Raw genomic sequence first — 144,179 nt, forward strand, 5'->3', positions numbered from 1 at the left:
TCAATCCTGAACAATTTTGTCTTCCAAAATGACAATTTTCATAATTCGGTTAATGCTTTATTTTGGCTTAACATCCATAACTGTGATCTATTGATAGTTCAGTAAAGTAAAATTCAGTGATTTATATTTACATCTTTTTTGATCTTACATCTTGCTGATGTAAATCTCAAACTTGAAACCCTATCTTTTCTAACAACTGTTATTTGAGGTTGTCTTTCGCTTTTCTTGCACAACCCACCATTTCCTACAGAGCGAGGTTGTGGTATTTTTCTCTGAAAAGCAGTTTGCAAAATGCATCCCCAAGACTGATGTGCATTACTCTTTTAAATGTCACTTTGTTATGTAAACAGGGCTTGACGCTTACCTTTTTCCCAAAGTTGAAAAATTTAGAGGCACAATGCAAATTTTTCAAATTATGTGTTTTAGTTTAAAGGGATCATATAATGTTGCTAAAAAGAACATTATTTGATGTATTTGGTGTAATGAAATTTTTATGTGGTTTAAGGTTCAAAAAACACATTATTTTCCACATACTGTACATTATTTTTTCTCCTTTATGCCCCGCCTTCTGAAACGCGTCGATTTTTACAAAGCTCATCGTTCTAAAAAGCGAGTTGTGCTCTGATTGGCCAGCTATTCAGTGCATTGTGATTGGCTGAATACCTCAAGCGTGTGACGGAAACATTATGCCCCTTAACATACTATGCCGTCTCCCAGGCGAGTAGCATCACGAGACTCAGTCCAGCTGCTCTGCTCGTGCACATCCCATCATCGGTTCTCTTTTAGCAGTCCAATCAATGCATTGTTAGGAGTAACTGAATAACTCGGGATACTGGTTTATTTCGCTTCAGAGGGAGTGTAAGGCACATTTATAAACCGAATAACTTAAGTTATTTGTGGATTAGTGCGTACTGGAGACGCAAACCGTTTCAAACGATTCAGTTCGATTTGGTGAACTGGTTTAACTGCTTCACTAAGAAGATCCGGTTAAATAGAAAGATTTGTTCGCGATCCGGACATCACTAGATGAGACAAAACCAATAAAATCAATTACAAACGAGGCATTTGTTGCATCCAGTGGAGACATAATTACTGATTATAATGACTTATACTGTGTTTTCGCGCTGCATAAACATAAAACCATGTATGCATTTGTGATCTGAGAAACAACAAACAACAAGCGCTACTCTACTGCTCAAAACTCGCATTTGAATCATCATTATTTAAATATAAAAACGTACTTACAGACTGTGAGTCAGAAGCGCCAGACTGTCCTTACAAAGTATGAACTGTCCAACTTTATAGAAACAGCCGCTGTGCCACAGATGCATTGCAGGCTACTGGTTCAGGAAACAGTCCTCATCCTCCATAAAATGCGCAGCACACATCTGAATATTTGGGTTGAACTGCTCTGGAACAGTGTTGAAATACCACTTAACCACTGATTTCTAGTCGTGTCCTCTTTTGGAAGACCAAACACAATATGGAACTCCGCGACATGGCAGCGGTGGCAACAGAGAGAAATAAAAGTTACGCCTTCTTACTTTGTGCAAACTCTGGGCAGCGTTATGCAAATCTATCCACATCGTGATGTAGACGTGGGGGCACCTGTTAGCTTTATGCACCAAGAGCTTGTAACACTCCAAAGATAAAGAATATCTCTTTGGATCAGAGACTTTAGTCTTTGCAACTTTACAGATCTTCTTTATGCACCAAGAGCTTGTAACACTCCAAAGAGAAAAGAAAATTTGAAATCGCATCATATGACATAGTTTGCAATAAGGGCCCTGGTTTGAATCGTGATTTGATGTTGTGTATTTTATATAATAAAATAACAAAGCAAATTAACCACAGCAGTAACCAGTCTGTTTTCATTAAATTAATAAGTACAAATATTTGAATAAATGAAGTGATAATTAATAACATTTTAATATATAAATAAGATTTTATATATCGTACTATATGCTAAGAGTGTTTCTAATGCTTGTTGCTTCATATTTTTATCTGTCTAACAGCAGAATTACCTTGATAGTAGTGGGGGTTGTGTTCCACATTATTGTGATCATCATCTGCTGCTGCTGCCCCTGCTGCTGCATCTATAAAATGTGCAGAAAACCCAGACGTAAGTGTTTTAGTTTACAAAAAAACTGAAAATGTACTAACTCTCAGGCCGTTCAAAACATAGACGAGTTTGTTTCTCTCATGGGAACAGATTTGATCAAATTTAGCATTACATCCCTTGCTCACCAATGATCCTCTGCAGTGAATGGAAACCATAACAATATCTCACAAGTAATCCACACCACTCCAATTGATCAATTAACACCTTGTGAAAAAAAGTTGTTTGTAAAAAAAAAAAAAAAAAAAAAAAAAAATTATGTATTATGGAGCGACTGAAACGAAAAGACAAGGTCAAAACAGGCAGTGGTAAACACCAGCAATGGTAAACACCAGCAAAGGGTCAGACAATGGCAAAACAGGTATGGGCAAGACAAAAGAGTAGTCCAGTAAACAGGCATGGGTCAATCAACGGCCAGGGGGCGAGGCAAACAGGGAATCCACAAACACAGGCAATAGTTCAGGCAAGAAGCAAACATAGTCCGAAATGGCAAGACAATGGGATAATCAAAGACAGGAAATATAGTTCAGGGCAGACAGAGAACAGGCGAGTCTAGAGCAGTTCATAGACCGGAATTTCTTACACTGTGTTTGTAAGAAAACAAATCCATCAAGGCATTTTTAACGTCACTTTTGGTCAAAATATCCATAATATTGCTTTCTCCAGTTAAAAAAACAGTCTTGTCTGAATTGGTAGGATAAAATTGGTAGCACTATATTTTACAGTCCTGTTACTCATGTATACACACACTATGTACTTATTATAGTAATTACAATGACTAGGTAATAACCAGGTACTAACCCTGAACCTAACCCTACCCCATGTAGTTACCTTAAGCTACCAGTACTTTCTTAGGTAGGTTCTAGTGTTGTCAAAAGACCCAGTACTTCGGTACCAAGTCAGTACTAAGAAAACAAAAATGTTACGGTACCGGTTTTTTTTAAGTACCGGTGGTACCGAGCACCCGGTCAACCCGGTTCTTGGTGAGCTATCTGAAAGGTGTGCAGATGCACTCTCTTCATAAAAGCACTGCGATGAGGCAACATCAAAAGGAGGAAACACACCAAACTAACAAAACGCTTTAAAGATAGACACCCAGATCAAATTAAAGAGTTCAAGCAGGTAAGTTTCACAGTGTTTCCCAAACATTGGGAAATATCAAAAACTGACCTCAACAAACAGATTTTCCAAAAGGCGTTGACTATGGATGTCCTTTTCATTTAATCTCGCCTGTAATGCCTGAACAGTGTTTGTGAGCACAGGCTCAGCTTATTTGATTACAGCCGTTACCGGGGAAACCTCTCTCTTGCTGCTCTACAAGCACCTCCTGCTGGCAGAGAATGAATTTGCATATGCAGCTGTGGGAAAAAACCGCTTCTGTTATGAATACTGTGAAATATTTTAATTTGAATGTTGGATTGAAATGCCCGCTGTTATTAGAGTAGTTCATCGTTAGCATAAGTACGGCTAATGCTACTATAATGAGAATTAGAATCAAGTTTCTTTATTAACTATTTAATGCTCCTATAACTTTTATTAGGGTAAAAAAAAACTGGATGACATGATGATATTTACTATTTTTACACCAGAGGCTTTTTAATGAATTGTGAATCTAAAATATATGTGGTAGAGAATGTACAAATTAACACTGTTTGTGTCATATCAGTCAGAACAGCAGTTCCGGGCTTTTTTTTAATTTATTTTTTTTAGCTAACTTAGTTGTTATTCTTGGCTTTAAAATTCAAAATCCCTTTAAAATTAAATATGTACACAGTTTGGATTAAATGAAAGTATAGTCAAATTTTTAATTAGCATGTTTTTATGCTTTGCTTTGGTACTGAAATTGGTACCGAGAACCGTGGATTTTCACTGGTATTGGTACTGAATACTGAAATTTGGTACCATGACAACAATAGTAGGTCCACTTTAAAGGTGACATATCATGAAAATTTGACTTTCCCAGGTTTTAAATGCTATAATCAGGTACCCGGTGCATCTACCAACCAAGGAAAAGTTAAAAAGATTAATCCAGTAACTTTGTTTTGGTAAGCCTTTTTCTGCAAGCGTCTGAAAAAACGAGCGTGTCAGATTTCGCTCCCCCAGTGATGTTGCAAAGGGATCTCATTATAATATTACCGTCCCTTAATCTGTATGTTTCCATCCAAATTAATTTTGATTTCGCAAGCGACAACCATTGTACCAGCTCTTATGCCATGGCGAAAGTTTAAAGGGATAGTTCACCCAAAAATGAAAATTTGATGTTATCTGTTTACCCCCAGGGCATCCAAGATGTAGGTGACTTTGTTTCTTGAGAACACAAATGAAGATTTTTAACACAAACCATTGCAGTCTGTCAGTCTTTTAATGGAAGTGGATGGGAAAACATACACAAACAAAACCAAATTAAACCCTGTGGCTCGTGATGATACATTAATGTGTAAAGACACAAAACGATCGGTCTGTGCAAGAAACTGAACAGTATTTATATTGTTTTTTTTTTTACCTCTAATTTTTTACCTCTCCTGAGCGCATCCTCCTGAGCACATTCTCAGCAGCAGGAGCTTGAGGCATCTTCTTCTTCTTGCCTTATGGTGGATCACAGACTTATAAGTGCATTACCGCCACCTAGCTCTCAAATGGACCATTGACACTCTATCCTCAATCTCAATTAGGAGTGTCAATGGTCCACTTAAGAGATAGGTGGTGGAAATGCAGTGTACAGAGTAACACTGACCCCCTCCTCCTCCTGTTGGTGCGAGCAAAACTTAAGGCCCGGGTACACTTCACATTCAGCGTTCCTTTCCGTCTCGCGCACAGCCGTGTCAAAACAGCTTTCAAAAGTATACTCCACTGCAGATGAGCGCGGACGGAGGTCTTGGAGTCTTCACTGATGAGTTGAATCAGGTGTGTTTGAATAGGGAGACATCTAAAATGTGCAGTGTTGGGGGTTCTCCAGGACCAGGATTGGGAACCACTGCATTATGGGTATTATACATTATTTAGGGGCTGGTAAAATTGAATTATAAATTGATTTCTGTCTTGTTTTTTCCCCTCAGCTGTGGCAGGAGCGCATGTAACTACAGTCACAAATGCACATTTCATTCAGCAGCAGCCTGTAATGCAGGGGGGCCAGTGCCCACAATACCAACCAGTGCTGACTCAACCGGGTTACGGTCAACCAATGCAGATGGGACCATATCAGGGACAGCCATATGCACCAGGACCCCCACCCTCATATCACGTGGCCAGTAAGAACACCTAGTACTTGACGGACTGAAACCATGTAGTAGTCTCTTCTGTGAAAGTAACTATTTTTTTTTTGTTTCCAGCGAGTCCTGGATATCCCACTAGTCTGAGTGTGTATGACGGAGGCCAGGCCATGTACCCCATGCAGCCCGCCTGCCCAGCCGGGTTGTCGCGTGTATATGCCTTCAGAGACATTGAATCAGCCGGCCTACAACCCCGCCTACGTGCAGCCACCAACTTCGGTTTACTAAACCGCAACCGTCTGTCAGATCAGTCATGGCTGGATTGTGGAGGTTGACGCACTTTTGAGAGGCAGTAAGAATGTGCCCAATTTAATGTGGATTATACAAGAACAGTGTGTGTGTTAGAGTCAGGTTATTACTGGCTTTAATTTTAGTTTATTTTGTTTTATTACTTTCAATTTCTTTCAGTTTAGTTTTGGCGCTATGACACACTGGAAAAATTATTTTATTAATTGTATATAAAATAAAGAATACTATAGTAAGTTTTACAAGAAAATATAGTTTCAGTCTTTCTACAAGCAATGAGTGAAAATTTTTCCTTAAGCTTTAGTTTTTGCTAGTGTTTGCTATTTTCAGTACATTATTATACTATTGTTTTAGTACTGAACTGTACTGATATACAAAGTAAATATACAAACAAACAAACAGAAAAAAACCCATCAAAAATATAACCTGTCATTATTATTTTGTTTTTGTTGGTTGATATTCTTTAGTTTTGGTATATGTAATTCTGTTATTGAGTTTTCATATTTTCATTAACAGTGTAACTCACACAAATATAACTGAACTGGGTTTTACATTTCAAAGGCAGTGACGGTGATTCTATTTAAAGAAAGTGTCAACAATTTTTCTATTTTGAGTTTTTTCCTTTGAGGGTCTAAAATGCAACCGCATTTGAATAACAATGAGTGAAAATTATTTCCACAATTGTCACGAGTCCCACTGACTTTCCGAAGCAAGTTTAAATGCACATGCTTGCTTTTAACCGCAGAATGGCTGTCAATGTATGAAGGGATACATTTCTGATAAAGCAACCTTTGTTAAAGCATTAGGGGAACCCACTGTCATTCGCAGTTTCCTCTTTTAAGGTTGTATTCTATTGTTTCAGGTGACATTGTTTATTGAGATGCAGCCTGTTTAATGGCTATACATTTTGTAAATGTTTAACTGGTGTTTTATATGTTTTTTATGTTGGAAAGATGTGAATATATATATATATATATATATATATATATATATATATATATATATATATATATATATATATATATATATATATATATATATATTAAAATGTCAAACTTGCTAAAGAGTTTGGACTGTCTTTTATGCAATATTTGGTGCACTTGCAGCACTTTAATGTATATGGCGCCACCTACTGGTGATATAAAATATTAAAAATCTCTAACGTTTGTATTGTTACCAATCATCTAATTGTAACAGAGTTCTGTTTATATATTTTAGTCTTTTTATTTATGTATTTAAATATTTTAAAAGTTTTGCGTAGATGCTTTTTTAGCTTATTTTTCATAGTAGAGACAGATTCTTTTTTATTGTTTTTGAATAGGATGCTTAGCATGTTTTAAATATGATCCCAGTAAACATATTTTACTCTTACAGTAATTTTTGATAAACGGAAATGAATGCCTTATTCATTTACCATAGTATACCACCAACCCTTACAAAAGTTAAACCATGGTTTTTTAGGAAGTGTTTTTTTGGTGTATTGACCACAATTTGTACAACCACAGTTAAATACCATGGTTAAACTATGGTTACTGTAGCAAAACGCTCTCAGTTACTCACATTTTTTTTGATTCCCTGAGATGAGGGATAGACATTGCATTACTATGTGTATGGGTTTCCCCCTTCCTCCATTAGGTTTTTACAGTGTACTTGTTTTCTTTTCATTTATTATAAAAACAAAATAAGCAAAAAAAAAAAAAAAAATATACTGTTAAGCGAAGCCCCGCCCCTACTGCTTCTGTATACAGCAGCAAATGCCGTGACGCAGTTTTGAAAAAGAAAAACAGAACAGAAATGACCATTTTAAGTTTCAAAGTATGAAAAGTTTTTAGTCATGATAACATAATTTTTTTAAATTTTAATAAAATGTACATTTGTCCCCTGGACTTTATTAGGGCAGGTGTGTTCACAGAGGTTTCTAGATTTAAATCTAGATTTAAATTCAAAGAGACAGTATCAATAGTCTTTGCATGACCTGACATTTTATTCGTATCCAAAATGAGGAGATGTGAATATCAGGAGCGCTGAACACTCTCCTGCAGTGTGTGTTTCATTCATACTGGAAGCTGAGGGCGCTCTCGAGCAAAAATCCAAAACAGACTCATAGAAGTAATAACTTATGACGTGCAGGAAATCCCTAATACGGACTAAAGCATCAGGCTATTGCTTTAGATGAGGTGAATAAAAAGCAGAAATGTTTTTACTGATGAAACGTGGAGACAAACACACGATTACAAAAATTATAGTTTACGTGTGTTTTTTTCAAGTTATCTCCAGGTAATAAATAACTAAAACTATATGAATAATGCAGTAACTGATTGACATATTTAGTATAGAAACTAAAAAATGTATTTCCTGCCTTATTCTGTGATAAAAATTAGAAAAGGGTGTTTGTAGTAGCCTTTACAAAAATCAATCATAAAAATTGTCATTAGGGAAATGTTGAACAAAAATATTATAGCCCCTTGCTGCAGCTAACTTACTTCTACAGGCTACACACAGCAATATGAATAACAGCTGTACATGCTCTTTCTTGTATAATAATAATAATTTAATAATAAGCACACCGCTCTGCTGAGAACTCTACTTACCGGCAGCCACAGACGTTATTGAAGGCATCTGGCAAATTACTAACGTGAGATCGTCAGGTAAAAGGTCTTCATGTGAATCATTTTATTTACAGCTAAATTATTATTAATTAAATTTACTAATAGTTAGATTGCACAGTCCTGGCTTCACAGAAGCGTTTAATTACAAAATTGCCTTGACAAAGGGGGACTTTGGGCATGAAGGGGAAAGGGGCAGGTGCTAAGCACCCCCCTCTGCACGTACCTGGAGCATTTGGATGTCCGGCCCGATGTACTATTACCACATAGACTAGGGTGACCAAGATGTAATAGGCTGTGTAACCTTCAAGTATCAACACAGATAATAATTGAAAAAGTAAATGGGCCAATGGGGGTAAGCAAAATAATCTTATTTTGAAAAAAGAAAACAAGATTATTTTGCTGACCCCATTGGCAGATTATTTTGCTTGTTTCAAGCAAAAACTCACTTAATTTTGAGTTGTTTTTTTTTCTGAAAACAAGACAATTTTTACTTGTCTAGAAAATCCTTCTTGATTAAAAATCTTTAGATAGATAGATAGATTGATAGATAGACAGACAGACAGATAAACAGATATAGATAGATAGATTGCAATGGTTTGAAGTAATATGAGCTAACCGATCATTACACGTAATCACCATTGGTAGCGCGATTTATTGTAATGCTTTTTTCCTCAGTTTGTCAGAACAAACGTGGCAGACTTGTTACTCACTCATTCAGATGACAATATTCTTATTTGTGTCCTATATTCCAAGACGTAGGCTACAATCTGTGATTCTGAAGCACAGCCACACAAACTCAATTAGATTTCATCCGCGCTGGAGCCACGCCGACGCACAACCCACGCAAGGAAGATAATTCGGCACACAGCTGCATTGCATGTTTTCAAACAGAGATGGCGACAAAGAGGCAAAAACTTACGGGATGCAGCTTTAAGTTAAGAGTAGAGAGGTGTGTGTTTGATACATACTTAGTGCGAACAACCGTTTTCTGCTCATTGACACAGAAAATCTGAAGGTCCTGCACCCATCTGTTTGTGAGTTGAAGGTGGGCCTCAAAATGATTATAATTTTTAAACTGCTCAAATGTGTATGCACTGACACCACAAACAAGGTTTGTACTGATCGAGTTATTGATTATCTTTGATTTTTGGAAGTAGGCGAGCTACCGCAACTTTGCTTCCCTTGTTCAGTTTTTCTTGATATGGAATCTTATAAGCAACGTTCGGTCCATTCGTTGTTCCTGTGGTTTATTGTCGCTAATACCCTGTATGGCTGACGAGCGTGTCCTACATAGCGCCCAGTACCCAGAATGCACATGACGCAAGTAGACTTTCCCACGCTCTATAGACAAAAAGGATCCAAGATTTGTACTGTCACTGTCATGTTTTAAGAGCTGGTAAACTTGAGATGCTTTGTAAATGCTGTATGGTTCATTTCATACAACTCATCACCACACAGAGAAATCTTTTTGGTTGAAGTTGTTCTTACTTGTTCTTTAAAATTTTCTTGAAGATTTGTTTTTTTCTGTATAAGGCAGAGCCCAGGGGGTTTTTCTGATTGTTTTTTACATCTGTTTTTTGTGTATTATCTGATGTCCAAACATCTAGAAATGAAATAATGTATCTTATTACACTGGTGGTCTTGGTTTTGGTGTTGTCTTGCTTGGAAAATCTTCGCTCTAGCAGCGGGAAGAACAGGATCCGCCCGACACACCCTCTCCCTCTCCTCATTGAAGTTGAGAGCATCGCTATGGATTCAAAACATCCGGCTCTTCTTCTCCTGTCCGCGGGATTATTCACGACTACAGTCGGTACGTGTCTATGAAACGTTGTCTAACTAAATTGTTTTCAATAAATCAATGTTTTTAAACTACGAATACAGGACGGATGTCATGTTTGTTTGGAAGTATGTAGGAGGGCTGCTCGTTATATATATTATTGCAAGTATTCCTCAATTACTATCATTTATGTTTATGTGTTTCCAAATTTTGAGCCCATTTGTCATATTTTCCTAACACTGTTTTTTTTTTTTTCGCTGCGAAAACGCCAGCAAAGGCACGTTTTTTGCACTTGGAGATAGTTGTGTGTGCAAGGAACACTTGTTGAAATTATGTTAGTGTTATAAATGTTTTCCCTAATGTCATAAAGACTCATCAAATTGTTTATGGTGCTTAAACAATAATATGATCAGTAATTATTTCAAAACAGAGATTGTCGGATTCTTGAACAAAGTTTTCTTTTCAGTCGGATATTTTCAATTGAATCAGTCCTTACATTTTATCCTGCCCGTTAGATTGTCCTGCCAGGGTTTACTGCGCATGCGCACATCAATGTCGCGTCCTTTTCTTCATGCTGAAACAACAATATTTATGCTTGCCTTCCGTGAATACAATTTTCTATTTCCCACTTATGAAGTCGTTGATTACGAAGCTGTCGTATTCAAGTGCTTTAATGTCGGAAAGACTAAAATGTCGCATCCCATTGATTAGACTATCATAGACATTCACCGTGCTACACATGCAATTTCGGTCAAATACCACGCTTTTTCACTGCTTATAAAACATACAATATGCTTCGAATGATCGTTCATATCTATAAATAATACTTTAGCGACAAGACAAGGGATGTGTAATTGCATTGACAGCAGCAATGGTTGTCCCATCCACAACGTTTAGTGACGAATGACCCGCCCAACTCGGAAACTCTGAGTATCCCAAGTATTTCCGAATTTCCCATAGTAACCACGACCTGAGGCGGTCAAAGTCTAATTTCCGCTGAGGAAACCTCATATACGATAATACCGATAGCACGTGCCGGCAGCATTAATGTAGGGTGAATTGCCCTAAAGTGGGACACTGCCTAATGTGGGACACATAAGGTTTCTTGTTTTGTAGCTCCCCCATAAAATACAGTAATTCCTAGTGAACACTCTGGTTTGTTACCAAAGCGTGTTGGTGTTCAGATGAATCTAATCACATCCACCTCTCAAATGGAAAGTCATAAATGAGGTTGGAGGAAGTGTCATCAGACTGATTTAGCACATTGTTGTGAAGGACCCCCCAAAGGGTCAGTGGACAGAGTTTTGACAGAACTTGATATTAAGGAGTATAAATTCTTATTTGAGAAACTACAATTTTTTAACAATCTGCTACTTTGGCCTAATGGGCTTATTAAATGTTTGTCCATAAAAAAGTACAACGTTTGTATGTATAAACTAAAGTATTTTATATTTTAAAATTCCACATTTCCATACTGTCCCACTTTAGGGAAAATAGGTTTCGTACACGTGGGACAGTAGGAAGTAGCCTAATGTGGGGACCGTAATTCAGTCCGTTCAAAAATGTGTGGAGGGGGATGGTTTGTGGGCAAAAAAAAGCATTATTTTACGGTTTATTATGCAAGATTAGAATGATGTTACAGAAGATGTGGATTAAGATGGATGAGGATGTTTGGTCGTGACATGCGCAGGATGCCCTTGTTGTTTTCAGAGATGTAATGAGTTAAAACCCTGTATGTTGTTTTTATTCAGTAGTTCTCAAGGTTTGTGCAGGGTAGCTGGCTAGAGGTTTTCAAAAAGACAGTTATGGATTGTGTTGTTTGTTTAGTTAAAAGCAGCAAGCAGATTCTGCAAATATAGTCTTAAATGTTTTAACAGCAGTTCACTGCCCGTTCATGAATTCTGAATCAGAGTGATCTAGCCTAAAGTTAAACTTAACTTAACCTAAAGAAGCCTCAACTGTGGTTTTATATTTTTGCCTTCAAATAGGCCTAGTTTTATGCCTGCTGTGGTTGTATGTGTTTGTTGAACTAGAGAACAGTCAAGAATTCTATCTACTGTACATAACATAACACTGGTCTATGATAATGCTTAATGTCTTAATAATTGCATCAAAAACATCATATTGTATTGCTTTGTCTGATGATGTTTTTGATTATTTTATATCCATCCATAATAAGAGAAATACTAACTTTTAAAGATTGGACTATTCTACATGAAAGGTGATTTTTGGCCTTTTATCATAGACTTATTAGTGTCCCACATTAGGAACACATCTGTCCCACATTAGGGAAGCTGGAGATTTTCGCAGACGTACTTGCACGAAAGAGCACTAATATGGTCTAATCAATTTCTTTTATGATGTGTGTATCTGCATTTTCACTTTTTGATTTATTTAGGATACATCTTGTGGGTTATTGAAATGGTTATTAGTGTGGATTAAGTTTTTGGCTACACATCGCAATATGTCACATAATCTGAAATGCAAAAAAAACTGTCCCACATCAGGGCAATTACCCTGTCTGCATATACGGTAAGGGTAGGGTTAGGATAGGTGTAGACTTTGGATAACACAATCTAATAGGTTAGAAAAAAATGATTTATTGTTGGTTTCCTGTAGCTGTATCCCTTCTAAGCTACAACAGAGAATATACCAATTAGTATTGATTTTTAGCGTTGTTTCATGAGGCAGATTTTGTTTACACAGTATCTGTCTTCACACATTTGATGGTTTTCCTTATTGGAACATGCTTATATAATTTTGTGCAAGGTTTTTGTTGTTTTCTAGAGCACTGAATAGTTGCTGCAAAAATTAAGTAATTTATGCAAACCAACAACTGACTAAAGAATAAATTTGAATTTAGCAAAATTATAAGCCTAATTTAAAAGTGGTGATTAAAGGCAGTTTCTAGGATGTCTTTGAGACATTTAATCTGAACAGTGATATAACAGTAATTGAATTATTTTAGCCTATTAAAACCGGTCACATTTCTACTTTCCTTTAGGATATAAGTCTTGTAGAATACAGAGAGAATCTCTGTGATCTGTAGAGGTAAGTGGAGATCTGAGTTCTGCTGTGGGACCTGTGATGACAACTACTGCTGCTCCGACCCGAAAAAAATATTTACCTGGGAGGCACAAAGTGACTGTTCTTTGTAAGGAAATGACTTTTTTCTATATTCTTTATAAAATCAGAACTAATTATTTAACACTTCTCCCTCACCAGCTGTTACCACTTGGTATTTATTCTGATAATTTTGTGATAATTTATAATATATACATTTCCAACCAGACTGTTAAGTTTGTAAATTACTAAATACTAATTCTGAATAAAAATAAAATAACTAGTTCCATTTTAAAAATGTATTAGAAATTCCATAGGTAACCAATAGCGAATTAGTCTTCTGTTATTTATATGAAAATGTTTGTATAAATGGTTAAAGTTTGGTACAAGCAAGTAGATTAGAACATAATAGGAGTGCCAAAAGATGCTAAGTTTTGGACAGAGCTGCCATTCTGTGAGATTCAGAGAAAGACAAGTCCCCAAGACAACAAAGGATTTGTCGAGTGAATGTTTCCAATACAATCACAACTGAATCTTAGGCTCCGTTTACTCACCAAGTGGATGGCTGAAACAGATCATGGCTGCTATTATCTCCATGTGTAACCTATTATTGCATTTCTTCTCCATTATCTGTTCAAAAAGCAAAAGGACCACAAAGATTTTCACCTGAATATTCTCCTCAAGCGACACTGTTTCTATGGCATGTCAGTGCCTCCATAATAGGACTTGTAGCTTCATTAATTCTGTTTCCCATCTGCTGGGTCTGTCCACGCTGCTATCTCTATAAGAGGTTCAGAAGTCCTAGACGTACGGCAATGGTTGTACGTCAGAATGGCCGGATGTTTTTTAGAACGTCAATTTCAGCGTTGTTTCCACATTTGATCCTTCACCTCAGCGGTGGATTAACGACAGCTAACAGGTCGTCAAGACCCAATACCTTCCCAAGCCTTCAAGCCGTCATTCCGGGCAGTCAGCAACCTTACCTACCAGTCTCGGACCACATATCCCACCTGATGGAGGCACAACCGATTCCAGTTGGATCAACCAACCATTCATATCAGGAGGGCTGGTAAGATCTGCAGACGAGATGACCAACGCTAATTTGAGCCAAAGATGGCGAACCATCAAACTGATTTGTCTTTGATTTTCCAGTAGGTCAGGGTGTCCTGTGTCCCACAAGGTTGCGTTTGATTGGTGGTCAGGAAACGTATCCTCTACAGTCATTGCTGCCCAAGACTACACTCAACTGAACCAGCAGTACAACCATGCTTACACCAGCTGCACCCAGTCAGTCAAGACCAGTAACCTAAACCCAAACCAAATGCATTCTGGAGGGTCTACAATTTCACTCTGCGTTGTGAATTGTGAGAGCTACTGTGGACACTATCCGTTGTTATCCATTAATATATGCCGTAATTTATACTCTATTGTTCGCCATTTTGTTACAACTTGATTTAAATAATTGAATTGTTTCTTTCTCTCAATTTTAACCAAAAGATCTATCCCTTGTCTATTAATTTGGATCCTAGTTTGGTACTTTTGTGATTGTAAATTTGTTAAGTCATTTCATGCAATCAAAATGAGCAGAGTTCAGAGTTAAAAAGAAGAACTAGTTTGTATCTGGGTTTCCAAGAAATTGATATGCAGTCAGTTGTATTCTCTCTGTTTTGTATTTCTCAAGATTGTATATTTAAAATCGAAATCTTTTACCCCACATTACACTGGTGGGTTTTGGTGTTTGTTTGAAAGTTTCTTGCATGGAAGGGACACTATAGCCAATTATCAGGAAGGAGAAAACATGGTTTAGTTGGTCCTGCCCAGTCTCGGGGAAATACCCACATTAGCACAGAAACGAGCGATTGGGAGGATGAGCAGTGCTGTGGCGACAACAATACGATTCGTATGCTCTTTTTCTGCAGTGTTTATCCACGGTAACAGTAGGTAAGAGTCTAATTGTTTTGTTTTGATCAAACTCTGTAAGAAAAATCTGTAGGAAGAACACCGAAAAGGTAATGATCTTCATTTTCTGTCAGGAAATTAATCCGTTAATTTATGGACACTCTAAAACACAACTATGATGTAATTCAAAATACAACTAAAACACCTGAAAAGTACAATACGGATAGCACATTGTATCCTATTTTATGGATGTTACTTGAGTGTTTCTAGAGTACGAGTAACCTACAGCATGGATGTGCAAGTATTGCATGTGTATAATGGCCGTTTTAATTCCTAAACCCTTAAATATTTATGAAAATACTTACAAATTATAAAGACATGAAGCGTGAACTTTAAAAATCTACTCCTTGGGTTGTTATTCCTGAAGGAATCTTTCGGTAATCTTTTCAATGTGTAACAGTCCAACTGGCTGATCTAGGACACATACATCACGGAGACTTATTTGACGTCTGCATTTACATCTGGAAGAGTGTTTGCTCATCTGCAATAGGTCTGTAGGACGTTTCCTATTAGGTGTCAAATAGACGTTTATTAGATGTCTTTAAGATGTTTATGATTTAGAATGTATGTAAAACTGACATCTTACAGACCTCTGTAAGATGTTTGTATACAACAGGTGCTTTCCAGATCAAACGATCTTTAACAGACATCTTGCAGACGTACGTGTGCTATCTGGGTGACAAAATTATTCTGAATGATTTGTTCATAAATCCGACTCAAGAACCTTCTCAAATGTCAGAATCAAGACTAGTAGTACTGTTAAATGTAGGCTAAATGTAAATTATGTATATTCTAATAAATGTCAAGCATAAACATCTTAAAGACATTATCTTAAACGTGTAATTGACATTGATTGGAAACGTCTTATAGATGTATTGCAGATGACTCTGTGAAGTACATGTGCTATCAGAGAAGTGAGTCAAATCACCTGTATGTTCAGATTTTTTTTCTTTGCACTTTTTACAAAATTAGCAGAGGATGCACAAAGTTATTATTATTTTTTTTTTTTTTGTAAGGAACAATATTATTTTATTTTTTAGTTTAATCAATATTAGGACAACTCTCACTAGCTGTAACTCTAGTAGTATTCTGACAATTTTTATATAAATTATTCAAGTCATTGCATCCAATGGAAGACATTGTGCCCATGATAGTTGTTGTGTTCTCACACAAGTGTAGTTTGATAAGTACAAGTTTGTAGTTTTCTAATGCAATGTGAGTTAGTTTTTTCAATATGCTTGATTTTGAATAGTGTTAAAACCCAAATCTGTTCATCGCCTGACCACCTGTATGTTGATGGAAAACTTGTTTTCAAACATACGAAGTTAAGTAAAAATATACATAAAGTTATGTTGATCTGTGTCGGTTAAAATCCTTGCTCAAACTTAAAAACTGTTTTTTGCCCGTAGAATTTCTCAATCGATCATCTTCACTGCCTGCGTGAAAAGATTCGTTTTTTCATGTGCTTAATTCTTGAAAACGTTTTAAAAACCCTTCACACAATTTCTCACATAACTATACCAAAAGTAGCTACAACACCAGTAATTTGCAAAAATGGAACACTTTTGTCAAAACATACAATGTCTTATAAAAACCTCATTATAATAACTAAACCATCATATGGTGATTCTGTTTAAATCAGTTTAAAAACTCATTGCTCAATTAAAACACTTTAGCATTTTCACAGAGAAAGTGTAAAATTAAATTCACCAACACCACATGACACCAATTGTGCAGACTAATGAAAAATTCATTTCTTTTTATGTACTCAAAATCAGTCAATACTGAAAATTTCAACAAAACATTTAAAAAATTTTCCCAGGTTTTTATACAGTATTATGAACGACCATTGTAAGTAAGCTTACAATAATACTGAAAAAAATTAATAATTATCCAAAAAAAAATAAAAAAACCTAAAAATCTCTCCGCCTTAGCTGGTCTGGCCACCGGGTTCTTATATCAAGGCTATATTTTTTATTTGGAAGGGGAACATAAAAAAAATCATTTGGGGTGACGAAAACCCCTCCTTGGGATGGGTGTTGCTTTTTTAAATTTTACCCCTGCTTCCCCCTTAGCTTTGAATGAGGGCCCATCTTTGGGCAAAGGGCCGGGATAAACCTTCCCCCAGCCGCCCAGAAGAACCCCAGGGGTTTTGGGAAAGGGGAAAGGGATTGAAATGTAAATTGTGGGGGTTTATTTAAAAACCCGGGTTTTTGGGCCAGAGCAGAAAGATTTGGGGAAACTACATTGTTTCCCGACGGGCAATGTTTGGTTTCACCTTGATTAAAATTGTGAATCTGTCCCTTGGGGAAAAAATGAGGTCATATACCAGGTCTTGGGATATGACCTCAATTTACTTAGGTTGTTTTTACAGTAAAAAAAACAGGGACAGTAAAAAGGTTAAGTGTGAGTACACAAAACCAAAAGTAGTGAAAAAAGGACACCAATATTCACGCCGCAGGACTTTCACCCCCTGTCTGAATTTCTTTCAAATGGCCCTTTACATTTTTTCATCAGAAAAATTGAGTTTTTTAAAGGGAAAGGAAGTTGAAGATAAAAACCTGTTGGGAAATTTTGAAAAAATTTGGGTGATCATTGACAATAGGGCTGAATTTATCTAAGGGTGATTGCATTATTGGTCCCAAACGAGGTTTTATGATCTCTCTCTCTGCTCCTTGTGAATATGGGGCCCCTCCCTCCTTGGTGTTCTCGAAGGTCAATCCCCATGTGGCCAAAACAAAATACATTGTACGCTTACGTAAAATGATACACGAATAGATACCAAAAACTGTTGATATAGTACATGCAGAAGCTATGGTTTTTTCTGTTTTAGGACGACAGGTTTCTCACCATGTGCTCTTGATGTAATGTCCAAACTATTGATGCCACCGTGACCTGCTTAGGTTAGGCTGTTACTCTCAGTCCAGCTCCTCAGTGTTAGTCCATGGTTTATAAATGTCTCCAGGTACAATTGTAGCACGAATTTCGTTACACAAATTTGGTTGGATTCTTGTTTGTGCATGTCCTACCCCTCCTCCAGGTCTTCCTCTCCCTCTTCCTCTTCCTCCACTTTGTTCTCTCTGGATTCCTCCCTCTCATCCCAAGACTTCTCCTCTTCCTCTTGACACTGTCCATTTTTGTTGAAGACAGTGAACTTACCTGTTGCCTCTTATAGTGCTTAAAACCTGATTGGTGTGTCTACAGTTAAGCAGCAGGTGTGTGTGCACAATCTGGTGGCTGTGTGTTTAACCACTGGTTCATGGGAAAGCCTTGCTTTGAAATTGCAAGGAAATGACATCATGATAAATTTCTGTGTCAAATTCATACAAGTGTGTTTAGTGTTTTTGCAAATCACTGAGTGATTTGTTTTGCAAAAAGTGTGAAGCTGGATAAATGTGCTTAAGCAGTTGTGCAAAATCTAGGCCGGTGTTTTGCTCCTTGGAGTGTAAGGTTTCAGCACTCAGGGAAAGTTTTAATTTTAGTGTGTAAAGCAATTGAAAAACTGTATGAGATAGCGCGCAGCTGTGAGGGTGCCAATATGTGTGTACAAAGAGCTGCATGTGTAGATTTTGAACATACTAAATGCTTTCTTAAATCATCTTTTTGTAGATGTGCAGTCAAGAACTACAGCTCAGCAAACTACACATCACCCACAATATCTCCTATCACCAGCCTCTACACAACCTACAGCCAACTTATGGGGGCATCCCATTACTCCTGACTCACTGGCAAGCCAGCAAACTTATAAGTCCTGGGACCACCACCCACATATCAGGAGGCTGGTAAGATCTGCAAACATCTACTTGAAAGGTAGAGGGGCTACTAATTTACCTGCTTTTATATCTGCCTATTTTAACGGTTTTGGGAAGAATAAAGTCTAGTGCATTTTACAAGACAAAATGTTGTTGAACTTTTATTGTTGTAAGTCTGTAACAAGAAGTTCAACAAATTTACTATAGCCTAGGCTATTGTAATTATTAAGACCCGCCTTCGAGTGTGTGTTCTGGGTCTGAGATATTTGGTGTCACTGGGTGGAGTAAACACGAATATTCATGAGTTTTGTGTAAAGCGACTCTGAAAATATTAGTGCGTTTTTAACAAGGTAGTTTCACAGCTTCGAACAAAGTTAAACAAGCTTAGGATATAATTGTTCATTTCTGCACAAAATGTTTATAAATTGTTTCCTGTGTTATATGTTTAAGCACGAATTCTGAGTATGGGTCACCATACTTGGCTGTATGTCACTCACATGTCACTTTTTTTTTAAATGGGCCAACAGCTCTTAAATATTTTTTATTCCTCTGTTTTTATTAAAGCATGTTGTTTGATAAGTATATCGTTCAAGTGTGTTATATATGGTGGCATAATAAAACTTGCTCACTGTATTGTAAACTGTAAAGTGAGAATAAGGGCACCAAATATAAAGACTGTTAAAGTAAATAACTTTAACATTTTGTTTTGTTCTTAAAAAAAGCATGCTCACATGGAAGTGCCTACAAACTAGATTCTCAATAAGTGGTTCATTTTGGAGAAGCTGTTTGTTTGCAATTAATGTATCTGTTAAATATAAGTAAATGAGGCCACTGTTGCACACATACACAAGACATGGGTAAACGGCTTCTCAGAAATAACTTTTGTTTTGATTTTGTTTTTTTTTTTTTAATTCGATGCAGGCGATGTTGTGTTGTTGATTGACCGCAGAATGTGTCTTTATCACTGTAGTAGTGACAATCCAATACTACCTGATACAAATGTTGTATTATTTGAAGGTAATCAAACCAAGCATGACCCAATAAAACAAATCCAAAATATAAAAATCAATAAAAAAAAAAAAAAAAAAACAAATAATAAAACAATAAAAAAAGATAAATGTATTGAAAAAAAAAAAAAAAAGAACATATTGGTGGATATTCTATAGAATATTAATATTAGTATACTAATATTAAAAACATGTGGATCATTCTTTAATGGCTTATTCTGCAATGAGTATAAACAATATGTTCCCATTACATTTTGTCCACTAAATGTATCCTTTGTCTAAAAAATAATAATAAAAAAAATTAATGTGTGTAAAAACATTCAGTTGCGCTTTATTAAAAACTTTTTGAATGATTGAGCAAACGATTAGAATGGCACAGAATAATCATCATAACAAACTTTATTATGGACACCCGATTTCGGCATATTATTAACGCACTTTTAGGGAATCTCAGTAAAATATACGAATATTAAAATGCTTATAGTTGTAGGCTCATTTACTTGGAGCATGCACCTCAGTTAATATCAGTAGAACCTACTCACTAACCAGCGTACAATCTATAAATTATTTACTATGTATTAACAATTATACTCTAAGCATAATGTCATTCTACGGCTGAAACGTACCTTTGTTTGAAAATCTTTTGTGATCCAGTTGACATATGCACTAATATTTACAAATTCCGCTTGAAACAGGAAACTCATGCCCAAAGTGACACAAATATCTCAGACACCCGAATATTTCAGAACACTGGCTCCAACAAGCAAGGAATGACAACTAGCAGATAATTAAAATATGCCCTAAGCTACTTATTTTTTCTGTTTGTGCGAAAACAGCTGCAGAATGGCCTTGTTTCGCATTCAGAAATAAACTCTTGCATAGCTTATAGTGTGAGTTTTTGTAACGTTACAGAAAACAAAGAACTTAGCATATTGAAAGAAGTGGGGAGTGAAAAGATCAATTCTATCTTTAAAATTACCCAACAGCCCAATTTTTCTTTGCTGGTTTTTGTTTTCCAGGCAGGTCGTATTTCCTGCTCCGTCAGCCAGGCTGCATATGAACGGTGGTCAGATCATGTATCCTCTACAAGTACCGTTCCAACCAAGCGGCTTCCCACAGACTACACCATCACCTCAAACCCCAGAACAGCCCTGCGTGTAATGGGTTGGACGGATTTTTGAATGTTTTTTAAGCAGTTGCTTATTGCTCATCAAGGCTTGCATTTATTTGATCAAAATTACAGAAAAAAAGTGAAATATTATTGCAATTTTAAATATTGTAATTTATTCCTGTGAATACTTTAATATACTAGTTCCTGTGAGAAGCAAAAGCTGAACTTCCAGCATCATTTCTCCAGACTTCACTTGTCACATGATCCTTCAGAAATCATTCTAATATGCCCTAATATTTTTTTTGGGGGGGACCTGTGTTATTTTTTTCAGGGTTCTTATCCAGATAAATAGATAAAAAAGTTTAAAAAAGAACAGTGTTAATTCAAAATAGTATAGTTTGTGTTTACAATACACACTACTGATTCAAAAGTTTAGGAATACTGAGTGCATTTCTTTCTTTTTTAAAAATTAATACTCTTATTATCAGCTAAGCATGTGTTACAATGGATAAAAAGTGACAGTAAGAAGATTTATAATCGCTTAGAAAAGATTTCTCTTTTGAATAAAATAAATAAACAAAGCAGCACAACAGTTTGAACACTGATATTAAATCAGCAGCGCTATCTGATGACTTTCTGGTGATCTGGTTGGACATCTCGAATGCTGTATAATATTCCTCCTACCTGATGCTGATCGACATATGCATTCTTCCTGCCGCGCGTCACTAGAAATAACTTAGCCTGCAGGCGGGCAGCGGCGGGCACTTCTACGGAGTTAGAAGTCAAAATTTTTTATTCATAACAAGAGTGGATGTGTATTTTGCACGGATCCGACAATTGTGATTATGATTCATGTTCATTTACATATTTAAACAAGTTTGACTTAAACCGTTTGTTTTTCCACTTTCACTTTCTTTTCTCCCCTCAGTGTTTGCGTGCTCTGATTCCGAAAACCGTCAAAGTGTCCATTGTGACTTCGACTCCACGGGGCGTACTGCCACGCACCAAAGAGAAGGTACAGCGGTAAATAAAGAGGAAGAGCTGCGCGATGGCGTCCACCTTAGCAGTTCTTCTGCTCCTGTCTGCAGCTTTATTCACGGTACAAGCCGGTAAGTTAGGCAACTGTTACAAAAAACTAAAGAAACACTTTAAACTTGTTTTTGGGAGGTTTACCGATGGCTGCCAAGTACAAAAACATTTATCCAGCGCTTGATTTAACGGTACTGCTTCACGATGTTATTGTTAAGTCCATTCTCTTGATTGTCTTAGAATTTATAATGTCATCGTATGGTCTTTTATAAAATGTGTCGCATTTCTTCTGTTCTTTTGTTTGGTTTTAGGTGATGACTGTAAGAGCTACTATACCAGCAATAACCAGTACAAGTCTAGGATTACATGTTATGGCAGCACTGCTGTGGAAACTGCGATTACAGATACTGCTGCCTCAGTGAAAATGTGAAGTTATCCGATCATGATCTAAACATCTGCACTCTGTAAGGACTTTTAAGTGAATCCATCTTTAATATAAATGTCCGTTAGACCCAAAGTAATCTTTTTATACACCCTCATGTCGTAGGCGATGTTTATCTTTCACTTTCTGAACACAAATGACAATTTTCGAAGAACAACGTGACTGTTTGAATCCTCAAAATTGACAAATTTCATAACTGGGTCAGTTAATGGTTTAATTTCCCTCATCAAGCATAACTGTGATCTGCTGATAATTCTGTAAACTGAGGTACTGTACAATCCAGAGATTTCTCTTGTGTAATACTGTGAATATCTGTTTTTGATCCTAATCATGAACCTAATCAGCTTAAAGCTTTATCTTGTAATTTTCTTATTATGGCTTTCACGCTTTGTGTTAGTTGTGGTTCTAACTCTTTACAGTCTCGTTTATTCCGCTCCGACCATCTTTCCTTCAGAGGTATGTCTTTTTGTGATGCATTTTGGCAAAATGCATCCTACCAGAGTGGTCCGTTACCTATTTTGACTGTCACTTTGTTTATTTCAAAAGAACAACACATTTTTGAGGGGTTACAGGTGCCATAGGCAAGACAGAGGCATGACAAAAGGAGGATAAAAAATATTGTAACAATATTTATTACAAACAAATGTTTTCCACTTTTCTTAGTGCATAGTTGCGATTAGTGGCCCTGGTTTGTTCCTGATGTGATAATGGTTATTTTAATAATCCATCACTAATCACCAACCACGCAGGACCGTGTGTTTTTCATTAACCGTGTGGTTTATTATTAAGAATATACAATTTAATGTTTAAATTTTAAAGATTAACTAGAAAGGCTAAAGAGCTTTTCTAATGATTTTTGCTTCATGTTTTTATCTGTCCAACAGCAGACAACAATAATATTGCCCACTGGCCTCATTAATATTGGGGTTGCGTTCCTTGTCACTGTGTTCATCACCTGCTGCTGCTGCCCCCCTCTGCTTAATCCTATAAATAATGTGTATAAGAAAACCCAAGACGTAAGTTTTTAAGTGCAAGGATCTGTTTTCCCAAAAACTGAAAAGTGTGCTCATCGCTTCAAGCCATCCCAGATACTAGTAGATGGGGTTTGTTTCTTAATGGGAACAGATTTGGAGAACGTAGCATTCCATCACTTTTTTCACCAAAGGATCCTCTGCAGTGCATGGGTGGCCGGTCAGATCAGGTCCAAACAGCTGTGATAAAACATCGACAATTGATCCACACGCAATTTCACACATCTCCAGTCCATCACTAATGCCTTGCGAAGCAAACGCTGTGTCTGTAAAGAACAAATCCGTGCCCATCTAGGCATTTTTCGTCAACTTCAAACGTTGCACTTTTTTGTCAAAATAACCCATACTATTGCTTTCGCTCCAGTAAAGAAATGGTCCTTTTCTGAATCAGGTATAGATAAAGGTCGCTGCAGAATCAGCCACCGTGCTTACAATCACAGAAACGAGTTTCTGCACCAAATGTTATTTTAAATATGGATTTTGATGTGAGAGGCAACGGGAGATGGACTTTTACACTAGAATTTTTTTTTTTAATTTACATTAAAAGTATACTTTTAATGTAAATTATGGATTTACATTAAAAATGTCTTCATGATGGATCTGTTTCCCACTAGTCTCGCGTAGCCAGACCTTCAGACTGACAGCTGAAGGTCTGAAATCCATGGCAGCTTGCATTGGCCAAGCCCACGCATACCGCTGGTGTTGAACCGCCATGGCCAAACAATCCAATCACAGTTCGTTTCATTCAGCATCACGTTGTTTCGAGGCGTGTGAATGTCCGCCACAAGAAGCAGTACGGTTGTGTACAAACTCATCGTGAAAAGTATTTTATCGATTCTATGCCGCGAATGTAAGATAGTTCCAACTTTTGAACAATCCAGATTCGTTCTAGTTATAATCCTGAAATTCGCCGACCACACAACTGCCGCCCGGACAGCCTGTATAAGTTCACCCAGCCATTATGACTTGCGCGACTCGGCCTGAGTGTTTCCCAACTTTGTGGCCCCGAGTCATCAGAACGTTCCGGGGCCGTGGGCGTCATTATGGTCCGTGGGCGTGGATGTTCCCTCAGCTGAGACGATTTCCCCTGCAACACAGGTAGCTTTTGTGCTCAACTGGAAGTTCATTGAGCGGAACGAGCTGGTGTGATTACGTGGATCCGATGTGATGTTTTGTAATCAGACTGTTTGAGGACTCTCATTCTGACGGCACCGCATTCACTGCAGACGGATCCATTGGTGAGCAGTGATGTAATGCATACATTACATTATCAAATCTGTTCTTATGTAGAAACACTAATTCATGCTACATCTTAGACAGCCCGCTGGTGAATCAAATGTTCAGCACAGTGTTTCATTTTTATTCTTTTGGGTGAACGGTGGTTATATAATGGGGGATTATACGATTATTTAGGGGCTGGGTAAAATTGAATTATAAATTGATTTCTGTGGCTTGTTCTTTTCCTTTCTCCACGCAGCTGTGGCAGGATGCGCATGTAACTACAGTCACAAATGCACATTCATTCAGCAACCGCCTGTAATGCAGGGCGGCGCCAGTGCCCACCATACCAACCAGTGCTGACTTCAACCGGTTACAGTCAACCAATGCAGATGTAACCATATCAGGGACACCATAGCGCACCGTACCCCCACCCTCATATCCACGTAGCCAGTAAACCAACTTTCCTTGACGACTAGAACTACCCTGGTAGTCCGAATCTTTCTGTGAAGTACTTTTTTTCTGTTCCGCGAGTCCTGGTATCTCCACTAGCTGAGTGCGTATTCCGAAGGCCGATGCAATATCAACCCCCAGCGCCGCCTGCCCCACCGGTGTCGCGTGTAGCCTTCAGAGCCATCGAATCAGCCGGCCACAACCCGCTTCCACGTGCAGACAACACCAAACTTCTTTGAAAGCTTACTAAACCGCAACCGTCTGTCATACCTCAGCCGCGGCTCGGAAGTGTGGAGCTGATGCACTTTTGCGAGGCAGGAAGAATTTTCACCAATCTGAATGTGGATGTCTAGAACACTATGCGGCCTTGGTTTCAAAGTTATTACTTGCTTTAAATTGCAGCTAAGTTACCATTAGTCTTCATTTGCTTTCATTTTAGAATGCACTCGGTTGGAAACTGGAAAAATTATTTTAGGAATTGTTAACAAGGCAAAGGATTAAATAGTAAGTTTGTCAAGAAAAATACCATTTCAGTTCTCGAGCTTTCTACTTTTCCTACATGCTAATGAGAGTGATTTGTTTCATAATGCAGTTTTAATTTTTTAATTATTTTTTTCGATCTTTCAGATACTATTAGATTAATATTTTTTAGCACTGAAATGTACTGTTGCACAAAATAAATGTAATATACTAAACAGACTAAAATATAAAATATAACTCATTATTTTTATTTAATTTCTGTTAGTTAAAGTATTTTTCGTTTCAGTTTCTTATGTAATTCTGTTATTGAGTTTTCAGTATTTTCATTAACAGTGTAACTAACCACAAATATAATTTGAACTGGGTTTACGTTTCAAAGGCAGTGACGATGATTCTATTTTAAAGTTATGTCAACAATTTTTTCTATTTTGAGTTTTTTTTCCTTTGTAGGGTCTAAAAATGCAACCGCCTGATTGAATAACAATGGTGAAATTATTTTAACAATTGTCACGAGTCCACTGACTTTCCCTGAAGCAAGTTTCAAATGCACATACGTGCTTTTAACCTTTTTGAATGGCTGTCAATGTATGAAGGTCCATACTTTTTCTGATAAAGCAACCTTTGTTAAGGCATTAGGGGAACCCACTGTCATTCAAGTTCCTTGTTGAAAGCTTGTGATTCTATTGTTTCAGGTCACATTGTTTATTGAGATGCAGCCTGCTTTCATGCTTTTATACATTTTGTAAATGTTTAACACGGTGTTTTACTATAGTTTTATGTGTGGAAGCTGTGAATATATATATATATATATATATATATATATAAATATATATATATATATATATATATATATATATATATATATATATATATATATTGAGGAACATGTCAAACTTGCTAAAAGAGTTTGGACTGTCTTTTTATACAATATTTGGTCCACTTGCAGCACTTTAATGTATATATGCGCCACCTACTGGTGAAATAAAAAATAAAAGACTCTAGCGTTTAGTCTTTTTATGTGTTTAAATATTTTAACATTTTGTGTATATGCTTTTTACTCTTATTTTCATAGATTAGTAGATTGTTGTTTTGAATATGATGCTAAGTAATGCTTTAAAAATGTTTAAAAATGCTCAGCCATATCTTGATACAAAAGTCGTATCTGAGGAGGTACTTGTAAAGAAATTACTTTGCAACCATTAAAAGCGTAATATAGCCTAATAAAATAAATAAAAATATAAAGGCAGTAATACAGACATACTACATTCACCACGTTGTCACTGTTATGTGGACCTTACTGACCAACAAGGGTTAGTTGCTTCGCTTCTCTCTTCGTCCTTAAAAAAACCCATACTTGTAGTCTTTCCTCTTGAGTACTTGTATTACGCATGACATATTTCCCTTTATTTTCTCCAGGGTCAAGTGTTCGATGAAGCGTCCAAACCACAAGTGTGTGTAGAATTTCTGATTTCCTTACGGGACACAGTTACAGTGTTGTTAAAGTACTAGTTCACACAAAGCTTCATTTACACATTTTGATTTTCAATAATTTGCATTCCCTTAAATGTCTGATCTTCAGTCCCTAATTAACAAATGACAAGTGGGATAATTGTGGCAATTAAGTGATTAAGTCAGCAGTTGCAGATGTTTTACAAAATGCACGGCAGCTTATAAAATGTGTAGCACTTCTTACTTGGCTTCCAAACGAAATTATATGACACAATAGTTACTTTTAACTGTACCAGGGGGAATACTCTCTGTTCATTATACGTGGCATAATTTGCGAAGCCTCTGGGCAGTTATTTTAGGCATCGAAAAACCATTGACCTTCATTATCTACTCAGAAAGGGGAAATCCCTGTATATTTCAAAAAACTGCTTACCCCATTCACCTTTAAAATATATATTTAAACTCTGCAATACTGCTAATTCTTTACTCCCCAACCAGAATTAAAGTCAGGCATACACATTGAAAGTGTACCTAATCTTATTGGATAACAATGCATCCATCAATAGCATGTTTCTATTATTTTTTTTTCTTGTAATAGGTAATAAAAAATGCTACATAACAGGACCTTTCCCAAAGGAAAATGACATCTCTCTGGTGACATATGTCCTGGAACTCGCCCAAACATCAAATGAGAAATTAAAATAATCGGAACTTTGGGTGTCTCTATTGTCACATTTACATTCCATGATAAAGCAACAAAATGTATGGAAGCACACAGCCTATAAACGAGTACACCCGCCTCTAAAACTTTAACAAATTTCTAGCATTAAACTCTTGACTTAGGACACATTCAGGGTTTCTATATGTAGATATAATGTTCCATCAAGCCTGCTTGATCACTCACAAAGAAGAATGCCAAGTTAGTCAGCAAAATACGATTTCTCTTATGAAAGTGATAAAATGGGTTGTGTGTGCAACGAAAGGAGTACCAGCCTCCTGAAAGTTACAATAAAACCAACCAAACCAAAACAAACGTTCAAAAATGTATAGGTTTGCCATTTTGATCAACAGGTAGGTATATTTGACCAAATCATTTAAAACATGCTTAATTCGGATAATTAAAAGTGTAGTATAGCCCACTCATACTTGACTTAATGCTGGCAGCAGTGGAAGCAAATTTGGGAGGAGAACTGCTAGGTATCTATTCCTATAATAAAAGAGGACAATGGTGCAAGAGGAATACTCAAATCACACGGAAGGAAATGAGTGGTAGTGTAGCTTAACACCCACCATTCAAAACAATGGACTTGTGGATAAGGCTCCTGAAAATAGGTTTTCCCTTTAAGTTTTCATTTTGCTAATTTTGTAGAAAAAGAGGGGGGGAATAAAGAAGTGTCTCAGACCCGCAAAAGCAGGGGGCTTTTACCAAGAGAGACGAGCCTCAAAAGGACATGCATGCTTGTTTATCCACAAGAACTCCGACTGCAGCCAAAGCACAAAAAACCTTTTAAACCCTCTTCCAAGGCCCAAAACAGAGACTTCTGGGAATCCATATTCTGGTCTCAAAGACCAAGTCAATCTTTTGGGTTTAAAAGATAAAAATGTTCTGGGTCTAAGGGGAGGAGTACAGTGAGAAGTCGACCCACAGTGCGCCTTCAGTGCTCGTCCCAAAACAGAAGATGTCCCCTCCCCATTCCCCATTTTGGGTTTTTTCAGCATGACAATAAAGATATTCATTTTTGGGTAAAACCCAGGGGAATTTTTTTTCACTCAATCTCGCCTTGAGCAGTTTTGGGGGGATTCTGAGGGAGAGGCAAAACCCCCCATTAAAGACCCCGGGAAAGCAATTCAGGACAGAGTGAAAATTTGTATGACTTGTACACTAGTCCCAAAGAAGGGCCCGAGCAGATATTTTAAGTTCGGGAGGATCTAAGATGAATATTATACAGTTTCTGAATTAAATCTGGGGTGTACACATTTCTGCAATCCTTCATTTCAACACAATTCATTACTTATCTTAAAAAAATATTGGTATATATTTTGTTGTTTTATTAAGCATAGTTTAACAATTTTGCCATCTTTCCAAAAAATTATATCAATCATTAAGAAAATATCTTTTACTTTTTATTCAGAGGGGTGTACTATTTATGGGTGCATGTAAATAACTTTGATTTTATTAGTAACACAGCACATGAGGGGGAATGACGCAATGTCTCGTAGGTTGATTCATTGAAACGGGGGAACTGTCTTCACAAATTTTTTTCATTTCCCCCTCAGGCCCGCTAATCTTGCTACTTTCCATCCAGATTGGCATATGTGAACACTTTCATTAAAATGAATAAGATCAAAAGTATGATTTTTTTATTCAAAAGATTAAATAGAACAAAAAGCCCAAAAATGGGATTCCTACAAGAAGGACCAACACACAAAAATTCCAAATTAAGGATGATCGACAATGAAAGTTTCGGGTCTTAGGGTTATTTGAAAATGATGCATATTAACTGTAAATGATTTTAAAAGAATTAAAAATAAAAGTTTTGTTGATTGGGCACCCAAAATTGCATACTTTCCTACTATATTGGGCCCAAAAAAACGATGTTTCAGTATCTATCAAAAAAGAAGCCTATTTTGGTAAAGATTCTGAAGTATGCCTGATAGCACTTTATTAAAAGATAAAGTTTTGATTTTAATTCAAAATTCCCGGGAAAAAAAAAAGTAAATATACCCTACACGGAATCATTCAAAAAAAATGTCATGAAAAAAAAAGGGGTGTTTTTTTTCCAAAAACCAATTTTAAGTGACGAGAGAAGTTTTTGGGATTTCAAGCAATTCATCACAGAAATTATTAAAGTCTTAAGCTTTGGATCAAACAGTGTGTTTTTTTTTAGTTCACATTTGCAATAAAGAAAACTAAACGGTGAATCCAAGAAGAAACAAAAATAAATAGGAGACTGAGTCTCCAGTAGCCTGTTTTCTATCCCCAAAACCGCTTACGACCAGACCTAAAGTTGTTAAAATGTATTAGCAGACTTAGGTTATAGTCTTATCCATAAACGGCTCAGTATGGGGGGGGTCATTAGTGCTTGTGCGATCCCAGATTTGAGACAAGAACTGCTGTCGTTATTGAAGACACTGAATTCTCAGTTGCGTGAGAGCAACGGTCGTGTGTTGTGCTTCGTGTTATTCGTGATCTCACACTCGAAAACATTAATCATTCATCCCGTGTTTACGATCTAGAGTCACAGGGCTTAGCAGCCTACGGGCGTTAACAGTTAAACTGTAAAATAAAGCGGAAACTGGTCTTAACTGTTGCCTACAAGAAGGGTTAGTAAGACCTTGTCAGGCGTCTTCTCAATTTCCACATCCGCGCTGAACGAGCCCATTGACGCGGAAGAGCTGTGCCATGGCCGTGCCACCGTCCCGGTTCTCCTGCTCCTGTCTGCCGGTTTATTATTCACTGCGGCATTCGGTCAAGTGTCTAAAAATACCCAAAGAAACGGCCTCTTAGCGTTCAAACTTGTTCTTGTTGACGATGTGTCCCGGGTAAACCGACCTCTGCTAAGTATACAGCTGGATCTGTCCCTGAGAAAACAAACGACATGAAAAGCGCTGGCGCACGTATTCTGTTGTTGTAGTCTGCTATGTGCTAAAGCATGACTTTTCTGTGCCATTTGTAATAATTTTTTTTTATTATTATTATTATTTTTGTGTGTGTGTGTTGTGTGTGTGGTATCTAAAAATTATTTTTCGAAGTAAACAAAAAGATTATTGGAGTACGTTTTACTAAAAATGTTTGAGCCTTTCTACTTACAAATTTCACAACGTAATTCAGTGTGCTTGCAATTATTTATTTATTTTTTATTTCTACACCGAGTTTTTCAGTGTAGTTAATATATGGGATATTGTTGGTAATCTGTTTAAGTATCCAGGCAAATTTTGCATGAGTTTTGTGTAGGCTATATGAAATGTCTGATCATTATGAAGTCTTACGAAGTTTCCGTGTATTTGAAAACATCTGAAATGTGATGCATTTCCCAATACCACAAGAGTCTAAAATCCGCTCACAACAAGTGATGCAATACAGCTTTCAGGAATTACTTAATAAATGTAATTATGTTGTTTCCAATCTTATATTTTTCTTGCGTAAAACACAAGAGGACGTTTTTGCAGAAATCTGTGCTGCTCATTTACATACAAGAAAAACAGATAGTTATTTACTCTATCAAACCCTTAAAAGCCATAAAAGTAGCATTAAAATAATCTAAATGAGTATATTCTAAGTCATATTCCAACTACTTGGGTTTGAGTGACCTGACATCGAATAAAAGATAGCAAGATTTTTAATTTGTGGTTAACAACAACACCCTATAATATATTGTTGTATAATAATATAAAGCTATGTCATTTACTTTCTTGTCTTTTTGCTTCTGTTTAGCCGCCCACGATGACTGCAAAACCGACATTACCAGCACTGGTGTGCTGAAGTGCCCCCTCATTAAATGTAGGTATTCTGAATTCTGTGTTGTGGACGTGTGATGATACGGATACTGCTGCTCTGATCCAATCCATTGAGGAAGTTATCCGAAGATGCTCAAGAGGTAGGTGTTTTTTGGATGAGCAGTTTTACTTCTCTCATGTTAGAAAAAATTTATTTCCTAGTTTGCATACGGACAAGGGTGCACCAGCTGCTGCTTACTCTTTCTGTGTGTCGCTTGCGTCACCAAACTAGGTGTGTTGGAAATATATGACTTCCCTAAACACAATCCCCCATTTTGTGAAGTTGACTGGATAAAACAGGAGATTTGTGATGACGTGGTGTTGAGTTCAAGTCCCAGTGCTGCGATATTCGGGATGTTTAGAGTATTATGTAAATTTTTCAGGGAAATCCATGTGCAAATTTGAATATGATTGTGATTAGGTCATATATGAAGCAGTAAAGTGTGTTTCTAATGTGTCTTTTTCATAATCTGTCCCAAAGCAATGACCATAAGTCTGTCGTTATCGGCGTGACGGTAGCGGGGCTTGTGGTCTTCATCATCATGTTCATCGTTTGCTGCGTCTGCCCCTGCTGCTGCCTCTACAAAATGTGCCGAACACCCAGACGTAAGTGTCTGCCATTGCAGATTGCATCCATTCTTGTTCTTTTTAAAATTTGAGACATGCTATAATTGGACGGGGGGGGTCTTGTTCTATGTTTAAAATGTGAAGCCAATGGAAAATATTTGGCAGTTTCTCAAACTGAATCTCACAAAATCCATGTAATTGCAGCATTATTTCCATGTAAAATATAGTAAAAGTCTCTAATATTTTAAACAAAATGAAAGTCCAAAGGTCTGAAACGTGTTTACAGTGAGAATGTTTTTTATGCATAATATATTAACTATTGGGTCAAAATATGGACCTGGGCATGTTTTGTCCGACTGACCCATGTGTGTAAGACACTTTTTACCACAAGTTTAGACTTTCTCTGACCTTTTAGCCTATGCTGCAAATGCTGAATGTTTCTTCTGAGAGTGGAAAAAAGGTGTAGTAGTGGAGCATGCTGGGATTCCCCACCCAGTCTGACTCACTGTGTGCACAGCAACCACAAGCGGGAGGAAGCACCCATGTGCTACAGGAAGAGGCCTACAGTGTCTGTAGTCACTGTTAATGATTGTGTGTCACAAGATGCTCACATGACAGCTGGCGTCTCACCTTCAGAATGTCTGTTTTAAACATTAAGTTACGTAGGGGAAAGAACTTCGAAGTGTTTTGGCTTCCCACTCTGGGAACTAGCAATGAAAGTACCCTTCTTAAAGCGACAGTGCACCCTTTCTTTTTAAGTTCTTAAAAGTGTGTTCATCATATGAAAGACTCGCTGGTAAATTCACTGACCTGCTGAAATTGTCAACCTGTTTGTTATTTTAATATCACTGAGATACTATTAGGCTACAGTTTTTCATTTAATATTTTGAAGTAGTTTTTATACTTTTTTACTAGTTTTTAAATTTTAATAAATATTTAATTCATATACAGATATTTAATCACATCAAGTTAAAACAAAATGAAAATTATTTAGTTATTTTAGCACATCATGTTAATTTTTTTTTAAAAATGTGATTTTTTTTTTTTTTTTTTTTTTTTAACAAAAATAAAGTTTTTATTTTATTTTTATCATTTGTAAGTATTTTAGTTTGTTTAACACTGTGGTTAACTACAGTAACCCTGGCTGGAAATATGTTGTTGGTTGTATGTGAGGTTGCAGAACAGCATTTCTTCACAGGGTGGATTGGTTTTATTTTCAGTTAACAAGAACGATATTCTTTAGGGTTGTTTGTAAAGTTATTCATTTACAATTGTGATATAGTTTACCTTTTTTTAACAGAGAGCTACATGATATAGCCAGTGCTGATATCTGTAGCAGGGGTGGCTAAATATAATACCAATATTTATATAACATAATGGCCGATCTTCTGTGAGAAATCACTCTAGAAGTCTTGAGGTTTTGATCCCAGAAGATCAAAGATAATGAAGCTTAGAGACTGCAGAGAATGTCCCGAGTCTGTGTCTGCACACTCATTTATACAGTTTGTCCAAGGGATGCACAATCCGATACTCAGTCCTACACTTATTCACTTATATATGTGCATTTCTAATTTCACCATTTAACCGCGACAAAGAGGAACTACAGCTGTAATTGTGGTTGCAGACATTATCTGGCCGCCCTTCTTTATTTGGTTAAAAAAAAAAGAAAGTTTATGTGTGTGTATGTATATGTGTGTGTGTGTATGTATATATATATATATATATATATATATATATATATATATATATATATATATATATACACCCACACAAGTGGTCAAAATGTATATTTGAGGTTCTCTAATGTTAAGGAGTTCTGAAGGATCATGTGATACTGGAGTAATGATGCTGGAAATTCAGCTTTGAATCACAGGAATAAATTCATTTTTAAAATATTTAAACTAAAACAAATTGATAATATTTTATAATAGTACTGTTTTTACTATTATCTCTTGGCAAATACATTTATTTTTGGTCAAATATAGGTAGCTTTGGTGAGCATAAGACTTCTTTCAGAAACATTAAAAAAATAATTTTATATAATATGTATGTTATGCATTGACTGTGAATCCTTCAACTCATTATTCATGTTTGTTTGCCTTTGATTGTTTCTACAGCTGTTATGGGAGCAACGACCACTACAGTCGTAAACACACAGTACCCTCAGCAGCCTGTTGTGCAGGGAGGTCAGTACCCGCCGTACCAGCCCATACCGTCTCAGGCCGGGTACGCCGGCACGCCAGCTTATGGAGGACAACCCATGCCTACAGGACCATATCAGGGCCAGCCATATCAAGCGGGACCACCACCCCCATATCAGCAGACCGGTAAGATTGCACAATAGAAAGTTCAGTCAGCTGGGCAGTATATACAAAAATGCATGATGATTTTGCTGTAAATGCTGTGAATGTTGCAAGTTTTTATTTGGCAATGATCTGTCATCACGTAGTTTAGCAATCCTTCATTGTCTCATGACTTGTGAGTCATGAGTATGACACTTGTTAAGACGGATGATTCAATTCTTTGAATTCAGAATGTTTCAGTGAATCAAAAAACTTTCATTCATCACCTACGACACATAAAAAGTGTTGCTTGTTTGTCACATACCACTTATTAAACTTTAGTTATTTTGTGATTTCACTTTTTTAACTTTAGTTATTGTGTAATGTTGCTGTTTGAGCACAAACCATATCTGCAAAGTTACGACAGAGACATCGTCTTTTAAAATTAAGGTAGTTTAATGTCTACACTGAACAAAAAAATATTTTAGGGCTGCAACGATTTTGTAGTGATATAAATCTACTAGAGAAAAACAAATGTCATTTCTACATTAATTTTAGTTCAGGCAAGAATAAAAAAAAAGAGACGTAAATTCTATATTGGTACACAATTTAAGCTTGTAGAAATTAAAATTTGAACTTAAGTATATTTTACTTGGACTTGTTTATGTTTACAAGGATTCTTTAAGTAAATATCAAAGTTATGATCCTGTTGTTCCCATCATGCACTGGGGCATGAATAATTAATAAGCTTATATTGTGCTGTCATTGTGTATCATGTACAAAAAATTGGTCTCTGTTTATTGGGTAATAACTCTGAGTAGACATTATCTTAAAAAGGATCGCAAGCTGTCTACTTGCTTACTTAGATGTTGTAAAGTGAACCACATGCTGTAAATAGCTTGATGTTTTTTTCTTCAGTGCGATATTGTTTGAGTAGCCTGTGACTGTGTGAAATTTACTTGAGTTAACATAACATAATTAAGTAGAAATTACTCATCGAACTGTAACTGGCCATGTTAAATTTACTTATTTCCTTCGCTAATTTTACATAACTTAGTTAAGTAGATTCGACTTAGTTCCATACTTAGATTTTAATTTAAAAATGTACAAAAACTTGCTAAAAAAAAATCGTATTTTTTTTTTTTAAGTGTACAAAAACGACTCGTAGGGTCTACAACAAGCTACTTCGACATTTACATAAGCCCCGCCCCCAGGAACATTCAACAAAGTCTTTCACACAAGTTTGTTAAAAACATACACAAGTTACAAACACAGTCTGTTATGTCTAGTGAATGTAAACCGCTGGGAAAGAAATCGCATTTTTTTATATTAGATCTACGTATTTACGCGACAGCAGCGTAATACACAGTACAGTAGCTGAAAAAAGTGCTCTATAAATAAAAAAAAAAAGTCCATATATAGTGCAGTCTACGCTGTTAATAGGACCCAAACAATAAAATAAAAGCAGATAGTCACGCACTCATCCTCTGGACTCAACAACTTCTATCGCTGTAATAGATGACATTTCTGATATAAAATATTCTTTAAAAACCTCCAACAAACATAAAAAAAAAAAAAACATATGTATATATATAATATTGTGTACACACTGCCAACACACATTTATATTAAAACAACAAACAATCGTGGGTGGGGCTGGTAAAGTGTGATGTTCATTTTATTTATAAAAGCCCCAAAGAGTCAATTATTTTACAACATTAAATTGTTTAAAAATAACATTTTTCATATAAAAATGTCCATAAATCTTGCGTCAACTGTTTACTGTACCATACTTTGCCTTTAATTTTGGTGGCATTATCTCCCACATCTATCATCACTTTCCTGTCACACTAGATAGAGACCTGAAGCACTGAAAAGTCTGTGTTGTATACACACACTGCCAACACACATTTATGTTTACACAACATGTAAAAGTGAATTTTGCCTTTAACAAACTTTTTACTTTTAGTTTTTGCATTAAACATTTTTAATCTTCAGTATTTGCCAACAGTGGCTGGTTAAAATGAAAAGAAAAAAAAAAAAAAATTAAACCATTTCGTAGCAGTTTTTTTACACTAAAGTTTGGGGTTGGTAAGATTTTTTTTATTGTGTTTGAAAGAAGTGTCTTATGCTTGCCCAAAGCTGCATTTAATTAATCAAACAATACAGTTAACATATTAATTTTAATTTAAAAGAACAGCATTGATTGGGAATATGTTTTATGTAACAATGCAAAAGTCAATGCAATAAACATAAAAAACAAAATAACATCAATTATTTGAAAAACAAATCTTTTGTAACATTCTAAAGGAAATATTTACTCTTACTTTTGAATAAATTTAATGGATCCTTGCTGAATATAAGTATTCATTTCTTAAAACCCATAACCCCCAAACTTTTGAATCATAGCATAAAAATAACAAGTCTAACTGATTTAGGGTTCAATTTTTTTGCTAGAATCAAAAAAAAAAATTGCATGGTTTTCATTATAAAGTTTTCGCTCTACATTGAAAATTTAAAAAAAAAAAAGGGTGTGTGTGGGATAGATGGTTTCATCGACTCGTAGTGAAGCTGTAATTCTGCATGGTGTTTCAGGAGGAGGCCCAGGATATCCTGTTTCCTACAGCCAGGCTGCGTATGATGGTGGGCAGGCTGCGTACCCCATACAACCACCAGTTCAGCCCGGCTTCGCTCACCCACCCCCACCAACAGACTACAGCTCGACTCAACCGGCTTACAACCCCGCCTACATGGAGCAACCAAAGACCGGCTACTAAACCACAACCTGGATTGTTGATTGTTACGTAGTTTTATCCTACAATTGCGCAGTGTACATCTACTGTTGACGGCATCCTCTAATCGGGTCAGGAATTAAATGATCAGCGTTCGCTATCGTGTGCTTGTGTGCTATCATTGTTTTCTCTACACTTAATTTTATATAAATATATTTTTATTTACTCCAGCCATTGTGCATGACTCCAAGCCATATAATGCTTTTTTGTCCACCAAGCAAAAGGGAATATGTGTTTTATCAGCCTCAGAACTGACAATATGATACGTCTTGAAATGCCTTAAATATCACCAGCTTTATTTTATCCTGGGAATTTGCACAAAACGTCGACACTTTATCAGTTGGTGCATTTAAACAACGCCAGCATGCTGTTTAGATGTTTTCACGATTCACGTAGCATTCAGGTTTATGAATTTGTGAATGTTTGTAACAGTGTCCTCATGCTCAGAGATCCAGAATATGCCTTATTTAATGCAGCTTTTGCAGCAAATTACATGTGGACCCCTTAAACACAACGTTCCCACTGTGTGTTCGGATAATTTTATGTTATTTGGGTTTTGGATGTTGTAGAAATTCCATGTTTATGAAGGAGGCGTCAACACATTTTGTATGTTTCCCTTGTGAACTCTTTCCTTGAGGGTCTGAAAAGGATTTGAATATTGCTGTGTGAGGAAGCATGGCCATAATACGGTCCTGAGTGGAAGCCAAATGACTTTAAATAATGTGAAACACTTGTTTTTAAACATTAAAAGCCACTCAAGGTCAGAAAGAGGGTGAAATTGTAAGATGTTTGGCTGCTTTGTTTGGTTCTCTGGAAAATGCTGCGACATGTTCTTCCATGTTATGAAGTTAGGTCATAGGTACAATCTTCTACAGATTCCTGTTGGGTGTGTCAGGTCACATTTTTGAGATATTCTTGGTTTATTAACTGTATTGTATGTTAAAACTGATCTTTGTTTTACGTTAAAATGTTCTATGTATTCAAGCATCTCCATGTTTGCAACCGCAAATAAAAAATAAATTGTGCTGGAATCACTGTTAAATTGTCAGACATTCTCATTCAACCACATATTAGGCAGAACATTTGTTTACCTACACAGGAAGTTAAAGGGTTTAGAGGAAGTGAGCATACTCGTGTTGTTGAATAATTCTAATTAAAAACTGTACTTTCGCTTCAAGATACTTTGGTCATCTTGAGAAAGTACACAACACTCCATGTAGCTTCTCGAAACCGCAGATGTCTTAAATTCGTAAATTCATTACCTTATTTTACTATGCAGCACTCTTGATGATTCTGATTGGTCAATAGCAGGATTCAGACATTTCCTAATTTTTAATAGCAATGCCGTTAATCAGTACACTGAGATGAAAAACAAAGTCCCTTTCAAGGTCTTTGCTGAAGCCGATGCTACATTCAAGTCTGTATTATCACTCCGCAGCATTGCAGTCGTTCTCAAACTTCCTGAAAACTGCAGTTGTAAAGACCCTCCTGAAAAAGAGCAATCTTGATAACACCATATGAGCAATTATAGACCAATATCAAATCTTCCTTTTAGAAGCAAGATTATTGAAAACGGTTGTTTTAATCAGCTTAACTACTACTTAAACTCAAATGGATACCTGAACAATCTTCAATCTGGTTTCCGGACCAACATCACAGCACAGAGACAGCGCTCAAAGATAATAAATGAATATTCGCTTAAATTCTGATTCTGGCAAAAATATCAGTGCTGGTATTACTAGACCTCAGTGCTGCGTTTTGACACTGTCGATCATAAACATACTTCTACAGAGACTGGAAAAAACTGGGTTGGGCTTTCTGGGATGGTACTCAAATGGGTTCAGGTCATACTTAGAAGGGAGAGGTTATTATGTGAGTCTAGGAGAGCATAAGTCTTAAGTGGATTGTCCCATGACATGCGGAAGTCCCACAAGGCTCATTCTGGCACCGCTCTTGTTTAGCCTGTATATGCTCCCACTAAGTCAAAAAAAGAGAAAGAACCAAATCACCAAAAATTCCAGCTATGCTGATGATACCCAGATTTACCAACCCTTATCGCCAAATGACTACAGCCCCACTGACTCCGTCTGCCAATGTATTGATGAAATTAACAGCTGGATGAGCCAGAACTTTCTTCAGTTAAACAAGGAGAAAACTGAAGTCATTGCATTTGGAACCAAAGATGAAGTTCTCAAGGTGAATGCATACCTTGACTCTAGGAGTCAAACAACTAAAAATCAAGTCAGGAATCTTGGTGTGATTCTGGAGACAGACCTTAGTTTCAGTAGTCATGTCAAAGCAGTAACTAAATCAGCATACTATCATCTCAAAATCATTGTAAGAATTAGATGTTTTGTTTCCAGTCAAGACTTGGAGAAACTTGTTTCATGTTTTTATCACCAGCAGGGTGGACTACTGTAATGGGCTCCTCACTGGCCTTCACAAAAAGACCATTAGACAGCTGTAGCTCATACAGAATGCTGCTGCCAGAATTCTGACTAGAACCAGAAAATCTGAACATATCACACCAGTCCTCAGGTCCTTACACTGGCTTCCAGTTACATTTAGGATTGATTTTAAAGTACTTTTACTCCTTTATAAATCACTCAATGGACTAGTACCTAAATACACTGCAGATATGCTCACTGAATATAAACCTAACAGACCACTCAGATCAAAGGATCAAGTCAGATGTGCTATAACAATAGCCAGATTTAAATCTAGACTCAAAACTCATCTGTTTAGCTGTGAATTTACTGAATGGGCACTGTGCTACGTCCGAACTGACCGCAGTGTATTTTATGTATAATCATTTTCTATTCTTAACTGTTTTAAGTCATTTTAAACAGTTTAAATTCATTGTTTTTATTGTTGTGATTATATTTTTTATGATTATTTTACTTCATTTTATAAAGCACTTTGAATTACCATTGTGTATGAAATGTTCTATATAAATAAACTTGCCTTGCCTTTAAATACAAACACATTTTGGCGCCATTTTGCCTTACCTCAGATGACTTCGCTATTAATATTACTGTAATATTATCGTAGTATTCGACTTGTTGCTAATGCTGATTGTTTTGTACATTAAAATCTGTTTTTGTTTGTTTTGTTTTAGGATAATATACAGGTGAAATTATAAAATTATTTTACCTAAAATCAAAATACATGTCCGCGTAACTATTTTTTTGAGCGTGCAAATAGCCATGCAAATTACTACAGTTCATGAGGATCCATAAAAACATAACAACAATAAACAAAATTAATGATTATGAAACTCTCATAATTCTTTAATTCGGATCATTGGTGATCAGTTTTTAAAAGAATAACAAAAATCTGAGGACACGAGACGAGCACAATGTTTCGGGAATTTTGATGGGAAAATTGACTTTGTGTTTGATCATTATGACCCTGTTTCCATATCCATGTCTTCAACATACTCCGTTTCAGATCTGCAGATCTCCTCCAGAGCCAGTTCTATGACGATATAATGCAGTTTAATGCACTGCAACGGACTAATTTCAAGATAAATGCTTATATAAAGGATGTTAAATGTGCTATAACAAATGTTCAAGCTAATCAAAATGACGTTGGCATCAATTACTATAATCGAATGTAGATTATAGTACAAACCCACCTTCGCTCTCAGACAGATCTGGGACCAGACGGAACGTGTCTCTGATGGCAGGAATAACCTGATCGTACATGTGCAGGACGTCCAGACAGTGTTCGGAAAAAGACGAGTCCTTCAACAATAGCCAGTGCAGTAACATCAGAGCTTCTCGCAGTACCTGCAATCCAGGACTTGTCCAGCTCCGATTACCCGCTGTGTGACTTCCTCTGCCTTTTGTTTTCAGCCATTGTTTGTGTAAAACCACAACAACTGTCCGCACCACCTGAGGAGGAGAAAATGTGGTCAGTACCAGAGATTTCAATAGCAATTGTTTTGAATGCCCTATAAACAATAATAATTTCCCATTGTGTTTCTCTATTTTTTTGTCTTATTATTTGTTAAAAATAAATGATATTTTTGGTGGTTTCACTTCCAAACGAACAGATTTTGAGGGGGAAAAAAGGGTTTATGTCTGAATCATACCTCTACACTGTGGCCTGGCAGGATGATTTACACAGAGAGCCCATGTTCCTGTCTTCTGTGTGAACAGTTTGGTTAATAAACCGGATGAACTGTTGACAAAGGAATTAGATTTTCAATACCAACTTCTATGCAAGTACCCAATACATTGCAAAATTAAATAATACAAACTGGATTCCAAAAAAGTTGGGACACTGTACAAATTGTGAATAAAAAACAGAATGCAATGATGTGGAAGTTTCATATTTCAATATTTTTATTCAGAATACAACATAGATGACATATCAAAGGTTTAAACTGAGTAAATGTATCATTTTAAGGGAAAAATAAGTTGATTTTAAATTTCATGGCATCAACACATCTCAAAAAAGTTGGGACAAGGCCATGTTTACCACTGTGTGGCATCCCCTCTTCTTTTTATAACAGTCTGGCAAACGTCTGGGGACTGAGGAGACCAAGTTGCTCAAGTTTAGGAATAGGAATATTGTCCCATTCTTGTCTAATACAGGCTTCTAGTTTGCTCAAACTGTCTTAGGTCTTCTTTGTCGCATCTTCCTCTTTATGATGAGCCAAATGTTTTCTATGGGTGAAAGATCTGGACTGCAGGCTGGCCAATTTCAGCACCCGGATCCTTCTTCTACGCAGCCATGATGTTGTAATTGATGCAGTATGTGGTCTGGCATTGTCATGTTGGAAAATGCAAGGTCTTCCCTGAAAGAGACGACGTCTGGATGGGAGCATATGTTGTTCTAGAACTTGGATATACCTTTCAGCATTGATGGGTGCCTTTCCAGATGTGTAAGCTGCCCATGCCACACGCACTCATGCAACCCCATACCATCAGAGATGCAGGCTTCTGAACTGAGCGCTGATAACAACTTGGGTTGTCCTTGTCCTCTTTAGTCCGGATGACATGGAGTCCCAGTTTTCCAAAAATAACTTTCACATTTTGATTAGTCAGAACAGTTTTCCACTTTGCCACAGTCCATTTTTACATGAGCCTTGGCCCAGAGAAAAATGCCTGCGCTTCTGGATCATGTTTAGATATGTCTTCTTTTTTTGACCTATAGAGTTTTAGCGCCGGCAACGGCGAATGGCACGGTGGATTGTGTTCACCGACAATGTTTTCTGGAAGTATTCCTGAGCCCATGTTGTGATTTCCATTACAGTAGCATTCCAGTATGTGATGCAGTGCTGTCTAAGGGCCTGAAGATCACAGGCATCCAGTATGGTTTTCCGGCCTTGACCCTTACACACAGAGATTGTTCCAGATTCTCTGAATCTTTGGATGATATTATGCACTGGTAGATGATGATAACTTCAAACTCTTTGCAATTTTTCTCTGAGAAAACTCCTTTCTGATATTGCTCCACTATTTTAGCCACAGCATTGGGGGAACTGGTTATTCTCTTTTTTGGAATGTGTAGCTCTCATGAAATCCAAAATGAGCCAATATTTCACATGACATTTCAAAATGTCTCACTTTCAACATTTGATATGTTATCTATATTCTATTGTGAATAAAAATATAAGTTTATGAGTTTATTCCATTCCTTGTTTACACTCACAATTTGTACAGTGTACCAACTTTTTTGGAATCGGGTTTGTACAAGATAATAACCTCTAGTTCTAAACGAGTCCACTCATCCTCAGAAGTGGCTTTATCCGGTCCTAGAGGTGACGTACTGGAACATTTTGAGGAAAGTACACGGATCTAAGGGAAGAGGGAGGGTTAATCATGTTAAATCATGCCAACACAAGACGCTTAATGGAGCACTTAAAGACACTTACATTCATGTGAGCAGAGTTTAGTGGCCATCTCTTCATTATAGATAATAAACGACAGAAATCTCACACACAGATGGACAGTTCTGTAAGACGTCTCCAGAGTCAGACATTTAGACAACACTTGACTTGACATCACCACCTGGAGTCTACATTTGAGAAATGAGACACAGGCCCCCGTTTAATAAGTTTTGTCATTATTAAGATTTACTAAAATATATTTAAAAATAAACAAATAATACTATTTTTTTAAAAAGGGCTTTGTTTGAAACTACTGCACTACATACTACATACTAGTATATACAAGCTGTCCCTCCAGAGGTCACATCTGCTGGTCTCATACAGCACTGAGGATGTCTAATTTCTGAAGTAATCATTATAAAATTAACTGTTGTGCTCCTAAAACTGATGTTCTTCAAAGTATCATGTGAAATAGAATACAGTATGCAACATGAATACAGTATATAGTATGCAACACTTCAAAGAGTAGGATGCTACATTAGTCCCATGACCTCACTACATTGCTTATTTAATTTACTGCATAAAAAAAGTATTCCATTTATATTCAATCGAATTCTGTCTAATATTACGCACTCTATGCAAATAATCAAGATGGTACAAATTGTGACTAATTTTATTAGTCATAATAAAAATTGACAGATGTTGAGAACGCTGCATTGTAGTAGCCAATTCAAGCTAAAACCAAAGAACTGAAATAAAATCTAGTGCTATTATACATTATTTCTTATTGGATATTTTGTTTTTAGATAGATAGATCGATAGATAGATAGATAGATAGTGACACTCACATGGGCACTTAAAGGGATTATTATAGTAAACTAAAATGGAAACAATAAAAAAACTTTTGTTACTTAATATAAGTATTAATTGTAATAATATAAAATCTTAAAAATATATATTTAGTTTTAGCTAGTTAGCAATATTTCTCATTTTTGTTTAGTTTAATTTTAAGCAGTCCAAAACAACGAAATAAACTAAAACTAATAAATAGTAAATAAAATATAATAATACTAAAAAATAAAAACTATAAAGCAAAAAATAACTAATAAAAATGACAAAAAAAAAACAAACAAACATTATCAAAACTTTAACTAAAATTACATTTCAAACAGAAAATAGGAAAATAAAATCTAATTCAAAATATGAACAAAAACTATAACAGTATATGAATGATGCTAAACCTCAAGAGCTGGTTGTCCTGCGCTCTCTCAGCCAGCAAACGAAGCGTCTTCAAACTAGCGCTCACTAGCGCCTGCCTCTGGCCAGCAGCGGTAATGAAGGCCGGATCTGCCAGCTGTAGGATCCTCCTGAGAAGAGGCAGCTGTGTCTGCGTCTCCCCGTTCAGATGTTCATAGGCGCTGAGGAGATTTTTCGAACCCTGTGGCTGGTTCACGTCCTCCTGATGACACAAAACCCCCTCCAGAGCCTCGCTGCTGTAGCACACTATATGACAGAGTGCTTTCAGGGCGGCCAGGGCGAGCTCCTCCTGTCCGCTGAGAGACTCCTCCAGACTGGAGTCAGACGACCCCGACGGAGAGCTGCCGTGGAGCGAGGCCCTCGCTGAGCTCTCCAGCGACTGACAGTATGTGCTGATGTGGAAGCTGAGCAGGGGCAGGAAGTGCGCCGCGGCCCGGACAGGAGCGCTGGGTGATTGGAGAGCAGCGTCTGAGTTATGTGGGACACTATGGGGGTGATGGAGAGCTAACGCGGACAGAGCAGACGCAGCCAGACTCTGCAGCTGGTGGAACTGAGCTTGAGGACGGTGAAACGATCTGAATTCTGTGGAGGACGAGCTGGAAGTTGCCAAAGATCCCCTGAAGAAAGAGGGAAGAAGAAAGAAATTCACTACAGTCCAACCTTTTCAAGCAGATATTTAAAGATACTATAAACATTTAATTGCACACAAGTTTTCTAGGCCTGAAGATCAGCCAATTTAAGATTTTTCCCACTATATTTTAAGCTCTTCCTGTTGTTGTTTTTTTTACTTTCAAGAAATAAAATAATAAATATTTCAAACGTCATTTTTTTTATAATATTTAATGTAATAAATAATAAAACAACAAATAATACTTTAAGAAATTCAAAAGTTATATTTCAAACGTCATGATAGTACTGCTACTACTAGCAATAATAACAAAAGTTATTGTAATTAATAAAATATATTTAACATAAATAATAAAATACAATTCTAATAACAAAATGTTTTAATAAATGCAAAAAAGCAAATGCCATGAGGTAAAAATGATCAATAATACATATTATAATAGTTATTGTTATTAATACAATATTCTAAATATAATTTGATAAAATACAACAAATCATAATATTTTAAAAATGAAAAAAGTAAATGTGATCTAAAATATTATCATTAATAATAATTATTGTTAACAATATTCTATATTTAGTTTAATAATAAAATACAACAAATAATAATATTTTAATGTTTAAAAAATGCACAAAGCAAATATGATGTAAAAACGACTGCTATGACTACAACTAGCAATAATAATAATACTAGTTACTGTTATCAGTACAGTATTCTGTTCTATTTAGTTTAATTAGTACATACTACAAATGCAATTTTAATAAAAATAATAATAATTGTAATAATAATAATAATAACAATATTAATAGTAATATAAAAATGTCTGTAAAATGTCTTAAAAAATACTGATAATTTCTGAAATGAATGTGAAGCAGTAAAGTGACGTGTTCTGTATGGCTTTTTAAATGAACCATATGCATCTCTGCTCATGTGACTATAAAGTATATTTGATCAGTGTTTAAACAGTTGACATTGTTCAAACTTTCCACTGGAAAATACCACCAAACAAATGATGCAATGGAAATTTCCATCCTTACAGCATTGTATGATGAATGTTGTAAAAGTGGGCCGAAGATTTCCCAACACAAACAGCTGCATGTAATGGAAACTGATGTTTATAGTAGTTTTCTCATGTTTCAGGACACGCACAAATACACTCAGAAGTGTGATGTGTTTAATTCGGATGCTAGTCCCAGTGGCTTACAGGCTGATGTATCCGTGCGGTGACGGGATGTTTGGCAGAGCGTCCGGACTGATGGACAGCAGGTGACACAGACCCAAAGCGCTCGGATCCAGCGGCTGCTGCAGCAGCAGCTTCAGTAACACACAGCCTACAGAAGAACAAACCACAGCATCACTGCAACACACTGAGAAAACAGAAACAAGAAGATCAGTGCAAGACATCTGATCAGCGGCTACCTTCTGGTTGGTGATCGGAGCCAAGGGTTCGGTCCAATCGTGGCTCTTCTGTGAGGGAACGTTCGGACTGAGCTGGTTTACCGTCTGATAGAGTTTGAAAATGTGAGAATGGAAATATGTCAGCAGACAGGAAATGTGCATAAGCATAGAAGTAAAAAAAAAAGAAATCATACCCTCTAATAAATGGCCTTTTTTGACAGGAGATGTTTTCTTGGAGAATTTGGCTGAGAAGTTTTCTTTAGTCATGAACGCTTGACTCGCAGGAGAGTGAACACTGTTGTTAACACAACAAAACCCACCACATAAAATAACTCATATTTGTCTAGATCAGATTTTAGGTAACATTTTACTCTGTCAATAAAATTAAAAACATAAATATATTTAATATTAGTATTGATTATAATACTAATAGTATAAAAAGAATATATATAGTTATATATATAAAAAACAGTAATACCTTGACTTTTATAACACTACTCATTTAATATTATTAATATAAAAGCATAGTAATAGACTTTGAATATTACACGTTGAACAATAACCAAAACAATAAAAATTTATTTATTACAATTATATAAAAAGTATTGTTTACTTATTTAATAATAATAAAGGTAAATCAATAATAATGATTATTAACTATTATTAATCATTTCTTTTAATAGTAAATTATAAGTTTTAATATAAAACAACAATTAATTAAATAATATATTTTTTTAAACAAAAAAAAGTAGTACTATCACTGGATACTACTAATAATTAATAATAATAATACCTAATAAAAAAAACGTACATGTACACCACTAATACGATACAATAAAAACATTCCAATAACAAGTTATTACTTTTAATAATGAAATAATATAGTCATTCTTATATTATTAAATAAAACATTATTATTTAAATCAAAATAATAATAATTAAAAAAATTCTACCAACTACTTACATAAAGTGTTTTCCTACTACTTACTACTACTGAGCTTATATATATATATATATCTATAAAAAATATATAGATAATTATAATCAATATTTTTTACAATCTCAGGGGGTTAAGCAAAAACTCAAATAATTCCTGACCCGGGGATGGACACATACACAGGGTTTTATGGCAAACATAAAAAAGAAAACGATTTTTCCTTAAACTAATTAGTAACGTAGCAGCCATTAGTCCCATGACAGGCTCAGGATACCGATTATGGTGGGATATAAGAAACAGCAATACCAAGAAAGGTACCTACTCACCTACAACAGTGCAAACACACAAACATTTAGGATGCTTTTGATATGAAGTTTTGCCTGGTTAGCGTTTCTCCTACACAGGGTGCAAGATTGACCTACAATCTAAAACATGACATTTCTAAAAATAATTTGTCCAAAAGAAATAATGGTCAATTGAATTACTAGGGGAAATTAATATAAAATAGGAAATATACATAGTACAGTTTACTACAGAAAACTGCAGTTTCAGTTCAATTCACAACAACAAAATCATTAAAATGTTCCAAGAACTGGTACTTAAACAGGGTTTTAGTACAGATACTCCAAAATAAAATTCCAGGACTTTCAAGAACTTGCACTACTTTTTTGGTTTTCAAGGACCTAAAATCACGACCTCACTTATTAATCAATTAAACTAAGCAAATAAAATAATAAAACAAAATGGTACAAATAAAGTGCAGCACATGCACAGAATGCAATGACTGTGGCAACTTTAACATATGAAAGGATACTATGGCAAAGTTAAAGCTTTCCTTATTCAAAAAAACTGACTATAATTTTCATGACAACATATGATTGGCCTGAAGAATGAAAGCTTGTATCATATCGCTTGGAAAATTCTGAGCTTTATCACACGCATAGACACTAGGGGTGTGACAGATACACTTAGCTCACAAGGTGAGACAAAATGCAAGATACTTTGTTCACTAGAACGAGACAGTGTTTTAATACTTTAAGAGCTTTTCAAATGACAAAATAATAGTTTTTTTTTTTAATCACAAAAAATAAAACAATGCAGTTGTATTTTGAAGGGTTTTACGTAATCTAGTGCTTAACTAATGATTATTTTGCGAATCAAGTAATCTGATATATTTTTTAGTTAGGGTTAGGGTTTATATATAAATTATATATATATATATAGAATAACGATGAGGCAATAATAAAGTATCAAAACCAAGTACATGGTTTTATTGAACAACACTGTTAAATACACAATGTGATATGCTTACATTATAACAAATACCTGCAGAGGGCGCCAACGGCCTGGTGATGTTTCATGTGATTCAACCCCATTTAATTTTAATATTTGGCCACATGCAAAGTCAGAAACTTTTATTTTGAAATCGCGATGTACAATAAATCGCATATTTAGAAATATGTTGATGTATTCTCCTGTGTTGGCATAGGTTTAAATGATTTACGTTACAAACCAAGTGAGTTTTCCCAGATGAACATTAATTAAGCAACTCAAACTCATCACATATGCAGAGGAAGAGTTTAGCCCCTTTCACACATAGTCTTTACTGGTAAATTACCGGGAAGTTACCATTAAGAGATCATGACTCTGAAAATGACTCTTTCAGAAATCCCGGTAAATTCGTTCTGGCAATCATTTTGTTCTTTTGGAGATGACGTGATTACTCTGAGCGGTTTACAAAGCTCTGCTGCTTTTCTATGTAAATATGACGCAATATGGAAATCTTTGACCATTGCGCCTCGCAGCTTTTTCAACATGTCGCACTTGAGACCCAAGGCTTCTTTTCCATTCATCAGCACGTCTCGTGTTTATAAGAGCAAAAATATCTGATTGGGGCTAGTAATGCAAGTTTGGTTGAGAGTGAAAGCTGTGTTCCTCTCACACATTGGTGGGCGAACTCATGAACTCAAACGTGATATCGAGAGAGCATACGAATATGAACAAAAAGAAATGCCTAAATGAACACAATGTTGTAACAGACAGTGCAGACCACAGAACAGCTGTCTCTCATTGCCATTTTCTCTAGAAGACAAACAAAAGGAAGCTGCGTTACATGTTTGGTGCAGGTGTGCCGGGCTTCTTTCCTCCGCGCTCAGCGCTCTGAAGTTTCTCTTTCATTTCATTCATCTCGGCTTCTTTAAAGTGCAACTCTGACTGCAGCGACTGCATCTGCAGCGAAAACAAGCATTTAGCTGGATGTCATGAATGTTTGGGTGGCTCTGTGAGGCTGTCAGTCAAACTCGCGTGCCGTACCTTCCTGGACAGCTCCTTCTCGCTTTCGCTCCGAGCGCGAGCTTTCCCTTTCTCCAGGGCGAGCTGGGTCTGCTGCTGCTGCTCCTTCTCCTGATTGGTCTGTTTCAGGAGTCGCGCAGCACTCTGGATCTCTCCGTTCTTCATCAGGATCTCCTCCTCCACCTCCTTCAGCTGAGTGTCAACAGAAATGCCGAGAGATGAGAACTGGTTTTTAAAATCTCAAGTCATGAAAAACTAAACAACAACAACAGTTTTGGTGACCCAACCTTGACCAAAATTTAGGAGTAAACTGTATAACGGAGCACCTATGAGCACAAATAAAGAAATTTTCTGCAAACTACAAAGAACCAATCAAATGAGCTGCATGTTGTGTTGAAGAACGCACCTTTTTCTTCAGGTCTGCTTGCTGTTGCTCTAACTGCTTATAGAACAGATCTTCTCCATCTTTACTGGAACGTCCGTCCGCTGTGAGAGACACAAAATTTACACGTAAAACTTCAACTCAATTTCTAGTTTTAACCCATATTACAAAAAATGGCTGGTCCAAAATCAGACAGGGAAGCGTTTGAGAAAGGAGCATCCAAAAGGTCTTCTACTAACCCGAACACATCTTTTCTTTGCACTTCTTTATTGTTGTTCGGGCTGCAGCCGTCTCCGATGGCAAATGTTTTCCGGCCGGATTTCACAGGTGCTTTGCTTTCCTCATCAGCGCAAGCGAATACAGAAGCAAACGTTCTCTTCGACCTGCCGTCTCCGGGGACGGCCTGCGACGCGATGATGTCAATCTGCTCCAGGTCGTCCTGGGTGAAACCGATGTCATCGTCGAACGGGTCGGGTTCAGCTGGTACCTGATGGCCCTTCAGTCTCTTGCTTGGCGGGAAGTTCATGTCAACCAGGTGCTTTTGGGAAATAAATAAAGCATTATCCATTAATGTTCAGTAGATATTTAATATGAAAGTAGTCATGATCAAGAATGAGTATGTGTGTTCATATTTTTTAATAAATACATACATACACACAGTGCTGGCCAAGATAAATAGTATTTTCAGCAGCTAAAAATGGTTTTTTTAAGTCAGTTATTTCTGTCTTTTGCTGTAGTGCATCAGTAGGAAGTGTCTGCGTGGATCACTGTTCCATTTTCTCTCTCTCTCTCTCTCTATATATATATATATATATATATATTTATTCCGTGTCCTCTTTCTTGCACTGATTTCTTTCCCTCAATTCTTTCCGTCTCAAAAACAAAGGATCACTTATTTTCATGACACTTTATAAACGTACAAGTTTTCTGCAAAAACATCAGAAAATATTCTAATTAATGTAATTATTGGATTTAAGAACAGTGGAAATGATCAAAAAACAATGACAAGGAGTAAACGATTCTTATTTCATTTAAAATGCTTTTTAAAGAGAGCTTGTCCTCTGGTGTGATGTCTTTGTCCTGTGGTGTGACTCCGGAGTACGTTTCAGCATTTTTCTGTCAATTAATGACCTTGCTACTCTGAGCTAACCTGTCATTATAGGTCAGCAAGACACATTTGCATAAATTTTCCATGATTACGTAGTTTAACATAGTTTTTAATTAAAAAATATAATTTCAGGGTGTCACACCAAAGGACAACAAAACATAACACTTTTGTAGTGTTACCAAATGAATTAAATATTTGAACAGCTCTGAGAGAAAAAAACTGTCATGGGCTTCTGTAACACGATCATGAATTGAGTCCTTCAGCTAAGTACAGTTTTCTCTGGGATTGGCCGATTTAAAATCAGGAGATGGTGTCACTCCAGAGGACATGGTTTTCAGAGACAACATGTATCAAATTCCTACGTTTTCAGAAATATATATGATGAAAAAAAAAAGATTAGCATTTATTAAAATAGACACTTGTACAATTATGCCAGAGGTATTTATTAACATTTTTATGTTTTTTCTTTTAAATTTCTAAAAGTTTATCGAACCATGCTTGAGACAGTCACACCAAAGGGACAATTTTGAGATTTGGCCACTGATCTATAATAGAGAAAAGACACACACACACACACACAACACACACACACACACACACACACACACACACACACACACACACACACACACACACACACACCCACACAATTGAATGTTGGGCAAACTAGCCATTTGAAAAAGAAACTAAACATCAGTAGTATAAACCAAAGACCCAACTGACAACATCATAATGCTGATATTACTGGTCAAAGTAAATAATTCAATTATTTTTCCTACCACAGGTAAACAATAATACCTAGCCTACACTGAACGGTCGTCTGAACATCACATACTGAGTTTAACCATGGTAAGATTGTGGTACAGTGCTCAGGGTGATCCGTTACCTGCTGCTCCAGTGTCTCTCTCAGACTCCTGCATGAACTGCCGCGGCCCGTCAAAACACTCGGCATGCAGCAACAAACTGTACACACTCCAAATAAAGTGCTACTCCCGACACATTAACAGAAACATAAAATACTAAACAAATAAATAACAGAAAACTTGTTGAAGTTAGAAGCATTTCCGAGCTTTGCCTCTCATTCGGTGAGGAGGAGGGTCCACACGCGGCCAGCCGAAACCGCATACGGTAGTAAAACCTCACCTGATTGGCTGAAAAGACGACCTGGTGCGTTACAGCGCGCTCTGATTGGTCTACTGACCAGCGCACGTACTACGGAATCGCTCGATGAGACAAGTGTCGTACACAAACGCGCTTCGAACGACTTCGTTTAGTAAACACACTCAAAGTAGTGATTTAAAAGTTTATCTCATCAAGTTTTTGCCAAAGTATAAAAACAATTAAGTACACACTTTTTTTTGTTGCTTTGGAGTTTGAAGGGCCACTTAAAAAGGTATCCGTAATTTCCTCTGCGCGGTCTCTTTGATCTCAAAACATTTACAATCAGTACAATCAAGTCGAGTACGTGAACTTGTTCAGTACAAAACAATTCAAGCTACCGAGACACACAGGAGGAAACTGAAATAAATATACATATATATAATATTGCTCATATAATAAACTATATGCAACACACTCTATAAACAAGTATATAAAAGTACTAAATGTAACAACTGCATTTCACTTGTTTGATGTGAGAGAGCTGGTCGGTGACGTCACGGCGAGGTCGCGCTCTGATTGGCTGAGGCGCGTGGCCGCAGTGTTTACCATCAGAGCTCAGAACTGGAGCTGCACGTACTAGCGCGAGCCACCGACGAAGGAGGAAGTTCGTGGTCGAAAATACAGATTTAATTTGTTCGTTTTCACTACTGTGTCGATAAAAGCACTCACAGCAGCTGCAGGAACCTCTGTGCCCCTACTCTGAATCACTGGAACAGGTCGGTGGCGTTTACGTGGCGATTTTTCGTGTTGTTTTGAACAAAGGAACGTGCCAAAGACAGCAGCTTGGGCCTGTTGAGTTCAGCTAATTGATCTGAAGAAACTCGTTTGTTTTTCACTTTTGGTTGTATTTCACGGTTTCCGTGCGTTTCCCCTTTCAGCTCATGCGAAAAACTTCACGATGAAAACCGAAGTCTCTACTGCTGCTAACTTTGTCACCCGTCTGTTGAGAGGAACACGGCTGCTTTCAGAAGAACAGCTGCAACAGTTCAGATCCTCTTTGAAAGAAGCTTTGGGGGGTAAGAAAGGATCGGACGTGAGCTTTCCATTGTTAGAAGTAATTCAACCGCATCATGGCACAAATTAAGTAGTTTATGATCAAATCGAACATTGTTTGGAAACAAAGCAGATGAAGGTTTATTGAAACTTGAACCATTTTTTTGTGGCTTAAAGCACCAGAGACTTTGGCAAAGAATTGCAAATGCCATATTTCATTGCACCAAAACCTAATTTTTTCTTTTTTCATTGCAGATCATTATCAGCACCACTGGTTCCCAAATGCACCCTACCGAGGTTCGGGTTACAGGTGCATCCGGATCAACCACAAGATGGACCCTTTGATCGGCAAAGCGGCCTGTACGATCGGACTCACGAAAGAGCAACTCTTTTCACTGCTGCCAAGCGAGCTCACCATGTGGGTCGACCCCTATGAAGTGTCCTACCGGATCGGAGAGGACGGGTCCATATGCGTCCTCTACGAGTCCGCGCCTCCGTCGGACACAAACCAGGCAGACAGCTGCAAAGATGAACTGAGGATCGGACGGGCGAGTCCGTCCAAATCCTACGGCATGATGACCTGCTCCAGCTGAAGAGCGATGTTGTGTATTTAGCTTCTCGTGAGCACAGTAAATCAGGCATTGCTCACGTTCGATTTCTTTTTAAACCTTGTATTTTTAAGAGATTTTTTTTTTTTAAATCAACGGTGAACTCTTCATCTTATTGACCTCATGCTGAAAACAGAAGTATTTTGATTAAATGTCTTTTAAGCTCCCTGTACAGTCATGTTTTTTTTTTTTAAATTTCTATTAAAAGTTTTCTATGAATTTCCTTAAAAAAAATAAATGGCCTTTTGTGGTTATTCCATGAAACTATATTTTGATACATCGATTTGATCAAAAACATAAGCCATAAAAAGGACTTTTCATACCTACAATGTTCATTTTTAATACTTAACAAGCAAGCACTTTACTATAGTTAGACAAGCTACAGATTTTGCATCTTTCTTAAAATCTATAAAAACGATTTTTTTCCCTAAAGTTTTATGTATATGGGATTAAATTAAATAATAAATGAATATTAATTACGATGAAATGGACATCAAACATTACATATTTAAGTCACATGTTCTTAACTGAATAATAAAAAATAAAAAAAAGTCCAGAACAAAGAATGAAATTTCTGGATGTGAATCACAAAATAAAATGTATCAATATTATAACTTTTTGTCTGGCAATACTTTTTTGGATGGATGATCTTAAATGAGATACATTTAATTTTCTTTGTATTTAAATATTTATAAGGCCTTTTCATTTCATTTTCTTAGTCTCCTTATATTTACATAAACATTTGAAATCATGCATAGTCATAAATGTATTATTTTAGTAGTCACTTAATTATTTAAAAAGGTTTTATTGTCTTACTTGACCAAATACAACAAACTTAGGGCTCTAAAAATGTCTCTCACATATTTCTTGTTTTTAGTTTTGGATTTTTTACCTAATTTAAGCATTTTCTAATTGTTTGCCAGTACAGAAAAAACCCCTACAATCCCAACCTATTATTATTATTTTTTTTTTTAAAGTTCTTTAAATGCAAATTATATACAACAATAACTACTACTACTACTAATACTCACAAGGTACACAATTAAAATGTATTCAGGTTAAAATAAATATTTATTTATTCGCATTATTTATAACTTATGAAAACAAAAATATAATTTTTCTGAGCAAATCATGTGCAAGCGACCATAAAAGAAAAGAAAAAAAGCAATCGTGTTCACGACATAATTTTATAGATATAGTAGTCTATAATTTTTCATATAACATATACGTTTTGAAAAGTATTCTGGTAAAATGAAACGTAAATTATTTTCAGTAATTCCGAAAATTGTATATACATTTACATATATCATTTTACTATTGGATTAATACATTTATACTTATAAATCTCAAGTTTTTCTGAGCAAATCATGTGCAAGCGAACAGAAAAGGGAAGGAAAACAGCAATCATGCGTTCATGACATCATCAACTGCTTTCAGTAGAGAACGACCATTTGATTGTCACTTTCAACATCCAATCAGCGGACGAATTTAACAATGGCAAAGACTTCTGGCCAATGAGAAACTGCGATCCCTGCTCTTGGCCAATGAGAGCGCAGAGGGGGCGTGTCCTCGCGAAAGCGGTAGTGGCGCTACACCCGTCGGTGTGTCAGACGAGGACCCTTCAGAAGTTTTGAGCCTGACCACGGTCCTCTCGCCCGGAGTATCAAATCCTCGCCAAAACCCCCATCAGCTTACGGTTGCTCTAGGTTATGGAACTGGATAAAATGGACGAAAACGACTGGAAATATCACGGCGAGGGCAATAAGAGTCTGGTCGTGTCTCATTTGCAGGTAAGTGTTCAATAGTTACTAGCTTTTAGCTTAGCCGAGAATAATTTAAACTCAATCAAATCGGAGCCAGTCAACAGGAACTCGAATCAAACTTCTCGGAAAGGACCTAAACAAACAAAAGTCTGGTCGCTTTATACCATCACTAGACGGAAATAACCCTCTTCCCTTTCTTAAAAGGGTATTGTCAGGGCTTCAAAGCTAATAGCCACCTAGCAGGCTAAACCAGGATTCATTGATAAAGTCAATGTACTACATGCGCGTTACCCATGCCACACCCACTTTATGAGCTCGAAAGTTTAATAAACTATTTTCAGTGGCAAAAATAGGATATGTAAGTTAATGCTGAGAGCCATTTGAATGAATGGTCAGTGGAGATGTTTCAGTTTCTGGATGATTCTGAGCATCTAAAATTGGGTTTCTGTGATTACATACACTTAACATCTTCCTCATCCAGGCTTCAAAGTTCAGATTGAAACTTTTAACAGTTCCCCCTTCATTGGGTGAAAGATAATGCTGGTCTAGACCGGTTTTAGACCATCATGATGGAAGGGAATATAGAAGTTTATCACTTTCTTTGGGGATAAAAAGCACGATTAGAGACCAAAACGTCTGAATTTTTAACAATGTTATATTGTTTTAAGGTTGTTTTACTTTGCTAGAACTTGGTCTAAGCACTCTTGTCTGAAACTCTCCTATATTTGGACAAAGGAGAGAAATTCTAAATATATTGCATATAAGATCTGAGTCATAATTTATGTCTTAGGTATTCTAAGTAATGGAAACTATATGTAAATGATTCATTTATCAGTTGGTTTTATCATGTAGTTGACTCCTTTGGTCACTAGGATGGCAATATCAAGGTCCTGTTTTGTTAAGATCAAGGATATGCAAACGGATTAACCTTTGTCTGATCTTCCAGTTCATTTGGGATCATCTGTACCATCATACGATAAATAAACTGAGAACAAGCTGCCAGAAAAACGCGTGGAGTCATAAACATGCTGGATATATATTACCGATTACAACACGGAATTGTGCGTCCAATCACAGGAAGCTGCCTGAGAAAACACTGGCCAATATGTTCATGTAATTCGTGTCAAAAACTGGGTGTGGGGAAAACGGTGTGAAGCTTTGATGCAGTTTTCCAGCCAGTTTTAGAGTCCTGCAAGGGCTTGTCCCGTCTCTATGTGCTGTTTACTGACATTCTTTCACGCTCCCACACTCTCGTGTGGATTTTTGTCTTGGTGCCTGGTCTGGTTTTACATTCTTGGAGTACGAGCTGGACCACGTCGTCTTGATCAAATCAGCCCGAAAGAGTTTGGTATCTTGTAAAACTATTTGTAAAAAGGCATTTCGGATGCACAATGACATATGAAAGAAATTCTTGAATTTTTTTTCATGACAATTAAACACTTTTCCCCCTAGAAGTTCTTGCTGGAATAATAAAATTCGCTATTGTAATATAAATATTTTATGTAAAATATTTAAGTTGTATACAAGTAATATTTTCTAATTGTATTTAAAAAAAAAAAATTAACAAGTTTTATTATCACAAAAATAATTGTCTGGACAGGATGGTTTTCATTGTTGTATTATAGTTGGGTTATTATTATATATATATATATATATATATATATATATATATATATATATATTATATATATATATATATATATAGTGCTGTTTTTAAATAAACTTTAACTCCAATAATAATAAATGGAAGACTTAAAGTCCATGTGAAATCAATTCTGAGAATTTTTTCTAAACACATAAATGTCTGAAATGCATTGCGGAAACATGTTACAAAGACTGTGAACTATGTAGTACTTAATTGTGGAGGTAAACAGGTTTTCACCATTTTCGTGTTCAGGATTTTTTTGGGTGGGGCTAAAATCATGACTTGATGACGAAACGGAGTCGCATGGCCCCTCCCCTAACACTTTAAAGCTATCTTTCCACTGCACGTGACATTCGGACACGGCTGTCGCATTTCTGCCTCTACGACGCACGTAAATGCATAATTCCAGGTTGCAATAATTTACAAAACAGCTTGGTATCCTCACTTAAATAGGCTGTAGAGGAAGACCAGAGAGAGACGCAGCTTTTCTGCGAGTGGGCGTGGTTTCAGCAGTACCAGTGGACACGCCCCCAGCATTTGAGAACAGAGAATACTGCTTATTTTTTCAAGATTTCGATCGCTTATTTTACTCACTTGGTGTTTTTTTTAAGCATTCAAATTTGCCTGGTGGTTAATAACACTTTTCCTGTGGTGTGATGAACTCAGAACAGGCAATTAATATTGACTTCACATGGACTTTAAAGGGGTCATATGATGCTTTTTTAAAGATCATTATTTTGTGTATTTGGTGTAACAGAATATGTTGACATGCTTTAATGTTCAAAAAACACATTATTTTTCAAATACTGTACATTATTGTAGCTCCTCTATGCCCCGCCTCTCTCAAACGCATAGTTTTCTACAAAGTCCCTCCTTCCGACAAGCGCAGTCTGCTCTGATTGGCCAACTGACCCAGTGTATTGTGATTGGCCGAACACCCAGTTCAAGCCAGAAAGGGGAACATAGTCGCGTGACAGACACAGTGATGAAGCTCCTATGTGTTTGCAGTACACAAGCCACTGACGGTTAAGACAGCAGACTCCACTGTGTGACCCTATCTCTCTCTCTCTCTCTCACACACACATACACACACACACACGATGATTTGAACAGTCAATATTAAATAGTTAAACTAATAACAAAACATACAGAAGCTGATTCAGTAGCGCCAGATTGTCGTAGCAGAGTCAGAATTAGCTCCTCTCCTAGGTTCACGAAACGGCCGTCCATAAAATGCATTGCTGTTCTGTTGTAAGTAATCTTAAAGATTCCTAAATGCATCTACTCACGGAAGGCCAAATAAAAGTGCTTTGCTTTCGCCAAGATACACACAGCATCTCCCTGACAGCTGCTTTCCACAATAACTGCTGAAAGCACGCCTTCTTTCTTTGCGTGAACATTTAACCGGCATTACGCAAATCTTCCCACATACTGACGTAGAGATGTGGGGGCCGTGTTAGAACGAGCCGTTTCAGGGTGTGTGTGGACAAGTCCTTAACTTTGATAAAGAATATCTCTTTGAATTTGAGACTTTAGTCTTTGTAACTTCACAGATCTTCTTTATTCACCAAGAGCTTGTAACACTCCAAAGAGAAAGGAAAATCTAAATTGCATCATATGACCTCTTTAAGTTTATTTTTAAGCTTATTTCAGCTTGTTGCTAGCTAACATTTCTAATTTTCTTTTAATTTAAAATGTAAGTACTAAAATAACTAAAACTGGAGTCAAAATGAATATAAAACTATATAGACATTTTACAAAAACTACTAAAAATAACAAAAACACAACAAAGTTACTAAAGCTAAAATGAAAGATATATATATATATATAAAAAAAACTGATTCAAAATAAAAAAATCTTGGATGAGAATTAAGGTTATTTTTTAATTTAAAGAAATTGTACTTGATTGTTCTAAAAATGTGTACAATCATTTATTTTCTTTATATATTTGATGTGAATTCATTTACTTATGAGCTTCATCCCTTTATGATTAACATTTTGTGAGGCAGAAGTAGGGTTTGTAAGCGTTGAGCAAGTGCGTTTAGAAACTGCATTTGCGTTTAAGCGGCCGTCGGTTGCATCACTTCATAAAACAAACCACCAGACACTGCAGTGATGTCACCTTTACCTTCATGGACTTATTTATGTCTAAGAGCATTCTGGGAAAAAAAAAAAAGTAATGTGTATTCAGTTTACAGCTGAGTGGATGTAGTATTTGTTGTACACACAGGCAAACCCTTCTCAAAGAATTCCCTTTTGAACAAAATAAGACAAGGATACATACAGCTTTCAAAGTCTGCGTGAAAATGACTCGTTTGATTTCTGTGGTTTTAAACACATCACTTCCTATTACAGCACTGTCGGGTTCTTCTTTCGTCTGCTGAAGTTTCCTCCGAAGGACTCCGCACATACACGACAGGTAAAACTTCCCCAAATCAACACCACTGAACATTATTACTTCCCAAATGACTTCCCCAATGTGCACTCTATAAGGTAACTTTTATCAAACTGTGAAAGATACCATGCTATTAGAAGCCAGCGAGAGAACTGGCTACAGACTTAACCTCCGACAAAGATTTATTGGATGCATATTGTGACCAAAATTTAAAACATGGCGCGAAAGACTTTCATTAAGTCTACAGATGGATAAATATTTCCATTACTTGGAAAAATGGATTGTGTTTATGACTCACTATTGTATGATTTGACATATTTCTATCAATGTAACTCAAGTATTGATGCACAAACGATTGTTCTATCAAGTTTCATTGACGTAAATAGTTACTTTCAATTTTAGCATCGTTTGGTCAACAATTTCCACAATGTTTAAGGTTAAACAAAATATTTCTGTGTGAGAAGTTATGTGCTTCTCTTGGTATGAAGAGTATCTGCAAGAGTGTAAATGCAAATCTGCTTCAATTGTTTGGTCTTGGTCTGTTTGTTTTGAGATACAGCGTAGTGTCAGCTCATTTTCCTACTTCTTTCCTGCCAGACCGCAGAACAAGCTTTTCGACACATCCCCAACATCGTGGATTATAGTAAATATGTCATGAAGCCTTTACTGGGGGAGATACGTTCACAGTGGAGTAATAAACAACATATTAACAACAATAACACATTGTTGCTCTTTAACACAAGCCATGAGATGAAAATAATGGCTTGAATGTTCACAGGAGGTTGTTAAACTACCGCTGGACTTTGTGAGACAGCTGTCGCTAAAGGTCCAACAAGAACGACCTGGTACGAATGTATTTTTTTTTGCTTCAAATAAGTTTTTTTTGCAGTGACATTGTAATGCCCCCCAAAAACCAACAGTGTTATGATAATTTTTTGATAGCGAAATCCTTGTATCGCAGTAATTTCAACATTGAGATGAATGGATATTACTAAAAACCACAAAAGTAAAACATGGTCCATTATGGTAATTACAATTTATAGGAAAAATGGTTTAATTCTGATGTTGCGTGATGTGTTCTGATCCTTCCTTTTACTCAGAACTGCGCTGTGGATAAGGTCATGGACACATTCAGCGGGTGTGGTTTATGCCTTCCCAACCTGACCCAACTTCCCCTCCACCACCTCAGAGGACCACAGACCTCCAATCTGCGTTGAGATTAAGGTGAACTCCATGTTCGGTTCGACATGGTCTCAACACATCACTTCTGGTGCGATCGTGTTGGTGGGGGAATTTGCCATGCAGTTGTGATGGTTTACCATTTATTCATTGGTTTTGAGCGCAAGGTTGTGCGACATTTAAACGCTCAACCATATGTTGTTTAGATGCATGTCTAAATGAATGACCAAAAACTGAAAATATGCTGAAAACATAAGGCCATTCTGTTGTCACACGTTTCACTTTTAACCAAACATCACATAAAATAATCACAAAATTACACAATTAAGTAAATGGCTCCAGTCAAAAAATCAATAAAAAAATACAATACTCCAGTCCATCAAATCCACAGTCCATCGATTAACATCTTGTGAAGTGAAAAGCTTTGTGAGAAACAGATCATTAAGACCCTTTTAACTTTAAACCGTCATTTCTGGCCAAAATACCAACCTATAATCCATAACGCTTCCTCCATTGAAAAAAGCATTGTCAAAATCCACCAAAATACTTGTTTTGAAACTGAGTTTTATGAATAGAAGACTCATACTTTAGCCAGAAGCAACCATTTTGCTCCCCAATGGAGGACGCCGTGCTTGGAGCTGTTTTTGTTGTGTGTCGTGGCTTTCATGATAAAGGAGGGTGTTATGTAAACGTGTAGTTTACAGGATTGAAAGACCATGAAAATCTGACTACATCTATGACAACTTGTAGTGTTATCACCGAGGCTGAGAAAAGAACATAATGCTGCAGACAGCAGGTAAATGCCGTTATCACCGTTTTCATGTTCGTGGAGTGAATATTTTTACTCGGCTTTTAAAAAATGCCAGGTTTCATTTGCATTTGGCAAATCAGCGTACACTTACCTCACTGGTATTTCCTATACAACCCTACTCTGAAGAAAGAGCTAAACTAGTTCCCCTAAATGGAGTTCCTAGAACTAAAAACCATTCCTATATCATGTGGTGCGAACACGCCTAAAAGCTGTAACTTCTGTCAGTAGTTCTAGGAACTCTGAAAAGGTTCCTCCAGTGCGAAGGCACCTATTCTCACGGCACCCATTCACTGCAGAGGACACATTGTTAAGCAAGTAATGCAATGCTACATTTCTCCAAATCTGTTCAGATAAAAAAAAAAAAATAAATCATTTATATCTTTGATGGCCCATTACTAAGTAAATTTCCAGCTAATTTTTGAGCAAATTATTCCTTCAGCCTTCTTCTCCATCATTTGATCATTCAATGAATAACTGCTGCCATGAACACAAGACAAATCTATATAAATCTCATTGTAAATAAGGCATGAACTATAATAAGCCTAATTTTTACATAGTTTTTCTCAAAGTTATGATAGTGACAGAATTGTTATACCCACGTTTCCAAAACATTGACTTTCGAAACTGTATGCAAGTGTGCCAAGAACCTCGCCTTGAATGTGTTGACTTGGGTGTTACATGTCTAAGCATGTCTGTTTATTAAACTTGCTGACAGTGTTAATAAGTTTTTCTGTATCTTTCATGGTGTTAGAGTGTAAACACTGTTGTGTTTGATTAGTGTCAGTTGTTAAACTGCGAGATCTGAGTCTGAACTGTTTTTTTAGGAGTTAGTGTGAATGTCTGTTCTTGGGGAAGTAGCTGGATGACTCGTTAAATCTATTTGTGTGGATTTTAATCACATGGTCAGTCAAAACAGAGGGAGGTGGTGTGAACCTGATCTGAAAGGCTTGTTTGTGTTCATAAAAACAACTAAACTTCTTTATATAAAGCTTATTCACAACACTTCATTGTGTATCTTGAGATGCAAAGATACAATTACATATTTCTCCTTTCCCCCCCAGCCAAAATGTGGATTTCTACCCTTTTCAAGGAACATAACCAAGGAATGCAAGCGCAAAGTTTGTAGATTCTGCATGCATCAGCATTACAAGGCAAGTACCAATTAAAAATCTAGTCATTGCCAAACTTTTAAAGAAGTGAAGCCAGATTTATTAAAGCTAACTTCTGCTTTAAAAAAGAGGAAAAAAAAATAAAAGAGGATGGTGTAGTGTAAACATCCTGCTGTCTGTACTCTACCTTATCATATAATCAATTCTTTGTAAGGCTCGGCTTGAGCTTATGTTGCTGAAAATACAAGAATACAAAGAATCCCAAAGTTTCATCATGAAGCGACACTGTTTGTAAAGTTTATAGTAACATGTTTTGATCTTTACAGTTAGCCAATGGGAAGTGGAAGCGATTGAGCAGATACTGCCCTCTGGATCTCTTCTCAGGGTGAGTTACTGCTTCAGTCGCTCAATGCAGGAAATCAGAGCTGGATTTATATCTTTCACTGATAGTATGACCTTTAGCCAGCATTCTTAACAAACTGAGAAAGACATTCACCAAGCTGGTTGCGTCACTGGCCTGTGTTTAAAGGAATTTTTCACTCGAAAAAGGAGTATAATCAACATTTTCCCAAAAGTTGTGACTCACCTTTCCACTGTGAGACCAGCTCTACAATCTGTAATGCATGAAGGTTTTGTACTGCTGCTCAAGTCACAGAAATGCTAAAAATCTCTAATTTAGTTGTCATGTCAAAATTAAAATGAGATGCAAAGAATTTCATACCAAAAGTGAACTAATTTTACACACCTAAATCTTATGCAATATCTTGTATTCCAGGAGCAAACAGCGAATGTATGTTGCATTGAAGAATCTGTTAGAGGAACCACAAAACAACTTGAAAATCTTTAAGGTAAATATGAGTTTCTGTAATTAATTCAGTCCCGAATCGTTTAACGTCTTGAAAACAAATGTCTATTTTTGGAACTTTAAACTTCAGATTACAGTTGAAAATCTTCCCTCGACTTCCGTTGATAGAATGCTCAGCATTCGAAATGTAACTGACAGTGAAACAAACGATAACTATATTAGCGTCCACACCAGTGGACAATAACATTTTGCAGTTTTGACGTCTGCTGCCTTGTATGTTTGATTTATTTATTTATTTATTTTTAAAGTTGAGTGAATTCTGATTGGCTGTCAGTGTTTTTATCATTCATTCGTTGGAATAAATCGTTCTGAAAGTGATTCCAACAATAACGTTATTGTTGTGGTGTGAACTTCCCCATTCTAGAGTTAGAACAATTATTAAAACATTTATCATTATACTTATCCTTGGAGCAAATGGGCCTTACTTTTTTATTTATCCTAGAAAATTTCTTTAACTTGGAAGTACTGCTATCATAGTACTAAAAAACAAAAGTTTAAAACTGGCTTACTGGTCTTAACTAGTCTCCTAGCCCAGTCAGGCTGCTTTTAGAGGGATTTTGGCTAGTTTTTAGCTGGAAACTAGCTTTGCTGACCAGCTGATCACCAGCTTAACCTGGATTTGTGACTAGCTCAAACCACCAAAGACCAGCAAACCAGCGGGGAAAAAAGATCAAATATTTAAACTCTAGCTGCTACATATATATTGGTTTAATCCATTAGAAATGGTTGATAAATAGAAAAGTTGCATTAATTTGTTGTTTCTCACATCTTTTTTTTTTTCTTTTTTCTCAGGGCGGAGAGTTGATATTTAGCTGTAAAGATGATGCCAAGCAGCAACTCGAATTGAACGATCTCATTCAGCACCTTCGGCCTTATTTCCCTCATAGTAACGGCCTTTATAACGGCCACCAGCCTGGCAAAGCTGTCCTGAACGAGTTCATTCAGGTGATCTGCTCCGCTCTGCTCAGCGGCGGGGGACTCGAATCGCTCGGGGAGAGCCCAGGAAGGTGCATCTGTCCGAGAGCAAGCCGCACTGTGAAGCCAGCCCCTTCCCAAGAGACCTGCTCTCCGCAACGGTGAGGAAAACACTTTACCAGTGACCCTGGATAGCTGGGAATACATGGTTTTATCTCCTTCAAAAATATTGCTAAACAAGTGCAATGGAAATCACTTCACTGATGAGTCCGGATATATGCGTAGGAGTGAACTGGAGCAAAAGTGCTGGACACAGTTTAAGAAAATAAACTGCATTTTAAATGACACGTTAAGGGGTGTATAAAAGGTCGGATTATTGTGGCACAGAAATAATGGTAGTCATAAATCTGTTACCAGTAGAACATGTTCAGCTCATTTTCATGTGCTCACAGGTAACCACGGCCTCCCTAAAAGACAGTGTCCTCGCAAAAATCCTCCAAGTCCAGATGCTGGATAACCTGGATATTGAAGGAATCTACCCTCTGTACAAACGCGTGGAGCAGTATCTAGAAGAGTTCCCGAGAGAAAGGTGAATTTTTAATCGGGGATATTGTTTGACTGATATTGAGTGCTACGTTACTCATCTATCAGATCAGTACTCCAGTGAAAGAACGTTTTGTTCCTGCTGGTCAAATACTTCAGATCTATGCAGCGCTCACATGTACTGAAAGCATTCAGAACAGTTGATGAATCCTAACCAGTTATAATATGCTCCATTCTGTATTTGTAAGACTTGTTACTTTCCCTGAAAGACTGAACAGACACTAGGTGGTGCAAAAGACACATTTGTGAATATAAGTAGTTCAAGTCATGAGGCACTGCGGCCTCATGTGGGTGTAGGTGATTTCCATGCAAAGCCACATCATCTTTATGAATAAACTAACATCCAATCAACACTTGTTGTAGGTCCAGAAAACCGATTGCAGATAGATGGGCCTTATAATGAGGAGTTTTCATGGACACTGTGAAAAACTGTCCTGCTGACAGATGACGGCTCTGTAGAATATGCAGTTGGGAAGGTAAAGCCGTGCATGTGTGATGCTGAGAAGTTTAATTTTGAATGTATTTGGGTTGCAATTAAGAATCGTTTTCCAAAAAAAAAAGGGTAAAGATTAACTCTCAGATGTTACTTTCCAGGTTCATCAGTATAGAGTCGCAATGACGCCAAAGAGTGCTCAATCATGATCACGTTTGCACCTTGTGAGGAAAATGAGGAGTAAGTTAGTTTTCACCCTGGTCGAATGATCTTCCTTGACATTTGCCATCATTTTAATTCTCTTTTGCTTTGTTTCCAGACACCAGTTGAATTTGGAGAAGCCTCGTTTCACGTATTCAGTCTCCATCCTGATCTGGACCCCAAACCGTATGAAGGCATCCCTCACCAGCACAAGCTGGACAACAAAATCGTCAACTACTACTGCGGAGCACGCAAGCTCCGCCCCCCTCCAGCCTATATAAGGAAAGGCAGGAGTGCACGCTGCTCTTCCATGCTGTATGAGACACCTCTACAAGTGCTGCTTGGGAAATGCCTAGAAGTGAAGCTGAAATAGTGATTTAATTTTGTTCTTTCTGTTTGCTGGTCTGTCTAGTTGTTTGCCCTCCCACAGCGTTCTGCCACATGAAGTTGGCGTTCACAATTTGTTTTTCTTTTTGAGGGGCTGGTCTCCTAAAGCACAGAATACCTGAATGAGTCAGTCATTGGCTGTAAAAAGGGAGGACATGGAGGGTGTGTGTGTTGGGTGATTCTAGCACGCAGCGGCGCTCCTGTGGTTTCCAAGTGCCAAAAGTGGCTTACAGCGATTTTCCCTAATGAACGTTTCACCGCGCATCAGCTTGGCCGTGTCTGCAGTCGCTGTACAGGCAGTTTGGAATTCAAAAACAGACAAGTACTTGAGTTTTTAGCGCGGCTTCATCCCTAGAGCTCCTCAAACCTCTGACCCTCGGCGAGCTACAGTAGCGGGAGTAATACTGACAAGCACAGACCTGTTGCATGCTAGCGAATGAGGGTCGCGATAACACCGTCACTACCCGTAAGATAGATTTTATAAATTAGACGATAAGCCTAATGATATTACTCGCTGTTGAAATTTTATTTTTGTAACGTACGCTCGGCCGGCGTAACCCGCTATATACACATCGAAGTGTCTTATAAAGAGTAGTTCACAATAATAATAATAATAAAAAAAGTCCATTTTTTACTAACCATCACAAAAAAAAAAAAAAAATCGTTACGCAGCTCGTCAGTTCATTCTGACCAAGTATTGTGAAAGAATGCAACATTTTTGAACAAATCATAAGTGAATAACGACTGAAATTTGTATGACCTTTAGAAGACATGAAATACAGTGCCCAAGTCCTATGGTGCTTTATTTGGAGCTTTACAGCCTTTGGTCACAACGGTTGTTGCATGGCAAAAGTTACGTAAAAATTTGGAAAAACATTTGGAAAACATCAGTATAGACATGATGTTGTGCAAATTTTTAGTTGAACTACTACTTTAAAGCTAGGCCATCATCTCAAACATAAAACACCACCGTTTCCCCAGAAAAACTGCTTTAAAATACTGCTTTTTCCCCCAAATGAAAACTCGTGTGCGTCTGTCCATCAACGATGGCTTTGTCTCTGAATTTGACACTGATATGTCTTAGTTGTGATCTGTTTTGAAATCTCAGAGCAGAAAACAACCAGAGGAATCCATCCCCAGCAGCTTGAACACTACTACGGTTACATTTGGCTTTGGTTTTAATGGCTGTAATTGGTTGCAGAGCCAGACATATTTCAGAAGTCGACCAAAGATGGACAGCACGCCAGTTTTTGTCAGCACAATAAAAAGGATGATCCAGCAGTTTTTCCAACAGTGATTTTTTTTCAGAGAAGCCGTATAGGCCACAGAAATGGTAGTGTTGAGTTAACGTTACACGAGTTGCGAGTTTGGCGTCTTTTATCGTAAAAACCACAGTAAGATGGTTTGCGCAGATTTTATGGTGTAACTAACACTAAAGATGGCACCTCATGGGCGCCTTTCTCTGTTATGGGGAATATTACTGTTACAATGTACTGTGGCGTGAGTGATGCTCGCGCTTCTGTTTACCTCTTTTAGTGTGATGCAAACTGCGTCGGCTTGCTTAACTCAAAGTCGTCAATGCAGTTCCCATCAGGCGAACAATGTTTGCATTTTACATGGATGCATCATTTAACATTGCCAAACTGTGTTCACACTCCCCTTTGTCTTAATGTGAACTGGTGTCAAAAGAAGTATTAATACCCTTTACCTGTGAGCGGAAACCGCACTTTGATGTGGAACCTGATGTCGCGTTTGTTTGACTGTCATGTTTGTGGTGACTGATTGAAAAGTGCAGTTTCTCCACAACAGACATTGCTGTATTTGCCTTTGTTTTAACAACATCTTTCTCCTTTTGAACCAGAGATATTATGAGTCTGAGGTGGTGACATTGTGTTATTCTAATAAAATAAAGATCTGTAATCACTATGTAGGTAGGAATGGACATTAATTCTGTTATTAAGCAAGAAAAGAAAGGAAGATCACCATTTCTGTGATGGAATCTAATGTTAAAATGTAAAAAAACTATTTGAAAATACAAAGTGGATTTTTGCTGTCAAACATTTTGTATTTAAAATTATTTATTTTTTCTAGCTCTTGTCTAATGATGTATTTTTTCCATACCGTGTGGGGCATATCATGCGTAAAGATGATTGACAGTACAGGTGGCATCAATATGTAGTTCCTAACGGGTGATGTAGACAGGGTTTATATCGAATAAAAAAGATTAGATACGAAGCTCCCACGACGTGAACTTTGGCTTGTTTTTTGACTTCTCACAAACACATAGTTTTTATCAAGTTATCGATAGATGCTTCCACCCCAAGAACCCCGCAGGAGGGTTGCTCTGAAAGTTATCCGAGCCATTTTCCATCACTTTTTTAGTGTCAAACTCCCAAATTGAAAACAAAATAAAACACTTTAGATCATTGTACCACATTCTAAGTCACTATTATGAATTGTACACATGTAAAATAATAAAATACTTGATTCTGATGGGTCAATCGGTATGTCGCAATTTTGTATTACAACCACAAAAATTGTATATTTTACAGAAGCCTTTATGGAGGACAAGGGATTAATTTTTACATTCTTGTTTTCTTGTGATAATGAACTTAATTTTCTTGTGATCAACATAATAGCTGTTTTCATGATTATGACTTAATTTTTCTAGGTGGTCTCAACATAACGAAAGTTTTTCTCGTAATCACAATTTTTTTTTTTAAAAGTTGTTTTCTTCATTGTCACGACTTGTGATCACATAATGTGTTGATATAAAAGTTTTCTCAATCACAACTTAATTTTCTCGCAAAATTGACCATAACAAAAAGTTTTCTCATGTTTGCTGATTGTTTTTTTATATTCTCATCTCAAATTAACAAAAGTTGTTTTGTGTCATTTTCGCGACAGTTGAACTTTCTGAGACTTTTTTTCGTGGTCGATATCAGCATAAAATTTTTAGTTATGATTTGTGATCATAATTTAATTTTGTTTGTGTGATTCTCGACAAACTTATATCCCATCAGTTATATTTACTGCCAACTAGTGTTTCAAGTTGTGTAACTTTAAGATAATAAACTTCAGTTAGAGATCAGGAGAAAAACAAGAAGAAAAAAAAATAATTCCATGGCCTCTTAGGACTTCGTGTATATTTTAACCATTCCCGTGACTATTTTCAATTTGTTTCTCTTCCAGAGTAGTTAATTGATGGCAATATGCTAATCAAAAAAAATGTCTAGTTTATGAGTCTAGTAAAAAATGACCTATTTAAGACCATTTAATTCCCTTAATAAGCTGGTTAACCCTGATGCAATATTATCCCTTACATAATGTATTTTTTCACTCTTCACACAGTTAATCTTACCCTGGCTCTGGCATTTTCAGCAGGAGCTCAAGCGATGGCTTTACCACTCCTTCCATGGACACATCGATCTTCCAGAATATGGTCATGGAGATCCTGAGAAACATACAGCCATTGACTCTTTCTATACAGTACAGGTCAAAAGTTTGGAAACATTACTATTTTTAATGTTTTTGAAAGAAGTCTCTTCTGCTAATCAAGCCTGCATTTATTTGATCAAAAATACAGAAAAAAACAGTAATATTGTGAAATATTATTACAACTTAAAATAATAGTTTTCTATTTGAATATACTTTAAAAAAAAATAATTTTATTCCTGTGATGCAAAGCTGAATTTCAGCATCATTACTCCAGCCTTCAGTGTCACCATGTAACATCCAGTCTATCACATGATCATTTAGAAATCATTCTAATATTCTGATTTATTATGAGTGTTGGAAACAGTTCTGCTGTTCTAATATATTTGATGAATAAAAGGTTAAAAAGAACTGCATTAAAATTCTAATAATATATATTCTAATAATATATTTTCTTTTACTATCACTTTTTATCAATTTAACACATCCTAGCTGAATAAAAATGTATCTGATTTTATTTAAAAAAAAAAAGAAAGAAAAAAAAATTACTGACCCCAGATTACTGACCAGTAGTGTATATTGTTATTACAAAATATTTATATTTTAAAAACATAGCTTCTTTTTTTTTTTTTTTTTTTTTTTTTTTTTTACTTTTATTCATCAAAGTATCCTAAAAAGTATCACATGTTCTGAAAAAATATTAAGCAGCAGAACTGCTTTCCAACTTTGATAATGAATCATCATATTAGAATGATTTCTAAAGGATCATGTGATATGATCCTAAAAATTCAGCTTGCATCACAGAAATAAATTATAATTTAAAGTATAATACATTTAAAAACAATTATTTTAAATTGTATAATATATCACAATATACATTTTTTTTCCTGTATTTTTGATCAAATAAATGCAGGCTTGATGAGCAAGAAAGAAACTTCTTTCAAAAACATTAAAAAATAGTAATGTTTCCAAACTTTGACCTGTACTGTATTTCAAGCATGTAATATGGATGTATCAGTCATGGTCCACCATAGAAAGACTACAGGAACTTGTAGTCACATAATATTTCCATGGGCCATCAAAAGATGGAAAACAGCAGAAGTTACGTACCACAGTTTCCATTTCACTTTCTTAGCTGATGCAATCTACCCTGAAAGTTGAGGACTTTTATAATCATGAGTTCGGATCGGCATCCCTCTGGAAGGCTGACCACATCTTGGTACTCTCTCCTGCCAAAAAACACCACTTGTTTGTTAAAGGGATCAAAATCCCGACAGATTCCATCTGACCCACAGCAAACCTGGTTTCAAAACACATCGGTCCATAAAGAAGACAAGTCGCTACAAACTACATATGAACACCCAAAAATATGTGGAGAAATTTACATATTAGAGATCTGCGTAATTGTAAGTGGAATTTGCTCCATAACAAGGCAAGAATACACTGAAGTCACAGTCTGAGACTGTCTGCACAGTGCTTTGATGTCTCACAGGAATAGATGACTCAAAAACGTTATGATTTATTCCCGCCATGTCAAGGGTTTTGACTTTCTTTCATGTGACACAAAATAAGAATTCTTCAAGAATGTCCTGGCTGCTCATAATGAAATATTCAAATACAGTCAAGTGAACTAGGGGGGACAAGAGCTACTACACTAAAGAGCAACATAAAAGGTCACAAAATCACTTGACAAATTGCTTTTGTTCCTCTTTTATAAGTGGCCATGGATAAAAGCGCCTGCTACATGCATACATGTAAATTCTAAAGTCTTCTGAAGTAATATGATACTTTTATGTAAGAAACAGACCCCCAAATTTCATTATTCATTGATAATTTTTCACTGCAGATCTAACTCAATCCTGAATATTCCACAGAAATACACAGACATTTAAGGTGAACTATTCCTTTAATTCACCAAGTGTTTTTTAATAATTAGTTGAGTTGAAGACTTTTAATAGGCATGCCTTCAGGACTCTAAACCGCAGAAGAGAAGATTGAATACACAGAACCATTTAATACTGACAGTAAATAATAAAATAAAAGAAGAAAAAAAAATTTTCCATCTCTCTGTCTTTGGTAGAAACCACTAAATACAGTTAGGAAATTATACCCTTACTTACCCTGTCCCTTAATTACATATTAAAACATGTAAAGATACTTAGTATGTTTTAATAAGTAATTACGACATCTAGTTAAAAAAAACTGCTCTCTAAATTTAACTCCCCTCATTTGTCTGCATTTCAACTAGGTAATTAAAAACATATGATAATTCACACCGTGTTTCCACAATCAACCAATAAAGACGTCACAAATCCCTTAGACAAACCCATCAGACTTTCCAGAATTTTTTCCTAATTCCCACATTACACATTTGGAAATGCTGTCAGTTACACCATTAACTTGATGTTTCCCTCTGGTAAACAACTGAGACTTTCTCTAAAAGAATATCTGGGAAACCTGTCTGAATTTGTGATTGTGATGTTCCTCATGGACTTGTGAAGACTAAACACTGTTATGTTCTTAGAGCGAGACATTGACTTTTTTGCAAATGTTTAATTTTACACGTTTACACATTGATTCAGGTCAGTCGATGAGTTGAGTAATTAGTATTTATTCACAATTATTTCATGCACACTTTTGGCGCAGATTAAATTCATTTTGTTCAAATATGTAGTTATAAATGGGCTCTTATGCAAAACTTTTTATTGTTGTTGTATGCTTTTACAAATTTTATTTTTGTTTACTTTTTACATGAAAGATTTTGAATCTGTTTGGGAAAAACTAGCATATCGTTTAAAGCATTTGCCAAGACTTTCAACCCCACCCCCCATAAAATACTGTATATAACTTCATAAAGCATTTTTCTGTCAACGTGTTAAACCTAAAACAATTTAACAGTAATTTAAAAGACACCACTATTTTCAGTAAACGTGACAGAGGCCTGACCAACGGCTTCAAGGCTTCCCTTGAAAACTAAGCCATTAATTTAGGGATCCGTTACACAACCCAACCATTATTTTGAACTCTATACCTCTATTGTCTGATCCTGGAGCGACATGTTATACTCCCCACGGATCTCTGTCAACAGTTATTAAAACACCAGACAGGACAACCAGAGTCTCTGGGCTTGTTCAGAGGCCAAAACTGGATTGTTTAAAAACTTCACCAGAGAAATCAGAAAAGCTGCGATCCTAAGTAAATACAAGGAAACACAGGAGATGCATATTCAATCATTATTTAATTTACACCAAGGCTTGTTAACAGAGGATGACCCAAAATTGAATTGATAATCGAAATGCCTCGAGGGTGATTTCGAGGTACCCTGCAAAAAGGAAAGAAATACAAAACCGATGGACTACACACACATGCCACTGCTGAGTGCTTTAGCTCTCTGGCACAAACATTAAAATCATCCAATTATGTTAAAAGTTCCATAAGGAAATATACTGAACCAGATTGCTGAAGCAAACCGACATTACCGCAGTGGAAAGAGAGGTCTGAACGCGACGAAAATACATGATCATGGTGCAAGGCATGTGTGTGAAATAGTCTTTTGGGTCTCAAAGTACATCTCAAATGGTCCCTTGATATTATACAGGACTATTCTAACCAATGAAGGGGGGATTCATGTGTGGGAAAGAGTGATATTTTTACAGACATCCTAAATTCAACACATCCTCGGGTGAGTTTCTTCACAAAAAGAACGTCATGTTGGTTTCTACAACAAAACAACAGAACTAGAAAGAACGGTCCACATCCTAGTAACTCAACCAGATGTGAACAGTAAGTGTGGAAATGCATGAGGATTCCATTTAAGAACCATTTTACGGACATGAAAAAAAAGTAGATAGGGAGGGGGGGACTCGAGTATGTCGAAAAGTGGTTTCTGTAGGACAGGTAGTTTAAAAGGGTGGGATTGACTTGCTAGCGTCATCTGAAAAGGAAAACCATTTCAGAGGCGGAGCAAGTACATTTGTTTTGAAGATGGTATTTTTCCTTTGGATTCAAGTACACTAATGAATCATGCGCAATTAAGACAAGGAAAATGTATAAAGAAAGTTCAAGTATAAAGAACAGTCGCAGCTGTTCATTCCAGCTGGTTGAGTCACTGAGCCTCCTCCGGTCATTACCTGATGGCAAGTCAAAACATCCTACGATGCTGAAACATCTTACACCATTTCATTTTCACACTACAGTTCAACTCTCTTTTGATCTACGTCTCATAAAACTCATCTATTTATAGTTCTGTCGCTAACATACACATTACAACTCGTAGGTTACTTACACTGGATGAGATGTAGCAAGGAACGACAACACTTAGAGGGATATAAGCAGTGAATAAAGCTTTAATCGAAGGGCTGGATGTGTTTTTGCAATTTAGCATCTCCAAAATTCTGGAGGTTGTTTAGTTCTGACAGCTCTGGAAAATGTCTAAAACTCATCTGTTCACCAGCTAGCTTTTCCGCACTTAACCCGAGAAAAAACATGTATTTATAATATAAACAAGCTTTTATTTACAAAATGTCAAACTTTAAAGTGCATAAAGTGTATTTGCACTACTGTTTTAAACTTTTTAATACTTTCATTCATAAACATCGAGTTAAATTTAATTGGCTGTCTGATTCGACAACAAAAATCTTATAAACGGGAAATTTGCTGTTAAACTGCACAACTTGAGTTTTAGCGTTATTTGTTCTACAGACAATGAATCAAAAAAACTTCTAATATTGACTAACAGTAAAAATACACTACCCTAGTCCGGAACACAATCTTCACTTAAATCTTATATTCATAAATTCTTATTACACACAGGTAGGTCACGCAAAGCAATGATTAGCTTTTCCCTTGGAAACATTGTCATTGGCAGAGGAAAGATACAAAAACTAATTGGCCAGATTTTGTCTAAAACTTAAGTTGGTTTGTTATCAGCTTCTGTTTTTATCATATATTATACAGATACTAATTGCCTTAATATATCCTTCAAGAGTTTGGTTTCTTTTGAGGCATTATGAGAAATAATGGACCACAGAAGAAAACCTTTGAGCATACCAATCTAATTTATAGCAAACGGCTGCCTTGACCACAACCCCTCCGTATACAAAACTGAAAGACGAGAAAAGCTGAGATCTTTTCTTCTCGGGCTCACCCCTCTGAAATGGGGAGATGGGGCCGTCTTATTGGGCAGTAGGGGGTTTGACTTGAAGACCCATCCAGAAAAGCTCGAAAAACATTTCAGACGTCCTCTGATCAATCTTATTCAAGCAACACTGGGTGCATTTACAGCCCATTTTTCTGCACTTACACAATGTTTTTTACAGAGACGTTTAATGACAAGCCAGATGCCACCTCTTTGTTTGAGTACAGTACCCCTTCCCTAGCCTAGTAATTAGGTCACAAAATCACCAAGTTCTTTCGCCTGAGAGAGGCAGTGTCCTGTCACGACCCTCATTTGACTGAAACTTTCAGAGACAGAACTGGAGAAGTTCTGCTCGAGCAAGTCCCGACTAAACGCTAGAGCAGCCCCTGTCTGTTTTTGACATTTATCAGCGTTCTTGCTGCGGAGCAGACGCACACACACTTCTTGCGTTGCTGGCAAATCCCACAGCTTTTGGGGAAAGAGCGGAAATATTTGGCCTCACAAAACCGCCCGAAACCAGTGGTAACGTACAAACCAATCTCTCCTCTCTTTCAGCTCTCACCCTCAGTAATGTCGTAAAACACTTTTTGTACAACACTAATTGTTTGCTTTTTCCATCTGCGGGGTGCATGTCACATTTTTACGGGTTTACAGATTAAAACTTCTCATTGCATGCAGTTTGGAACTTCTTCGCTAAACATTGAGACGCTTGCAGATGGAGTGACGACAAATGTCTTCGGAAATAGGTCTGTCTCATCGCTGGAGCACTAGCGTACAGCTGCAGGACTGTAAAAGTGCTTATTGCTTTACTGTACCTGGTTTCCATTACAGTGTTGAGAGAGGGGGACCCCATATCATGCACGCCCCGCTAGGATGTTTTTTTTACTCATGGCCCAGTATATTTCAGCCCTCTCGTTCTCTGTCTAAGCTGTAGGTTTTATAGATTCTTGCCATCTGAGCCTGGTCAATCCTAAAGAGCTTAATTAAAACTCCCCCTCGTTTTTTTCTTTTCTTTGCTTCATCTCACCGCAGTTCTGATTTAATGCTAACCGGGATGACTTTGCCTCAGGGTCGGACTGAAGACCGCTTGTAGACGCCCCCTGCACTCATATCAGCATTGCTCAGCTGTTGATTTTATTCTCGTTTCCCCATTACTGTAAGTCAGGGTGTAACCGGTTGTGCGTCATCTTTCCTCGTCCCTGGCTTGATTTTTCTGCAAGATATTTAAAACTTTGTGAACGCAAGTAACAGATCTGTACAAAAACATAGATTTCTTCAGCATGTAGGCTTAAAAATCTTTAAAGCAGGAGGCATGATGCACTGATATATTTTCAAAAGAAAATACAGTTGAATGGTAACAAAACTCTTTGCTGTTTAAAAAACTTCAAACCTGTATATACGAACAAATTGTAAGTTTTAGTCTTGTGAACTGACAAAAATCCTATTCACCGAAATAATCAGATTTGAACTAAGTTTCTTACCATGTGAAAAACAATGTAAAGAGTTTTCCATTAAATTTAAAGGATTATTCACCCAAAAATAAAAATTCTGTCATTAATTACTTACCATTGTGTCGTTCCAAACCTGCAAGACCTTTTTTATCTTTGGAATGTAAATTAAAATATTTTTGAAGAAATAGAAGAAATTGTTGAATCAGGCTATTTTTTTTTCTTTGCGCACAAAAAATATTCTCGTTGCTTCATAAAATTAAAGTTGAGCCACTGATGTTACATGTTACAGGGACTATTTTACCAATGTTTCTGGGTCTTGAACGTTTCAGTTGTGTTGCTGTCTATGGAGTGTCAGAAAGCTCTCGGATTTCAACACAAATAACTAAATGAATAAGTCATATTCTGAGTTCAATACACGCCAATAAATGTTATAGAGCATAAACAATTCTATCAAAATTGGCTAAAACATACCCTTAAAATTAATAATTTGTTTGGAGGTCATAAGTTTAAATTAAAAAAAAAATAATTTAAACTAACAACAATTCCATTACCCTTCCACTAATAATTTAAATGTAAAATGTGTCTGCAATTCAGAAACTGCTACCAGCTTTTTGTTTTGAACACAATGTAAAGAGTTCCTGTTACTATTCTACTAATAATTGAAATTTAAAACTTAAATAACCATTCCACTAATAATTTAAATGTTTTTAATTTGGAAACCTGCTACCAGATTTAAAGTTTTAAGCGCAGCATGAAGAGTTTGTTACTATTCTGATAATAATTAAATTTTTACCTTAAATAACCACTCCAATAGTAATTTAAATTTAAACTAATACTTTGATCATCCATTCAGAAACTGCTACCAGGTTTAACGTTTTAAAAAACACCATAAAGAGATTCCATTACCATTCTGCATATTGAAATGTAATGATCCAGGTTAATATCACAAACCTCGATTCACTGAACCAAGAAACATCCCTTTCAGAGAACTTTGAAACTGAAAGAACTGACTCATATAGGATTTTATAATGATGATTTGAATGTTGCTACATTATCCAAAACCTTTTTCAGCCAAGTCTTGCAAATCATATTTAAGTTCTTAATGACTGTTTTTATGAGCTGAATTGTGGCTGCAAACAAACTGAACTGAATTGACCATAAACACTATTAATAAAACTTGAAACAAACAACACTAATGAACAGCGATATGTGCGCACATATGGCTTCATTGGAACGTTTTTAGATCATTTAATATGGCACATTGGAATATCTGGAGTCCAATGATGCGGATCCAAACATTTATACAAACCTTTCTAAAAAAGAAATTTGCACAAATGAGCTGTAGTTCCCATCGCTACAACCTGAGAGTTTGAATGTCATCAAGACCAAGTCTGTTCTTACTAAAAGTTGTGCTATGATTGTTACATTTGAACATAACACTTAAAAGCTCCTGCAGTCCTCTAAACACCACCCGTCACACACCCAAATAACAGTTTTACTCTTTACTCTTACAGTAAAGGTGTTAAAGGCTACTATTCCATCAAAGCTGTCTGGCTCTCCAGGGTCAAGCTGTTAAAGGCTGGATCACCTGTGATGCCGTAACTTATCATTATGGAAATATGTACGCTGACAGTATACATTAACAGAGTTATATGAGGAACACGTAGGGCTGAAATGCCTCTGTTTTATCCCACAGGTTTCAGCCATGAGACTAAACCTGATTCTGGCAACTCATTTCCTCGCCTGTCTGACCTTCAGCCTCGCAAATGATCAGAGACGTCCCTTGGCACGAGGTAGAAGACGAGGCGTTGGACCAAAACGAGCAAGAAAACAGACATCTAATACCGCCTTGCAGCAGGGAAGAACAGCAGAAAGCAATGGACAAGATGGATCTATTTTCGCTGAGTCTTACAAGAATTCAAAGGAGCCAAAGCCAAACTACGAAGTGACTGCAGGTCAGTGTAAAGAAAGTTACAGTCATTTGCCAATTTAGAAACTATTCATAATTTAAATCGGACCATTCTACAAAAAGTTGAATAATGAGTAGCTGATGTATCTTTTATTGCTAAAACAGACTTTTTAAACATAAAAATCAACATAAAATATCCATAAATCCATTGTGTATATCTATTGAAATTGAACTGACTTGCCTTAATATATATTGTGCAACTGAACAACAAAAATCACCAAAAGCACCACCTAGCATTCAACCAGCAGTATTATATTTATCAGTATAGATGATGAAAAATGTCAATGAAGTCTATTTGAGCGAAGAGTTTTTTATATACAAAATCTTTTTTTTTTTTTTTTTTTTAATTACAGTAGATGTCGTGGAAGCATGTTCATTTCTTCTACAGGTTGAAAAAGTTATACAAATTCAAGTATACATTGAGAGTCTTCAACTGCCTTATAGCTTAGGACCATATTGGTTAGTTTATATGATATAGTACATGACCATTCTGCCCAAGGTTCTGAACACTGACCACATGATTATACACTGGCAACATGTGACAGTGTGAACCTGCAATTCTCTAAAAAACAAACATCTGCTTGCACCACAGTGAAAACACAGATGGTGCCACCAGATATCACTGGTAGAAAACAATACACTTTAAGTGTCTTTAGCATTAGAGTCAATAACAGATCTGTAATTCTTAGCCAAAGAAGTGTGAGTGAAAAAAAGCACATATGTGGTCAGCAAGAACCCAGAAACAATAGAAAGAAAAGAAACACTTCCCAGCAGACTCATTTTACTACTGTATTGCTAGCATGTGTAGACCATTGACTACTAAGATCTCCCTCCATGAGAATGTAGATGTAGAAAAGCTACTACTCTATATGCCAAGTGGAAAACAATGTTGCGATAAACTGATCTACATAGCCATTTTAACAGCCTGATTATCGTACTGGATAACAACAAAGCCAGCTTGTCATTAACAGGAGTTGGTTTACAAAATCGTCTAATAGCCCTGTAAACACAAAATGCAGCTTCTGTTGTCAATCAGTTTTTTTAAGTTTTAATCATTATTTGAAAAATAATGAATCAAATCAACATAGAAAGTTGCAGCCTTGAGACATTTTCAAGGTATTGTAATTAAACCAAAATTAATTCATTGCTCTGAACTGATTCTTCGTAATGATTTAGTTGCAACATTTCCCAAACTTCACTCAATTTAAACTCAATTTCACCCCAAAATTTAAATTGTCATTATTTGCTCACCCTCAGGATGCTCCAAAATCTATATGAGTTTTTTCGTCTTTTGAACACAAAAGAAGATATTTTGAAGAATGTTGGTAACCACAAAGTCAATGGTAACCATTGGCTTCCATACTATTTTTAAGTCTGAGAGCTTTTTTCTGAACCTGCATAGACAGCAACACAACTATCATGTTCAAGGCCCAGAGATGAAGCAAGGACATCATTCAAATAGTCCAATTGGCATCACTGGTTCAACTGTATTTTTTCGAAAAAGTATTCTCGTAGCTTCGTAAAAATTTCGGTTTGAACCACTGATGTCACAACAATGTCCTTGATACCTTTGTGGGCCTTAAAATGTGGTAGTTGCGTCACTGTCTATGCAGGCTCAGAAAGCCCTCGGATTTAAATCAAAAAAATATCTTAATTTGTTTTCTGAAGATGAACGAAGGTCTGATGGGTTTGGAATGACATGAGGGTGAGAATTAATGACATTGTTGGGTGAATTATCACTTTAAGCAAAGCTAATTTTATGTTCCTGAAAGGTTGTATATTGATCACATTTCTACATTTCCTTCTTTTTTGTATAATTATTCCAGCAAAATCAGAGCACTGTGTATTTCGAGAGGCATCACCCATGTACGATAAAACGGTGTGGTCGCCAAAGCCATGTGTGAATTGCCTGTGTTCCAGCGGTGAGGTGGTGGTCTGCGACCGAATACTGTGTCCCGCCTTGCATTGCCAACTCAAATTTCAACCAATCGGACAGTGTTGCCCAATTTGCATTGACCCAGGTTCGGAAAAACAATTTAAATTATACCAAAGCATGGCATTAGAACTGCCAGTGTATTTTATATATAAATTATGATGTTTAATTTCTCCTTGTCTTATAAACTCAAAATTGTCACATTCTCAGTTGTCGACGCCCCTGACTTTTCCGGTGACCCTCCTTTTCCCATCGATCTCGGCGATCCCTATACTGAAATATCACAAAGCCAGAGAGATAAGAAAGAAAAACTAAAAAAAGGATGAAGAGGAACGGATTCGAAAAAAAAAGACGCTGAACGCAAGCAAAGGAAGAAGCAGAAGAAAGAAGAAGCTGAGAGACAGAGGAAGTTAAAAGAGGCGAAAGAAGCCAGAGAAAAAGAGGAGGAGCTAAGGAGGCTACGAGAGGAGCAAGAGGAGAGAGCAGCGGCGGAAGAGAGGAAAAGAAGGATGGAAGAACAGCGGAGGGTTGAGGAGGACAGGGCTCGTAGGCTGGAGATGGAGCAAAGAGAGATGATAAGAGCTCTAGAAGAAGCAGCTGAACGCGCCAAGGAAGGACTCCGCGGAGACGAGGCCACTGAAGACGAGGACATGGTTTGGTTGAGGGGGGACGTTTTCCAAATGCCACCAGTGCCACCAACGAGAGCAGCAAATTCTCCTTCTCTCTTAGCTCTTCAAGAGCCAACCGAACCGGGCGAGGAGGACCATGAACCGGGCGAAGACGAAACAGGTGTAGTCGAGGAGGAATCTGAGATGGTAACCACATTGCTGCCTCCAGGTTGTTCGATCTCTGACGTCACTGTCACCTGTGAAAATGCTAAACTGACGGGTATACCTCCACTGTCCATCCCTGAGCTCAAATCACTCAGCCTACAGGGTGAGTAAGGCTGCATCCCTGTATAACCCCTTCACAGGTTGTAAGGAGATACAGGCACTGCAATGGAACTTAGATCACTTACCTAAGACACATGCAAAAAATTAAGTCTAAATCAGTGCATACGCCAGTATTTACACAGTCCATGTATACAGATCCCAGTGAGGCTAATTTTGATAACTTGTCATGCATTATGAAATTACAGGCAATGAAATCAAAACCATCCCTGCTGGAGCATTCAATGGCATTCCCAACTTAGAGTGGATAGACTTGGGGAAAAACAAGATCGTGTCATCTGGCATAGACCCACAAACATTTAAAGTAAGTTCAAAATGCTAGTTTACCACATACTGCAAATAACAAACACATAAACATCCTTCCGGCAAGAGAAACACTGTGACCACCCAAATGATCCAACTGCAATTTTCTTGTTTGTTTTTTTTTAGCCAAATTTGCAATTGCTCAGATGGCCAAACAATCACCCTTTGAAAGTTTGTTTTATTTTTTTTAAATGCCACACATGTAGTGCCATACTGAATGGCTGTGGTGCAAAAAATGGTGTAGATACTGTATGTTCATGCCAGTTAATTGCATCAGACTTTATGTGAAAAGATCTTAAAGGCCCCCAAAACATGTGAATGATGTCTTTGTGTGATCTGCAAGGCTGCCGAAATCTTGTTGCATTGTTTTTGGAATTCTTAAAAGTCTGCTTAATGTAGACAGATAAGAAATGTAAATAATCTGACCCATTTCTGAGTGTAAATTTTGCTCAATTAGACTGACATGTACATAATTTTTTTTAAAGATCATGCAGCATTCTGGAAACTGAGATAATGTACCTTCCGATGCTGCCCTTTTGTTCAGAATTCATATGAATTACTTCATGTCTTCCAGCTGAACTTTAGGTGAATCAAAGAAGCAAATGTTTCTTCCATAATGGTTTAAAAGCATGCAAAAACAGTACCATCTGCAAACCTAACAGTGCTGAGCTCCAACAGTTCGCTCTGTTCGTAGCCATATGGCTTTTACAGGAGTCACAAATCCTACTCTAATACACTATACCCACTTGTACCTGACACTTGTAGTCATGCTTTTTTTGCACAGACGTTCATATAAAAACAAAATTCCATGGCATGTGTTCAAGAGAAACAACAGAGGATATGCTATGCTAGTCTTTCCTATTTTCGCTGGGCTCTAACCAGTAGAAATATGCCCATCATCTGAACAAATGTAATATTTATACAATACCCAGAATATGTGTTAATTCATCAGAAAGATTGGAGTTACGATCAGATATACAATAGATACGGACATAGATTCGGCATTTGGATACATGTCACTAACAAAAGACAAGTATCCAAAGCATTGGCAGAAAGTGGAAAATTTTCACTGAAGGATTCGAAAGCATATTGTATATGACCTTTATTTTTCACACCTAAAGATTAATGACGTGATTTTTATGTAACTTTCTTTTAAAGTCTTAAATTCCTGTCTCGCCTATACATGGATGGAAACCTTCTGGAACAAATTCCCTCTGAGCTCCCATCAACACTCCAGGAGCTCAAGATAAATGAGAACAATCTAAAAGAAATTGAGGAAAACAGCTTTGAAGGTAAAACAGTTACGCAAAATTGCTATGTATTAGGTTAGCATAATTAAAACATCTATAAAATGCTGACATTTAATCAACTAATACTAGCCTGAAATGTTCCTTACCTAATGTTGTACTATGAAACCACAATATTTTCAATAACTCCATAATTCCTGGAAGGTCTCAGCAGTCTGGTTATTTTGGAAATGGAGGGGAACTTGCTCAGTGAAGGTAACGTGCATCCACAGGCCTTTAAGCCCCTCAAAGAGCTGACTTACCTTCGCCTTGGCAGAAACCATTTCCGTACCATTCCTCAGGGCCTACCTGCCTCTCTACTGGTGAGTTTCGAAATGGAGAACTACTTCTGGAGTCAAGGAACATCAAGAAATCAAGATGTCAAACAATCTTGTTCATTTAACTGCAAGTTTGTAGGCTATAAAGCAGCACTAGTTTTACAGTACCTGTGGGAAATCAGTGGCACTTAAAGGGTTAGTTCACCCAAATATTAAAATTATGTCATTAATGACTCACCCTCATGTCGTTCCAAACCCGTAAGACCTCCGTTCATCTTCGGAATACAGTTTAAGATATTTTAGATTTAGTCCGAGAGCTTTCAAGTCCCTCCGTTGAGAATGTATGTACGGTATACTGTCCACGTCCAGAAAGGTAATAAAAACATCTTCAAAGTAGTCCATGTGACATCAGAGGATCCGTTAGAATTTTTTGAAGCATCGAAAATACATTTTGGTCCAAAAATAGCAAAAACTACGACTTTATTCAGCGTTCTCTTCTCTTCTGCGTCTGTTATGAGCGCGTTCACAACACTGCAGTTTAATGATATCCGGTTCACGAACGAATCACTCGATGTAACCGGATCTTCTTGAACCAGTTCACCAAATCGAACTGAATCCTTTGAAACGGTTTGCGTCTCCAATAAGCATTAATCCACAAATGACTTAAGCTGTTAACTTTTTTAATGGTGGCTGACACTCCCTCGTTCAAATAAACCAATATCCCGGAGTAATCCATTTACTCAAACAGTACACTGACTGAACTGCTGTGAAGAGAGAACTGAAGATGAACATCGAGCCGAGCCAGATAATGAACGAATGATTGACTCGTTCTCGAGTCAAGAACCGTTTCTGTCGGACGCGTCCGGTTCGAGAAGCGAGGAGCTGATGATACTGCGCATGCGTGATTCAGCGTGAAGCATACTGACACACAGCGCGTCTGAACCGAGCTGGTTCTTTTGATGATTGATTCTGAACTGATTCTGTGCTAATGTTATGAGCGCGGGTAAACCGAAGGCTTGAATCAAGGGCAGTCATCGCCAATGAAGTCATTACGTTGAGCGCAAAAGAACTGGTGAACCGTTTTCTTCAACCAGTTTATTGAATCGAACTGTCTGAAAGAACCGGTTCGCGGAAAAGAACAGAACTTCCCATCACTACTAGTGATCCGAAAACCTATGCAACCGGTTCTTGACTCGAGAACGAGTCAATGTTTCGTTCGTTATCTGGCTCGGCATCTTCAGTTCTCTCTTCACAGCAGTTCATTCAGTGTACTGTTTGAGTAAATGAATTACTCCGGGATATTGGTTTATTTTGACTCAGAGGGAGTGTCAGCAACATTAAAAAAGTTAACAGCTTAAGTCATTTGTGGATTAATGCTTATTGTTGACGCGAACCATTTCAAACGATTCAGTTCCATTTGGTGAACTGGTTCAAGAAGATCCGGTTACATCGAGTGATTCGTTCGCGAACCGGATATCACTAAACTGCAGTATTGTTAACGCGCTCATAACAGACGCGGAAGAGAAGAGAACGCTGAATAAAGTCGTAGTTTTTGCTATTTTTGGACCAAAATGTATTTTCGATGCTTCAAAAAATTCTAACGGACCCTCTGATGTCACATGGACTACTTTGATGATGTTTTTATTACCTTTCTGGACATGGACAGTATACCGTACATACATTCTCAATGGAGGGACAGAAACCTCTCGGACTAAATCTAAAATATCTTAAACTGTGTTCCGAAGATGAGCGGAGGTCTTACGGGTTTGGAACGACATGATGGTGAGTCATTAATGACATAATTTTTTACCCCCATGTTGTTCCAAGACTGTAAAGCAATTATGGCAAAACAACCCTATAACTTTACCACAAAGTAATTTGAAGCTGCTCAAGTCCAATTTAATTGCATTGTCAAGTAACAACGGTTTCTGTATATTTTATTCAATGAAGCAAACTGTACAATTTACTTCATACTCTCTTTGACATTCAGGAGTTGTACCTCGAGAACAATCTGATTGAAGATATCTCTGAAACAGCATTCAACCACACCACAAACATCAACGTCGTTGTGCTAAGACAAAATAAATTAGATGAGTCAAGCATTGCACCTTTAGCCTGGATTAATCACAGGTGTGTGTTCTCAAAAAGGTTAACAATGAAACCATTGTTTAAGCAAAAATGGCTCACTTTTGTTTCATAAAAAGTTTATTGTGCATAAAGAATGGAAAATGAAATAGCAGACATTTGGTTCCAATGAATTGTTGGTGGTTAGTAAATATGTTTTTGCACTGAAAGATTACATGCTAAAGTAGTGCAAACGTTTAGCGCAATAGCCCTTCGGAAGAACTGAAAGGTGGTGCATTTTACAAAAGTAAAAAAAAAAACCTTTCTGGGTTTCCTCTTTTTTAAAAACATGAACACTTAGCCCTTTCTCACTGTATCTAAAAGGAACCTGGAATCTGTGGATCTCTCGCACAACAACTTCTACCTGGTTCCATCCTTCCTTCCAAAGTCGCTGGTTCACCTGGTGCTGGCTGGGAATCAGATTGAACGCATTCCAGGATACGTGTTTGCACACATGGAGCCTGGCCTGGAGTACCTCTACCTCTCTTACAACAAGCTGGACGGTGATGCTATTGAGCCAGAGTCCTTCTTTGGCACCTTCAACACTATGACCGAACTCTGTCTAGACCATAACCAGCTTACATCTATTCCGATGGGAATTAATGAGATGACAACATTACATTTCCTACGACTTAACAACAACAAAATAAGGTACACTGCTTGCCTCCTGCAAAGAGTAATGAGTTTGTCATAATTTCCTGTGAAGCAATGGTCTATCACCATTTAGTACTACCTTAGATTTATATAACACTTGACACAAATAACAAAGCTTCAAAGCAACTTCACACAATTTATCTTGAAAAATAAGTTTATTTTCCTTTCCAGTTGCCAAATGATGTGAATGGGTGTTTTTTTTTTTATTAGTCCAAAAGAAATCTAATAAAGTGCATCCATCCAAAAAAGTGCCTCGGGGGTGAATAAAGACCTCCTGAAGCAAATTGATGCGTTTGTGTAAGAAAAATATCTATATTTAAAACTTAATAAACCATAATCTCTAGCTTCCGCTAACTATCATACTTGTGTTCAGCGAGTCCAGCAGATGATGTAGGCATACCTAAAGCTCCGGTGAGAATACACTAATCATGAGAAGCAAGTTTTGTTTACAGCAAAGGAAAAAGTCTCCTCTTGGATTATATTGAAATCCTCCAATATTTTTGTTAACAAATCCTTGTTTTGTAATTCGTGACTTTTTGTTTTGTTTTGCTCTCTCCTCTGCGCTTCCACATTCATAACCTCTCACCAGAGCTTGCACTACACCTTCATCCTACATCATCCACTGGACATCACTCTCTCGTGAACACACGTATGACCAGGGTCCCCAAAAACGGGGGGGATTTCCACCCCTCTAGTCTACGCATCCCTGCCTCTGCTGAAATATGTTTATCCCCAAAAACATCCCACGAACCCACTCCGACGTCTCAATCTAGATCAAATGATTCACGATACATGCTTTGAAGTCCCGATCTGAATCAAATGATTGGAATTACATTCAAAATTATCCAATTAATTATCATTAATTTGAAACAAGGTATAAAAAGCAGAAGCACCAAACTATCAGTATCAGCAGATGTTATTCTAAACAATCGGTATCAGCGCAGAAATTTTGTATTGATGCTCCCCAGTTCAAGATACATTTTCTGAAAATATAGAATTTTTTTTTTTTGTGATGTATGGAAATCTTTGAGATCCTGTGTGTTTTTTGTCCAACAGGCACATATCAGAAGATGCCATCTGTGACCCCATGAATAAGGATGACTCTCATCTAGTTGCCCTTCGCCTCGAGAACAATTTCCTTGACCCCCGGAAAATCCCACCCACGGCTTTCTCCTGCGTCCGCTCCTACTCTAGTGTTGTTTTAAAGCCTCAGAGGATCAAGTAACTACAATCTTGTGTTCTACTATTATAAACCACTAAAGACCGTAAATATAAAACTAAAGTTGATTCCTGTGAAACATGCATGTTATCATGAAAATATAACTCTTTTGTCCCAAAAAAGAGAAATTGTCCCAAAAATGTCATTGAATCTCTAATTGGTATGCTTATTTTCAGTCTTGTTTTTTATAAACTTCCATTTTAAAGTCAGATAAGACTGAACATGATCATCACCTCGAGGCTCATAGCAGAACGCTGTCGTTGTTCACCTCCTGTCTAGACGTGTCTTTGTAAGATGCATGAATCAACTGTATAAAAAGTTCAAGAGGAAAAAAGTAGCAGACTATAACTTTGTATTCTATGTTGGGCTGTATCTTATTCTTGTCATAACAGTATTAAGTTCGTCTGTCATAGCGAAGATAAACTGAATGCATGGCTTTTCTTAAGCGTTTATAAAAGAAAGCAGCCAAAATCAACATGCTTACATAATGTTTTTTTTTTTTTACTAAGACAGGACCAATAAAGGACTGTTACTACTGAGAGAACTGTGATGCATAATTGAAAGATATCTACATGGTTCAAGTTTAGAATTGAGTGGGAAAACCAATACAGCTTGGATGAAACATTTTCCTACTGTATGTAGTTTGCTTTTCACGTAATCACTTATTTTACCCAGATGTGAGTGTTAAATTAAACTATCACATAAATAGATTTCCTAAAATGCCTATTGTATTTCTTTCTCAAAATATCCCAGTATAAAACATCTGTGCTCAACAGAAATCCTGTGCTAATGGAATCTCTGCGGACCGAAACACATTAATGACCCCTGTAAATGATCTGACTATGACCTCATAGTCTTCCGCTCCTTCCGAGATTCTTCTAAGATTCCGAGTTCTCGCTCCATCATCGCCAGTGTAATGGGGACGATTGCTGAAAAATGCCTCTGAGGTTGAATTGGGGTTTCACTGATTTTAGGCTACGACTGAAAAGAGGGGAAAGAATAAACAACAAAAAAACCTGGAAGGGGAATCATCTCAGAAGCTTTCCATGAAGCTATCCATGACTCAAGTACTAGTCACATGGTTTTTATTCAATCTTATTTTGAGGGGTAAATAATCAACAGCTGAACCACCCCCTCCTAGTGTCTGGGTACTGTTAGATCTTGCTCTATATTTAGAGGACAAGCAAATCTGTGGAAAACCGCCAACATATCTCGAGTATTTGCAAGGTTGAGACATTACCAACGAGATCCCACACATTACAACAAATATGATTGAAGGCGTGAATGACAAAAGAATTAGTGAAAGATTGAGGGAAATTATTAGTATTTCATCCTCCTTGAACTAGATAAAATAAGCCATAGACACACAGCTACACTGCCCCCCAAAAAAGCAGATACCAATAAAAAACACATATTTCCAGTAGTGTAAGAAAAAAAGAATCATTAAACAGCAAAGCTGTGAAAACCGCCAACATATCTCAAGGCTGCACAAGTGTTTGCAAGGTTTGAGATATTTCCAACATGGTTCTGCACGTCATAACATTACAACAAATAAGACTGAGGGTGTGAAAGACAAATAATTAGAGATCGACTGAGCCAAATTATTGGTATTTAATCACTTTTTCTCTGAAACATTCCTGAACTGGTTCACCCTCACATGTTGCATATGTAATAGTATCTACATCCTTTTAATTTACGGCACCAACTTGACATACAGTACCACAAACATTTATTGGTTTGAGGTTGGTTATCATTTCGGAAGGAATGCCGGCCAGTGAGACTCAGAACGGAGAAACCATGAGACATAGGAACTTCCATCATCTCAAAACCCCCAGCCAAAACCAAGCATATGTGGCGCCACCAGTACTGCCCTGTGAATAGAGAGGGGTTGCAATTTGTGCTGCTGTAAGCAAACAGCACCATCAAGTCTGGAAAAGTTATTATCCAACATTTAGGTTGAGATTAAAGCTCCCCCATGACTTGGGAATTACAAGATTTTACACTGATTCAAGAATGATTTAGTCACGATAACATGCATTTCCAGTCCTAAAAAGTGAATGATGCCATTTGTGAATTATTGCTCTTTCTGGCAGTTCTTGAATCAATCAATCAATCAATCATTCTAAATAATCTGATGGGATTCATCTCAAGTAAAGCAGAATTATTTTTAATGCCTAACAATTTAAGTTAAGGTTTTTTATTTATATTTCTCACTAAAAACCCATTTTCATCTGGCATTTTATATCACAATCAAGCCATTACATCACAAGATTTAGTGTTTTATCTAAAGATAGAAACTCAGAAATAGCCCCACAAATTATGCAATATCATACACTCTAAAATATTTCAATATGTCAAAAGTCCACCCACTGGCAATGTAAAGAGTGAGAATATCCCAGACTGGCCATTGAAAATTTAGGCGTACAAAACTGGCCCGGTTTCAAGCACTGATGAGAAACATACGGCTGGTAACAATGAGTGTTCAGTGCTAGTTAAGCATCCAGCAGAGCTGCGTGGAGTTCCTACCCCTTATTCCCAATCTGCTCCTTGATCCAGCAGCATCTTTTCCATCCCCATTCATTCAAGGATCTCATGCTTTGACGAGTGTGATCTCCACCTTTCGGGCTTTCATGCACGCTGCATTTAAGAACCTGTGCCTCAACAAATCCTCACGGCAAAACTGATCTCACCCCTGGAGGCTTACTTGAAGCAGGATTACACAGATTCATCAGGTAAGTTGCTTTTATCTGATTCTAGATTTCGGAACAGTGATTTCACCTCATTAAGTTGGCTCCATTTTATAAAATGTTTGAATAAACCAGAAAACATATTATTATACTAATTGGGGGTGTAGAAATGAATTTAAAAGTGCTGCGGTGAAACATTTACAGATCAATTCTTCATCATTTATGATGCTGAGCAATAACATGCAACTTTCTCTGAACATATGAGAAACAAAGTTGCAAGTACTTGGGCTGCTCTGCATCATAAATGATGAAGAATTTATCTGTAAATTGTTTTAAAACAAATATTTAAGTTTTCTTATTTATTACTAAAGGAGTTTCTTTTCTATTTTAAATAATAAAATGGTTTTAAAATATAAAAATCATACCAAATACAACAAATGATGAGTTAGATTTGCCATTAAATGACATGTGGATGGCGTCAGAAATATCTATAAACTGTGAGCAACCTTCTCATTCGTTGATGCCTAAAAGCGTCCATAAACTAGATCGCTCTATAAACAATTGTTCAAGTGCAGCTGGTTCATTTTTAACTTCTTTTGCAAACAATTACAGCAGTCACTAACAGTTTGCCCTCTTAATTATTAATGCTACTGAACTGAATCGGATTCAAACATTGTGCAGCTAGAGAAAAAAAATGCAAAACATTTAAACAATGCCCAAAATATTACACAACTCTGAGGGTAGCGATAGTTATTGTAAAGTGATATGTAAGTCTTTTTAGTAAGAATATAACTCTAATCTGTGATCAATTCCTATTGGCTCATTTCATTGTGATGCTAACTAATAATCCAATTAGGAGCCTTGGGATCCAATTCACTTTTTTTTTCATCCTGTGAAAAATACAAAACAATGTAACATTTGCATGCCAAAATGTGAACAATTTGACAAAGCGCTTGTGCTCATGTTCGCAGGGCTAAAGCATTTATGACTAAAGCTGCACCATGAAGTTACTTTTACTACTCACCCTGCTGACGTTATGTCACGCCAAACCATACACCCCCATCAACGTCATGGATTTCATCAAGGATCATGACATCATGCAACAAGACGCGGGTGATTTTGATGACGACGATGATGACGACGACGGTGACGACTACGACAACTATGATGATAACTTTGTTTCGGACTGTCCCGAAGGGTGTCGGTGCTCAAAGAAAGTTCTGCAGTGTTCTGATCAGGGTAAGAACTTCATGAGACTACTTTAAACAACAAATACGGTATGAGTCCGACTCGTCATTTTAGGAGGTCGACTTGTATTACATAGCTACGATTTAGTTGGTTTTAGTTTTTATGTTTTATTTAATTGGACTAACAGCATACTGTATTTTAGCTGTTAGACGGTTTGTTGTCAATGCACATTAAGACGGATGCTTTAAGATGTGTTAAGAAAGTATGGAAGCTTGTTTCGGCCGCGTGAATAAAAATAAATAAATAAAAAAGTTAATCTCGCAATTCTGAACTCCTAATTTTGAGAAGAAAAGTCTGAATTGTGAGATATAAACTCGCAGTTGCAAGAAAAAGTCAGAATCACAAATAAACATTTTTTTTTTCAGAATTCCAAGATGTAAACTCAGAATTAAGAGCGAAAAAAGAATCAGAATCAGAATTGTCAGGATTTAGAATTAAGATTAAAATTTTAAAATTATCTTAATTTATTTATATATATATATATATATATATATATATATATATATATATATATATATATATATATATATATATATATATATATATATAAAAATTTTTTTTTTTTTTTATTCTTATTTTTTTTTGTACCGTGGCAAAAACAAACTTCCATAAGAAAGTGGCACATGTATTACAAAAAAAAAAAAAAAAACCCAAACCATCTCAAGACATTTATGTTCTGTGTTAGGTCCCATTCTGCTCTGTCTTGTTGATTTTGAATGCAAGAACATGTCTTAGAAAAAACACATCTGAACTGGATTATAATTACTTAGGGTTTTCTTAAGACTCATTTATCAGCTAGTATCTCAGGCAACCCACAAACATGTGCAGTTTTGCACATCACTATAATAAAGAAGAATTTCTTGTGTATAAAATCTCACATGAATCATTCAAGAAGAACAGCCTGATTGAGGTAATTGAACATTTTATACCAGTCTCATTTTTTATTTATATTTCATTTTCTTTCTGTCTTTACAGGTCTGACCAAGGTACCAAAGAACATTCCTGCAAACACGTTGCTCGTCGATCTCCAAAACAATGACATCACGGAAATCAAGGAAGATGATTTCAAAGGCTTGGATAATCTCTATGTGAGCAGTAAACACCCTCGTCAAATGCTTTTAGGGCATTTTAAGAGCTGTGTGTTTTTTTACTGGGTTCACACAAGGACATCTGGAGACGTGCAGTGGTAGCGGGATCATGTGGAATTCTGGACACATATTTGAGTGTTATTGATATTTGCATTTACTGGGGACTGTTTCATACTTGTGGTAAATATTTGCTCATGATTAGTGGTAAAATGGTTAAATGTCCTTGCTAAGCAAGAAAGCTAGAAAGGGAATAAAATACCAAGAATATAAAAAACAGAGCCCACATCTTGCAAACAAGAAGACAAAATTCTTTTCAGACTTTCCAGAAAATTCCAGAATATTCAGAACAGATTATTCAATGATAAAATTATATATATACATACATACATATATATATATATATATATATATATATATATATATATATATATATATATATTATATATATATATATATATATATATATATATAATAAAACTTTATTTATTTTTAATGATTGGTCAGTCCAAGAGTTCAGAATTTTACTTCTCTGGTAATATTTTAATGGTTCAACCAGAAAACCATTTTTATCAACATATTTTAAACTATTAGTATTGTTATGGTTATGTCATCTACCAAAAATACTTCAAATAATGATATTTAATGTGCAATAATAGCTGGAACTTCCGCAGAAAACGTAGCCAGGTAGAAAGACAGAAATGTTTAAGTTCAAAGTCATCAAAAATGTACAATTCTGATTGACTGATTGAGGAATTCTGTTTTAAAAACGGCAGATATGAAGTTTGTGGTTATATACCTCTATTATTCCCTTTCTGTATTTGCAGGCCCTGTTTCTGCTCAACAACCAGATATCAAAAATTCACCCAAAGGCCTTTCGCAAAATGAACAAACTCAAGATTCTCCATCTGTCATACAACCTGCTGACACAAATGCCCGAGAACCTTCCCACGAGCATTCAGTCCCTGCGACTGCACGACAACAAGATCAGCCGACTTTCCAAAGGAGCATTTAGAGGAATGCAAGACCTAAATGTTTTAGGTAGGTCTCCTAAGTGACGACCTTAAATAAACACGGTCTGAGTCATGCTAAGCAGTTAGCGCACATGCTTCAACGCATTGAGATGATCGTCATGACCTCGTTAAATCTGGTTATATAATGAGATGAATGATCTTGTGCACTATTTATGTCTGACAAGAACAAGCTCAATTCAATCAACTGATCTCAGGTGACTTACAGTTAAAGAAAACTCTGCCCTCTGCTGTCTACTATATTATGATCTGCATTTACAGATTATATTTGAATAGATTATGGCAACCATAAGGGTTCTGGTTCAAACCCAAAACGGAGTCACATTTTTCAATGTAAATGACTATTTGCTTAGAAAAACAAGTTCCCTTTCCCTTTCCTTGCATCTCTAGAACTGAGTGCAAATCCAATTGCAAACAGCGGGATTGACCCAGAGGCTTTTGACGACATGGCGACTCTCTACTTGAGAATAGCTGAAGCGAGGCTTACAGCTATCCCTAAAGGTATGCATTTAAATCTTTTATAAAAATATAAAAAAAAAGTCTTAAAAAGTGCTTTCAAATTTGTTTGATGTAACACGCCTTTCTTCTTCAAAAACTAAATGTTAAAATGTGTTAACTTACTTGCCATTTCTGAGTAAAAAAACGGTTTCTACACACCGTTACGAGTCTCATAATAGAGATGTTTATTAATCTAAATCCCACAGATCTGCCATCCTCCTCACTGAACTTCACTTGGACTATAACAAGATTGCCAAAATAGAGTCTGAGGATTTTTTGCGTTTAAAACGTCTACAAAGGTAAGGTAAACAAAACTCCACCTTGTGGTCAAAAAGAGAGCACGACTTAAAGAAGCTGTGTCTTCTACAGGCTTTGTCTTGACTTCAACCAAATCAAGAACGTGGAGAACGGAAGCCTCGCTGCCATTTCCAAAGTCAGAGAAATTCATTGGATAACAATAAACGAAAAAGTTCCCCCAGGCTTGAACACCTTGAAATATCTGCAGGTAAAAACACACATATGCATGCAACTGGAACATGGAGTGCACATGATGTGCATGGAGATTTAATCAACTTCACTTCCTCTTTTAGGTGGTGTACTTACATGCCAACAGCATCGGTTATGTTGGAGTAAATGACTTTTGCCCTTTGAGAACCCGGGTTAAGAAATCCCTCTACACTAGGATCAGTTTATATGCAAACCCAGTGAAATACTGGGAGATTCAGCCACCTACTTTTCGGTGCGTTTCCAGCCACAATTCAGTGCAACTGGGTAACCACAGAAAGTGAGTGAAGCGAACTACCAATGCGCACCACTAGAGAGCAGCATTTATAATAGTCAAGAACTTCATCCTAATGTAATAAATGATCGTTTCATGTCCTCATGGTGAGTACAGAACATAATTTATCCAAAAATCAAGAGTATGCGCAGTGGCTACAGACTCGTTACTTGAATTTGGTGAGGATTTCGAAGACTTTGAATTCCAGTAAAGACAGAAGTCAACTACATTGTGTGCAATAGTTACATAGGCTTTCATTATTAATGTTTACACTGAAACCTTTTCGACTTTATAATGACCGAAGAACCGTTTTAATTCAGATCAGGTGCTAAATAAATTTGTCCCCATGTATTGAAGGTCTCTAATTTTTTTGCTTAAAAGGAACGACTGTCTAGAACCTAAGAAAAATAAATAAAATTTACAAGGCCAGCTTGTTTATTGTTCTACTTCTTGTATTTTAGAGAACGGGCATTATTCATTGGTGCTTATGAACAGTTTTAGTGATAAACAAATCTAATATTGCATGCAAAATTTTCTTTATATAACTTTTTATATCATTTCCCCGCCAGTGTTTTCTCTGAAATATTGGACATAGACATTCTCGTCAGATCTCAGAAATTCTGAAAAACTGATCTGTATGGACCACCGTTACAGTTTACACAACAGCGTCCCTGACATTTGCAAAACTGTACTTGCGGCGACTAAGTGTTTTCTTAGACAGCGGTGCTGTGTTATTTGTTTCCAATTCAGATATTGTTGTTTCCTTAGAAAAATAAAGAACAAATAAAACCGTACATCTGGTTGGCCTCAGAATGTGTACATCTGTCCAGCAATAAGACAAAATACCAGCAGATGGAGACTTGTGTAAGGACTGGGGGAAAAACACTGCAGCAACTGGATAATTCAATAAAGCCAGGAAAATAATGACTCCATGGAAGGATATTGGGCTTAATGTAGGCAGGCAATAGTGATGTCTTGTTGAAATCAAGTTACATCATTATGTTCATATAACTATACAGGTATACAAAGGTATACAACTGAATGAAGCATGGCAACCTGTCAACTCTTTAATCCTACCAGAAATCGAACCCAGTCCTGGATAATGTAATTGTAGCTCAATTTTCATAATCATACTACAAAATTGCATGGTTTTGCACTCACCACTAAAAACAAAGGAACATGCACAGCGAATGCAACACAAGCAAAGTATACAATCACTCTCTTATAAATATTTGAATTTCGCATTGAGAGACATAGCTCAACTACATAAAAATCCTGCTGTGGCTCAAAACTGTAGGGCATTGTCGTGTGTTATTTTATTCCCCCAAATTTCATTTTTTTCAAAAAAAATTTTTTTTTTCAAAATTTATTTTTTCTGTTTTCATTTTTCTGGATTCCATTTTTTTCCTATTTAATAGTTCAGTTAAAGTGAATCAATCAGAAAGCATGTCTAATAAATTGAAATCATAAAACTCTTTTACGTTTAAATTTTTTAACCAAATTCTGTTTTCTATTAATTTTCTAGATTCAATTATAATGGTTTCATTAAATTTTAATAACCAAATGCATCTCTACAATAATTGATTTATATAAAAAAGAATGTATTATTATTTGATTAAATATTCCTTATAAAACCTATTTCTAATAATAAATTAAATATTACCATAAAAAATATAATCATAATAAAAAAGGAAGATTTAAAAAAAAAAAAAAAAAACTATTTTTAATAATAACTTTATTTAGTAGTAGTAGTAGTAGTGATCATGTGTATTAAGTAATATATTTTCTGTCACAATTTCTTCAAGTTCAACAAAACTTTATTTTGAAAAATGTTTGCTGTGAAGATCTTGTAAGTTTTTGTTTGTATATGACCTATGATGATTACTTTTTCTCAAAAGGAAATGGTAAAATGCTCAGGAAGAGACTCTCAGAAGCAAGTTCTAGAGATTATGTTCATGTGTTCATGTACTGTCAGGCTGAAAAACAACAGCGAGGCATCATGCGCACTTCAGTATGTGTGTAGTAAATGAAAATTTTCTTCAATTTGCACGCATTCATTCACACAAAGGACACAGAAAAAATGCAGGATTTATATTTAAATAGGTATATCTGCAGCTTAATATTCAGACACTAGTCCATATTGAGTTTTGATTTAAGTGTACTGACCTACTTTTCATGTCTCCAGCCAAAATTTGGCATAGTCAGTGACATTCCCCATTATACAGTAAATTCTGTTTTTATGACTGGATTCCCTGATTTGCTCTGCGTTTTCTGCACTGCGGAAATCATAAGGCCCTACAACTGTAACTGTACATGTAAGCATACTTAATGATTACACTCATAAAGACAGGTACTTGCTGCCACCTACTGGTATAACAAACAAAGGTACAAAATGCACAAACAGACAAGTGGAGTAATAAATAGTAGTGTAAATAGTGGGGTAAATTACATAATTTATATATTTTAATAACATTTTTTCTGTTGTTTTGTATCCCTGGAATTTGATTGGGTCTGAACGGGGTTAAGAAGTGGGGGAAAAAAACAACATAGAGGGGGGTGGAGGCTAGAGAGAGAGGCTCTGCTCAGGAAACATATGGAACAAAATCTTCAGGTTGGCCGGTCTATACTGCTGCACACGTCTTGCATTACCGGCGTCTCCAAAAAACTCACTAACAGGTTTTGGATCATTAAGATCTCTGAGCCCCAGAAAACACCACCTGAGGGATTCGGACAAACAGATTTGAAACGCTTTTAAAGCTACCCCAATACATCACAATTAGCGTAAACCCTCAGTTGTGAACAATTCTGCACAGTTTCCACTTCTGTGATCAATCAGTCATTATTACATATGTGATGTTATCAGACATTATTATAGTTTGATCCATCAGATTAATCAAACTTATGTTTTTTAGTTTTTCATTTATTTGGAGCTAGTTATTGGTCTTGGGGTCTCAAACAGTACGTGAGGATGAACTCTTGCAAACGTGAAGTCAACTTGTGTGAAGTCTGAACTATGAAGAACTGAATCTAGGTCTAGTTAGATCTTTCTTAAACACACCTCCTCATGCTTTTTCCCCCCAGTCAATTTCCCTTCAGAGTAAATACCTTGAACTAAGACAGAAAACAACCACCCAGCTGTTTTTATCAGCCCACTTCAAGAGGGCCACCAGAACGACTCTTACCTCCTCCGGAAAATTTTCTATTTAATATCTATAAAACACTTCAGTTTTGTTCAGTCACACATTGGGATTCAGGGTTTTTTAAAGTTTCAAATGATCCATAAAATACTAACTCATCGGTACTTGCACTATAACAAATGGGTGTTTTACACCAAGAGTCACTTTTTGCGTCGATCAGGATTGAGACACTCATTTAAGCTGGAAAAAATATCCCATATCACCACATCGAACTTATAAAATGTCAAGTCATTAAGTTATAGGGCGCTTTACACACTTGGTTTGCTTGGGCCTGATCGAACCCGAGTCCGATTGCTCCCCACTCCCCCTGCCCCCGCTGGACTGTGTACATATTATTTTATTTGGGTCCAAACCGCAGTTCGTTTGCGTCATCAAACCAGCAGCTGATCCCCCCGAATGCTAGTAACGAGGAAGTAGTAAGGCAGAAAAAATGCATAGTTGCTCACTTCTTTTTATATATAATATATATTTTGAAACCATTTATTTTGTTTCCAAATCCTCGAGTACATAACTGGCACTTACATCTGTTTTAAAATGTACTGCAAAATGCTCGTAAAGAATGCTGAACGTTAACAGAAATGAGATATACAGCTCAAAATAAGCAGCGCAATTAGTCCACCGCTTTCAAACACAAACAACAATATTTTATCAAATAACACGTATAATTAGAGCCGTCACTTCTGCGATTATTTGGTACGGATTGCGTTGTACATCCGCAGCGAAACTGTATTTATTAGCTGGGAGTTCATCTGAACCGTACTCCAGACCACCCTTTTAAGTGGACTCGGGTACGGTTTAGGGTGTGGACACAAAAGCGATAATGTGAAAGCACCCTAGGGGACTCTATTCTGAGAGACTTCAAATATATTAGCTAAGTTAGATACAAACTTCTTAGAATCACTATAGTATTAACAAATCACCAAACATTAACGATAAACAGGCATGCCAAGCAATGCAGTAAAAAACTAAAATGTTGATGCAAAAAGATATTTGCAATTCCTAGTTCAAGGAAGCACAAGTTTTACAATAAAAATGCACTGCATATGTGCATTTGCATTTTTACCAGAAGCAAAAGCCATTCTCATATTTGCATATTGCTTAAAGAAGCGTTGCCCAGTGCTTGTGTGTAGATGGCACGCAATTGCTAATCTTTCCCAAGCCTTGATGTTATTATCAAAGTAGTCCAACATATTGACAACCAATAAGCCAGGCTGAGTTTATTCAGAGGACTGAAAAAATACGGCTTGGCAACCAAATAAAGCTTTTATTTCACTCAGTTTGCACCCACTTCCTCACAAAAATGGCCAAAAGAACCTTCTTGGGATCGCGCAATCCTGACGCTCAGCTTTCTTTTTGTTGTGAACCCGCAAGCAGCGTTCATTGATGCAGAGCTTTTCAGCTTCTGACATGCCGTGGGGCACCAGCAAAAACAAATATTCCATGGCTGATCGAAATGAGTGTCTGCAGGGCTCTGTCTAAGCCAACTCTGAAACACAAACAATCGCCACTCTGTCGACGGGTCCGGAGCGACCGTTCTGTGGGTAAACTACGATTACAGTAGCAAGCCACTGGAAAAAAGTAGTCATGTTGCAGAGAAGGCCGCAATAAGGTATAGCTAGAAATGGTCTTAAACCAATTAGAGTGAACCCACTTAATTATCGCCAATTGCCTTTCAGGGGCAAGCTTTTGCCGACTGCCGTCTTCCTTCTCACTTAATAAATAATTTTTGAGGAACACTAGCTAGTTCTGGTTTTAATTTACTATATACATACCGTATATTGTATAATATTTATTATATAGAGAGTAAACGTACACTTTAACATCAGCTGCAATAGTGTAACACCTGTAATGAGTCTGGCCTTAATTTTTATGGGTAAATTTTCACTGTCCACTGGACTGGATACTAGGCCATTCCTTCCAGAACTATGACTGGAAACTTTAACCTCACCTCAACGCAACAAAAGGGGGGGAAGAAGCATCAGATGAGACCACGAGGCTTTAGGTCACCGAACACATGCAACCAAACGCTTCCAGAATCATTTCCACGGTAAAAGAGGCAGATCTCGATCTCTCCCCAAACGCCTGATGCTGCTGCGGGGGAAACCACGTAGGAGTAATCTTCACGCTCGTCCAGGAGAGACAAAACTTTCCCCGCTTTAGTAGGCAACTTTTCCAAGCCGAATGGAGTCCACTGCTGCTGGGTTCGCAATTTTACTCGGCATCCCACTGAGAGACTAACGACCCCACAGGTATGACATTCAATGATTTTTAAAAGATTCGTACACTAATGAAAATCAGGGGATTACTTTTTATACTTGATGTGTGAGATGATTACATATCATATCAAATTCAATGAGCTCGCCCCCCCTCAAATAGAATTGCATTAAGCATGCTACTATAAATAAAACCACATAAATGTTCGTATTCCTCTTAAATTTTAGCACCTACATGCTAAATTCAAATATCAATTTCAAATCTTTTTATCCACCTAAAACTCAGTATAAGAAAGAAACATTCATTTTCAGAAATTTAAAAAACTGACTTTTACTTTGTATCAAATTCAAAAAGGCCAATATAAAATGTGAACACTCCTACCAGTATGGTCGTTTTTCAGCTATGAAAGTGATTACTTGAGTGATTAATGAAAAACGAACACTTTAAAACGTTAAATCATAGCCAGCACAGCAATCAATTCTGCAGAAGAAATGAAAATGGCTACAGAGAGAAACTCTGTAATACTGAGACAGTATACAGTAGTTAAAATTAAGAATTTCACAAAAATTTTGACACTCGACGTGGACTCACTTTTCTAGCTGCTTTGCCAGCTCATATTTAAATTACTAAATGGACCAAACTTGCATTTTTTAAGTCGTAGGAGAATATTACATCAAATAAAAATTAATAACCCAAGAAGACAGAGTTCTTTCATATTGCAAGGGTGTGTCCACCTCTCCAAAATGGTTGTTTTTGTTTAGAACTAAAAAAAAATAAACTAAAATACCTATTAATAGTAGCTTAGTCAACCACTGAGGTTTCATTCTTCAGTAAAAACCCCTGCTGAGATAATTGATCCCAGACATTACAACGGCTATACAAATATTCAACATTTACAAGAAAAATGTCATATTTTCCAAAGTATGTGCAATTAGAGTGTTTAGTTTCTGTGAGAGTACCAAACCGCTTAAGCAGAGCAAAAACGTGCGTCTTGAAATCTCATTTGGATTATTTTCAGCTGCAATCACCTTTCTGTTCACCATTTCTATTTCTGTTTGGTGAAACCCATCCACGTTAAAGAGTATTGTAATGCAATTATTAAAGATATTACTATTATATTGATTATTTCATCAGTTAAATCAATTGTTATCTAAAATGCATGACAAATGGTAAGCATTAGCATTCCTAATAACCTTGTTCTAATGATCAAAATGCAATTCGTTTTTTGTGTCTATTCTAGCAGGTTAAGAGGGAAACACACAACTAAACCATGACGCCAACAACCATCTTGACACCACGTCTCTGCTTTTGCTTTCTGGATTTCTGGTACTTTCGTCAAAGACTATGAAGTTGACTATTTGGATTTTGACACAGATGACTCTTTCACCTGAAGGTTGCCTCAACTTTCTGTACCTCAAACACACTGATTACGAATGCCCTACTAGTTTATTCGTACGAATTGTGCCAGTGAGTGATTTCTGCCCACTCGTACGACCCCATTGCCATTGTATTGCAACAACCGAAACCTCAAGGCGATTCCCAACGTCCCTAGACCACATCCGGCTACTTACACATCTCAGCATAACAAAAGAAATAGAAGAGAGAACTTCAAAGCCTTTCATCAATAACAAATGCCACGCCCTGAGGAAATCAACCTCAGCTACAACAAGATCCATCATTTATTTTATTAGGTATATAAAGATAGGGTGATAAAGAACTCATTTAGTTACACCTTGAGCATAATAATCTGGAAGACATTCCTTCTCCTCTGCCAAAAACTCCCTTAAGAGGTTTTTCATCTGAGCTTTAATAAAATTTCAAAGATACCAAGCTGACGCCACACGCGAGCTTACGAAAACTTACAGTGCTGGATTTGTGCAGCAACAGACTAACAGTTGCAGGTATTAAAGGAAAGATCCTATTCTGGCAGAAGAGCCTCATGCAAAATCAACATGTGCAACAATACGCTGCAAGTCCATGCCAGCAGAACCTTCCCAGAAATCGATCCAGCAGAGATCGCGGAAAAACAAATCAATCGCCTCCATACCGGAGGGCTACTTACAGAAAGACTCCCTAATCTTTTGGTCTCTTCGCATGCCGCACAATAAACTCAAATCCGTTGCCATACAGTGCCTTTGAACCTTCCCAAACTGATGGAGCTCCATTTGGGCCATAACCAGCTCTCCAAACCGTTTTTTGTTTCCAGGACCTTGGAACATCTTTATCTAAACCCCAATGACTTTGAAGGGTAGACTAAACTTAAAGGCACAAATGCTGTAGCAATAAAACATGTTTGTAAAAATGTTAACCACCGACATCCTTAATTTCACCTTAAATAACGAGATTCGAGTCTCTTTGCAGATCTGACATATCTCTCTGATGTGATCCATCACTGGATCTTGGCAACCTAACATGCTGACCTTATATACGTCTCGACAGCTGAGAGGAACAATTGGACTACTACGCTTACAAAATTTTCCCAAAGCGGATAATATACTAAAAAAACCAAAGGAAGGAAAAACAATAAAAATCACAAACAAAAAAAAAAATATTAAAAACCCAAACGGCCAAAACGAACAAAGGCAATGCAATCGAACTTGATAGATTAGATCGATTTCTGAGATGCGCCCTAGTTACAGACCTACACAACTATTCATTATTCAAAGAATAAAAGTGGACATTTATAATATTGAAATATTATTGAAAATTACATGTATTAGTAAACAATTCAGTTTCATTGCTGCTTGAACATTCTATTTGATTTATCTGGCTTGCGTTGGGTTATGCATATCTATGCATCTCAATCAGCATGTAAAATGGTGGGCCAAAACTGAATTGCCTACATATGGAACGTTCTGATTAAAAGATTGCTTTGTTTTGCACAGTGTCACTTTTCTCTCCATAAATTACAATTAGAAAGCATTTATCTACACTAATACACTGCATTGCAATGCATGTGAATTCCTGCAAATGTAATAAATAACTCTTTTTTTATGGTGAAATTACTGTAAAATGCTACTGAAGCTGGAAAAGTATAAGGATCCAACAAAGTAAAAAGAAAAATAAACAATATAGCAATGAATTTTAATTGAATGAAATAAACATCCTGTTGAAAGACCTGTAATTTCATTTTTGGGCACTATAATTTAAAGACTTGCCCAAAAATGGAGGCATTTATTGGATAGACTTAAAGGGATAGTTCACAAAAAAAATCACCATCACCTCATTCCAAACCTGTAAAGCTGTGTCCTAACCTAAACTACACACGATGTGGACAAGATTCCAGCGACAAACAATTTTGGCTGTCCACACCAGACATAATACGACAACGCGATGTGACAAAATGTATCAAATATCAGAGCCTCTGATCAAATTACCGGGCTCTATCTGGAAGATGGTAAAATTCGCAACGTACATACTGAGTGACTAATAACATACATACTAAGTAACACATACTATCATTATCATTAACCTTTTTTTAGCATCATTAAATGTACATTACTGAGTGACTGATACTATCTTTATTATGGATTACGGTTGTGGATTCGCATTGAGTTTGCAGTTTTAACGTACATTTTTGCTTGAATTTTTTTCAAAATCTGAGGTAAACGATGTTGTTACTTTCATTATGGCTATAAATGTGATGCAATATTATGATTCATCATTATTCAAACTCATTTAGACACTTTTAACATTTAATAAAGCACATATAATCAGTACCTGAGATTATCATTGTCCTGTTGTTGTTTCCACAGCCGTGTTTATGTTGCAGAAAAATATTAAACTGTTTTCTAAAATAGAAATTGAACTGTGATTAACGTGAAAATAATACCTTTATCGCGTGTGTTTACGACACGTGTGGTTAGGACTATGGTGTAAGACCTTCGTTCATAACTTCGGAACACAAATTAAGATATTTCTGATGAAATCCGAGAGCTTTTGACCCTGCAGAGACGTGACACAACTACCACATTCAAGTACCAGAAAAGTAGTTAGTTAGTTGCACAGAAATTATTCTCGTCAGCTTCATAAAAAACGGTTGAACCACTGATGTCAAATGGATAATTTTAACGATGTCTTTACTACCTTGATCTGGGACTTGAACGTGGTAGTGGTGTCACAGTCTATGCAGGGTCAGAAAGCTCCCGGTTTTATCAAAAAATCTTCTTGAAGATGAATGAAGGTTTTGACTGGTTTGGAACAACATGAGGGTTAAATAATTAATGAAAGATTTTTCAGTTTTTAACTATCCCTTGAACATTAAAACAATGAATACAAAAGTGTAAATATAAAAAAAATACATAATTTTTCATCAGATTATTTGGACAACTAAATCGCTTAATTTGGTTGATCTCAACTAATTATACAGACTTCTGTGACTGACTAGTGGTTAAACTAATTAATTATGAAAATAAGTATTTTTTACACCTTTTTTTAGTGTAGAGGAGTTATGTTTGAATATTTGGAATCCTCCAAATCAATTCATGTGGTAAAGAAACCACCTTTGACAGAGAAATTAACCACAGAGGATCCACAGTAAAAAAATCTGGCCGTAGCAGTGTCTGGCCCTTCCGTTTTCCTAGTAAACTTTTTACAGGTTGGCATAATTGTTAACACACCTGTAATGTTTTGTTAACTATACTCTCTTTTCCATCTCTTACAAGTTTTTTTTTTCGAGAGGGGCCGAGGTGTCTTTTCGCGCTTGTTCTTAAGATGCAAAAAGGAAAGTAAATCACTCACATGTTTCCTATTAAACATGTTTTTCTTCACTTTTTTTTAATTTTTAAGTGTCTGTTTTATAGAGGAGCTCTGCTGTACTTTTGTAATGCATTGTATTTGGTTTCAATGAAATGTATCTAGGCAAACTTGTAAATTACACAAACAAACTGAAAAATGCTAAATCACAGTTGGGGATAGGTAGAGATGGACAACTCTAGATTACAAGAATTAAAGACTTTGTAAATTTGGATCCTAAAGTCCCACAATCTTTCCCAATTTTCTACTGTACACCCATATCTTGTTGCAGATTCCTGCTAAACTAATCCAGCTATTCATTTTTTCTAGTGCAAGTATTGTAAAATGATATCAAAGCTGGATCCAACATGAAGCCAAAAAATAAAATGAACAAACATAGCAAGGCTATTGAAAGATGGACAAACTCTATAATCAAAGAATCTGGACCTGATCATCCTAATGTCCTGTGGGCCCATTGCTGTGTTACCACTGTCCTCCCACTGGTCTTGTTGCCTTTTCTGAGAACCTTTATAAGATTTACTTTAGAAAAGCACAGAATGAAAAGAAGAGCCAAAAGAGCCATCACTTGCCTTAACATTCCAAGAGATCAGCAAACATACATAAAGTCCTGTGCTACAAACCTGACAAGCAAAACTAATCCTTTGTCAATTGCCTTGCCTGCTCTGTTTGACGAACTGTTTTTTTTTTACCAGTGGACCAAAAGAATGGCCCAAACCCATGCAGGCGACACAGTGGTCTTGATCAGCTCAGATGGGAAAATGCGAAGGGTTTTTTTAGGTCTGTTCCATAAAACTCCCAATGTCTTAAGGATCTCCTTCTCTGGCAGCCTTGTTGGTGGGGCTTAACATCCTGATTTTGACAGATCACATTTTACTCACAGGCACCAAGAAAATAGCCAACCACTGCCTATGCCACTGCGCTTTCTGCTTTTTAACCGTGGCAGCGACACATCCCAGAGTCTTTAGATACAATGGGGACGAGGGCCCTGCAATGCTCATATCAGCAGTCATATTTGCATCATGTGTGCTTGCAGATCACGGCATTCTGGTGCACACTATCACACCACAGGCATCACAGACTGCAGGAGTGTGTAGCACTTACTGAGGAAAATCGCGATGTAAGGGCCCACAGAGGAAATAAGGTATATTTTTTTGTATTTTTATTCCATGATTAATTGTTATTTTACCCAGGGGGCTGACAGAACAGATTATATTAGTAAAAAATTTTGTTTTTTTTGTTTAAACTGTTTTGTGTCTACTGCTTGTCCAAATTATACTATATGTTATTTTTTTTTCTTTAATTTTTGTGTTTAATTTATTTCCGTTGTATTTAGCTTAATTGAAACTTGGTCTCCATTGTCAGACATTCAACTAAACCATATGACACATTAAATCTAACTGCATATGTAAAATATTAGTACCATAAATGATATAGATTTAAAATTAAAAATCACAATACTATACAATACTATATTTATATTATATATAGTAAAACATAAACCTGTTTGTGTGTGTGTAACTGTATATATATATATATATATCTATAATATATATAATATATATATATATATATATATATATATATATATATTATATATATATACTATAAAAAAACTAACCAATTAACAATTATGTCACAAAATATATTTAGTACTAAGATATTTACGGCATTGCAAACTGATTTTCTAATATATAGATATATAAATCTGATATTAATAAACAGTAAGTCAAAGAGAATTTATAATATATTTCGTAGCTAGATATATATGTTTCTTTTCAATTAATACTGTACAATTGTAAACTAATGATTCAAAAACACATGTATATTCACATTTCCAGTAAGCTGTTACCTTTCAAATGTTTTTGCTTTATCTTAACTATAAATTATACTCCACCTTACAGGTCTACATATGTTACATTTCCACCCTAAAACCTGATTATTTCCGTACACTGAAGTTGGTTTTGAAACCATTACCGTTTCGTTCAAAATAAACAAAAGTTAACAGCTGCCCGGCACTGTGTGGAAGCTCTCTGATTTAGTCAGCAAATCTGTTCTGGAGGAGTTCCCTCAGGCTCAAATTCTCCCACCCACAGCTTCACGCTAACTCACGTCTGACACTGTCAGGGTGATTAACAGACGCCTGAAGACACCACGATGCTCGTCCCAACATGCCAAAAGAGATAACAGTTTATTCATGAACAGGATGTAAAGAGTAGTTTTACTCCAAAAAATAAGCTGTCATCATTTTCATCATTGTCATCATGTTTTATTACAAACCCTTATGTATGGTATGACTTTTTTTTTCGTCCATGAAACAAAACATCACAAATATGTTTTCAATGCATCGATAATGAAAAAGGGATTAAAGCTTCCAATCTTTAAAAAAGAATGCAATTATGCCTAAAAAGTGTCATAAATATTTCCCTTACAAACTCATGTGCTTTTATTTCACGTCTTCTGATGCAATACAAGAGCTTTTACCATTGATGAAAAAGATACAAATTCAGTCATTATTCAGAAAAAAAATATTGTCTGTCTTTGGCACTTGAAAAAAAACAGCCATGTTTTTGAACGTGACTCAATGATCTAGATGCAATGGTAAACAGTTCACTGGGAGGGGAATGTTGTCAGTGAATAAGATAAATGTCTCTTTTCATGTAAAAACTTTCAAAATGGCTTCAATAGACTTAAAAAAAAGCTCACTAGTAGGTTCACTTTTTTTTAAAAATGCACATTACTCACAATTCATACTTATTTATTCCCCCAAATTCCGATCTCAACTCTATCACATAAAAATAAATAAATAAATAAATAAATAAAAAGGTAATTGTGACTTTCTGTCTCACAATTTGGACTTTATTTCGTGACTTTTATTTTTACGAGTTCTAAAGTCTAATTTTTTCTCAAAATTTTGAGTTTTTATCGCCTGCCATGCTTTGTGAGATATAAACTCATTTTTTTTAAGAAAAATAGTCTTTTTTTTCTATTTGGTCTATTTGGACTTTATATCTCATAATTTTGAGAAAAAGTCATCAGAATTGTAAGGAAAAAAAGAAAAAAAAAAAAACAAAAAAAAAGTCAGAATTGTAAGATATAAAGATGCCACTGCGAGAAAAAAAGTTAGAATTACCTCTTTTATTTTGTGGCGGAAAACAGACTTCCATATTCAGGTTTGCATACTGAATAAATATACTATATAAAAAAAATTTTTAACAAGGTAATGCAATTGCAACTTTATTTCTCACAATCTGACTTTTTTTTTTTTTCTTTTGCAATTCAGACTTTTTTCTCCGAATTTTGAGATATAAGATTTATGAGATATATTGCGAGTTATAAAAGTCCAATTCTGAGGGGGAAAAAAAAAGACTGCTATTTTCTCAGACTTACAAGCTTATATCTTGCAAATTCTTGACTTTATTCCTAATAAATTGCAGGAGTTTATATCTTAACAATTTCGACTTTTTTTTCTCGGAAATTGTAAAAACCTTGCAATTCTGATAAAAAAGGATTCCGAATTCCAAGCAACATTGCAACTGCAAGGAAAAACGGAAAAAAAAAAAAAGAAAACAAAGGCCAGAAGGCAGAACCTGACGGATTTTTTTAAATTTACTTTAATAATAAAGCCACCCCAATTACCATGTTTTTATTTTATATTTTAATTTCAGTGTGAGGAATGGGGCTTTCCAATGTTTAAAACAACATTACAAGCATAATATTTATCTTTGAGCAAACATTTTGTTTGAAAATGAGATTGCAAATGCTAGAGAAGCTTTTTTTAAACAAGATGTTCAAACCCGTATATGTTGCAATTCTTAAAAATAAAAAAAAACCAAATGTACCAAAACCTAATGAAGCCATTTTCCAGAGGGAGCGACACGATGACAGCAACGCCCCTTCTGCCTGCTGACCGCACCGATGACCCCTTCTACCCCATGCCGCCATGCTCTGGAGGAGACCCTTCCGGTACCGAAACAACTGAGGCAAGGTCAATGTTGGAAAGGGAAGAGGGTGATGGGCTCTTTTTAAAAAACACAATTTAGTCAAAAGAGCCTTTATTTGTTCACTGAGTGATGTGGGAAGTGGTAAAGAAGAAAGAACCAATGTGTGTTGCTCTATCAACCTAGGTTCAATGAAATTGCCCCATTTGAACTTAAAAATTCTGGTACATGTTCCAGACCTTCCAATACTTGTCTATGTGCGGTGTCTACTAACTGGATCTGTCGTCTACTGCTGAGGTAGGTCGGCGACCCAGATATGACATCAGGTGCCTACTCTGCCAAAGGAGGGACAAACAACTACCTCTACGCTCGGTAAACAAAGATAAAAAAGGATAACAGCCCAAAGATTTTTCGGAGATGTCGGGGAGTTCTCCTGACTTGACTGCTCTGGCAGTCTCGTTTTTGGGACACGCCATTTGTCTTGGTGGGGGAACAAATAACAATTCTTAGTGGACAGGATAAGGGAGTATCCCAAAGGAGAGCAGGATGGCAAAACAGCTGCTTCTTTTCAGAAACAAACCAGCATTCCATGTTTGCAACCCAAAAGATTTCCCAAATGTTTAACGGGACCTCATGACATACAACCACAAACCAACTGTGGTCGCATGAGACTGCCGGATGTTCTTCCGTTTTGCATAACCAGACATTGATTCACAATTCTGAACCACCACCATTCCTTCAACACTTATGCGTGGGTGACAACACAAAAACATGCACATGTGGTAAAAACTGTACTCTGTTTAGCAGCACGTCACAGTGCCATTCAGGGGTACACCCCATGTTAGCCTAGAGGGAGAAGTAAGTAAGTAAGGTAAGAGAAGCGCTTCAAGTCGGCCTCTTGCATGTAAGGCTTGTCAAAAACACTGTATATATTTATTGCCTTATAAACCCCAAAAAAAAATGCACAGGAAAGAAAACCACCCAATAAAACTAACAAACAGAAAGTTTGTAGTCCTTTACTGCCAAAATTGTCTTTGAGGAATTTGATGCACATATTATATAGGATATGGCACACTTTTGATAATTAAAATCACACACATATAAAAATTGTGGGGTGATGATGCGCCAAAACTGTCCAGGTGTTTAACAGACACTGGCGTTCATTCCCATATTATGAATTTAATGGCTCTTCTGTCAATTTCCATTCATCTACTGTAGTGGGACTCTGAAGAGGAAACCTCGACCTTCACTGTGGAAACGTCATTTCTGAGATTGAAGATGGGGCGTTTGCTAACGCTTACCAATGCTAGAGGAGCTCTCGTCTAGCGGAAAACCAGCCCTTGGTGTCAGTAGTTACCACAGTGCTACGGCCCAAATTAGTCTCATCAATGCTAATCACAAAACAAATGAGGGACCAGAGTGAATCAAGTCAAATGGCTTACAAGGGGGTAAGAGCCACAAATTACCAACACTACCTGTTTGAAAACCATACTAGCAAACCCACAAACCTTTTGTTTTTGGGTTTAAGCATTCTGAAGTGGAATCCTTTTAAAGACCTTCATTCTTCGAGAAAGCATATCTGTCCGAAATTTGACATTGAGCAAGAATACAAACACAGCGCTGATTGTCAAACAAACCCTCTTTGCTCTGTTTTTTAATTCTGATACGTGCTTCCGCTTTTCCAGAAACTAACCAAAAACTGGCACGATCTGTAATCTTGCTTCATAACGCACCAAAATGGACTGCTGGTGTTTATTCCAGGACGGGGACTGTCCGCTACACTTCATCACCTTAGGTTAGAACGTTCTTTGTTTAGCTTGCACACACTGCACAAATACTCGTTACAAAAATGAAATTATATAAGCACTCCACAACTGTCTTGAAGAACTCTCTAAACCCTAAACCCTCTTACTGCTGTGTTTTCAGAACAATCGAAACATTTCCATGCATGACTGTGGACAAACCTGTCTGACAAAAGTAAAGTAACGCCAACCCCCATACTACATCCGCTCCCCCAACATGAACGAGATACCGTATAGATAGATGGTGGAAATCCCATACATCCTTGGCCAGTACCCACCAACAGTTTCATTATGATGACGTCGCTCTGCCAAAGGGGCCGATACCAATGAAAAAACAAAAATCTAGGGGTAATCCGCAGTGAGAAGTCTTTGGATGGCCACAAGGCTGAGGCTCTATTTTAAACAGAAGAAGCCCCAAAGGTCATTCATCTTTGGTGTGGTGCCTGAGCACAGACGAGTGTACAAAAAGTCTATTACCATGAGGAATCCTGTATTATATATTTAATTATGTACACTCTGCTCTGACGCAAAAAACACTAGAGTTTCATCTGACTTTGTAGATTTAGAGATGAACCTTAAACCACAAAGCCTTTGAAAAGAATAACTTATATTCCATTGTAAATAACCACTGGAGGCAAACGCCTTAGTAAACTGTGAAGAAATCATGAAAAGCATGCAGGCAAGGCTCTAGTGATTCTTAAGGAACTCTGGGAACTTTCTGACACTTTCTAGTCCTGTTAAAATGTCTTACTTTGGCTGAAATGAAAGAGGAGCTAGACCTAAGGTGAAATAGAGGGCTGTAGGGGAACTCATTCCAAGTTCCAGAGTTCAATTGTCCTTTCCACAGGCTGAATGTTTACGTTATCAGTCCCCCCTGAACATTAGTTAGATATGCTACATTGTGTAATTACCTACCTTATGGGGGAATTAAAACAGGAGAGAGACTTATGTACCAGTAAACCATTGTATGAAATCATTACATTGTAAGGTTCACTTGTAAAGTTGTTTCAAAGGCAATTTTTTTTTCTTAGAACCTTCCGTGACTGCCCGTTTGCTTTTAATCTTGTTGATCAACACACTATGTCAGACATGCAGATTTAAAGAACCAAAAACAACTGTCTGCAAATTGCAAACCAATCAACACCGCAAAGATTGTGCAATGCAGAAAGTTCTGGAAAAAGTGGCGCGTGTAAATATTGTGCCATTTTTTAATGGGCAAACCCCCCCTCCCCCCCCGTTATTTGGCTTAATCCTTCCCGCCCTTACAGCCACAAGCCCGGTCGCCAAGCAAATAAGGAAAAGGTTGTATACTGACTCGAAAAAAGGCGTCAATTCCCAAACTTTCACTGCCATCGAAGTCATGGGAAAAAATTTTGTTCACCAGTCTGGCATTCAGCACATCTTCTCATTCCATACCTTAATGAACCCCGTCTATATAATATGTGCATTATAATGGGGGAAAATATGAATAAAAACCTAACGAGAATGATAAATCAAAAATGGGAGATACTGTGTTTATTTCACAGGTAGGAATCTTAGAATCTTGAAAATATATATATATATTTTTCAATGAAATGAAACATAAATCAAAGAAATAAGGTTTGTCTTGTGTTTGGTTAGAAATTGGTCTACATAAAATCAACCATATCTTTTTATAACTTACTATAGTCATGAAAGTCCCCCTGTAGTCCAAAAAACTGTCACCTTAAAACTCATCTTTTAATCATCAAAAATGAAATATTTACAGTTTTTGTTCTTTAAATTTGCAATGCCCACACCCTATCACCCCCCTGCCAAATGTGAATAGACCGTGGTGTTAGGGCCACTACGAAACATTAGCTCCCGCCTCCAATCAGTTACACCAGGCCAGGGTCCTACTGGATCTTGAGCCACGGACAATGACTGATTAAACCCTATGTGTGTACTATGTGGCGACACTACAGTGGAAACTGCCAAATCTGTTTAAACTACTAAATGGCCAATTGTTGTGGCCCTCAAAATTGCCTTGCTTGAGAAGACTCGAATACAGCCACAGCTAAGTTTGTGATCTCTAACTTTTACCAAGTATGGGACAGGGTGGGTCGGACCTCCAAGGTACTTTTACACGTAAACTAGATGTTATTATTCAAGTTGAGAGATTCTACATTAATGTTAAAACCATGGCCTTCAGGGTTGTTTTTTTGCTCTATTTTTATTTGTTGGGTTTTGTGCTGTTAATATTGGTTCTATATTTTTGCATGTGATCTCTATTCGCTCATTTGTTCCCAGGACACAGCGGGGTGGTAAAGGCCACGTTTTGTACAAATACCAAACACATCACTGCGACATTATCACAAAAAGATTGGCTAATAATTGTGCCAATCTCAATTAAACACCACTGACTGAAAAACACAAGAAATATTAAACTGACTGGGTTGATCCCGTTGGGGCATCGTGTGTTATAATCTTCCACCTTGACATGATTGGGGCTAGTTCAAAACCTACGTTTATGGGACAGGCCTTTGAGAAAACTTGTATTTCCCAAAGAGGAAAATACTCAGCAATGGTGGTGATATGATGGGAATTCGCACAGGGTTTCGTCTAAAAGCATATTAAAACACCACACAGACAAATATAACAAACTAAAAATCTCGAATTTCAAAACAAGGGACTTAACATGTTCTTCTATAAATGGCATTTTTGAAAGTTATCGGAAATCAACAAAAGCCAAAGAAATGGCAATTATCAAAATGGCATTTAAGTGATATAACAACTTTAACAAACAACAAACAAACGTTACTGAACTACTACGCCGCAAAACAACTGGACAAATGGAGGCCACAACCACGGTCAGGAGAAATTAAAGTCCCCCAAGTCCCATTTTGGCTAGTTTGTGTGTAGCAGCCACTGGAGTTTTATAAAATCACAAAAAACTCAAAAAATCAACCAATTCATACTTGGTTGAGGACCTTATTCCCAGCTACTATTGCTGGTTACATGAAAGGGCTGAAAAGTTTGACGCCTCTCCTCAGATCTCTCAGAGAATGTCCTCAACCCTTACTCTCCCTCTTGAATCTCAGAGGAGAATGTCCTCAAAGTCCTGAAGAACAAGAGAAGATCTTTTGTGTCCTCCACTCTGCAAACAAAACAGTAGGTACATTAATACCCCAGAAAACCCATCACTGTTTTGCTCACTTTGGTTAATGATACATTCTAATTAGGAGACTGTCATATTTTTATTATTTGATGAAAAACATGACAGGGGAAATTCTCTCTAAATTTAAAAAGCGGCCCACAATATAGAAAGGATAAGCAATGTATTTGCGTTTAATCCCCTTCACAGGCTGACGTTACGAGACATTGTGAGTTTTTCCATAGATTTACTAGGGGCCCAGAAACTGTGGCACAGGACACAATTTTCCATGACTCTCGAGTCTTGTCTGTGAAAAGCCAGTGTTGTAACGAGTGATGGAAAAATGAGTGAGTTCCCCTCAAAAACTAAATGGATCCACTCAAAGAGTAAAGAACAACAGCTTAATGGCAAGAGCTGGAGAAAAGGGAAGCTCCCTGAGAATATCTAAACACCAGACAATTAACGTACGCCTTGAATTCCTTGGATTTGGGTGAGCTGAAGCTTACAAACATTAATCAACCATCTGGTTTGACTGGCGCCCAACGCTGTTTAAAAGAAACCACAGACAAATCACCCTGGCCGACGGATCTCATTTTTTGTAATGTGGGCAATTTCATACGTATGCATTTCAGGATTTGCTGATTAGGGGACCTTGGCAGATCTGAAAAAAGTCATTTTAAACCACGCCTTCCTAGAGAATGCTAACCTATTTAAGTTAGAATGATCAAATTATACTGAACGCCAAGATAAGCTCTACAGACCAATTAATGCCAAATCAATGTTTGCTGTCCCTTGTATAGCGTTTCACTAAATTTGTCCCTCCTTCAGTTTTTCTCTCATTTGCCTGGTTAGGCTGCCAAGAACCCGTGAAAGTGTACCAATATTAGACATTTAAGTTCCAAAACACACGTTTATTATATGTCTACCTGTGGTTATTGTGCCTGCTTTAAACTTCACACTTGTCAAAAAATCAAAATCATCAACAACAGAACAAAAGTTGTAAAACATAGCTAGAGAGCACACAGTAATGATAAGCACAAAAAACTCAAAAGCCTCTAGCACTTTTAAAACTTTCTCCCCAGACATGCCTGAATCCATCATTATGTGCCTGACCACAAGAGTGCTCATAAAATTCTTCTTCTCTTAAGTTTACATGAACCATAATGATTATATAAAATGCGTCTTCCTGAGACGCATGGGGAACTCAGACGGCAAGTGAGAATCATTATCTCCAGTATTTTTCCGACTCTTTCTTGCCAGGACAGACTCTCAGACCAGACAATATGATCCAGATGTACATTCAGCGACCAGGAGGCTGGCTGCAATTTAGAAACAGACTCCAAACAAATTGCCGCCAAAAACAGCAGTATTACTTCAAACTGTAATTTGTCATCTCAGCCAAAAAAATCCTGCAACTAACTAGAACTGTATGAGATCTTAAATTATGTCTTCAGAAAACAAAACTCTGAAATTTAAACAAAATCCAATCAACCCAATTCAATCATATAAGTCTAATGTATTTCACATTTAAAGTGATATTAAATAAATTGAGATATCTACAGTGGTAACCACAGAGAGGTTGTTGGTTTGAATATCTAGAAGAAAAAAAAGATGAATTAATGGGATAGCTTATCTAAAAATGAAAATTGCCCCATGATTTACTCACCTTCCAGCCATCCTAGATCTACATGGCTTTCTTCTTTCAGATGAATACAATCAGAGATATATTAAAAAATGTCCTGGCTCTTCCAAGGCTTGAATTGCTGTTGATATTCAATAGTCTAATAGAAGTCCAATAAAGTGCATCCATCCATTATAAAAAAGTACTCCACATTGTTCCGAGGGGTTAATAAAGGCCTTCTGAAGTGAATCAGTATGTTTGTGTAAGAAAAATATCCATATTTAAAACTTTATAAGCCATAATCTCTAGCTTCTGTTAACTGTCATAACGATGTGTTCACAGGCATTACGCGGCTCCAGCAGATGATGTAGAACGCATGCGTAGCCATAAGCCCTGATGGGAACACATGCTAGTCTCTAAGTGAGAACCAAGTTTTGTTTACAGTGAGGGGTCCCACTTTGATATTAAGTGTCCTAATACCTGTGTACTACATAGTAACTAAATGTGTAGGGTAGTATGTAACAGCGGTGTAAGTACACATTGGTACACACCACTTACAGTTGTAACAGTCCTGTAACTACACACATGCCAACAACCCTCAGGATGGCTTTTATGTGGGCACAAATGTGGAGGGGGACATTGGTAACAACACTTTTATATAACTAAATTTTGTAACAGTATGTATGAGTGATTGGAACCATTTGATCCAGGGGGTGGAGATGGGCAGGTTTAGGGATATGTAAAGTGGGAGGAGTTGGATCTACAAGTTTAATTACATGCAAAACCCTAATAAACTGTCCACTTAATATAAAGTGTAACATTAACACAAGTGTAACACCAACCACAATTTATATATAAATCCTAACTTACTAGGCGCTGCTGTGTAACATCAGAACTTAACTAGATAGCTTGCTGTGTAACATCAGAGGTAATTACATGATAAATCTTGCTATAAAGGGTAATACTTTCCTTAAAAAGTGCTGTTGTTCCTGTGTGGCACATTTGTTGCTTTCATTACCAAAAAGTGTTATTACTAAGGTCCTATTACACATTTGTATTTACAAATACCATTCAGTGGGTTATTATTACCAATGTGTAGTTACACAAACAGTAGAGCCGCGGATACTCATACACTCAATGTGTGCCACACTGTGGCTGCATAGGTATGTACACATCTAGGATTACTATGTAAGCTACTCAGTCAGTATGTAAGAGGGACCCACTTTTCTTTCAAAAAACTTCATTTTTGTACTTCTAATTCCGCGAATCGGTGTTTTGTTTGTTGCTCTCTCCCTCTGTGCTTCCACGCGTTCAGCACTTCCTCATTGGACTGCTGGTTATACATGGCTCTATATAATTGTGTATGTGATGAATAAAAATCTTGAATCTTTGGAGCCTATAACACACCAATGTCCTACATCATCCATTGGAGCGCTTCCACTTTTTGGACTTCTGTTGGAACTATTGGCCATTCACTTCCATTAAAATCCATTAAAAAGCCAGAAATATCCATTACTTTACTATAACTCTGATTGTATTCGTCTGAAAGAAGAAAGTCATATACACCTAGGATGGCTTGAGGGCATGCTTTGAGGGTGAGTAAATCATTAAAATTGGTAATTTTCATCTTGGGTGAACTATCCCTTAACGCTTAGCTACCAAGTACCATAAAGCTACACATACTGTATGACATGAAAAGGATAAACCTAGCAGCTGGATAACAAATTGACCATAAGCATGAATCTTTCCCACTAGAAGTCACAGGTTCAGACATCAGCTCTCTTATTTCTTCAAGTATATAGCAAGTATGCTGTACAACACATAATCTAAATAACCTAACCTTCTAATTATTATCTCAGCTGTGTTCTCTGTGGATTGCTGGAAATGTCAACATCAAAAGGTGTTACATTAATGGGAAGTTTTGTGCTGTACTTGTTCAAGTAATAACAGAAGACAGAACTGTGCTTGCATAGTTATTACACTGTGTTATTACAGATTACACTTTTATCCCTGAGGTGTCTGGTGGAGTTGTACAGTCTGTCCTGCTTTACACAATCCAGAGTGACCTACTGGTGGTCCACATGCTCACTTTTATACAGTGCACACACCTGTGGGGGTGCATGTTGGCTGTCAGATGTCTGCTTGTGCCATTGTGGTTACAGTTAATGAGCGGACCCTGTTACGGACCGACACCACAGCACTTTAAAACATTAACTCCACATCATATGAAGTTGGGTGCAGCGTTCTTCTGGACCAAAATGACAGTCCTCAGTACAGCACATAGCAGAGAACAAATAGACCTGTCTATAGAGTTACTTTGAAATCTGCGCTCTGTAGGAGCTTTAGCACAACATATAAACAAACTGGAAAATGGTAGAACCGAACAAAAAATACAACTAAAACAAGAACAGCTACAGCAGCAGAATACATACAGTTAAAACAAAAGCAGGACAGACACAACAGAACCGAGAGAAACAATCATAACAGAGAACAGAAACAAAATAGAACAGAAAACAATAGAACAAAACAGAAAGACCAGAAAACATCACAATCAGAATAAAAACAGAGCAAAAAAGAACAGCAATAAGGCAGAATAGAATAGAACAGAAAACAGAACAGAAAAGCTCACAACAGGATTGAACTGTTAACTGGACATAACAGAATAAGGCAGGATTAATCACAAACAGAACAGAAAAGAATGCAATGGAACAACAAGAAACACAACAAAACAGAGTACAAAAAAAAAAACAGGAGATACTAAATTTTAATAGAATACAACAGAACAGAACAAAGAACAGAATAGAGCACAAGAAAACAGACCTTCATACAATAGAACAGAACATGAGAGAATTAAATCTTTCACAAATGATCTTCCTTCAAAGATGAAGCTACCACAGATATGGACCACATGCCTAATTTTTAGAGACATTTATTTGTTAATTTGGCCTGAACCACGAATAAACAAATCCTTCAGCCTGCAAGTATAACAGAACCCCCTCAAACACATAAACAAAGCCCTTATTTGTCTAACGATGGAATATTTTTGAGGTTATATTGCATATTTTTGCTTGAAGCAGCTGCCTCATATGAAAGATTCTCAAAGAGTACACTGCCGTCCAGTCAATCAGCCAGCAAGCGGGATCTAACCTGATACTTGCTAACACTTGTTAATCAGTCCTCAATGAGAAAATCAGACCTGTCGCGGGGAACTCTCCCACATCAGCGTTGACAACAGCTGGTCAGTGTTCACTCAGCATCTTGCTAATGAGCCACACAGATACATTTATTTCCCTTGTATGGCGTTTGTTTGGATTTGTATCTTTTACAAGACTAACATAAAGCAGAATGCTCTTTCTTTGTTCTATAGTGTCTGGAAATTCAATTTGCCTGATGTTTACTTTCACACTGTAGGTTTTATGTTGTGTAAACCTATTGCGTAACCCGGATTTTATCCTAATGGTATTTCTGTTGATTCAATTATGCAAACAAGATACATCATTTTGTGAAGAGTACAAATTATCCATGGAATCTGCTTGCCTTTAAAAATAAATGTTAAAAATATTTGCATTAAAGGAATAGTTTGTCTCACCCTCAGGCCATGCAAGATGCAGAAGAGTTTGTTTTTTCTTTAGTACAGATTTGGAGAAATTTAGCAGTTTTACCAATGGCTCCTTTGTAGTGAATTGGTGCCGCCAGAATGAGAGTCCAAACAGTTGATCAAAAACATAATAATCCACAATTAATTAACAGGACTCCAGGTAATTAGTTAAGGTCTTGTGAAGCAGAAACATGGTTTAGATTTTTCCCATACATCAATTTATTTGTGGCGACCCGCAACAATTTCAACACTGACCTCTACAAATAGATTTTCCAAAAGGCTTTAAATTTGTTGAGTAAACATGAGCTTAAGTTAAAAATGTGGAGTGGGTGTTTTTATAGGAAGGAAGGAAGATGGCGGCAGTGTTGATGAGAGCCGCTGGTGGAGGCTCGGCTTGTCCCCGTACAAAACCTGCAATTTATAAAACGGACAATGGGAAGGTGATAGTGGAAGATGAACTGTTAAAATTTTTATCGTGGTTAAAATGAAGACGTTAATCATGGATGAAGATTGTTTTGCTACAACTAATAACTTTTCATTGTGAGTGGATAGAGGGTACCAAGCGGCTTTTGTTTGATGTATGCCCGGATACCACGCTACGTTGTATCGGACACAAAGTCCCACAGAAGTATCGTGAATAATATCAAGGCCTGTTTGACGGTTTTCAATGAGTGGTTGTGAGAATATTCCGCGGTTGGTGTCACAGTAGCTGGAGGAACTGCCGACCTGGGGGATTTTGGCATATGGATGCCTCGGCGTTGCTTAGCCGAATGGAGCAAGCCTGAACCAAGAAGGTTCTGGACTGGAGGAGGGCATTTGCAAATACAGGCAGAAGGGGGTTGACAAAACTTGGGGACCATTGTTGCGACCAGGGTATAGCCGCGTGACACGCGGTGGAACACGCACTGCACATCGGGTTATGATATAGGGGCTAATGGCACCGTAGTGAAGGGATGTCGGGCGCGTGCAGGCCCTGATCGACAGGAGGAGGTTAACGTCTCCTGCTGGGAATATCTTGTCACCTGGGTCTGGATACTGAGATCGCCAGTAGCTCATGTGGGGGGGTGAAGGGACTGGAGGGTGACGCTCAACAGCAGGAGCTCCTGGATGTAGCAGTACAAACTCGCCACGATCACAAATACAGTCCTCACAGTGGGAGTGTTTCTTGTTGTGAAAGAAGTCGCAAAAAGTCAGGTGTCCCTTAAAGTAACTGTGCCACAGAAAATCCACCACAAGCAAAGTCCCTTAAACAGTGGGCAGAAGAATGTGAGAATAAATTGGGTACCGGTACTGAGCGCAACTTGGAGTGGTGAAAACAAAGTTGGTGAGATGTGTTTGCCACTAGGTTTTCTCCCACGCTGCGATGCCGACACGCTACGTGGATATTTATCTGAGAAACGGGAGATGGAATAGTGACGTGTCGGAAGATCGAGACGGATCCATAGCAGGTATGGCTCGTTTCATATGACTGCTGAATGTAACAATGTTGCTGATATATACAAATCCAAAACTCTGGCCCGACGGGACTTATGTTCGCCCGCTATTATGAGGCCCGTGGCTCCAAAGTCTTGGGCAATGAGCGGGGTGGTGAACTGGATTGTCATGGTACACTTGTAGCTCCACACGGGAGTCAGTCTGCAGTTGCTGCTATTTAATTAATTCATCTACATGAACATTTGTGTTTTCGTCTTATAATACGCGCGGACTGCGTGTTGGCCACCAGTGATACTGATCAAATCACGCCGTGTCGTTGTGGACAATTTGATGGAGAGATGTGACATTTTGTGTGTCCAGGAGACGTTCCGCTTGCTAAACAAGAACTGGATGATTAAATTCCCTGCATAGTAACTTTCATGGAGCGGGTGAAGCAACATAAGACTAATGCTAAATTTGTCCGGAGAATTCCTGGGGGGGTTGCTACGTTGTGGAATAAAAAATATGATCAGCTGGTATGTTTTAATATTGGGAGTTGATTGGGCCATTGGTAGTGAGCTGTTTGTAAGACAGATATAAAAAAAATGATTTTTTGAAATGTAATTTGAGTGCATTTATGATCAAGCTGCGTCAAAACCCTCATGATCCTAAGAAATCATTATATCGTTTTATGCTGGATAAATTCTCCACCGGCTTATATGTATTAGGTGCTCTATTATTAGTAATTATTGTTGCCAAACTTATTAATTTGTTGATCATTTCATCTAATATCATTAGATTTTGGATTTAATGTTGATATTCCGGGTTTTTATGCGGTTTGATACTGCACTAATATCAGTCTTCCCTGGCACTATACTCACATGTGCCTGTTCACTGGCTTTGTATGGGGCCACCCCCATGACTCCGGTCTGATTTTGAAGATTAAATATTCAACTACACTACTATTCAGAATGGTAGCCATCTGTGTGCATGATTTTGTACTTGCACCATGTTAATGGGCATTAAGCGGTGGTGCTTGCCTGTGGACAATGCAAGTTCAATTCTGTCTCATGCACATTCCTCTACTTTCATCTTTTCATAATTCACAACAACAATTCCAATAATTCAGATGCCTAGGCTGGCCAATTTTACTGACTTCTAACGTGATTTTCTTTTTGCCTGTTGAGGTGACACAAACTTTAACAGGCAAAACAGCAGGAAAATACTGTAATGTATTTTCATACTGTAATGTATCCAAGATATGCGCCAGAGCATGGCGCGTGTTGCGAGTAGGACAGAGTATAGACTTAGCAGTTTTTTCCGTGTCTGTTTTTTACTTGTTTTTTGTTGGTTCTATGTGTTTGATGTTGTTCATGTAGAACTGGCCTACGATACGTTAACACACGGCTAGTCCCGGCAAAGTTCGGTTCCCTCCGTCGCGTGACGCAAAAAAAGCACTTTGCAGTGCTTAAAATCCGGCGCTTTCGCTATTTACAAGACACGAACCGCATCGACCTTTGTCCTGGCTGCGCGGTCGCGGAACCTGGAAATGATAATCGTAATGCCGCCGTGAAAAGAGGACTTAGAGCCGCGGGTTCCTCGTCCGACTCAGACGTCGGCCCCTCCGACCGTCACAGATCGTCTAGTGCTCTGTCCTATCGTTTCACAGTTAGCTGACACCACACCTTGCGAACTCGCAGGGACTGCTGTGCATGTCATTTGCCGCCATGTCTCACGTGGACCCTTTGGACGATTTTAGTCCTGAGTTCATCTTGTATCCATCCGCTACCGTTTCAAGCCATCGATAATGAGTCTTGTAGCTACTACTAGAGGTAATGCAGAACATCCGACTCTCGGCACCTGCTCGCACGGTGAAGCGCTGAAAGCTACGCCAGCTTCACAGGGAAAGCAGACGGTGGGGGCGTTTCGTGTGTTCTCATCTCTTCCTGAATCAACCCGCTCCGTTGGTCTTGTGATAAATATCGGAAGCTACGATGCTTCTATTTAACTCCTTCTGCTCGCTCCCCTTTGCAGCCAGTGGAATGTAGTCATCATGGTACAGTTGTGCTGGTGCAAACACAAATCGTAACGCTTGTCTATTATAATCCGTCCTCGCTCCCCTCAAGCGGCACAGGCCAAGCCAAGTACGCCCCTGTGGTCGCACTCAGCGAACGAGTCCTGGAGACAGATTATAAGCTGCAAGGCAGGACAACCGCGTACACCCAGAATGCAGCGTCCGATTAGTGTTATGGGATGACTGGTCACCGCCGGAACGTTTCACGACCAATAGCCTTTCCGAAAATAGTTTCAACACATCACCATCAACACGCGGTCTGGTTCGCTCTCGTGGACCTGACGCCTGCCTCGGACTCCCTCATCCGGCCACGCCTTTACAAATCGGGAGGGTAACTCGGCTTGCCTTTAATGGCACGAAACGCTGACAACTGCGGAATTCTGTCACCCCGCCCCTTTTAATGTGTATATGACGATTTGGTCCCTCGTCTCAAATGCTGTCCTGTTAACACCATCGCGGGTATACGACCCACTAGCTGATTTTCTTATCAACGCTGATGACTTGTTGATCGACATAGCCCCTGACGCTGGTATACTCCAGAACTGTAACTTTTTCACACAGTAATGGTGTAGGAAGTTGATATAAGCAGAATCCAAAACCAAGTCCAATTATGACTATAAGAACCAGAATATAAACGTTCTTCATTAATCTGATTTTTATCAGCCTGTCATCGTACTGTGACATATCCACAGCTCTTTAACCGTCAACTTTGGCGCTGATGATCGTAAAAATACAAGCCAGTTGACGAGCTCAGGAAATTCCATAGCAAAGCCCGCAATAAAGACATACAATCGAACAAGTTGTGTCGTAAGAACAATTCAAACACCGAGCCTGTGGCGAGAGGCTGTTTAGACATGGAATCACCGTTTTATCACAGACTATCTAAGGGAACAAAACTCAGCTAATGTGAACATTAGAAAGCGTCCTCGACGAGCTGGATATAAAATTTTTTGTCCTGTTTCGAAGAGCTTCCAAGAGACACCATGCCCATCCACATGTTTGATTAGCGCCTGTCCCTACATCTGCTGTCAGTCTAGCGTAGGTGAGTGTTCAGATCTCCGGTAGGGGTGTCTGCGTCAAAAAATAACCCATACCTTCCGGGGTTGAATAACCCTGACAAGGCGCGGGGTCCCTGATCGTCCGGGGAGGCTGTGGACCATGGTGTGCTCCGAGCATGCCATATCCGCTAGCCGGTGTCTTTTACAGACTTTTCAACCTCCCCTTCCTCTGTCATGCTGGTTCCCCCCTCCTCGTGGCTTTCAAAAAATCCCACCTTGGTGCCCATACCAAAGCGAATAAATCACATGCTTGAATGACTGTAGGCCTGCTTGCTTGGCGCACACACCATCGTCAGTAAGTGTTTTGAGAGACTCGTCCAGAGAACTAACCTGCCGTCTGTGCTGCTCTTTTGCCTCAACTTGGTCCCGCTACAATTTGCAGATCTTAGCAACCGTGTTCTACAACGATTCATTTGCTTTCACTCTCACACTGCTCCTCTCCCACCTGTAAATAAGGATAACACCTATGTGAGATAGGCTGTTTGCTGGACTACAGCGCATGCTTTACCACCATATGGCCCTGCCTAGCACCTTGTTGTGCGAATCTCCAGATCTGGGCCTAAACAGATCTCTGTGCCTGATCCTTGGACTTCCTAACAGCGAAGCTCAATAAAACAGAGTTCGGCTAATGTATGTTTCTGTTGATGGATGCACATTCTGGCTTTTCACAGCGATGAAAAAAAAAATGTGGACAAACCAGCCATTCTTGTTCGATGCGAATGCCGTATGCTGGAATATGAGCAGTCATTTATGCCATTCTCCCTGGATGCTGATAGCTCGCACGCACAGGTGAGACCTGAACAGCACACGTTGATATCTGTTTAAACTAAACTCATGTAAGCTTTGCCAGTTTAGACATTTAAGAGCCAGAGGACACTAGCTTGCGTGCGTGCGCAGTGAGAAACAAAATTATGTCAAAATGCCCATCTTGGTAAGTATCCTATATCAGAATGCATGCAAATATTAAGCTCTCTCTGAAGTATTGTGTTTAAATGGACAACTTCACACAAAATTATGTCAAAATGCCCATCTTGGTAAGTATCCTATAGCAGACATAGCCGGCTGAACGTACTTTATCAGTGCATTCTCTTAAAGTGACAGCACTTTCTTAATATAATACAAACAGCAACAACAAAGAAATCACTCACTGCTTTCGATTGAATAGCTTTTGTAAATTTAATAAAGATTAATCTTTAATTTATATATTCAAATACGCAATGCTGTTTCACATTTCACTACTTTATTCAATTTCTGTACCTAAAAACTAATGTTAGACCTAAAAAACACTGAAAATCTGTTTATTTTATTTGTATCTTTACTCTATTGTATTTCTCTGCAAAGGGTCGTGCGAACTGACCGCCACATTGTTGGAGGTGAGCTTCCCTCCCTCCAGGACATCTATACCAGGCGGTGTATAAGGAAATCCCGGAGGATCATCAGTGACTCCAGCCACCCGTCCCACAGACTGCTCTCTCTGCTGCCCTCAGGAAGACGCATTATCCGATCCCGCACTAGCCGACTGACGGATAGCTTTTTCCCTCAGGCTATCAGACTAATGAACAGTCAGAACTAATACACCCTACAGCATACTCCCACAATACGGTATGCCACACACTGCACTTGAACTCCCTCCTTTGACAGTGCAACACCCGACTATATAACACAATAATGCTACCCTGCTAACCACTGGATTTCCATCCAATGCACATCATTAACATTTCTGTATCAGCCCACGGTACACTTTAGCTTTTTCATGCGTATATAGTTCTACATAATCATAATTGACATTCTGTGATATAGTGTATAATGTTATTGCTAATGTAATGTATGACATATTGCCGTAAAATGTTTAGTGCTACCTGTAAGTATGTCAATAGTACACTGTGTGTACTAACTATATGTATGTGCATATTGCATATTTTCACACTGTTTAAGTCTGATATTGTTATCTGTTAACTGTTTTCTGCAATTTCTGGATGCAACGCAATCTCCAGATTTCACTCACCAAGGCACATGTGCTGTGGTGATGTGACAATAAAAGTGTCTTGACTTGGACTTATTTGTGCTGTTGCTTGTAGTTAGATTATTCTTATTTTCTTTATTTTTATTGACAGTAGAGTTTTTCCCTAAACATTCCTTAAGCACATACCGGAACCGTACCGACACACGTTGACTCAAAATGACGACACACAGAGTGTAAGGTCTGTGGGAAAACACTGATGTGTGTTTGTAAGAATCCATCATAAAGGCATTTTAAACCTTAAAAACTGTTGCTTTCTGACCAAAAATATGATTCCATATTACGGCTTTCTTCCATTGGGAACAAGTTCATTCCCTGTATTCCTCTCACATTCAAGTCCACCATAGGGATAGTTGTTCAGAAATGTTTTCACTTGTAAAAAACCCAAGTGCTAGATCTGTGAATAATTTCTCTTGTGATTCAGGAATAAGACAGTTTATCATCACTGCGAGAAAGTAATAGTACGGGTAGTAGGGATTCATATTTTAGCCAGAGAATGGTTAAATGTTTAAAAACAGTCGTCATGACAGATTTAGTGCAAACATAACAGGTTTTTTTACTTAAACTACGTTAATGATGGGACTGGAGTTGAAGAGTGGTGTGGAACTCAATATGTGGATTATTGTGATGTTTTTATAAGCTGTTTGGACTCTCATTCGGACGGCATCCATTCAATGCAGGCACTGAACCATTGGGTGAGCAAGTGATGTGAATTGCTACATTTCTACAAATCTGAGAAAACAAAATCATCTTCATATTGGATGACCACTGAATTGAAATACAAACAAAACTTATTGTATATTAAGCAGTTACCAATCATCACTGACACGCAAACACAGAGGGGGGGAAAGCTGCAAATATTTGAATTCAAACACTATTTTCCACAATCGAGGCAGTACCTCTCCTGTAATAAAACACCGAGAGTTAGACAAGGGAGGGTCATAAACAGTGCCTCGTTAATAATCAAAGCTGATCTGCATTTTTATATATTACCTGTCATGAGGACTGTGATGGTTTCATGGGATTCCTTTCTTCAGGAAAAATATTTTGTTGTCGTAGAAGAACCTGGCGCACGAAACTGCTCTTTACCATACTTTATATGCCTGTTATAAAACTCTCACAAATGTATGTCTCAACTATTCTCACTGTAAAGATTTTTTACTCTGACTCAGCTTTAGATGTTCAAACACAAACAAAACCTTCATTATCACGTCATACTGATCTTCCCACAGGCTGCCAGTTTAAAATAACTCAATTTTTAAGAGTGGCATCAGTCACCAACCAACAATTCTATTCTAAATCATTTCATGCGACTATGTAAATATTTTGTGAGGGACTTCAAAGAGTGGGATTTATGCTTGTCATGAAAGTTGCAGAGGAACAATGAATTGAACTGATTGAAGAACTATAATGCCGAGTCTAATCCATTAAAGAGACGTTTTAAGACTACTGCATAAATCTCAGATGGTTGAAAGGAAATGTCCATGGTTAAAATTAGAAACATGATGCCCTCTAGTGATTGAGTATGGACAATAATCATCACAAGATTTGAGCATTTATACAGACCTATACAGGGTTCAGGATTAATCAAACCCCTAACCGTGAATGGAACAAAAAAGCATAGCAAGCACGGATAATAAATTACAAAATAAAACCAAAATAGCAACTGATTATCAGCATCTTAATAATGAACGTTTTAAGTTTAAAATTGAAGCAGCACTAAACTGTCGGCGCATGCGTGGCTAATAACAGAACTGCACGCATCCCGCGAAGAACATTCTGACCGGAGCTACTTCTCCAAGTTTATGTCTACGGCCGATTTCACGCCAGGTATGTGTTAATCCGCAGCAGGTTGACGACCCAGATACAGGGTACAATAGTCAAAAAACCTAATCACTTATTTAAATGTACCGTCTGTGTGTTTGGGATAAGACAAAAATGTGGTTTTGGTAGATGAATTTTGTGATGTGCTCGCACATTATATTGAGCACATTTTGAACACGAGAAAAGTTGCATAGTGTTGGCCATGGCCTTGGGTTACAACAACCCTGGAGACAGTGTGTGTGGAGAAAACAATCCATCAGTAAGGCATCTGCTACCTAACCTTCAAAACATTCGCTTTTGGCCAAAAAAAAACGGACTCCATAATCCATAATAACACCGTCCTCTTTGAACAAATGTCACATATGCATATTCTCTCCTAATTCAACAGAGAACTTTTTAACTGGAGAAAAGCAACTATAAGGAAAGAGTTTTTAGTATTTATCCATAATACAACACAGCTTTTTGCTGCACAATTAAGGGACTGGAGTCCTGTGATTACTTGTAGATCATTGTGATTTTCGTATCAGCTCGTTTGGACTCTCATTTCTGATGGCCAAAATCCACATTCACTGCAGAGCAGTACATTCGGTGAGCAAGTGATGCATTTCTCCAAAATCTGCTCCAAGAAACAAACTCATCTACATCTTTGAGGCCCTGTTATGGTGAGTGTAAACTGTAAGTAAATTTTATTTTTGCACGAACCTATTCCCTAAGAAAAACCCCCAAACTTTATTAAAATAGATTTTTACTAAGGGTTTTCTAACTTAACGGGTTTGCTGTGAATATATTAACTCCGAAAGACACACAATCTCCATGCACTTCATCTGGCAGGAAGAATGTTCTCAAATGCCGGTTTGTAAAGGAGTATTCACTTTCTGCATGCATTTTCGATAAGTAGTATGTAAATTTTAATAAACGTTGTGTTAATACTATTAAGTGCATGCATACATATTTTGTGTGTTTCTTTGTACCTGAATCTCAGTTCACTGCAAATTCAAATCTGGAAGTTCAAAAAAGTCTAAACTGCTGTACAGGTCTTCTTTCACCTGAAAAAAACAAACAAGTTAATAACCCATTTATAAAACCTAAATTATTTGCATATAAATATTTACATATTATATTTCTAATGCCAATGATTTCATATTTAAAAAGCAGATTTCAAACGTCTCACTTCTGTGCACTGTCTTACACAAAACACTCATTTTAGAGCGATCCCATTGTTTTTGTCTGTTGTCTGAGGTTTTGTTTCCAGCTCTAGCCTGACCTTATGTTGATCAGAGAGTGTGTGTTTTGTGCTCCTCCCTCTTTCCTTACAGACTGACCTTCTGAAAGAAAAATGCTATAATATTTTATCCAGTCTTCAAGTAAAAAAATTTTCATTTTGCGAATATGCTTTTTCATGTCACAGAAAGGACAATACGTTTTTTTTTTAGCTTTTGTCTGTTGTTGTCCAGTTTACGCGCTGCTATATGAACACTAGACAAGATCCATCGAAAGCTAGTGCATTACTAACAGTTCCCGCTGTAGTCCTGCTTCATGAAAATGGACCGTAAAGTCTCCTCCTGTTCAGACTCCAGCAGTTTTAATTTCCTGCTGGAGCATCTGGATCTCTTCCTCATAATTCTGCTTCCATTATCTTCCTCAATCTACTAAAGAAACACTTATGAAAAAATACATACTTATAGATATATAGGTATATAGAGAGAGGAGAGCGAGGAGAGCGGAGAGAGAGAGAGAGATAAAGAGCTACATATATAAAAATAACTTCATATTCTACGATATACACAAAATTAGCCTTAATAATAACATTTGCACGCCAGTATTTGTTTTAATATGATGCAAATGTTTCTAATAAATCAGCTCAAGTCAAAAACCTTTGAACTTATCTAACCATGCATAACATTATAATACATTTCAACAAAATATAACTCCTAGAGTTAACAGAAATTAATTTTCACTGCATACATGTCATTACACTCTGTAGGAGATTTATATTTATGTCATACTCTCTCTTATAATTGTCACTAATCGACAGATTATCCTAACAGCTGTCCATATGTTATTTGTTAATCTTCTATATATTTTCATAACGATATTTGGAGAGTAAACCCAGATGACAGGAGCTCGATTTGACGAATCAAATCAATCTCAAGAGGTAAAAAAATCTAAAGTTATTAAATATGTATGGTATTTCTTATATGGATTTAATAATTTGTGTGGAACGTATATGTATATGAAGCAGGCTTGAAAATACATGTTTAAGGTAATAAGCTTACTTCAATGTTCTTCTGAAGGTAAACTCTGCCTTGATTGAACTGAAATCCCAGCATCAACGCGGAACATACCACACGAGAACTGCGGGGGCGAAAAAACACCCTAATACCTTTGAATGTTCATCTAAAAAAGCATTATTATGAAGCGACGTGTTTATAAACATATTGATGTCTGAGTATAATTATCATCGCGTATGAGAGAAATTGGAAAGTTGTGTAATATTGCGTTTCTTTATTCCGTGAGAACGTTTTGTCGATGGAACGTTCCACAGCATTGCGTTACATTCGCAAGCGGAACCAAAAACACGTCCGCGGTGTCGCGGCGGAGCAGTTACAGTGTAACATCAGTTTCTACATGTGAAATCTTTGGCGTGGGGGGGATCGTAAGTCTGTTTTGAGTCTTCTGATAATATCGTTATTCTGCCTTTATGGAATATGTTTAGGAACTGTTAACGATGATATGTTAAAGTATGACTCAGAAGTATTGAGAAATGATGATCATACAGTATGTACAGTACTATTATAATAATCATACGTCAATAGTCATATAATTCACAGAATTTGATACTTGTATGTCTTTTTGCAATGCAGTTAAAATGTATTTTTTTTTTAATTAAAGAATTGGTGCTTACTATTTGTGTACAAGGCAAATAATGAGACGTACAGTACTGCATAACCTTTACGAATTTATCTACAATTACCTATATTACTTTTAAAAAAATTCTTGTAATTAAATAATTATAATTATTGTCAAAATAGAGGTAAACGGGATCATAGCATCATGTGGTGCCCCTGTCCCCCCCACAAAAGTTATATATAATGCTGAGTCCATCTTTGTCGCTGTCAAGTGTCACTTATGATTTTATTTTTTATGCCTTCCTATATGGGGACTTCGATGTGGTTCATTGTGTGTGTTTTGAAGGCACACAGAAGGGGTTGTTTGCATGAAATCTGGCCATGAAGCGGTTGTACATCGGTGGTCTTGGTCACACAGTGTCTGAGAAGGACCTCAAAGACAGATTTGGAAAATTTGGGGATGTGTCAGATGTGGAGATCGTTACGAGGAAAGATGAGAATGGTAAGAATTCTATAAAAACCAACAACAACAACATATGTGACTATTTAGTGCAACATAATTTAATGTAATAATTAATGTAATAATGTGTTCAATATCATTCACATGTGCACAATATCTATTTGCAGGAGCTCCTCTGAAAAGATTTGGCTACATCAACATAAACATCACAGATGCTGAATACAAAAGATGTACGTATAGTTAGGCTATTTAATAAATTCTTGCTCGCTTGCTTTGTCATGATGTAAATCAATCTGTACATTTGCTTTTTTTACACAGGTGTAGGCATCTTAAATAAATCCACATGGAAAGGAGGAACCTTGCTTATTCAGTTGGCGAAAGAAAGCTTTCTACACCGGTAAAAACTTTCTTCAACAAATAATTATTGGTTAAACTTTTTGTTACTATATATATATATATATACTAATTCTGTACTGCTTTTTTGTTAGACTTGCTGAGGAACGACAGCAGCTGGTTGAAAAGGCCAAGGCACCAAAGATCATTCCTCAGGAGAAATTAGTGGATTCGTTTAAAGCGGCTGGCGTTGAGAATTTCCACATGAAAGCTGCTGTTCCAGGAACTGAAATTCCCGGCCATGCGGTCTGTGTGATTTTCTTTTGCTAATAACTTTTGTCCAGTTGTAAAAATGGCCCTGATGCTGACTTAACATTGGTTTCGTGTTTATCCACTCTTCCAGAATTGGGTCGTGAGTAAATTTGGGAGGGTACTTCCTGTCGTGAATCTGAAGGGTAAAGGAAAGAACAAGATATCCTTTTCCATGTCACAATTCTCGGAAGATTTACTTAAAAGCACTGACACAGATGTGCTTGCAAGTGTCCTTTTGCTGGGAGGAACAAGTCATTGAGATGTTCGTAATCTGAAACTATCGGATGCATTTTCCAAACTAAATGTTTTTTTTTTATTGAAACATACTTTTTTGTTTATTTTATCAGTCACCCTCTCCCTTTCTTGTCTGCTCACATTGGCTTTTGTAGTGAAGTGCCATCTTTTGAAAAATATATTTATCTGGCAGTCATTATGAAGAGCAGAATCACAATGAATCAACAATATAAAACTTCCAAATTTTGCTGAATCGCAATGTTTAATCACAACATATGATTAATGCAGTTAATAGTCTGTTTGATTGCGTGCCATTTGTAACTGTATGATTCTTACTGTACATTTCTGTCATAGTCACCCCTAATAACCTACTCCTAAATATAATGTTGAAACTTGAAATTTTCTGTAAAGCTGGTTTGCACCGATTGGTATCATGAAAAGCGCTATACAAATAAGCTTGAATGGAATTGAGAATCATCATACTTTCAGTGTAATTCACCATCTACCCTTAACTCTTGAATACGTCTTTAAGTATGATCCATCCAAACACTGCCACAACATCAAGAGACTGGAGACTGCGGATGACGTCACATCAGTGTCCAAGCTGACATGGGAGATTAAAGGTGGAGACGATGAAATCAGCAAGAAAAGGCGAGGGGAGTTTCCAAAGCAGAAACCGTGTCCCAAAAGATCCAAAATAGACTTGAGTTTGTTTCTTAGTAATTTGGCTCAGAGAAATGCAATGAATGCGGCTGCCACTGGAAATAAAAACAAAGTGGCAATCCAGCAAAATGGACTCTCTGCTGTGAAGACAGGAAAACAAAAATCTGTTTGTGTTTTCGACAACGACTCTGACTCTGAAGATGAAATCAGAATGTTGGTTGCTCAAGAACATTTGAGGAACCCTAAACAAACCTCCACGGAGGATGACGACGACAACCTGGAGGTGGTGGGAGATGATTTTGTCGTCAAGTCTAATGCTTTCTGGGGTGGAGTGGAACAAGATGACGTGAAAACGTCCCTACTGACTTCAACGAAAGACGATGAGGAATATGATTCTGCAGACACTGATGAAATACTCACTCGGAGAAAGACCCAAACACAAGCTGAATCTGCACCTGTTACTCAGGATTCCCCAACAGAATCCAGTAAAAACAAGTTTTCATCTGAATCTGATGAGGGTAGCGATGAGGCAGATGATGAGGATGATGTTAGTGTAGATTCTGATTATGAAGCCATGATGGGGAACTGCTACCGTTTAGATCTTTCCCTAGCCGACTTGGAGCAGCTAGCTAAAAAAGCGGAGGTGATTTCAGATGATGAAAGTGTAGAAGAACCCAAAGAGGAAGCCAAGACCCCAAGTGCACCACCCAAAAAAACAGGCAATAACCCAGAAGATATTCTGGCTTCTCTTCTTGTAGACGACACCCCTGAGAAAGAAAGTAAGAAGAAGAAGTATCAGGTAAACACTGTATCTCTCCCTGCTTTCATTGGAACGAAGGATCTCTTTGGAGGTCCGGAGCCAAGCCTGAAAAGACTTGCCCCAAATATAGACAGTGAATCTTCTAAAAGACTCAAAAAAGACCTTAAATTGAAGGAACAAAGCATTTCAGAAGATACGCAGTCTTCAAACCGTCTATCTCAACCGAAATTATCCACTTTAAATATACAAACAGCCTCAAAAAACTTGAAGTAAAGCATCCATCTCAGAAGATGATTCTTCTAGTGAAGAATCAGAAAGCATTGGTGATGAAGATGTCTTCACTTCTAAAACATCTTCAGCGTCACAATCGGTAGTCCCTGAAACCGAACTAAAGACTGTTAGCTCTAACAATTCAAAGACCCCAGTCAAACCCAATCAGACGAAGACCTCCAGATCCTCCAGCAGTGGCTCTTCTAGTGAAGAATCAGAAAGTAGTGAGGATGAAGATAGTGCTGGAGTTTTGACTTCTAAAACACCTTCAGTTGCACAATCTGTAAAAACCATCTCTAAAACTCAAATGAAGTCTGTTAGCTCTAACAACTCAAAGACCCCAGTCAAACCCAATCAGACGAAGACCTCCAGATCCTCCAGCAGTGGCTCTTCTAGTGAAGAATCAGAAAGCAGCGAGGAAGAAGATAATGCTAAAGTCCTCACTTCTAAAACATCTTTAGCAACACCACTGGCAAGAACCATCCCAGAAACTGAACTAAAAACTGTAAGCACTAATAACTCAATCAAACCCAAGCAGACGAAGACCTCCAGATCCTCCAGCAGTGACTCTTCTAGTGAGGAATCGGAAACTAGTGATGATGAGAATTCCAGAACTCAGACAAAAGATTCTAAGTCTGCCGATTCGAAGAGCGTTCAGGAGAATGTTGTTTCACACCAAACAGTTCCTCACTCAACTGTGATCGATGCTAAGAAACAGCAGCAGGACAACCAGAAACGTCTTGCGGCACTGGAGCAACGACAGAAAGAAACCGAGCAACAGAAGAAACTCATTCAGGGTGCCCTGTCTAACGTGGTGAGTAGAGGTAGTCCATAAAAGTTTGAAGTATTTTAAATGAGGATACACAACGAATCAGTAAAATGTTGGTTATTGGTCATTTTTAGAGAGTTCTCATAATTTAATAGTATTAGTTGTGTCGTATATTTTATTTTTCATGCTCGTTACCTCTGTCATCATCTAACTCTCAAAAAGTGAATCTATTGTATAGTGCATTATAATACTGTAATGCCTAAATTCATGTGTAGAAGTGATTTTTTTGAAGTGTTTTTTTAATTTATTCAAACAAAATAGTATCAAATTTTAACATTGGCTAATTCTTATTACATGACAAAATACAAAAAAAAATAATAAAAAAAAACAGCACAAAAAAAAAAGGCCTGCACAGTAAAAATGCTAAAGAAACTTGCGAAAAGATTTTTCAGTCACCTGACCTTCATCAGGTTTACAAACGTTTCTTTGCTAATAAATCATAAATACATATTTTAGTTTTGTTTACAGAATTTTTTGTCTATGCTGGCCGTTGTATTTTTCATATGTTTTGATTATGTGAAGTTAATTGATTTATTGTACTCATAACTAACTTAAAATCTAAATTACTCTACTAAATTGAACAAAATAAAACAAATTATTCTTTGTATTGTATTGAATCTTTTAGTGTTACTTAGTCTAACTTGATGTTTTCAGGACGCGGCGAAAGTGAACAAAAGCAAACACATTGTGTTTGATTCTGATGAAGATGATGAAGAAGAGGATGAAACCACAAGCAGACCAGAACAGCCACCAACAAACTTGAAAAAAAGCCTCTTTGAGGATGATTCAGGATCTGATGAAGATCAACAAACGTCCATGTTGGAAGAAAAGGCAAATATGGACCAAGATTGGTATTGGAAGTTTTATTTTCTTAAGCTCTTTGATATGTTTTTCATGTTTCCATCATAATTCCACAGAAGAACAACAAGCCAGGTGGCAGCAAGCTGTTTGACAGTGAAGATGAGGACGATGGTGCTGAGGACGAGCAGTTCCAGATCAAGCCCCAGTTTGAGGGCAAAGCTGGACAGAAGGTTTGGATTGAGAGTCTTGATCAGGATAGAGAGAGATTGAGAGTTTGTTTGGTTCCTCGTTCACCTGTCCTCATCTTTATTTCAGCTCATGGAGCTGCAGGCCAGTTTCGGAACCGATTCAAGATTCCAGGTCGATTCTAGATTTCTGGAAAGCGATGCTGAGCCTGAAGATCAAGTAGTTTATTCAGCTATATTCTTGGGTTTCAGTGGGTTTTGAAAGAATTGTTCACCTTTTTTAATATTTCAAATTTCCAGATGAAGCAGCTCCAGAAGAAGATGCAGACAAACAACTTCTTGAGGAGAAAAAGAAAAGTCTAGACATCCTCCAGAGCATCTTAAACACCAACATACAACCACAAAACACCAGAAAGGGCAAGATGTTCAAGTATGACGACTTTGGATGTTCTTTGAGCATGTTTTGTTCTTTTCGCTTGTTTTTAAAGGATTATGTTTGTTTTTGCAGAGATGTTTCCAGCCTGCATTACGACCCGACACAAGAAGAACACACTGCTTTTGAGGCCAAGACCGAGGAACCGAAGAAAGAGAGGTATTACATGAACTCAATTTTGGATTTTAGACTCATTGTGACTTGGTTAAACATTTGTGTTTTTGTTGCTGGACAGCAAAGCGGCGAGACGAAAGAAACGCATAGAGGCTGAAAAACTCCCTGAAGTTTCTAAGGATGTTTACTTTGACATCTCGGTGGATTTGAAGGAGGTCTTTGGGACGTCTAAAGAAAACCAGGACAAGAAGGAAACGGTTTCATGGGATAAAGAGGCAGAAGATCCTGAAGATATAATGAAACACATGGAGGTTTCCTTCACTTCTAATGCAGAAGCAAATGAAGACACTTCAGGTGGATTCAAGTTCTCCTTCTTTGGTGAAGACACAGCTGTGGAGACGACCACCAAAACAGGTGCACTGGTCATTTATGTCATTTTTCATTGTAGTTAAAATATTGGGTGTATCATTGCACTTTAAAATGGTTTTTCAAACATTTTCATTTCGTATGTTTATTTATGCATTTTTTGTATTTTATTTATCTTGATGACTTCTTACATGATATAACATGTTGGAGTATAACGCATAATTTTTAATACATTTTTTTGCCAATCAGACGAGTACAAAATAGAGACCGTAAAAGGAGCCAAGTTCTCTTGGCAAGCTGACCCTCGTTTCCAGGACAGCAGTTCAGACGAGGAAGAAGTGGATGAGGTTGAGGAGGACCAATCCGCTTCCAACGAAATCACTGAGTAAATCTATTATCATCTAAAAACTAAAATTTACTAATCATTTACAGTTTGTGCTTGGTTGTACAAGGAATGTATCACTAGAAACATTTTTAATAACGCTAAACCAGCTTATATGTATTGAGTTTCCTTAAAAGATGGATCACAAATTAGTCAATATCGAAAAATACTGATGGAAAATTGACTCTTGGAGACCAAATTTAGGTTTAGGATTATAATGTTAAAATATGTAAAAACACAGAAATATTCAAATGAAATACACTGCAAAAAAATGATTTCAGTTTTTCTCATTCAAATTTTTTTGTATTCAATGTGTTACTTGCCATTTCTTTGTATTTTTTAAAAGAAATTTACTAACAATTTCTGGCTTATATTGTTGTTGTAAATCTGGTATTTTTTTTTCACTGTGCAAATATTGAAGATATTACTCTCTAAGTCACTAATCAAATAAGCAAACATGTTTTGCATACATCTATATACCAACAAAATGTTGTAAATCTGGTTTGGATTACTTCTTAATTAAAGCTTCATTTTCTGCAGGGAACCGACAACATCCAAAAAGACCTTTTTCTTTTTCTATCAAAATGATGAGCGGTTAAAAGGTGAGATTTAAACCATTCATCTTGACAAAGTAATACATTCATGATCAAATAAACATATAACAATATTTAAATGCTTACTCAAGCCTGTGTGTGTATGAGGTTAAATTCAAATGGGTTTTTTAGGATCATTTTTCCTGTTGTGCTTTCAAACACTCTATGTACAAATGTCTGTTCTTCAGAGGGACCAGGAATGTTTTGTAGAAGTGTAAAACTACAAGACCAGAGGGAAGCCTGGGAAGAGAAGAGGACGTCGCTCAGAGAGGTACCAAAGATCTCAAACAAAATATTATTAATAAAAATCATCATTTCACTTCAACCAACACTAAATGTTTCATTATCCTTCCAACGTTAAAACATATTACTGTAAATGCACTAATAGTTTGTGCATATTATTAAAACACAGCATTTTATGCTCAGTCCCTTTGCTTGAAGCTGATTGTGGATTCCTAGTTTAACAGATTTCAAATTGGTTGTGACATTTAAAAATACTAAATTTGGTTTGCTTTTGTTATGACATGAATTACAGCGGTTTCTTCTCCTCAACAGGAGTGTCGCAAGAAACACAGAGATGCCAAAAGACGCCAGAGGCCTTCGCTGAAGACCTAAACAAGTTCAAGTATTCAAAGACATTTTTTACTCCGACCAGTTTTCACAGACATTTTTCCCTATTCTGTTTAATAAATGTAATTTATTATTCAAAGTCACAGTATCTGATGCATATTCTCTTTGTATGATTAAAATGATTTGAGAGAATAAATGCTGGTTTGTACCACTAGAGGGTGGAGTGATAATACTTTCATGACTAGCACAGCTGGCTTCAGTGTTTGTTTTCATTCCCCACTCACTTTCTCCAAACCACAGAATCAGCCCACAAAGTTGTTTTCTAGAAAACCTACTCTGTGCTTTTTACGTGTTTGCACGTACCACATTAAAGATCACTTAGTACATATGTTTTGCACATGAAAAGGCAAACTTTTTTTTTGTTATTTGTTGTGATTCTTGCGTGTAGTCGCTCAGAAAAGACGTGTCGAAAGCACAGTGTCGAAAGCTACGAAGCCATCTTACATTTGGGGAAAAATGCATTTGTATGTGCAAAAGCAATTGCGAAAACTCTTCAGCCTTGTCCTAGATACCATTTTGGCTAATGATAGTGATATTTGACCCCTAGTGTTTATTCTTACCCTTATCTGCAGACTCAAGCAGTTTCCACTAACTAGTGCAAAAGGGTAGCAAGCCTTTATTATTACTTTACTCTTATGCAAACTTACACAAATGCTTAAAGATTTCAGGTTATTCATGAAGGTTTTGATAACAGACTTTTTTTTTTTTCATTTTGACTCATATTTTCATATAGAAATGTCTAATATATGAAATACATATACTGTAAGAATATAGGTTCAAATTTTCATATATGTACAAGTAAATATATATATTTAGGTATTGTGACTGGTCACTTTTTTGGCATTTGTTAGGCGCTTTTTGGATTTATTGTAGCTCAGATTAACGTTTTGGATTAATTGTAGCATGTCTCACTTAAATCACAATTTCGATTAGACTGTGAAATTTTTTAAGTCTCACAAGGTCAGGGAAGTTGGCAGTAAACGTGTTTCACGTAAGCCTGTGCAAGGGCCAATAATGAAACGTGCAATCACTCAAGGAGCAAAAATCTTGCACTGTTATTTTCGTCTACTGATGAAACCCTTAATAAATCTACAGGAACCATTTGGCTCTGCCCAGCTATCATATATTGTGTGTGTGTGTTTTCAAGAATATCATTGTACCATTGACTTTGTGCTTGATTGACGGTGGTTTTGATCACTATAGGCAAAGCGGCACGTATGTGGTTCAGAACGATGGTCATGAACACTGTGTTCTCTGCGTAAACAGGACGCTGTGGTTTCCGATATCACTGAGACGTCACAGCTGGTGTCTATAGCTCGTGAAGGAATGAAGCAGCTGTTCTGCAGTGACATAAGTTCCCCAAAAACTGCCATTTTGTGTTACCAAGTCCTGTTTTTGGCCATCAACTTTGATCATTTTTTCAATTGCTGGAACCTTCTAGATAAAATAAAAGGGGCTCTGTCATGATGTTGCCTGGGTTTATCCTTCAAATGTGTGTTTGTGGGAGTTTTTACCCGCTTTGCTAAAAAACGCAATAATTAATAATCACTAGGTAAATGAATAACTCACCTCTCCTCAACAAAACACATGATCTGAGGAAATAATTAATGTTCCCAGCACAAAGGTACAAGATTTGAGTTGCTTCTGTGGAGATTAAGACATTTTATGTTGTTCCTTAGATTAGCATTTGGTGTCTTCATCTGTTAAAGCACTAGTAGTAGATGTTTTTTCTAAAGAGCTAGCAGATAGTCCTTTGTATAAGTTAAAATAGTTTAAGTTAAAAACCCATTTTGCTTCTACTTACAGCCTTTATTTTCAAAAGCCTCACATTTAGGGTTTGTGATGCTAAACTGTAATGCTAATGTGTGAATGGGGGATGGTAAGCCAAAAACAGTTCTTCATTCTCCATTTTAACATTAACTGAGCACAGTCTCCTTTAATTAAAAAGAATCATTCCTGTTATGAACCAGTTAACTTGTGTTAGAAAAGATTAGCAAACTGTTTGACAGATATGAACGAACACTGGTTGTTTTTATGACAAAGGGAGGCTAATTTCTGAGCGGGGAGGAACCTGAATGTGTGCTGGTATGAAATATTTACATTTTACTTTGTAAATTCCTCTCATAGTGGAAATAACTTCCAGTTACCTGTTACTATGCCAGCTCAAAAAGCCAGAGTCACGTGACCAGCCTGCGTCCGACTAGAATAACAGCCCTTCCCCCAAATGACACACAGACACACAGTGCCTGCAAGTGTAAACTGAGAGTTTTTACACTCATATTGAGCTACTTTGGACTGCATATCTTAAATAAATACACAAATTGTGAAAATTCTTTCACCAAAATATTAGCTTTGGCATTGCTGGAAAGAACTGATTGATTTACAGCTGCAGTCTGTAGCAACAGATGCTATTGTTTAAGATTTTCAATGGTCTGTAATGCATTTACCCACCAAAAAAAAAACTCTCAGAAGTCAGTACTTTTCCATACTTAGAGGTCTTGTGTGTTTTTCACCCCAAACACTCCTCCCTCTGTTCCTCAAATCCCACCCCGTCCTGCCACCCGACTTCTCAAAAAGGGACTTGTTTGGATCTCTAACTATTACTGTTCACATCCAAGCGTAGGGCTCGGACAGTGGCGTCTTCTATGATAGGACGACGCTAATATGAGAGGCTGTCATCAACGGCCATTTTAAAGGTAGGCTTCCTGCTCTCTGATTGGCTGTTGCTTTGGCTAAACAGGTTAGTGTGTGGCAGGCAGGAATGTCTGTTTATACACTGAGAGAAATCAAAGTACCCCACTTGCAACCCTCCTTTGATTTACACCAACACAAAAATGAGCTATGGGGCAAAATATAAAAAAGAAAGAAAGGGGACATGTCGACTGGCACTAAAATTATCAGTGTTTCAATACGCTTGTTGCAACAGGCTGAGGTTACTCAAAGGCATATAGTTAGTTAAGGGGTGTGTCGCTGTGCGGGTGGATCTTGTTGCACAGTAACAGTTAGAAAAGCTGAAAATGTCTTCATTTCAAGCTTCAGTCCTTGGTTTCATGTGTAATTGTAGTGTAGTTCTCAACGTAAAAGCTTATTCTTGAAAGACAAGAGGATGATTTTGTAAAAGAAGTAAGCACTAAGTACTTGCATCTAAGTTAGAGATGGGTAAGTTGTTTTGAGAGATGCAAAAATCATGTTGAAATGTTGCGAAAAAAAAAAAAACCTGAATTAGAGTTTATATGTATTTTGCCATATGGTGAATCTGATATAAAACTTTTTTACTACAAAAGGCCAACATTTTGATTAGTTGCCTTAAATTAATGGTATTATTGTCATTTTACACAATTTTAATAAAATCCAAAACAAAAAACAAAAAAAAAAAAAAATATAAAAATAAAAAAAACAACCATCTACAAATATCAGGTTTTACAGTAAGGTTTCTTAAATGTGTTACTTTACAATTTTAAAATGCCTTTAAATTGGTGCTGATTTACTTTGTAAGTGTTTAAATGCCTTTAAATTGGTGCTGATTTACTGTGCATACATCGTAATTGTACTCCTTTGACTGACTTTAAATAAATGTGATGATCATAATAAAGCATCTGTTTCCTGTGGAAGACATACGATGAGTCATTTCGAAAACGCCTTAAATAACCAGGAACCACCTAAAATAATACAGACATTGGCCTGTTAGCGAAACCATTTACATTAAAACTAGTTAGCGAGCAGTAATGCACTCAAATATGTCGATTTACTTTACATGTGCAGAGAAAATGTTCTTCATCCACGATTTAACTGTATTCTGCCATTTTAAAAGCTACTTTCTCAATGCTATACTGTGTTGTGGTTTGTTACCAGTATTGCTGTATGCAGTTGCTAAGATGTTCTGAAGGTTTTTAGCATCTTGCTACATGAACACTCTCAGAAATACAGGTACAAAAGCTGTCACAGGGGCTGTACCTTTTCAAAAGGTACATATTTGTACCTTAAAGGGTCCATTTTGGTACCTTAAAGGTACATATTAGTACTTAAAGTGTACATATTAGAACCCAATAGGTACAAAAATTTACCTTTTGAAAAGGTACAGCCCCAGTGACAGCTTTTGTACCTTTATTTCTGAGAGGGAACCGTGTGGTTTTTAGCTCTGTAGATATGGCTCAGGCCAGATCAAACTAAATCTGAGGAACAGTATGCTTCCCTTAACACTGCCTGGGGAAACACCTAAAAATGTTGAGGATTTATCAACAGTAGAGTTGATGCCGTCAGATTGTCTTCTTGGAATCAATGTGGTTCGTTTATATTAGTGAGAATCACATCCATAAAATGACATCAAGCATAACCGCAGCTGGGTACAGAGTCACCGAGGGAGAAACCAAAATGGCAGCAGTGACACGACAGTGGTATTGTTACATAACAGTGTTATTGTTATTGAAACTAATAAAAAATCTTTTTTTTTTTTTCTTTTTGGAAAATAAAATAAACCTAAGACTTAAAAACATAAAACTAGAAAGGTTGCATTAAAATTACTAAAGCTAAAACTGAAATAAAAAATTAATTATGAATGCTTTTTAAAATATATATTAATATACACACTTAACAAAATTATTACGTTTAAAATTAAATCTGAAAATCTAAAAATAAAAGCTAATTCAAAATATGACATTTCTTTCTATGGATTTTTTCTTACAGTGTATTAATAATTGTAAAATAACAGCTTCTGGAAAACAGTTGTGTTGTAATGTATAAAGGCTACATATTTGGATACCTATGTTTTATATAATATAGTCATATAAAAGGTTTTTTTAATCAGTGTTCATCATTACTCTCAAATCTAATAAGAAGATATTTAATAGGGGATGCCCAACAGTCAACAATTTCTTCCTCTCTGACAATGAAAAACCCCATTTTACTTTCAAAAGCTGGTGCATTTCTGACAAAAACAGTCCCGTTGATCAAACACCAGCACTCAAACCACTTCGGGCTGACAGAGACAGATCATCGGCATGAAATGGGGCCGTTTCTGTCGCATGATTTGCTCAATATTGGGTGTAGGAGGCACTTTATTGTTAGAGACATCTGTGAAGGAGAGGAGAGGATATAGAGGGAAAGGGAGGGGGCGTAAAACATGAAGCACAGCCTTTGGGCCTGTTAGGAGATTAAGCTACGTGCGAGAGGAAGAGAGTCGATTGGGATTGAGTGTTCTCTTATATCATTATCTCGCTGAGTAATCCTGCTCTCAGCGTCTTTGGCATCGGGGGAGGGGAACAGACCCACATTCACAACCCATGGGTCGTGCCTTCACCTTATCTGCTGCATTTGCCCAATGCTGCTTTTGTTGCTATTTTAAAAAAATAGACTCTTGTTTGCGCTGCGCTGAATGTTGTTCAGCTAAAGTCATTCATGCTTATGTAGACAGACACTTTTATCTGAAGTCATTGGGTTGAGCCATTCACACTGAATTCAAGCTACTTTTTAACAGTTCCTCAGCAGTTAGCATTAAAAATGCACAATTCATTCATTTAAAACAATAAGGTACAGTTTTCCATGCTGAGAAAATGGTTGATTCTTCTGGTTGGCTGGTTGGAGCTGGTTGGTCAGCTGGTCTGACCAGCTAAAACCAGCCTAGCCAGCAAATGCTCAAAACCCTTATAAGGGACCATTTACACGACAACGTTTTCAGCCAAAAACGGAAAACTTTTTATATGTTTTGCCTGTTCGTTTACATGACAACAGATATGTGTAAACGCGAATTGTTTTGAAAACATTGTCGTGTATACGTAAAACTTTTTAAAAATACAAGGGAAAAACTTTTCCGTTTTTGACTAAATCATTGTCGTGTAAACGTAGCCTAAAACCAGCATACAAACCAGATATGACCAGGCTGGAAGACCTTTTTTTTTTTTCATTGATTGCACTGTATTTTATGTATAATAATTTTTATTCTTAACTGTTTTAATTAATTTTAAATCAATTTTTAAATGATTTTAACATTTTTTATATTGTTTTTAATGCTGTGATTATTGTTGTTATTATTTTTTGTTTATTGTTATGATTATTTTAAAACCTTTTATATGTAAAGCACTTTGAATTACCATTGTGTATGAAATGTGCTGTATAAATACATTTGACCTTTGCCTGTGCCTTTTCCAGTTAAGAATTCAGTTAAAGGGATAGTTCACCCAAAAATGAAATTTCTTTAATTAATTACTCACCCTCACGTTGTTCCAAACCCATAAGACCTTCGTTCATCTTCAGAACACAAATTAAGATATTTTTGATGAAATCTGAGAGCTTTTTGACCCTGCATAGACAGCAAAGGAACTACCTTGTTCAAAACCCAGAAAGGTAGTAAGGACATTGTTAAAATAGTCCATGTGAAATCAGTGGTTCAACTGTATGTTATGAAGCTACAAGAATACTTTTTGTGTGCAAAGAAAATAAAAATAATGACTTTATTCAACAATTTCTTCTCTTCCGTGTCAGTCTACGCTGTTCAATCACTCTTGTGAACGCACGTCGAAGCAACCCGGAAGAGAAGAGACTGTTGAATAATCACATACTAATGTACTATTCTAAAACGTTTTGTAGTATGAATTGTGCAAATAGTGCGTTCACACTAAAAATTCCAAAAAGAACAACTGCACTTTAAATACCTGGATGATGCACTGAAATAACCGAAAAAAAAAAACGAATGGTACATCCCAATTTGCATACTTATTCAGTATGCTATGCTGTTTTGTCGAGTAAATAGTGTGAGTAGTGCGTTCACACTGAAAATTCACTTAGAAATGCCCAGATGATGCACTTAACTAAAAAAATGAAGTATGGAAGGAGAGGGGGAAATACAAAATAACCTCATAAAATTCATACACTACACAATTGAGTACATAGTACATAAGTACATAGTGTTTAGTGCATCATTTGGGACACATATTGTGAGTCAGTTTGGATAAAAGTTCTGTCATACACATGATGTAAACGTCAATGACTTTAGTGCAACAACATCTATGCAGTGCAAACAAGCAAAGATTACTGATTTCGACAATAAGGTACATATTTTTGGCTAAAGAATGTAGTTAGCAACTCCTTCAGCTGTGATCATACTCACAACATAGCATAGCCTCAGATGGCGCTAACTGCTAATGAACTGCTAAAAATGTCTGTCGCAGTTACTGATTTAAGCAAAATGTACGCATTTATAAAAAAATGTCTGTCAAA

General features: G+C 37.0%; 6 protein-coding genes, 1 long non-coding RNA gene and 3 pseudogenes across 7 annotated transcripts in view; 8 read left to right on the forward strand and 2 right to left on the reverse strand.

Annotated features, from left to right (window-relative positions):
• LOC109083531 (protein shisa-4-like) overlaps positions 1–5,663 on the forward strand; it is a 6,186-nt gene extending 523 nt beyond the window's left edge. The window contains exons 3-5 of the mRNA XM_042754588.1: positions 2,016–2,122; positions 5,176–5,367; positions 5,449–5,663. Of these exons, the coding sequence (XP_042610522.1) occupies positions 2,016–2,122; positions 5,176–5,367; positions 5,449–5,663 (514 nt within the window). The remainder of the gene's footprint in view (positions 1–2,015; positions 2,123–5,175; positions 5,368–5,448) is intronic.
• Positions 5,664–31,956: 26,293 nt separating this feature from the next.
• Positions 31,957–38,191, forward strand: LOC122143977 (protein shisa-5-like). The gene is made up of 3 exons (XM_042754584.1): positions 31,957–32,117; positions 34,196–34,405; positions 36,959–38,191. Exons 1-3 carry the CDS (start codon positions 31,964–31,966, stop codon positions 37,135–37,137), a joined length of 543 nt encoding a protein of 180 aa, XP_042610518.1. The 5' UTR covers positions 31,957–31,963; the 3' UTR covers positions 37,138–38,191.
• Positions 38,192–40,420: 2,229 nt separating this feature from the next.
• LOC122143988 lies at positions 40,421–41,109 on the reverse strand. The gene is made up of 2 exons (XR_006159468.1): positions 40,790–41,109; positions 40,421–40,629 (listed from the first exon to the last, which is right to left on the reverse strand). It is a non-coding gene; the product is annotated as an uncharacterized LOC122143988 (long non-coding RNA).
• A 153-nt stretch (positions 41,110–41,262) lies between these two features.
• LOC122143987 (ATR-interacting protein-like) lies at positions 41,263–52,086 on the reverse strand. Its single transcript, XM_042754591.1, has 12 exons — positions 51,880–52,086; positions 50,126–50,423; positions 49,910–49,989; positions 49,525–49,695; positions 49,325–49,440; positions 46,469–46,569; positions 46,296–46,379; positions 46,081–46,207; positions 44,233–44,865; positions 43,037–43,179; positions 42,867–42,959; positions 41,263–41,337 (listed from the first exon to the last, which is right to left on the reverse strand). Exons 1-11 carry the CDS (start codon positions 51,943–51,945, stop codon positions 42,907–42,909), a joined length of 1,872 nt encoding a protein of 623 aa, XP_042610525.1. The 5' UTR covers positions 51,946–52,086; the 3' UTR covers positions 41,263–41,337; positions 42,867–42,906.
• Positions 52,087–53,023: 937 nt separating this feature from the next.
• LOC122143990 (protein BTG1-like) lies at positions 53,024–53,923 on the forward strand. Its single transcript, XM_042754593.1, has 2 exons — positions 53,024–53,170; positions 53,403–53,923. Exons 1-2 carry the CDS (start codon positions 53,053–53,055, stop codon positions 53,738–53,740), a joined length of 456 nt encoding a protein of 151 aa, XP_042610527.1. The 5' UTR covers positions 53,024–53,052; the 3' UTR covers positions 53,741–53,923.
• Positions 53,924–55,255: 1,332 nt separating this feature from the next.
• Positions 55,256–66,130, forward strand: LOC122143985 (annotated as a pseudogene).
• An 8,791-nt stretch (positions 66,131–74,921) lies between these two features.
• LOC109047178 (extracellular matrix protein 2-like) lies at positions 74,922–86,878 on the forward strand. The gene is given in 10 exon segments (XM_042754592.1): positions 74,922–75,155; positions 77,781–78,039; positions 79,880–80,074; positions 80,197–80,922; positions 81,125–81,240; positions 82,396–82,531; positions 82,691–82,848; positions 84,794–84,933; positions 85,252–85,578; positions 86,638–86,878. Coding segments are annotated over 9 exon segments (2,217 nt in total). The 5' UTR covers positions 74,922–75,155; positions 77,781–77,789; the 3' UTR covers positions 86,807–86,878.
• A 2,291-nt stretch (positions 86,879–89,169) lies between these two features.
• Positions 89,170–94,138, forward strand: LOC122143996 (annotated as a pseudogene).
• Positions 94,139–98,777: 4,639 nt separating this feature from the next.
• LOC122143984 lies at positions 98,778–102,065 on the forward strand (annotated as a pseudogene).
• Positions 102,066–129,907: 27,842 nt separating this feature from the next.
• Positions 129,908–137,121, forward strand: LOC122133890 (nucleolar protein 8-like). Its single transcript, XM_042754583.1, is given in 18 exon segments — positions 129,908–130,104; positions 130,230–130,292; positions 130,381–130,459; positions 130,551–130,701; positions 130,799–130,867; positions 131,465–132,630; positions 132,632–133,448; positions 134,118–134,294; positions 134,381–134,494; positions 134,580–134,672; positions 134,715–134,718; positions 134,756–134,879; positions 134,958–135,041; positions 135,118–135,410; positions 135,612–135,747; positions 136,285–136,346; positions 136,526–136,608; positions 136,893–137,121. Coding segments are annotated over 18 exon segments (3,696 nt in total). The 5' UTR covers positions 129,908–129,983; the 3' UTR covers positions 136,953–137,121.
• The last annotated feature ends 7,058 nt before the right edge of the window (positions 137,122–144,179 follow it).

This window comes from Cyprinus carpio, unplaced genomic scaffold (assembly GCF_018340385.1).
Source record: "Cyprinus carpio isolate SPL01 unplaced genomic scaffold, ASM1834038v1 S000006552, whole genome shotgun sequence".
NCBI lineage: Eukaryota > Metazoa > Chordata > Actinopteri > Cypriniformes > Cyprinidae > Cyprinus > Cyprinus carpio.

Bases quoted from the DNA above. Each gene is read 5' to 3' on its own strand.
- LOC122143977 (XM_042754584.1), top strand. From the start codon at position 31,964: ATGTGTCTTTTTCATAATCTGTCCCAAAGCAATGACCATAAGTCTGTC. The intron at 32,118-34,195 runs GTAAGTGTCTGC...TTGTTTCTACAG, and splicing joins AATGTGCCGAACACCCAGAC to CTGTTATGGGAGCAACGACC. The intron at 34,406-36,958 runs GTAAGATTGCAC...GTGTTTCAGGAG, and splicing joins ACCCCCATATCAGCAGACCG to GAGGCCCAGGATATCCTGTT.
- LOC122143990 (XM_042754593.1), top strand. From the start codon at position 53,053: ATGAAAACCGAAGTCTCTACTGCTGCTAACTTTGTCACCCGTCTGTTG. The intron at 53,171-53,402 runs GTAAGAAAGGAT...TTTTCATTGCAG, and splicing joins TTTGAAAGAAGCTTTGGGGG to ATCATTATCAGCACCACTGG.
- LOC122143987 (XM_042754591.1), bottom strand. From the start codon at position 51,945: ATGCCGAGTGTTTTGACGGGCCGCGGCAGTTCATGCAGGAGTCTGAGA. The intron at 46,208-46,295 runs GTAGCCGCTGAT...GTTCTTCTGTAG, and splicing joins CTCCGATCACCAACCAGAAG to GCTGTGTGTTACTGAAGCTG. The intron at 44,866-46,080 runs GTAAGCCACTGG...CTCTTTCTTCAG, and splicing joins CCGCACGGATACATCAGCCT to GGGATCTTTGGCAACTTCCA.